The 141,305-nt window shown below is 43.4% G+C and overlaps 10 protein-coding genes across 14 annotated transcripts in view; 7 read left to right on the top strand and 3 right to left on the bottom strand.

Moving 5' to 3' along the window:
* ccdc51 (coiled-coil domain containing 51) overlaps positions 1-2,162 on the bottom strand; it is a 5,930-nt gene extending 3,768 nt beyond the window's left edge. The window contains exons 1-5 of one of the 3 annotated variants that reach the window (XM_030729577.1): positions 2,042-2,162; positions 1,007-1,099; positions 725-932; positions 471-608; positions 160-324 (exon numbers count right to left, since the gene is read on the bottom strand). In XM_030729577.1, the coding sequence (XP_030585437.1) occupies positions 160-324; positions 471-608; positions 725-932; positions 1,007-1,011 (516 nt within the window). In that variant the 5' untranslated portion in view covers positions 1,012-1,099; positions 2,042-2,162. Of the gene's footprint in view, positions 1-159; positions 325-470; positions 609-724; positions 933-1,006; positions 1,100-1,855 lie in introns of all 3 variants that reach the window. The other 2 variants (XM_030729579.1, XM_030729578.1) reach the window with 2 other exon arrangements.
* tma7 (translation machinery associated 7 homolog) lies at positions 2,156-7,244 on the top strand. The gene is made up of 4 exons (XM_030729581.1): positions 2,156-2,297; positions 3,847-3,902; positions 5,853-5,940; positions 6,569-7,244. The coding sequence occupies exons 1-4, from the start codon at positions 2,282-2,284 to the stop codon at positions 6,601-6,603; spliced, it is 195 nt and encodes a 64-aa protein (XP_030585441.1). The 5' UTR covers positions 2,156-2,281; the 3' UTR covers positions 6,604-7,244.
* Positions 7,245-7,470: 226 nt separating this feature from the next.
* dnase1l4.1 (deoxyribonuclease 1 like 4, tandem duplicate 1) lies at positions 7,471-16,802 on the bottom strand. The gene is made up of 10 exons (XM_030729148.1): positions 16,647-16,802; positions 14,826-14,910; positions 14,299-14,387; positions 13,667-13,753; positions 12,015-12,127; positions 11,659-11,771; positions 11,250-11,407; positions 10,976-11,072; positions 9,552-9,621; positions 7,471-8,331 (listed from the first exon to the last, which is right to left on the bottom strand). The coding sequence occupies exons 2-9, from the start codon at positions 14,904-14,906 to the stop codon at positions 9,556-9,558; spliced, it is 804 nt and encodes a 267-aa protein (XP_030585008.1). The 5' UTR covers positions 14,907-14,910; positions 16,647-16,802; the 3' UTR covers positions 7,471-8,331; positions 9,552-9,555.
* LOC115780136 (E3 ubiquitin-protein ligase TRIM39-like) lies at positions 15,699-21,551 on the top strand. Of its 2 annotated transcripts, XM_030729147.1 has the most exons (3): positions 15,699-15,717; positions 15,802-15,923; positions 19,567-21,551. In XM_030729147.1, the coding sequence occupies exon 3, from the start codon at positions 19,584-19,586 to the stop codon at positions 20,988-20,990; it is 1,407 nt and encodes a 468-aa protein (XP_030585007.1). In that variant the 5' UTR covers positions 15,699-15,717; positions 15,802-15,923; positions 19,567-19,583; the 3' UTR covers positions 20,991-21,551. The 2 variants fall into 2 exon arrangements, with proteins under 2 accessions (XP_030585007.1, XP_030585005.1); XM_030729145.1 differs by lacking the exons at positions 15,699-15,717; positions 15,802-15,923 and adding an exon at positions 19,210-19,418.
* A 976-nt stretch (positions 21,552-22,527) lies between these two features.
* LOC115780477 (nuclear factor 7, brain-like) lies at positions 22,528-26,451 on the top strand. The gene has a single exon (XM_030729685.1). It carries the CDS (start codon positions 22,982-22,984, stop codon positions 24,383-24,385), a length of 1,404 nt encoding a protein of 467 aa, XP_030585545.1. The 5' UTR covers positions 22,528-22,981; the 3' UTR covers positions 24,386-26,451.
* Positions 26,452-26,902: 451 nt separating this feature from the next.
* c1qa (complement component 1, q subcomponent, A chain) lies at positions 26,903-30,721 on the top strand. The gene is made up of 7 exons (XM_030729686.1): positions 26,903-26,979; positions 27,672-27,858; positions 28,314-28,490; positions 29,485-29,564; positions 29,760-29,876; positions 29,994-30,101; positions 30,335-30,721. Exons 2-7 carry the CDS (start codon positions 27,696-27,698, stop codon positions 30,485-30,487), a joined length of 798 nt encoding a protein of 265 aa, XP_030585546.1. The 5' UTR covers positions 26,903-26,979; positions 27,672-27,695; the 3' UTR covers positions 30,488-30,721.
* Positions 30,722-34,002: 3,281 nt separating this feature from the next.
* LOC115780277 (complement C1q subcomponent subunit C-like) lies at positions 34,003-37,951 on the top strand. 2 transcript variants are annotated; one of them, XM_030729381.1, is made up of 7 exons: positions 34,003-34,139; positions 34,513-34,628; positions 34,719-34,781; positions 35,043-35,196; positions 36,007-36,147; positions 37,132-37,258; positions 37,377-37,951. In XM_030729381.1, exons 2-7 carry the CDS (start codon positions 34,523-34,525, stop codon positions 37,509-37,511), a joined length of 726 nt encoding a protein of 241 aa, XP_030585241.1. In that variant the 5' UTR covers positions 34,003-34,139; positions 34,513-34,522; the 3' UTR covers positions 37,512-37,951. The 2 variants fall into 2 exon arrangements, with proteins under 2 accessions (XP_030585241.1, XP_030585242.1); XM_030729382.1 differs by having other exon boundaries at positions 34,046-34,144.
* A 3,081-nt stretch (positions 37,952-41,032) lies between these two features.
* On the top strand, positions 41,033-44,526 carry LOC115779688 (complement C1q subcomponent subunit B-like). Its single transcript, XM_030728436.1, has 5 exons — positions 41,033-41,159; positions 41,557-41,722; positions 42,214-42,445; positions 43,608-43,728; positions 43,995-44,526. The coding sequence occupies exons 1-5, from the start codon at positions 41,157-41,159 to the stop codon at positions 44,199-44,201; spliced, it is 729 nt and encodes a 242-aa protein (XP_030584296.1). The 5' UTR covers positions 41,033-41,156; the 3' UTR covers positions 44,202-44,526.
* Positions 44,527-45,639: 1,113 nt separating this feature from the next.
* On the bottom strand, positions 45,640-48,950 carry LOC115779689 (uncharacterized). The gene is made up of 5 exons (XM_030728437.1): positions 48,887-48,950; positions 48,131-48,309; positions 47,635-47,812; positions 47,010-47,112; positions 45,640-46,486 (listed from the first exon to the last, which is right to left on the bottom strand). Exons 2-5 carry the CDS (start codon positions 48,304-48,306, stop codon positions 46,368-46,370), a joined length of 576 nt encoding a protein of 191 aa, XP_030584297.1. The 5' UTR covers positions 48,307-48,309; positions 48,887-48,950; the 3' UTR covers positions 45,640-46,367.
* An 8,378-nt stretch (positions 48,951-57,328) lies between these two features.
* On the top strand, positions 57,329-124,316 carry mtss1 (MTSS I-BAR domain containing 1). Its single transcript, XM_030729931.1, is given in 25 exon segments — positions 57,329-58,088; positions 77,030-77,091; positions 83,243-83,316; positions 100,291-100,375; positions 102,133-102,224; positions 102,307-102,381; positions 113,597-113,754; positions 113,862-113,969; positions 115,928-116,025; positions 116,512-116,587; positions 117,257-117,391; positions 117,393-117,434; positions 118,999-119,127; positions 121,197-121,347; positions 121,717-121,743; positions 123,079-123,120; positions 123,123-123,240; positions 123,242-123,467; positions 123,470-123,628; positions 123,630-123,736; positions 123,738-123,778; positions 123,781-123,872; positions 123,874-123,934; positions 123,937-124,056; positions 124,059-124,316. Coding segments are annotated over 25 exon segments (2,436 nt in total). The 5' UTR covers positions 57,329-58,016; the 3' UTR covers positions 124,145-124,316.
* The last annotated feature ends 16,989 nt before the right edge of the window (positions 124,317-141,305 follow it).

Genomic DNA, 141,305 nt, shown 5'->3' with positions numbered 1-141,305 from the left:
CTGGGATTCAGTGGTCCCACACACACTGAAACTGGTTGGGGAGTGGATAAAGCAGGCTAACGTTTAGCTTCTGGAATGGCTTTCCCAAAGCCCCGACCTCAAACCTGCTGAAAATTTGTGGACTATGGTTAAGAGCCAGTTTCAGCAGCCTCGACTCACCTGCAGCAGTCTGTGCTCCATTGTGGCCAGCTCCAGGTAGTGTGCCTCTTCCCTGGAGACTCTGTCCAGTCGGTCTCTGATCTCCTTCAGCCTGCTCTGCTGAACCTCCAGGCTAGCGTGAGCCTCACGCACCATCCCTCTGGCCACCATGAATGCTGACTCAGCCTGGAAAACACAAACACCTGTCAGAGACTTGTTCATGCTTTTTATATTAGAAGTGTCTGACATCCTTATTCATTCTACACCAACTCAACATATCAGTGCAGGTCGACTAAACTTGGAAGCTGAGCTTGTTCTTGTTGTCTGCTGACCTCAGTGACCTTTGTCTGAGCCTCGCGGACCTCATTCAACCCCACAAACTCCTCGTACTTCTCCCACCAATGGTTGACTGCGGCGGTGCCTGCCTGAGCCGACCTCTGACCCCACTGCCGCCCCAGCTCACCTGTGTGCTTAAAGATAGAGAGAAGAAAGAAAGAGGATGCCAGTGTTCAGGTTTGCTTTGCTGTATTTTGTAGTATTGATGCTTTATTGTTGTTACAGCCATAAAAGGAGCTTTTGTTTGTACCTGTAAGGCAGCCAGGGCACGCTCCTTTAGAAGCTCAGCTCCTCTTTTTCCTTCAGGAGGGGCAGGGCTGTTGGGTGGTGGTGGTGATGGTGAGCCAGGCTGACGGAGAGCACTGTAAGTTCGAACCTGAGTCATTCTGCCAGGCAGTGAGGAGCGGGACAGACAGCATGAGCCATGAGCCCAGAGACAGAGCTGAGCCCCTCTGTACCTGATAGAGTAAAGATGCTGTTAACCATCAGCTGTACTTTTATTTACAATCAAATGTGATGCTCACACCAGCACCTCATTGAGAAGAGCAGCAGCAGCAGCAGCAGCAGCGCAGGTTAAATATAGTCAGAGATTCACCGTCACTGCAGCCAACACTGTAACAGGTACCTGGGAGAACAAAGGGAAAACAACTGAATTAGATAAGATTCCTGTGTAGACGGTCAGCAGGAGGTGTGCTTTGTGTGAGACTAACATCTACTAATCCAGACTCCAGTTTCTTCAGACACTTTTTAAAACTCCCACCAACTGTTTAAACTTAAACATGAGTGGTGGTATTAGGCCCGCTATTAGAGGCCATTCAGTCGCTGTTCAGGGGAGAGCTTAGTGCTCGGATGAGAATTTCGGCCACAAACTTTGGGTCGTGACCAGAACAAGATACATATGAAAAACACACAAATGTCATATCACAAATGTTTGACATGACACCCCAGAGAAGGTCTGAGCAGCTCTGCTTAGCCTGCTTCCCCCACGACCTGGTCCAAGATAAGCTTTAGAAAAATGTAAATGTATAGTATCCTTTAAATTTTATGAGCCTGGTTATTCAGATATTTAGTTTAGAGACACTTCAAAGCAATTATCAAGCTCAAAATACCCCCCCCCCCCCCCTCAAAAAAAAAGAGGTAAAAAATAAGAATTTGAAAGTGTTGTTACCATGACATTTGGACAAAGTGACAAAACTTAAACCTAAAATAAATTTATTTAGCTGCCACGGATGGTGGCTTCCTGACCACATCAAACTGCTGCTAAACGTACGAGCTGCGGAAAAACAAGACAAATATGTGCTGAAAATCATCCTGCTGTTTGCACACAGTGGACTTACATCCTCCCCACAGAGAACAACCCGCAACAGTAGGTGATACTCACAGAAATATCCAAACAAGGTTTAAAGGCCCTGTTTTCTGTAAATTAGATCAAGAGTTTTCCCACTAAGGTTACCTGCTTCATCCCAGTTAGCTCCATGTTGCTAACAGCTACCGGCTAACTGACTTTTCTTAACCTTTAAAGTGTTTGGGACTCCGGTAACACAGCAATACAGCAGAGCAAACATACCGGTTTTCTACAATACTGTCCGACCACACATAACACACAGATTAGGTTTCTTTAGAGCGACAGCACTACAGAATCTTGATGTCAAAAGTTTTCTGTGAGACAGGCAACTAGCAGTCATTCTACTTCCGGTTCAAGCTGAGCTCACTGGGGTCCTAACAGCGCGGATTAGCGACAGACGCCAGCTGTGATCGCAGCGGACGGGATTTTATTTCCTTTAAATTTCTATAATAAGCTGCAAACATGTCTGGAAGAGAAGGTAGGACATCGCTTCCTTTGAGGCTCATCTGCCAAGTCTGCAGATCTTAAAAGATGCCGACGAAATTCAGTGTAGCGCGTTTTTTTTTAGCCGGCTAATGCTAGCTGCCGTTAGCGATAACCCCCCTCTATCTGCAGCGAAAATCCGACAAATTTCTTTTAATCTAATCTCGGATGTACACACGGCGGATAGAGCGTATATTCAGACCATTTCTGAATCACTGGAACTTAAAAAAAATATAAAATAAATATTCTCACAGGTGGTAGATAATGTAAATTAAATCTGGATTATTAAAATTATTTTATTCTGACTGTTTTATCCGGAGCTGAAGGCTTCGTGGTCATCTAATGTAGAACAGTGCAGGTGTGGGATCTGATTGGCATCATTATTTTTATTTGCTTTCACCGTTTTCCTTCGTTTATCATTTTATTTCGATCCACTGATTACAGCTTACTGGATGTTCTATTTTTTTAAGGTCTAATTTAAATAGATTTTTATCTAGCCTTTTTTGAAGGTGACTTCCTTCGTCTTCTTGTATGTGTTTTTGTGACATCTTTTGTGTAGAGTTTTGAGTATAAATATCTGAAGTCAGCCATCGAGCGTGCAGGCAGGGTGGAGTGGGTGGAGAGGAGTGACAGAGGGACAGCTGTAAGCGTGAAAGGGAAGGTTTACAAGAAGGCAACGAGACCTGCTGTGATGGATGGTTTGGAGACGGTGGCACTGGCAAAGAGAGAGATGTTAAGATCTTCATGGGAGTGACCAGGATGGATAAGATGAGTACGTCAGAGGGACAGGTCAGGTTGAACAGTTGAAGACAAAGTTAGAGAGGCAATGCTAAGATGGTGTGGACTGAAGAGGGAGAGTGGATTTACTGGACAAAGGCTGTTGAATATGGAGCTTCCAGGCAGGAGGAAAAGAGGAAGACCTCAGAGGAGGTTCATGGATGCAGTGAAGGACACACAGAGGGTTGGTTTAACCCAGTGGTTCTCAAATCCAGGCCTCGTGGCCCGGTGTCCTGCAGGTTTTAGATGTGTCTCTGCTTCAACACACCTGAGTCAAATATAGAAGTCATTAGCAGGACTCTGGAGAACTTGACTGCATACTGAGGAGGTAATTCAGCCATTTGATTCAGGTGTGTTGGATCAGGGACACATCTAAAACCTGCAGGACACTGGGCCACGAGGCCTGGATTTGAGAACCACTGGTTTAACCGAAGGGGATGGTGGGATAGGGTGCGATGGAGGCAGATGATCCACTATGGGGACTCCTAAAGGGAGCAGCTGATAGAGATTATTTAGACTTAATCAGGTTATTTTAGAGAGAAACTTTATTTCAGACTTTATAGTCCATTATTATATTTTTCCACTTATTTTTACTTCATGGATCTGAATTTTTTTGTCATGTCTAGATTTACCTTTTTTATTTTGTATCTCATTTTATTATTAAAATACTTTGTTGTTTATTTTCTTTTCAAATTTCTCAGTTTCGTTTCACTCTTACTGTATTTATGGTCTAATTTATTTGTTTGATGTTAATTTATTTTCCTCAGGAGGCAAAAAGAAACCACTGAAGGCGCCCAAGAAACAGAACAAGGATGTGGATGAAGTAAGTTTCCGCTCCCAGAAAGTCGAATCTGTTGGTCTGGATGCAACATTTTCAGTGGCAGCAACTTATACTGATCAGTGGTTGTGACGATTTGCACTAAATTGAACTCACGGCCTGTTGTTGGTCAGTGGTGCTGCTGTCGGTCTGTTTATAATACACTGTTAGGGAAACCTGTGATCAGCTGAGACTGAAGAAGTCACCTGGATGAGTGAGGAAACGTCTCCCCACTGAAAACGCTGCGTCCAGATGAACAGAATCAACTTTCCGGGTTTTCCTGACCTAACCAACCCTAACCCTAACCCAACACACGAGTATCTCCTCCTGCTCACCTTAGACTGGACAATAAGTTCACATCAGGCTACTGTTATTAAACCACTAATGACTTTATAGACCCTTTTACAGCCTACGTCATCAAAGGATGCGTGCACATTTTGGTAACGGAAGTGAACTGTTACTCCATTCAAATCAATAAGAACGAGGAGACTGTGCAGCGTTTAAACGTGATTTAAAAGTGGTATCAGCATCAAAATGTCTGCTGTTGCGTGTTTGGCTGTCAGAATTTCTCCTCTACCAAAAGTGGACTGAAGTTGTACCGAATCCCACGGGATCATGGCTGTCTGAGAGAAAACGGAGGCGTCTGTGGTTGAAAGCCATCAAATGTATTGATAAAAATTGGACTGAGGACACGATCAGAAATGCTCACGTTTGAAGCGCCCATTTTATATCAGGTAAAGTTATTTATCTTCCGGTGTTTATTCCGGGATGTCAGGTATCTAATGTAAACAGCATCAGCTGGTAGGCCATTTGGCTTTTAAACTGTAGTGTGGCTGTTTACAGGTGAGGCATCGCTGGACTCAGAGTCCTGATTTTTAAATTAATATTTATTCGCAGTATAGATTACAAAATGCAGTGCCAGTCAAAAGTCTGAGCAGACTCACATACAGTCCGCTGTGAGGACGTAGCTCTCTGACTTGTTTCCAATGACCCGAGCCTCATACACAGCGCTCCTGTTTCCTTGTCTTTGACTTGGAAGAACTTCTGCCTTCAAGACACAAAACTCCGAGTCTGTGTCAGGACATTTGGCCTTTGGTACACGGCCGCAAACAACATAATTGTAAGCATCCAGTGACTTGTATGCGCTGCAACTTCTCTCCAGTGTATACGCTGGGTTTCTCCACTAAATACACGCATATATCCGCCCACGGGTACTGGGCCACTTGCTAACGTACCACAGGGATCGGAGTCGGTTGCCGGTGGTCAAAATGAATTTTTGCAGGTAGTTTTCACGATCTTTCGTTGATAATCCCTTCTTGTAGATTGAAACGCTATTGAACTCGCCGTACTTCTGTTTCCAAAATGCGCGCGCATCGCTACGTACATCATCATTGTTTACAAACAGTAAAAGGGTCTGTAATTAAGCTATCAAAGTTATGGATAAGATGTTAATATTTCATCATTGTAATATTCTATATATTGCATCTTATGCTCTGTGTGTGAGTGTATATATATATATGTATGTATGTATGTGTATATATATATATTTTTTTAAAGTACAAGAGTTTTTAGATTCATAATTTTTGGTTTATTAATCGTTTAGCTGACCGTTTGTATTTCTGGGATCTGCTGTCCTTTTGTTTTCTTTTAGTTATTTGCTTTTACATATTATTATTCAGCAGTGATTTTAAACAGTAACCTGTATTAATGACCACTATTGGAAATTAGTATTGGATATATACATGCATTCCTTGACTGTTAATAACATCCATGTCATTGTTTGACAACCTAGTCTGATGACCATGTGAAGAATCTGATAAACAGAAATCAGAAGAAATATTTATTTGTGTAAAAATCTGTAAGAATATTTTGAGCTCAGCTGCAGTCTGAACTGAGCCGAACGTAACACGGAAACATTAAAGGATGAAGGATTTTAAACTGGACGTGTGTCTGCAGGACGATGTGGCCTTCAAGCAGAAGCAGAAGGACGAGCAGAAGGCATTGGAAGCGCTGAAGGCCAAAGCATCAGGAAAAGGACCTTTGAGTAAGAGCAGTCACACAGCTGTGTTTAGCTGTAATGTTTGTCAACAGCCGCACACAAACATCACCACATCTTTGTTTCTTAGTCATTTTTCTGAATGATGAGAAAATCGACACATTTCAAACATACATCGTGGGCTGTGTTGTTTCTGTAACTATGTTACCAGCACGCTGTGAGTTCAGGAAAGCTGCTCGTTTGGCACTTGAGCTTTTGGGCTTAATTTAGCAAAAGTTTTAAGTTATTCCAGACCACAAGTATTTGATATCTTTCTAGCTTAACCTGGAGACTCAGGTTTGGACATTTCCACAACACCAATGAAAGCTTCAGGTCAGAATAAATGTGAGCAAACCCAAAAGTTTTACTCTAAAGTTGACCTCAGTTTTCTGATGTTTTTGTGCCCACTAATAATTACATAGTTTAGACTTTTTTGTTACTTTGATTTCAGTCTTACTCGGTCGCTGATGTTTGAATATAAGGATGCGGTGACAGAGAGCAATATAAAATGATGTAATTGTGTGAGAAACCGAATTTCATTTAAAGTCATTTCTGCATTGTTTCAGACTTACAGTCTCAGTGGTCACATCTGTGACTGCAGTCTTAATCAGATGCTTCCTTTTTCTCCCTCCTCCAGGTGGAGGTGGCATCAAGAAATCTGGGAAGAAGTAAAACCTGAACTGAAGATATTTGTTTGCTCCCTGTCTCGCTTCCTTCATCTGTTTGTCCAACAACTACAATTTATTTTGCTGTGTAAAAAAAAAAAAAAAAAAAAAAATTAACTCCAAACCTGCCTGGGTGCTGAGCTCGACCTGCGGTGGGGAATAAATTTAACAATGTTAGGATATCAAGGACAGGAGAATGGGCCCGCAGTCAAACTAATTTTGAGGTTTCACACACGTACACAGATCAGCCACAGCTCATTATCGTGTGGAAGTGTTGTTAGTCGCTCCTTTGGGCTGTTCCTCCACAGCGTGCCTGATCGTGTTGGGGTTCTGGGACGGTTCTGGAGGCCAGACTAACCCTTTGGATGCTCCATGTTTCCTGAGCAGGTTTTGTTGTGTGTGGCAGAGCGCCGTGTCCTGCTGGAGGAGGCTGCTGCTGTGGGCGTGGGTTTAGGTGGGTGATGACCTGTTTTTAATGTGGCTGATCAGTGTACGTCAACCAAACTCCAGTACAGAAATGAAGGCGTGTAAAGCTGATCTGTGCTGTATTTGTGAAACGACTGTCAAACACCACACAGCCCAAGTCTTGTTTCCATGATTTGTTATCTTGTAAAGAGGGAGATGCCAATAAAGTTTTTTTGTAATTAATACTCGTTAGTGTTATTTCACAGTTAGTTGGTAAGAAATCACTTGGGAAGCTCAGTGACAGAGCTGTGTTTAAACTAACAGCAGTGATGAAGCTTCCTTTGAAACCCTTCTCGTCTGTTAAACCTCACAGCTTCAGGTGCAGCAGCACTCTGAGCTGTGAAGAACCAGGATGTGATCAACTTCTACAGAGTCAGAAACGTTTTTGTGATGAAACAGTTTATCGACAACCAGAAACAGCTGTTGTAGTTCTGCTATGAAACCTTCCCTTTATTAAAAGCATTATCACAAACCCTGATTACATGAGCAGGCAGAATTGGACATGCGCGTGTTCATGCTAATAAGGCTCATTGAAACTTAAAAATACTTGAAAAGATAACATACTCAAAAATATCAGTTTTGCATATTTTCCCACTCCATACGGCTCATTTTGCTATTGACAGTCTAATTGGTACCAAAGTCTGTATATAAAAGATGGTGCTGCCTTAAGCATTCTTTGTAATGGCCAGCAGGGGGCGATCTCTGATTGGAGAAAAAAAATGTTTGCGCTTACAAATGTAAAGGAAAATAATCCTGCTTCTTTTCCTCCGTAAAGATTTTCCTTGCGTGTTTATGGCCTCAGTGGCTAATTTAAATTTTTTATTGAAGTTTATTTTGTGAATTATGGTCCCGTTAGTGTCAAAAAGGAGGAAAGAGCAGTTTCACAAAGTTTAGATGGTAGAAGTGGAGGCTGATACACTCCCCTGATGACTGTAAAAACAGCACTTTGCAAACCAGTGGGTGATGTCACAGTGGCTATTTCCATCTTTCATATACAGTCTATGAAAACTACAAACCAGTAGTTAGACACTAGCTTATATATTACTCATGCTGAGAGCCCAGAACAGATGTGTCATGGCTGCTGCAGGAAATCACTTTTAAAATATTTACAAAACCTTTAAGATAATTCTTGTAATCTTGTAGAATCTGTTATTATTATTAAAGAAAACCCCAGAACAGCTGCTTAGTAACATTTAGACAGTAACATTAAAGTTTTAGGTCCAGCCTCATCCTCGCCGCCAGGACTGGAACCTACACCGTGTCCTCCCACCTGCAGAAAGAAGAGAGAAAACGCCGCCACATAAACAGGTTAGGTTGATTTTTAAAGGGGAGCTGAACCCTCCAGTTCCTGCTTCAGTCTTAGGGCATATTTAATGAACCCCAGGAAGAAAAGCTGCAGCACTGCTGTACTGAATGGTGATTTTAATAAACCAAACTCATCTGCTCTTTGTGTCTGAAGCCCCTGATATCATACACTGTATGGACAACAGTACTGGGCCACATTACGCCTACAGGAGCTTTTCTGACATCCCATTCTCAATCCATAATAACAGCTTCTTTCCTTCCAAGTCTTTCTACAAGAGTTTAGAGTTTGTAGGTGCATTTGTGAGGTCAGATGCTGATGCTGGATGAGAAGGCCTGGCTCATAGTCTCCACTCTAATCCATCTCAAAGGTGTGGTAAGAGCTCTGTGCAGGTCGGTCAAGTTATTCCACTCCAATATGGCAATAACAGCATTTACAGTTAACATCTAGGAGGGAAGAAAGTCCATGAACTGACTTGTTGCAGCATCAGCATCTTATTACAGTACCACGCTCTTTAGAATGACCCATTCATTCACAAACATTTGTAAAGGCAGCCTGCGTGGCTGTGTGCTTGACTTTATACACCTGTGGCAATGGGACTGGATGAAACACCTGAACACAGTGATTAAGATGTGCGGCCCAGTACTTCTGTCCACATAGTGGATTTGAATGTAGCACCCTTTGGTGTCAACATGCAGGTATGATGCTGTGAGCAGGATCTTTCTTAAAAGCATCCAGTTATCTTTGCAGGTAGGAAAAACTTAGTGGAAGAACAAAGCTCCTGGTTGGAGCAGAGAACAGGAGTATACTACTCATACTCTGAGATAACATGTGACTCATTCTGGTCAAAATGGACCAATCACCTGCTGCCTACATCAGTCAGAGACATTATGAGAGGTTACAGGAATCTATACAGAAAAGACAACAGGCGCTGTAAACAAAGGAACGATCATTCCTGGAGGTAAATAACAAACATGCAGATTTTGTTATGATGTTCTTTGTAGCTCAGCAGGTCATGTGTTCAGCGTAAGTTAATCATAATCAGGTTAAAGGAGAGAAATGAGACTCCAGCATGTCTTTCTAACACAGTATTCTTAGTAGTACTCCTAGCAGTAGTAGTAGTAGTAGTAGTAGTAGTAGTAGTGTACATGAGCCGTGGACTAAGTGTATATTAATACGCTGCTTACCGTCTCATTTAGTCCCGACTTTGGACTTCAGCTCTACCTCCACAGGATAATGGTCACTCACTTTCAGAGCCTGCAAAATAGACAGTTATGGACTGATAATAACTTTGTGAGCTTTTATCTAATTCTAGCTGAATGCCCCCCCTCTGTGAATCTCCACCTTACCAGGGTGGAGGGGATTGTGTGTCTCAGTGATGTTATGGTGTCTGGGGCCTGCACTGCTGGTAAGGTCTCCCAAAAAAAATTAGCGATTCACAAAATGTCTCTGAGGAAATGATCAAGGGACCAGTTTACCCTGCTGGGTCAGGGTTACCGGGCCCCACCCTAGAGCCAGGCCTGGGGAAGGAGCTCGAGGGAGAGCTCCTGGTGTCCTGATTGGACAAAGCCCAAAGAGACAATATTGGCCTGCTGTCTTGTGGGTGGAGGTCTAAGACAGCGGTCCTCAGAGTGTGGCATGTCAGCTCTCTGGTGAGGAGAGGTGACCAGAGGGGCTGGACTCAGCAAGAGGCAGGGAGCAGGGGTGGGTATATTTGTATTCACCCAGGTTACTGCCTGTGTGTCGGGGGGGTTTCCCTGGTGGATGAGAGGGTTGCTTCCCTGCACCTTTAGGATGGGGAAATGGGTCCTGACTGTGATTTGCACTGGCTGGCTGTGGTGCTGGAGGCTCCCCCACCTGGAGACTCCATTGTCCTACTGAGAAGCTTTGATGCTGAAGGGCAGAAGCAGCGAGACGTGGAACCGCCTGCCTGATCTGAACCAGAGCGTTCTGTGACTGGATTTCTGCACCGACCACAGTTTGTCCATAACCAACACCACGTTCAAGTATAACGGTGTTCATAAGTGCACGTGTCACCAGGACGGTGGAGGTCACAGGTGAAGGAGTTCTGGGCTTCTCTGCTTAAACCACTGCCCCCGTGACCTGACCCCAGACAAGCAGCAGAAAATAAATGGAAACGGGACTTCAGACCTGATGTGAGGCGAACTCTGGAATGCTTTAAGCTTTTACATCTTCAGAGTCAATGAGCTGAGAGATCAGGGTTCGAATCTTTGTCAAACCAAGGTTGTGCATTCACACAGTTATCACAATCTCACAGAAATATGAGCTCCTGTTTGGGTGGTCGACCAGTTGTGCAACATGTTGCTGAGCCTCTTTTTTTCCTCTCTGTAAAAACAACATTTTTGTGGCTATTGATTGATGAACTCTGAGGAATTTTAATCAAAGCCAGATTAACCGTGCCTCAGCCTTCAAGCAAACACGCCAGCTTTACCGTACCGAGTCCTGTTTTCATGTTCAGCCATTCAGCCTTTTGCTGGACTGAGTGATGTCACAAAAACCCATCTGCTCATTGGTTAACATGTTTGGATAATTTAACATTCCTCTGCGATATTGGGACTCAGGCTCCTGAGAGTATGAAAACAAACCAGACCTGCTCCTCAGTGAGGTTGAAAGCCTCCTGGAAGTTGAAGGCTTTGGCCGAGTTTGGTACCACAGCGCTCAGCATGTCGTCTCCATAGATCACGATCCTGAACACAGATAAAAATGTGCATTTATTTTACTCATAATACCACATGTAAACACATAATTAGAGAAAAGCCCTCCTCTTTATTTCAGGGAACTTAAAGGATCAGTTTGATGTGTTTGTTTCCAGATGCATCAGAACCTCTCAGGTCTGTCAGCAGCCAGCAGCTCCTGTGTGTTACCTGTCGTAGGTGTGGGTGTTTTTGGGGCTTGCTGTCGTGTCCACATCATCTCCAATCAGCCAGTGGAAGTTTTTGTCTTTACGAATGCGAATGTTCTTCATGTCACGGTTGGACACGTACGAGCCATCTGCGTTGAAGTCGCCCAGCATCATTATGTTCTGCAGAGGAGCCAAAGCAACAACGTTCACAGACTTTTAGTAATTTAATAATGATTTAATGTTTTAACTCATCATATAGTTAGTGCTGACGTCCCAGTTTGAAAGCTTGTTTTTCTATGCTGTCAAAATGTACAAAATCTCACAGAAATATGAATTCCTGTTTAGGTTGTTTAACCAATAGAAGGAGAGGATCCTGCTGGTGTTTCGCCCGGTAGTTACAGGTAGTTAGTTAGACTCTAACGTTTCCTTACGTCAGTGCTCCACTTCTTCTTGACGTGCTCGAATACATCGTACAGTTCATCCAGCTCCTTCTCCGAGTCCTCCGGTTTGGTGTGAACTGGGATCATCACCAGGTCCTTCAGCACTGCAGCAGACACACACACACACACACACACACACACACACACAGACAGACAGAGACAGACACAGAGGTGCCAACAACTTAAAAAAATACTTCAACTGGCATCTTTCCATCAGGTTACATACACATGCAGCCAACAGGAAGACTTTAACTGAGCTGTTACATTGATCACACACAAGCTTGAATTGATTTTACAGGTACTTTCTCTATAACAACAGGTTATTTTGTTTCCATAACAGGTCCCACCTGTACTGTGGCATCTAAAACGCAGGATGTAGGGATCTCGATCAAAAACATCTGCTCCTTCTGTCACCACATCATCAAACTGGTAGGTATCCACCAAGTCAACCAGATCATCCCTACACAGACACACACACACACACACACACACGGTCTTTTATATTGATCGCACACATTGCTAAAAGAAAATTTAAGTAACACTTTGAAAACACATCAGATCTCAGTGGGGGGCAGATCATGCTAGATATCTATACTGCATACTCTAGCCACATGAGGCACCAGGAGGAACCTAGGCCCCACTAGAGGATGTCAGGCCCCCAGCCCCCCCTCATGAAGTCTGTTTCTGATTGTTTGGTCAGACACATTCACACCAGTGGCTGCTGGAGGTCATGTTGTAGCTCTGCAGAGCTCATCCTGCTCCTCCTTCATAAAGGAGCAGATCCCGGTCCTGCTGATGGGTTAAGGACCTTCTACGGCCCTGTCCAGCTCTCCTAGAGTAACTGCCTGTCTCCTGGAGTCTCTTCCATGCTCTGTGCTGGGAGACACAGCAAACCTTCTGCCAATGGCACGTATTGATGTGCCATGCTGGAGGAGTTGAACTACCTGTGTGACCTTTGTAGGGTCCAGGTATGACCTCATGCTGCCAGCAGTGACACTGACCCTAGCCAAATGCAGAACTAGTGAAAAACAGGGTAACGTGGCAGTGGCGCAGTGGGTAGGCACTTGCCTTGCAGCCGTAAGGTTGTAGGTTCGAGCCCCTCTCCCTAACCACATTGCCTAACAGTAGCACCGGTCTCTGGCTGCATGACCACAGATGCTCGTCTTTGGATGAGTGATCTGGAGCGATCATTTTGTTGTGTGCCTTGTGCGCACAATGAGTTATATCTTCTTTGTCTTGTTGTATCTTTGCTTATTATTTGTCAATTTTTTTTTTTGCTTGTATATTCTTGTAAAATTCTGACTGACAATATTTCCAACTATTTCTCTGCTTGTGTGACTATAATGTAAATACTGGAACCCTCCCAAAGGGATTAATAAAGTTTAATTAATCTAATCTAATCTAAAACATACAGAAAAGATCAATATCCCAGATGTTTAATTGACTCAGATTAGAAACTGTTCCTTTAAGTAAGCTGTGGCTCAGGAAGCCTTACTGTGTTTAAAGTTTCAGAGCTCTGATGTTGAACCCTCAGCTTAGAAATAAACAGCAGCACTGAGAGCGACTCAGCAATAACAATGTTTATTTTCCCGCTCTGTATCCTTTATCACCAGATTAACCATTTATTCCAGCATGAATCCGTTTTTACAGCAGTGTTGCATTTGCCTGATATTTATAGATTTTTATTTGAGAATCATTGATAGCATCTCTGGAGCAGGTGGCGCTCATAGGGATCCTTTTCTGTGGAAGAAAAGTCACATGACCCTTGTAACGCCCCCTTTAGATTGGTTAGATGCTGCCAGCACCGCCCAACCTTTCACATGCAGGTCAAACCCTGGGTTAACCAGCTTTATGTGATAGCCAGTGTTAGGGTAGGTGAGTCCAGATAACAGGGAGGTACCCTGGCTATGCTGAGCTCGTGTTGTAGCACAGGGCTCAGGCATCTGCAAACTCCCTGACCATACATCATATGTATAATTTGCTGCCAGTGAACTCTGACCTGTAGAGGAACATGAACTGCTCCTTGTAGGATGTTCTGCCCAGACGAGTGCTGATCTTCAGTGTGTAGTGATGCTTCCTGTTGGATCTGAGAAGACATAAGATCTTTGACCTGAGCTGACTCTGGCACCATCCATGCAAACACACTTTTGGCTGGGTCGTCATGAGACTTGGCTCAGGATGAATCTGCTTTCATGATCCATTAACTTTTGATTTAGCACAAAAACTAAGTCAAAATCTGAATTTTTACAGCCCAGCGGTCATTCAAAGACTTTCCAAATCAAGTTTTGATCTAATAACGAGACAAACATGATGAACAACACAAACTCTTAATATCAGCACTTGTTAGTGTCACAGTATCAGGATTTATGACATGATTATTGTAGCCAGAACAATTCCTGTTGATTACCACAACGAATACTGACAGTAACTGAAATTAAAAATCATATGAATAACACACATAGAACAATACCAGAAATAACTGTGTAGTTACTCTGTTTGTAAACCTGTGTGCAGTTCTGGTTCCAGATCTCTGATGATGGTAGGTTCAATACAGACAGGAAGAAACAGTTTTCTGCTCAGTGTTTGTCTGCAGTAATGATCAAAATGATGATGATGGAAACTTTTTCTTACCTGTTGAGCGCGTCCATGAAGGTTTTTATGGACTTCCCGCTGCCGTCCACCACCTCCAGGATCAGAATGATGTCATATCGAGACACAATCTTTGAGACAGAGAGAAAATGAATTCATCAGCCACATAAATAACTGAGAATAATATTCAGGTAAGAAAATGGTTAATAAAGAATTAGTTCTTCCAACTTTTTTAAAGGTGTACTAACTTTTTTAATATAATATGTTCAATAAGAGTTCATCCATTTGCATTCTAGGAATTTAACCAATGGATTCATCAAGAAGATGATTGGCAGATTAAAAGGTAATGATACTCTGTGCATATACATATATGTGAATTTCAGCTGCAGTCTGGCTTTCTGTGATTAAAATAATAATTGAGATCAAAGCAGAGAATTTCAACCTGAAGCTGCAGCTGCAGGTCATTTACAGCTGTGTGTGTGTGTGTGTGTGTGTGTGTGTGTGTGTGTGTGTGTGTGTGTGTGTGTGTGTGTGTGTGTGTGTGTGTGTACCTTTATACCAGCTATTACCTTAGTCAGGATGCTGAGGACGTTGGGGTCTGACACTTTGCTTCTTCCAAACTTCTGGATGTTGAAGGCTGCTATTTTCATGATGCTGCAGAGGAAAAAAAGACGTCTTAAGTGTGTGAACACGCACACACGTGGCATAAAACCAACTGTCACCATGTGTGTAGAGTTGATGCATGTAAGAGAGAGGCAGTTTTTTAGTTTGTACTTTGGTTACATTTTTATTGCAGTTTTCTCTTTACAATAGCTTTTTATTCTCCTTTTTAAACCTTGTTGCTGCTCAGCCACATCAGCCGGAGGGAAACCGACTTTACAGCCGTGCTTTCCAAATCCCCACCTCCACTCACCTGAGTCTACCTGCAGCTTCACATCCACACTGCATTTTGAACACTGTCAGTGACTCATGTTTGCTTTTAACAGGTGTAGCACTGACTCTGTGCAGCAGTTGTGAGTTTGCAGTGATGTTTTTTCTGGCAGGTGTGTTTCTTATAGAAGCAGCTGCTCTCAATCATCAGGTACATTGTGTAGGGCCTTTAGATAATGAGAAATAGCCAAGATGGAGTGTTTATTATTCTTATAAATAAAAAAAAAAGAAATTAAATGTTAATTTGCAGATCATATTTGATACATTTTTTTTCAGTTTATTGCTTAAAAATGTATTGTGCCATTTATTTTGAGTGAAAAAAATAGACTGATGATGTAGAAGTCTCAAAAACTCATGTATCAAATATGATACACGTGGCACCTTTTAGCTCGCAGGGATCACCTGCACTCATTACTTAAACTTTGGAGTCTGTCCCAGTAGGACAAGAGTCCGGATACACCCCGGAAGGAGGAATCCGGAGTACCTGGAGAGAACCCACACAGACACGGGGAGAACATGCAAACTCCACAGGTACCAGCCAGATGGCAGATTCAAACCAAGGACCTTCTTGCTGTGAGGCAACAGTGCTAACCACTGTTCCCCTGTACCGCCCAGAACCCTGGACCGTTGGAAGGCACAAGCAGCAGTCTCTGGTGTAAATCCACCCACCCCGGCCTCCTCCATCTGTTACTGTTTGGACCAGGACCCGGGACCCGGGACCGGTCCTTCAACTACAGGTACAAAGTCTCACATCCCGCTCAGATTCAGGCTTTCAGAAAACAGAAACTTTACACTTTAATTTTGGAGTCACGCCTGATAAGTTGAGGCTATGTCACAGTCACCAGATCCAGATAACATCAGGTTCCAACTTTTTAATAAAAGCATTGAAGTTATTTGGGATCTTTTTCTTTTTTGGCATGTTGAGGAGCTGCTTTTCTGTCTACCTTCAGGTGTGGAAACAAATATTTCCACAGAAATACAGAAAAAGTACTGCGTGTACAGCCGGCAGCCTGCTGGATGCTTCAGGTTTCTCTGACTTTTCCCCCTCTCTTGGTCTCATAATTATATTCAAAGGCCCTCTCACAGAGATAAATGGCTCAGCTCTTACATCAGGCGTGTCCTACATTTTGGGCCCATGTTGTGTTCAGAAAATGTTGGGATGCAGCTTCGAGACTCAGGCAGTCATGATTATGTACACATAACAGAACAAAAACCCTGTTTCACCTTTTTGATGGATCAACAAAGTGCTACAAAGTTTGTTCACATTCATGTGTCTCATCTTTTATCCTAACATAACATAATGAAGGACTGGAGCTCTTCTTCAGCATAACAAGAGAAGCAAACTGATCCCTGAGCTCAGTGTCTGAGCGGCTCCACTGCATTGTTTTACAGCTTTACGCAGAGACGGAGGAAGGCTGGAGGACTGTAAAAAAAAACCCCACAGAGAAGCTGTTTCTCACCTGCAGGAGAAGCTGCTGCTGCTGAGACGAGGACCTGAACCCACAGGGCTTTATCCAAACTAAGATCTGCACTAAATACAGGAGGACAGGGAAAAACCTTCCTGACTTTTATGACTTTGACTTCCGCCTTCAGGCTTGGTGTAAATTACTCTGCAGATTCACCACACACTAGATGATTGGTTGAAAGCCAACCAATCACAAGGCTAGACTTAAAAACAGGGACAAAAAAGAGCAAAACAAGTTTCTCTCCCCTCTAATTATTTCCTGCTGCATATAGACCCCCCCCGCCCCCATGTCAGAAACATGATCGCTAACCAAAATCAGAAAACTTTGATTTGTATTGTGTACTTTATATTAAAACAATAACAATGACAAAGTGTGTTTCAGTGAGAGGATGCATGTCTGCTCAGCAGGATGCAGTGACCCCCCTCAGAGGAAATGCCCCCACCAGGGCACCAAACAGGCTGCTTTTTCCTGTATGTGACTGAAAGCTGAATGAACCAGTGTTTGCATGTGCAGAGGGATTTTTAGCAGTCATATATAATATACAACATCTCAGTTTAAAAGGGAATTAGACTGATTGCTGAGCTAACAGTGACCAACATTAATGTCAGTGGTGATTTCAAAGTGTTAAACAAAACACACTCGGTGGGTCAATAAAATTAAAAATTCAAATTAGACTAATAAATGAGGAATAGGTAAAAATACACTTAAATGCTTTAATATGGGTGAATTTCAAAGCAACTTTAAAAAAAAATGCTACATTATTTATTACAGTTTTATTTCTTAGTGGTTCCTCTTTTTTTTCTATCTCTTATATGCAAATGAACCGGCTGTGGTTCCTGACAACCAAATGTACCAGAGCACATTTCTGTGGTTTATCAAGATAAACTCTGCTTGAAGTCATTGCTTTACTGAGAACGGCCTTATTTTGGGTTCTTAAAATGTGTCCGAATATTTTCTCATAACTTCCCTGAGTTTGTTTTACTGTGAAAGATTCAACTGTTTCAGCAAATTCAGCTTCCTTATTCATAAACATTGATATTTTTACAGTGCAGCTCAGGCTGGATGGGTCTTCAGGTAGATACTGGACATGAAAGGCTAATGGTGAAAGTCTCAAACTCAGGTCTGCAGGCAGACAGAAATGACAACAAGCAGGAGTTGTCATGGCGTGTGTGTGGCAGGCAGGATCGGACCCCAAGATGCAGACTCATAAATCAGGACTTAGAGGATTTATTGGGAAAACAGGAACCAGAACACAGCTAGGCAGGGGCTGGACAGATGCCAAAACTAAACTAACTACATAGAAGGAACATACACAACGAGGGAACACTGAAGACGACGCGACAAGAAACAGATGAACACTGAGGGCTTAAATACACAGCAGGTAATTAGGGCAAGAAGAAACAGCAGGGCAAAACAGGTGAAGCAAATGAAACTAACAACATGGGAAGCAAAACTAAACACAAAGCACAGGGAACATACGACTGTCAAAATAATGCAGGAAGTGACTAACCAAGGCGCACGCAGACTACATACGGGGGACTGGCACACAGACACGGGGCAGAGACACAGACTAGTCACAACACTAGGAATAAACTCAACATGAAAACACAGGAGGTCAGGGACAAGACATCATGACAAGACCATGGAGCAGGGGAGACAGGGACGAGGGGAACAAACGTATCAAAACAACTGAAAAACAACAAAACTCAGGGAAGACAGAACTAAACACAAAATGCTGGGCAGACGGCCCAGGACCATGACAGGAGTTTGATTGGTTGGTAGCAAAATACAGAAAAAAGAGAAAACAAATCAGGAGACATTCACTGATTCTGCAAATTTAAGACAATAATTTATGTACAGAAGAGTGATCAGGGACACGGAGACAGGAGGGGAACAGGAAACAGCTGAAACTAATCAAGACAAGAGACAGGAAGTAAAACTCAAAACAAGATGCAAAAGGAAGCTAGTTATGATTCATGGAATCAAAACTGTAAAATCAAAAACTCAAAGAACAGCAGTGTCCACCTGTCCATCCATCCATCCATCCATCCATCCATCTCTCTCTGTCTGGATGGATTTTCTCTGGGTACTCTGGCTTCCTTCCTTCCCTCCTCCCATAGAATGCATTTATTTATATTATATATATTCTTAATTTGCCCCATGACTGTCAGTGTGAATGATTTTCTGTCTCTTTGTGTTGGCCCTGTGATGTATTTACTATTCTGTGTAAATTAAAAGTGGACTGGTTCCTGCTGGACTGCAGAATGATATTGTGATAATGTGATTTATTTGTTGTGACCTTGATTTGCTTTTTTTTTCTTTACCTGACTTTGATGAGACCTTTGTTTACTCTGATCACTTTTACACAGAGGGTTTTTCTGACACCTGAACTCTCATTTCCACCCTCCTTCATGAGTTTTCCACCTCTGATATATTTCTCTGAAAGTTCAGTTCAGTACTCATAAAAGCAGAGGGGGTTGTTGTGCTTGAGTGGGAGTGACGATATAAAGGAATCCGGTTTGAGTCTGCAAGACCGAGCTTGTCGTGCTGTCTCAGGTTGTTTGCATTCTGTGGCAGTCTCCAAGCAGCTGCGATTACCCACTACTCCACCATGAAAGGCTCCTTTAAGTCAAACACAATGGTGGGTGGGTGAGGCTCCACCTCTAAACCTGACACCCTCAGAACAACAACAGAAACACGGGAAACTGATGCCTTTCTGTTACTGTTCACCAAAAGAGATGCACAAACTGAGAGAAAAGCAAAAAGGTGAAAAAATAATTCTTCACAGCTGACGGAGGTGAAAAAGTCAACACCTGAAAGCTGAATTTCAACCTGCTTTGGACTGAAGAAAAAAAAGCAAAGTGAAAGTGAAGGTGAACTTCCTGATTTGGTGTTCTGCTTTGTGCCTTTTTAGTTTCACCTGTGGGGAAAATGTCTTTGAGTTCAGAGAAGGATCTGTCCTGTCCCATCTGCCACGACATCTTCAAAAATCCCGTCGTGTTAGCATGCAGCCACAGCTTCTGTAAAGCCTGCGTGGAGACGTGGTGGAGAGAGAAGCTGATACATGAGTGCCCAGTTTGTAAGGAAAGGCCTTTGCTGGGTGAGCCACCGGTTAGTTCAGTTATAAGGAACCTGTGTGAGGCCTTCTTACAAAGGAGGGATCAAAATCCTCCTGCAGGGTGTGAGCCTGTTTGCAGTCTGCACCGTGAGAATCTGAGAGTCTTCTGTTTGGATCACCAGCAGCCAGCGTGTGTCGTCTGTCGAGATTCAAAAACACACATCGGCCACAGCTTCAGGCCCATCGACGAAGCTGCAGAGGATTACAGAAAGGAGGTCCAGAAATTCCTGAAGCCTTTGCAGGAGAAGTTGGGAGCGTTTGAACAAGTTAAAGAAAACTGTGATAAGACAGCTGAACACATTAAGGTCCAGGCCCGCCACACAGAGAGGCAGATTAAGGAGCAGTTTCAGAGGCTGCACCAGTTTCTCCAAGAGGAAGAGGAGGCCAGGATCACTGCTTTGAAAGAGGAAGAGGTGCAGAAGAGTCAGATGATGAAGGAGAATATTGAGGCTCTGAGCGGAGAGATTGCAGCTCTTTCAGAAATCATCAGAGCCACAGAGGAGGAACTCAGAGCTGAAGACATCTCATTTCTGCAGAACTACAGGGCTGCAGTGGAATTAGTCCAGCAGTGCCCCCTGCTGGATGATCCAGAGCTAGTCTCAGGAGCTCTGATAGATGTGCCCAAACACCTGGGCAACCTGACCTTCAACATCTGGAATAAGATGAAGGAGGTGGTCTCCTACACTCCTGTGATTCTGGATCCAAACACTGCTCATCCAGAGCTCATGCTGTCTGAAGATCTGACCAGTGTGAGATTTGTAGAGAGGCAGCAGCTTCCCGACAACCTGGAGAGGTTCGACTTTTACTGCATTGTCCTGGGCTCTGAGGGCTTCGACTCAGGGACCCACAGCTGGGATGTTGAGGTTGGAGACTCTGCAGGTTGGGTCTTGGGTGTAGCAGCAGAGTCTGTCCAAAGAAAGGGTGAAATAACGTCTGGACTGTGGAGGATAATGGGGCTGCCTGAAGATAAATATGCAGCAGTCTCCCCATCGAATCACCACATTGCTCACCCACTGAGGAAGCTCCAGAGGATCAGAGTTCATCTGGACTGGGACAAAGGAAAGCTGGCATTCTCTGATCTCGATACTGACACACACATATACACCTTCATGCACACCTTCACCGAGAAGCTGTTTCCATACTTCATCAATAAGAAGGAACAGCAGCTCAAAATACTTCCAGTCAAAGTTTCTGCAATGGTGAAACTGCTCGATCAGTGAAAACGATGTGGCAGTCCTCACATGGACCATCACATAATGATTACAGGTCATCTGAGTTAATCAGAGGTCCTGGTGCTGTTCTTCTCTGGGCGTCTGATGGGTGTGGATCAGCTTTAAAAGGTTCTTTGGATGAGATTGGATGAGATAAAGGCTGGAATGACATATACTGGATATGTCACATTCAAATTCACATCATATATATATATATAGAGGTTAATATGAGTCTTTGGATGACTGACTGATGGTGACCAGCTGTAAAGTTTTATTCTGATATCGGTGCTAATGTTTAAACAACAATCTGGTTGATATCAAATCCTTTTTGTTTGTTTTTGTTGTTATTCATACTGAATATATGGGACTGAATATATGGGTCATATGTCAGTGAACTGATACTGTGTGGTTCACGTAGCTGTATAATTCTGAATTAGTACTTAGTATTAGATGATAATACGGTGCTACATTACACTGAGTTTTGTGTTTTATATTTATTGTATATTTTGTGTTTCTTGCTGACTCTGGTGTGTATGTATGTTGTGTATATATTGATGAGACGGGCACTGTTTAGCATCACTGTTTGCTAAAGTGATGTTACCCACTTTAATTAGTAATAACTGTAAATAAACATGTGTGTGAAGTATGAAGGAGTTTCCTGGTATTTTCATTAATCAGTGTTTTTTCAATCATAGGTTTAACTTTTGTTCAACTTCACAGCAGCCTCTGCAGTCCTGGATAAAACAGTCAGCGGATCAGTAAACCGTGTCCGAGTCCACCTGCACAGCAGGACGGTTCAGACCGATCAGGATCCCGGATTCAGACCGGATCAGGTCCAGATCCAGTTTAGGCTCCGGTCATTTTCCAGCTCATCCCGCCTGGATCTGTTCATGATGGCTTTTTTAAATTTAAAATCGTTCATCCTGTAAAAACTGCTCTGAAATACTTGAAATCTATAAAGCTGAGACATTTATCATAACGTGTTTTCCTTTATTGATAAAACTTTACATCACAGCCTTGGAAAGCTGCATGCATGTTTTCAGCTAAATATGAACCTATGACTGACCTCTGACCTTTAACTCAGGGAAACATTGGTGAAGCTGATCTGAGATCAGATTAGAAACAGTTAAACTGGGAAAATCAAAGCAGTTTTTCTCAAAACCTCATTATGGATTTTTTTAAAAAATTGTCTTTATTATTTAATAAAAAACTGACCCGAGGACAGCTCCGCCCCCGGGTCTGCTGCTGTCTCAGGTCCCTCAGTAAACTCTGTCTGCTGCACTTCATCCTGTCAGGCTGCAGCTGAATAATTAGATTTAAAAATCAAATGTAAAATCAGGATTAATCATGTAAATGATGACAGCAGACATGATACGTCTTATATATTCTTTTCTTCCCTCCCGGTTTTAAAGGTGATCCTCACGGCCGGTCTGTCAGGTTAAAATGGAGGCGCCGCTCTTTATTTACTTGTTGCCGTGGTGAATCCTGGTATCGGCGCTCTGTTGATGATGGCTTTCTTTCCTTTCTCACTGCAGCTCGACTCGGGGTGAACATACTTCCTGGAACAGGGCCCGGTTACCTGAGTGAGGCAGAAATAAGTGACTAACCTGCTGCTATTTTCAGTCCTTACTGAACACAGGAGCAGCTTTTTGTTCTGTTCTTCACAGATAAAAAAACTCCATTTAAATTTATGTCCTGACATAATGGCTCAGTTTACCTGGGAAACCTCCACCTATGAGTAAGACACTTACAAGGAAGCTGTTGTTGTTCCTTGAGTAGGAAGAATGAGACACGCCCTGAGGAGCACACAGCCATAATCTCTTTCAGATCAGACACACAACTTCCTGAAGGAGAGAAGCTGCAGCAGAGGATTCTGTGAGGACGGCAACTTTAACTCGCTGTCCAATCTGTGAATTTAAGAAGGAAAAACGAGAGACTGTGAAGAGGAGGGAGATCAGCCACGAATGACTGCTGTGTGCTGAGCCTCACTCACAGAGATAATGGCTTTCCAGTCAGAGGAGGATCTCACCTGTACTGTCTGCCTGGACATTTTTAAAGATCCTGTTGTCCTGCCCTGCAACCACAGCTTCTGTAACATCTGCCTGCAGACATGGTGGAGCGATAAATCTGTGTGCGAGTGCCCTGTTTGTAAGAGGAAATCATCGAGGAGTGACCCACACCGAAACCTGGCATTAGAAAAAATGTGCAAGGCGTTCTTAATGGAGAGCGATCAGGGAGCTTCTGCAGTGTCTGAGGCGCTCTGCGGTCTGCACTCAGAAAGACTCAAACTCTTCTGCCTGGACCATCAGCTGCCGGTGTGTCTCATCTGCAGAGACTCAAAAATGCATACCAGCCACAGGTTTAGACCCATCCAAGAACTTGCACACGAGCAGAGAAAGGAGCTCCAGAAATGCCTGGGCCCCCTACTGGAAAAAGTGCAGGTCTTTGTACATGTTAAAGGAAATTTTGATAAAACAGCAGAACACATTAAGGTCCAGGCCCGCCACACGGAGAGGCAGATTAAGGAGCAGTTTCAGAGGCTGCACCAGTTTCTCCAAGAGGAAGAGGAGGCCAGGATCACTGCTCTGAGGGAGGAAGAGGAGCAGAAGTCTGAAGCAATAAAGGAGAAGATTGAGGCTCTGAGCAGAGTGATCGGAGCTCTTTCAGAAACAATCCAAGCTGCAGAGGAGGAGCTGAGCAGTGAAGACATCTCATTCCTGCAGAACTACAAGGCTGTGGTGAAAAGAGTCCAGCAGCACGCCCTGCTGGAAGACCCGGAGCTGCCCTCAGGAGCTCTGATAGACGTGGCCAAACACCTGGGCAACCTGACCTTCAACATCTGGAACAAAATGAAGAAGATGGTCTCCTACTCTCCTGTGATCCTGGATCCAAACACTGCCAACCCAGAATTAATCCTGTCTGAAGATCTGACGAGTGTGAGTCACGGCGAGAGACAGAAGCTTCCCGAAAACCCAGAGAGGACCAGCTATCACCGCTCTGTGCGGGGCTGGGAGGGCTTTAACTCGGGGACCCACAGCTGGGATGTTGAAGTGGGAGACAACACTGCCTGGTTTGTTGGCGTGGCGGCTGAATCCATCCAGAAAACGGAGCGGATCAAATCCGGATTCTGGCAGATCGAGTTCTACAACGGTAAATACAGCACGCGGGTACTGGGAACGCCACCGTCCGGCCTCCGAGTCAAGAAGAAGCCACAGAGGGTCAGAGTTCACCTGGACTGGAACAGAGGAAGACTGTCATTCTCCGATCCCGACACCGGCTCACAGCTGCAGAGTTTCACACACTGTTTCACCGATAAGCTGTTTCCATGCATGGGTACTTTAAACGAAACCCCACTGAAGGTATTACCGGACAAAATTTATGTAACAAGAGAATATCTCAGTTAGAAATGATGACCCGTCGGGGAGGCTGCTGTCAAGGTAACTGAGAAAATGTCACCTGGATTGTTTTTGGAAGTACTGATACTCATAAAATACTTCAGTTTTTAAATTCTTTGTCCCATCACAACAAGTATTTGTACTCAGAATTTATCTAACATGTTAAAACACCCAGATCTCACTTTCTGTCACAGTCCTGTGCCAAGAGACCACGACCTCATTCGCTACAGTTACAGCGACACTGGTGTCATTAAGATCTGAACATTAAGTCTCTGCAGGAGTCTCAGGGGCTTCATTTGTTTAATATGGTTCAAATCAGCTCATCAGTTTGTAAACGAGTAACTTTTTCTCTTGGTTTGGTTTCTTTTCACGGAGAAAACGCCAAGTAAACCAAAATGTGTCACAACGAACCACAACTGGGTCCTGTTCCAGGAAGCATGGAAACAACTAACTCTGAGGTGGCAGCTAAACCTGCTTCCTGGAATAAGCCCCTGGACTAATGGCTTCCAATGACTCTCGGTTCATTTTACAGCCAGTTGGTTCATTCTGTGAGTTCTGCACATGTGTGGTACTAACATACGTGCTAGCTGGGTCGGATCAAGGCTGGATGATGTTCTCGCCATAAACAAACCACTCTGGAGTTTGTCTGGAACCGCCTCCTCCAAACGGTCCCAGTGTGGTGGTTTTGGTCCGCATCAGAGAAACAAATCGCACCAAGAGGGGAAGCAAACCAGAGTTTTGTTTAAACCAGGGCCGGGCAATTAATTTCCCAGGTGGCCGCTGGTGCAGCCCTCCACAACAGTCCCAGTTTCTCATGTGGCCTCCTGGGAAATGAATCGTGCAGCTGTGATTTAAAGGGCGTTCGAACCCTCAGTGATGATGGGCTGTGAGTCGCTGAAGCTTCACAGCTCTCAGACATGTAAACACGGGAAACTACAGCTCATAACTGAGATAATAATCAGAACACTGCTTCGTTAAAGGAGTTTAACATCAGCAGTCGTGAGTCTTTATTTTCCACTGCACAAAAATAACTCATTATAAACAATCAGCTGTAAAAACAGATTAAATTTCTTTCAATGCATTTTTTTTTTATCTGGTGTCATTTTATCAAATGACCACACGGGGAGGCTGCAGACTCTTTCATTTAAAGCCTCGGCCTGACACTTTAACAGAGTCAGGAGACATTTCATTAGGTACACCTACCAGTACTGGGTTGGACCCCCTTTGCTGCCTTAATTCTTCCTGGCACAGATTCAAGAAGATGCTGAAAACATTCCTCACAGGTTTTGGTCCATATTAACATGATGGCATCAGATCGCTGCAGATTCTCCTCTGACCTCTGACCTCTGACATGCATCCATCAATGAGGCCTTGGACCATTCTCTGTAAACCACAGAGATGGTTGTGTGGGAGAATCCCAGCAGCTCATCAGACTCTTACGTTCCCCCCTGTTCTCATGCTCCGTTTGGGGGGGACGAAAGAAGACAAAATTCAGCAGATAGGTGTGCAAGTGAAACCTTAAAAGCGTATTCTTTGAACTCACTGACAAAAACAGACCAACGTGCATCAGGTCTGAGTCATCGGGGCTTTTTCAACATGTCTGAGGAGGAAACATTAAATATCACTCCGCCCGGGCGCCGAGGGTCTCGGCTGTTTGTGCATCAGTTTGTTTTTTACACTTCTACCTGCAGAACACCTGTGTGAGCACCTGAGTGAGCAGCCATCAGAGCCATGCAGCATGCATGCTGTGAGCTTCTGTGGTGTTTTCACCTTTTCCTTCTTTATTCATTCATATTTCCCTCTTTTCCTCTTTCATCCATTTTAAAACTAAACATTTGGATATTTGAGCTCATTTAACTGCTTACTGTTAACTTGCACTGATTTCAAATAGTTTGTCATTTATAGTTGATTAATTTTTAACTTTGTTGGTGTTTTTATTCCAAGTAAATTAAATTCATCACAGTCAGGCGTCCGTGTGGTCAGTGTGTCTGTATTTAAGTTCATGTTTTACTCTGTGAGGGGTGCATCAGCGATATTAACGGCTTCTGGAAATTTCTAAATTCCTGTCCTGTAATCCCAGATATCGGGGGGGGGGGGGGGGGGGGGGGGGGGGGGGGTGAAACTGATCTGGAAACGAAGCAGTAAAAGAAAAACCTGATAAATAAAATCACAAAATGAAAGAATTCAACATTTTTATGACATTTTACATGTAAAACAATAATCAGAGCTTCAGTTAGACTCTGGTTATCAAAGCATCAGTGCTGTCAATCATCACAACTCTGATCAATAAATCACAAATTATGAGACATGTTTTCCTCTTTTATTCACAGCAGGTGTGCCTGATTGTTCAGGTTCAAAATAGTCCAGTTTATGCTCCAGTGAGACAGACGAACTCTCATCAGACTGATCCCAGAGCAGCAGCGAGAACTATGAACTTCATTTAACCAGTGTTCTTGTCAGATCATGAGTTTCACTTCCCTACTTATTTGGCAGTGTGTGTGTGTGTGTGTGTGTGTGTGTGTGTGTGTGTGTGTCAGTCTAATAAGACGTGGAAAGAAGGAAATCTCGTCCTTTGGTTGCAGAACTCTCCGAAAACCCGACTGGTGAGTAAAATAACAGCTCACAGCACCGAAAACATGAAATATTATTATTGATGTTATTGTTAAATATTAGCCAACAGCAGATTGGTGTGCATTTAATAACTTAAGGTCAGAGTGATGATCATCTGCAGCAAAGCTCAGGTTTCTGAGGTTTATCAAAGAAATCAACATTACCGTGAGGAGGGAGGAAATCAATAATCAATTTAAGTGATTCTGCATGTGTTCATGAACTCTGCTTCACACTAACACGTTTCATGTGTCATTAGTTTTCATTCTTTGAAAGCAGTTTTTTTGTGTGTAATTTTGCATGTTTGTAAATCAGCTGTCAGAAAAATTCCACTCGCCTCTAATTTTACTTATTTTTAGTAAATAAAAATTTTTCACTGGTTTGAAACTTGATACAACATGAATGTTTAGTAACATAATGTGTTTGGTTTGAACGTGCTTTTATTTTAATTTCTGAAAATATATTTGGAAAAATCTTTTTCTGTTTTATTTGATTCAAACGGTTTCTATCTTAAGTCCAAAACATGAACATAATTTCTCTGAATGTAACCATCCTTTATGGAGGGATAAATGTTTAAAGTAGCTTTGAGCTGGTGAGACAGAAAAATACCAAATTTTTATGTCTTTACTGTTTCTTCTTTTTATCTCTCTCGCCTCTCTACCTCCTTGCTCATCATCATCATCATCAGCTGTTAAATCCAGTGTTTTGGACCATGGGTGGTAATTATGTGCTAGCAGTTATGGTGGGCGTGGCCATCCTTCTGGAGGCTGTCCAATGTGACGTGAGCTGCAAAGGGGCGGATGGCCATCCAGGAGACAGCGGAACCTCGGGCAGAGATGGATTACGTGGAGCCAAAGGAGAGAAAGGAGAGCCAGGTAACGCCCTGCTGAATACAGACTGCACCTGTTTGATCCTAACTGGAATTACCTGTGTGCCGCCTCGAAACGAGGGAAAGGTCAGAGGCTGGTTCCAGTGTGGCATTTCTGAAATGCACTGCAGCTCTGAAAACCCTGACATGTGATCATATGCCGGACTCTCCCACCTTTGGAGGGAGAGTCCGTCTCACCTGAAACAGGTGGAGCGTCGACCAGGTGCAGGTGGAGAAAACTGGATATTGTAGAGGCTTTTATTTTGGTGTTCCTTAGACACACAAAAAATCAAAACCACTGAGCTGAAGAGCCAGATGTGCTCCACAGGAGGAGAGATTCACGACATCACTGATAATATTATTCTGTAACCGCTGGATGTATAAATATGTAACTGCTGTAACCCTGTGAGTCCTCACGGGGTGCTTTCACTGCTCTTTAATCATTTCTTCTTTTGTCTGCAGCTACGATGGCTGCTGGTCCAGTGGACCTGGACGTCCTACTGAGGCTGAAGGGGGAGACGGGGAGTCGAGGCGTGCAAGGACCCATAGGCCCAAAAGGTTTCCGTGGTGATTTGGGGGCAGCGGGTAGCCCGGGCCTCCCAGGTCCCCCCGGCCCAGACGGGAAGGGTATCGGCCAAGGTAACGACACCTCCTCACCTCACAGCATGCTGACATACAGAGCATGTATCTGATAATAAAGTAGGGGGCAAATCAGAGTTTGTTTAATTCACTGGAACTGTAAGCTAGCAGCATTTAGATGTTGGAAATACAAACTATGAAACACATTCATGCCTCACAGAGTTTGTGGTGAAGCTGATGTGAGAGTGAATGGTTTTCTCTTGTTAGCCTTCTGAGGCTTCAGTGAGCTCTCACCACTCGGGTGGATGGAAGGTGGAAAACTTTGACCTGAAGGGGCAAAGAAAAGATGGTTTCTCAGCATTCGTTTATTAGAGTGAGAACCCTCCTCGCACTCACAGCATCCTCCTGTGATTATCCTCAGCTCGATCCACCCAGCTGGAACGTAATCTCTCCGCTGTGTCCTGAGTCGGATATTCCCGAAACACCTTCCCTAAGAGGTGTCCAGGAATCCACCTCTACTAGCTCCTGTTGATGTAAAGGAGGGTGTCTCTAACTATAGTTTACAGTGTAGATCAGTCCTTAAATAAACCCCTTCATGTTCATTTGTATCTGCATCACTGCACCAATCCCTCAACTCAACCCAAAGACCTCAGGATAACTGCGATCCTCCACCTGAGGCAGCAACTCATTCCCAGCACTCCACCCCTGTTCAGCTGGGAACCATGGCCTCAGGCTTGGAGGTGTTGCTTCATATTTGGCTGTACACCACCCCAGTGAAAACCCTGAGAAGGTTTTCTGCACATTTGGCTATGATCCTGTTCCTGTCATACAGTGTAGATGACCTGAAAGCTGAGACGCTTGTGCTGCTGCATACGTGGTGCAGTTACCCAGCTATTCGGCATTATGAGGATAATTTGTGCCATCCTCATGTTACACAGTCTCCAATCACTCGAGGACGGAGGAAGTTTGACGCTGAGAGAAACAGTTAGTGAGCACCAGCGTCGAGCGTCCAGTCTCATAAAAGGTTGTTTTGTGTGTGTCTGTATCCTCCTAGGACAACACGCCTCTCACCAGGACGCCCATTCGGCCTTCTCAGTGATCAGGACCGAGCGCCGCTACCCTCCCTACAGCCAGGTTCAGTCTGACGCCATCACACCTGTCACTCCCTCACATGTTTCATTTCTGGACAGATTCAGCATGTGGTTTTAATTTGATCAGGTTTGGTTTTCCACAGATCTGACTGTGGAAAACCTGAGCAGCTGATTTATACTCTTCACATGTAACAACATGCAGCAACATCCTCTCTTTGTGTGTTTGTGTGAATATTAGATAGTAACCTACCAGGAAACTGTGGTCAACATAAATAATGATGTTAGCACCGCCACAGGCATTTTCACCTGCAGAATATCTGGCACCTATTACTTCAACTTCCAGTCTATGGCCAAGGTATGTCGCTGCTGTCTGTTAGTCAGTGTTGGAGCATCTTCTTGATGGCTGCATTGTGCAGTAAGAGCTTCAGAGGCTTCTCTGAGTTTCTTGTGGTTGTGTGTTGTGTGTTTGTAGGTCAGCATGTGCTTGTACATAGCCTACGATGACTCGACTGATCCTCCTCAACAGAAAAAGCTGGGATTCTGCGATTACAACAGCAAATCAAGCCAGAACATCGGTCAGGTTGGTTTCAGCACTCCAACGAGTAACAAGGAAAATATCTGAACAAACACACACACACACACACACACACACACACACACACACACACACACACACACACACACACACACACACATACATGCCTGTCATAAGTCCTCCCCAGCCTGATAAGGTCCATGTATTCTGCCTTGGATCATTCTTTGCTGCAGCATTTAGTCATGAAGCCTTGGCTTGAGGGCTGTGTTGTGTTCCAGGTGCTGACGGGTGGTGTGGTTTTAAACCTCGCACCGGGACAGAGGGTCTGGCTGGAGTCCTTCAGGGACCAGCAGGGAGACAACGATCTACGGGACGGCAACGAGAAAAAGATCATCTTCAACGGCTTCCTGCTCTTCCCAAATCCAGTGTGAAGTCGCATATTCGCTGAAGGCTGGAGTCGGCGCTCAAACGTCAGACTGCACCACTTCATCAGTTTAATGTCTAAAATCCTCTGATTGATATTTTAAAAGCAGCAGCGCAGCACTGACACGTTTTCCTCCTGTATGTCGCTCATTTCCCTGATCTCTTTGTTCCATTCTGACTGTATCCTCACACTGATTGTTGGTGCTGATAAAACAAAAATAAAGTTTATTATTTAGTGCGAATGTGTTTGTTCAGATTAAATCTGTGATATTTATAAACTTTCATTCAGTTTCACAGAGAAAATCTTGTGGAGCTGTAGCATCTGGATCCACCAGAGGCCTCAAAACCCTGAATCTGCTGGGATTCTGGTTTTGTTTGTGTACTTTGATTAATTACACAATACTTACAGCCAAGGTGGGCTCAGGTGAGCGGTTAGTCTAGGGCCCTGTGCTTACATGAACCATCTTGGAAGTCAGTTGCTGGCTGGTGTGCAGCCGCTCTAATATCAGAAGATGAGCTTCTTTCTGCTGCCACACGTTTGCTTAGGAACAGATTTCATACCAGACGCCTTCCTGATCGGTTTGCCTCCTCCTGTTCCTGAACCAGGGATATTCCACGTTAGGTTAAAACTCTCTGTTAACCAATGCACGCTGTACATCGTGCAGTAACATGCATAAAAAATATACAGGAAATAGCTCATGAATGTAAAACAGCTGTTCACTGTAGTTTGAGATCACATTGATTTAATGGTTTAGTGTTTTAAAGGGTAAACAGCTGGAATCCAGCAGTCAGACCTAACGAGGAATCATCACTACACATCCAAGATGGACTGAAGTGCTTATCATGTCAGCTACATGCTGCTGTGTGCTTCTGTCACAAATATGCTGTTACTGTGGATGCTGTTACACTGTGGTAATCACGGGCAGGGTTTCCAATAATGAGGTTGATGTATGTGCAAAAGACTGTGCTACTGTGTGGATGTCTTTCTGCTGAACGTCACACATACGGGAAGATGGAAAATGAGTCCTAACCAGACGCAAGTTAGGAGAGAGAGAGAGATCACGGCTAACAGTTTACCCCCCTGAGTCTGAACATGTGTGTGTGTGTGCAGACATGAAACTCATATCTACCTTCCTATCCCTTTATTTTTTAATTCTAATTCATAAACTTTAACTGTCCGTCACTCCTTCGCGTGTCCCCTCCTAAGCTGGGATGAGGGAAGTGAAACCTGTTGTGGTTTTTTTGGCACTTCTTCTTTTGGTAAACTTTTGCCTCTGCGGCACCTCCTCAGCTAAGCTCTAACTGCCATTATCATGTGCACACTGTGTTTCTCTTCAGCTTTAGAAAACCCTTTTACAGAGTTTCAGTGAGTTCTTTGGGCAGCTTGTGGCGCATGTTGGACGGAAGAACCCAGACTCAAGCTTACAGAGTTACAGTTAAAGACTCATTAAAGATGAAGCATTACCTTTATGAGCAGTTTAAACCAAACCAATTCTCTCCATCAACAAGTAAAATAATATCCCAAAACTCAGAGAGAAAATAAAACAACAAACAAAACGTGACACGACCTCAGGCAGCAGCTTCCTCTCTGCCTGCCTGTATGATCTCTGTCAGTTTCACAGTGTTTGCTGTGTGCAGCATCACCTTGCATGCATCTCTTTGAATAGTGTTACTTTAATAAGTAATGCTTTTACTGCCATTAAAAACACAATGAAGGATGATGTTTGTGTTATTTTCAGCAGAAAATGCCCATAATTCCACTTAAACTTAGATTTTGTATATTTTAGTATCATTTTTAGCTAAATTTCACATTTGTTTTACAATTTCAGGCAATTTTTGAAGAGAAAACAGCTAAAAAAAAAAGGTTGAATCCTAAATGAAAATCACAAGTAACCAGTGTGATATGGGAACATGATCACTGTCCATATGAAGCAAAGTTTTGGGATCAAAAATATATTTTTAGTTTGTTCACATGAAACCAGAACTAGAAAAAGAGTGAGACATGTGGAAATGTGTGATCTACCACACAGCAACATTAGACTACTTTAGCTTTACCTAAATAAAATACACCTTTCCATTTAGCTTGATGAGATGTTGTGCGCTGACCTCTGAGTGTGCTCACTTTCTTGCGTAACATTGGCGACAGACGTCACCCCCCCCCCACCCCCACAAAATAATGCAAATAATCCAGCTGTAAAATAACTAAATCACTGAACACATTACTTCTAGTTTACACTGAAAAAGTATAACTTTGTGTGTAATGCATTTCAGCATTTTGTGTTTGCAGCAGGTATTATCACCATGGCAACCAAACAAAAAACAACAACAAAAAAACAAACAAACAGATTTTTAATAAGTGGCCTAAATGACGAAGTTTTCCTAAACCTAATAATTAAATCTAGCAAAGTCGTGTTTATATTATAACCCTAACCAGACGTCTGGGAAATTACAGAAGATGCACAAGAGTGAAGACCTCAGTAAAGCAGAATCTAACATGATACAATATGGAGATTAGGTATAAGGCAAATGCAACTATTACAGTATGATGTGGCATCAGTGAAGTGTTCTGCTGCATGCCCTGTAAGTGTTACAGATCCACATCCATCAACACAGCCGCTCTGCATCAGCTGATGGAGGAATCCAATTAGTGTGCTGATTCAAACAGCAACAACAATGACCCTTCACAAGTAACATGGAAGCCAATAATAATGCAATGAAATACAAATAAACTGTCTTTGGTGTGCACCAGCATCCAAATGTTTTGCCCTGTTACTGTATAACAGCAAAGGTGTAGGCAATGACACAGCATACTTCAAAAGTGCTGATGTTCACGGGCTTCCCGCAACAAAATACTGTAATACCCCTACATGGCCATGAAGAACAATTTCTGAGCTTTCAGGAACCTTTTGAATTTTTTTGATAGAACAAACGGTTGCGGAAGTTCCTTTGATCAGCAGCGATATGCTACATGGCTAGCCTTACTAGCCTTACTAGCCTCTGGTAAACGGTGCTTCAGAAGCGATCACCCGACATGGAAAATATCAAGTTTGTGTACACGAATCAGTGTATGAGACTGGACATATGAAGACTCAATAGATTAGAGGGTGTGAATATTTTATGAACTGCACTGAAAAGTGATGAACTGTAACATACTGTAAAATTCTGACACACACTCCTTTGATTGGAAAGGAGATCAGGTTGAACTGAGTTCCCAAACTCATGCTTCATTCATAGGTTTTAATCATTTTGGACAACAAAGTAGCTACAGAGGAGTGTTACATATGAGGCTCTGGATGGAGAGACAGCGCTGTGGTTACTGTTGTTTGTTTCACTAGACGTAGTGACTATAACCAAAAATGAAATATTACCAGACTTATTCATTATGTTTCCCCAAGTTTCCCTCCTACAACTGCAGACAACATCTGGAATAAAACACAGATGCAGAAATCTGGTGAAAGACTGAAACTGAGTTTTTGGTAACTTTCTTTCTTGCTCTCAGTGAGCTCCCACAAATGCAGAACTCCCTCAGAAAAGACTCGGTGACGTGAAGCTGCTGAATCTTTGCTTTTGCTTCCTCCTCGTGCAGCTGCAGCACGACTCCGAGCTCGTCGTCAGTTTAACTCTCCGGGCTCGCTTTGATTCTCCCGTCTGTCCTCTCAGGTGAGGTTTGTACAGCCATCATTTATTATCTGTTAGGTTACGTTTACCACTCAGCTGACGTGTTCTCCTGTTTGTTTATCTCGTCCTGTGACAAAAAACTTTCAGTTAATTTCTGTTAATGATGAATAATTTTGAACTGTTAGTTCTTCGGGCACTTGTTTCTCTCCTCCACCTTGTCCTTGTCTCCTCCTTTCCTTTCCTTTCCTTTCCTTTCCTTTCCTTTCCTTTCCTTTCCTTTCTCCTTTCCATCCCTTTCTTTCCTAACCTACTCTCCTTTTCCATTTCCTGATGTCCAGCTGTCCCGTTTTCCAGTTTTTCCTCTTTTGTTCCTCATCTCCTCTCATCTTTTCCCGTCTCCTCTCCTCCCTATCAGGATTTCCATCATGCTCCGCCGTTGTTTCCTCGTATTTGGAGGCCTGCTCTGTCTGGCGGTATCCGGGCTGATCGCCATGGAGACCTGTCCAGCTGCAGGGATGCCTGGAATTCCAGGTGAGTGTGTTTTTGTGTGTTGTTCTTGAGACTGATGTGTTTACATTTTTTGTGGTTTGAGTGTCATTGTAACCATCGGAACACCTTCAGGTATTCCCGGGATTCCTGGAAGAGACGGCCGTGATGGAGAGAAAGGACAGAAAGGAGAGCCAGGTACCAAACACACACACACACACACACACACACACACACACACACACACACACACACACACACACACACACACACACACACACACCTGGGTTTATGATAATAAATGGAAAATGCAGCAGTGATTTACATGATGCATTGTGTGACCTTTGACCTCTGCATTACTGGAATTCAAGTAAACTTCAAATTGCAATCCCTTACATTACTCATCACTGAGGAAAGTAATTATATTACTGTAGTAATACTTCACATGTACGTCTCTAGGAGCACAGTGGCAAGGCGGTCTTGGGCCTCAGAAAGGAGAGAAGGGGGAGCCGGGTCTGATTGGACTCCATGGTAAACGTGGTCAGAGCGGGGAACCCGGGAATCCAGGTATTCCAGGAACAGCTGGACCTCCGGGAGAACCAGGAGAACCAGGGTGGGTAAACACACAAACCTCCTGAAATGAAGGTGACCGGATTATGATGTACTCCAAACAACAAACACAAACACACGAGGACAAAAACAGTCAGAGGATATTTTTAATGACAAAGATATTTTTGGCAAATGAATCCCACTGCAGAATTTGGTTCTGCAGAACCAAATTTTACCAAATATCTAAAGACAAAATTCTTGCCAAAGCCAAAAAAACTAAATGAGGGATCTGGAAGTCCAAAATCTGAGCTCGCTTCCAGATTTTAGGTATTATTGCTGTGCTTTAAGCAGATAATCCAACAGAAGTTCACGAAATTACAAAGGGAAAATCGTTTATTTTGGGATCAAAACTGACTCCAAACTTAGACTGTAACTAAAAGATGGCCTCGCCATCACCATCTTAGCTGCTTTGAAACCAGATGACACACGCACCGTGGATCTCATGGGGAAACTGAGTGACTCTGCACATCACATGGTAACAACTAGTCAGTCACAACCGATGCTTAGTCCACTTTAACCTTCTAGGCAGCAAGGGGTAGGGTCAACTACTGTAAGAGCAAGAAAAGGCGGGGCTAATACAGGTGTTACAGACAGGTGGGTGTGATTTCTCAATACTGTCAATGTAAGATTATTCACCATAATCCATTCAGATTACTAACTGGCCAAATGAGACAGCTGCTCACACCCCAAAGCTGCTGCTGCTCCACGTGGGTCAAATCGATTACATGAAAAGAAAAATGATCCTCCATTAAATCTGACAAACTGGTTTTTAAAATGACACTTTGTTAGACACGTTTTCTCTCTGTCACTGCAGGACTGTTGCAGTCAAACAGCGGGCGGCCTTCAGCGTGGCAAGAGCAACAAACGAATTCCCGGACAAAGCCAGCATCATCCGGTTCACCAGCGTCATCACCAACATCAACAATGCCTACAACACAGACACAGGACGCTTCAGGTGAGACATTTTTGCTTCAGGTCAGATCAGTTACTGCAGGTGGGTTTCAGTTTAATGCTGTAATGTTATTGTCCCAGGGAGTGGGAGCAGGGAATGAGTGGTAAATCCTGACGCTGGATTCTTATTGAAAATCATGAAATTCCAGGACTCAACCTTTAATAATCAGACTAACATCCCCATCAACATCATCTTCTTGTGTGCATCTCAAAAGCTTCCAGCACTGCTGCAGTTTTCAAACCTCGTCCAGGATCAGTACGAGTGATGAAAGCTACAACTCAGACACCACAGCAGCTTTCTTTCCAAACTGCACAGTTTCTAAGCCCAAAGTTAAGTTCTTGTCTTCTGCGTCCTACATTCTACTCTGCCCTCCACACAGCTGGTTCATGACAGTAGGACGTGAACAGTCACAGACCCCACAGTGTTGGAGGACGAGTTCGCCTCCTCTGTCATCACCAGTCTTCTGCTAAGTCATATAAAGGTCCTCGTCAGCCAAGCCCCCTGAGGTGTCCTGTCACCTTCGCCAACGTCGGCCTCTGTCTGTGTCACCTGAGGGTCTTTGTCACCATCATCTGCCTCCTGAAGAGCTCCATCTCCTCCACTGCCCTCCAGCTATGCCACCCGAGGGTCGCTGTCACCAGCCACCAGCCAAACCACCAGAGGTGTCCTGTTGCCTCCGCTGACACTGGCAACCAGAGGGCCTTCACTGATGTTGCTGGCCTCCTGTTGGGTCCCATCTCCTTCGCCACTGACCTCCTGGTCAGCCTCCAGAGAAGCTCCATCTTCACAGCCATCTGAGTTGCTTTGCCTCCATTAATGGACTCACTCTGCAGGTCTCACACTGTGGCCTGGGCGCCCCCCATGAACTCTTATGTCTGCCCCGTGGCAGGGCAGACAGGGAGTACTGTGTTCTTCTTTTCTTTTGTTCTGTTCACGACAAAACCAAAACCTGAATCATCATCATGATGTTTTGATGTCTTGCTGTAGGTGTCAGCTCCCAGGAACGTACTACTTCGTGTATCACGCCTCGTTAGAGGACCGACTGTGTGTGCTGCTGAAGCTCGACAACACACTGCTGACATCGTTCTGCGATCATCGCCGCGTCAAGAGACAGGTACAGACATTACATAAGAATACGTTTCACCTCAAGCTTCGTGGTCGGGTCCTATTATTAGATCAGAGTGCATTATTAGACCCTCCTCTAATGAATTTCCAACCCCTCCTGATTCCAGGTGACTTCGGGGAGCCTGGCGGTGTACCTGTCAAGAAATCAGGAGGTTTGGCTGGAGACTAAAGACTACAGAGGGATGAGAGGGAAACCAAGTGGATACAGCATCTTCTCTGGCTTCTTGATTCACTCGCACTGAACCCCCAGGACAGGAAACTGTGTGACAGCACAGCAACTGAAACAACGTGAAAACAGTGTGTCCCCCTCCCTCACGATGACCCTTTCACCTTTGTAAAAAGTTCATGATGTTTATTTCTCCTTTTCAAATTTCCCTTTTCCCTGTAATCCTTCATGTGCAACATTTTATTCTCTTTTCATTTTGCAGAATCAGCTCTGAGTTCATTTCAATGTCAGAAAATGTGTGTGTGACTCTGCAGCTGATGGTTCAGCCTGAAAAGTTTCTCTTGTTTCATATCACAGACTCAGAGGCAACAGTGATTTCTGTCCCTCCTTATGGGGGTTTATATGAAGTACTTTTTGTTTTCTAATTTTTATGAAGATCTCCAGTTCACATTCAGCTCCATCTGCCTCACTGTCACGTCATTTAAAGAAACTCAATAAAGACCAGAGCAGCAACCAGGATGTTTCATGTTGTTGTGATTCCTCCGATTAATGTCTCATTTCTGCTTTTAATTCTAATTCTGATCACAGTTCCTCCTGAGTATTTCTATGTTATTAATTGTCAGAACAGACATTTTCTGCTCACATTAAACAGCCAGAGTTTCAAATCATGAGGTCAGCAGATATTAAAGTTATCCCACACCTGGTTTCAGGTGCTTTTTTCTGCTCTTGGCTCTGTGTGATGTGAGAGAGAGTGGATAGCCCACTGACGAAGCACTGATGCCGCTTTACCACCGACGTGGTGCTGGTTCCCACTCTGCAATCAGCACCTCGTGGGCCCAAAACTGGCATCAGTGGTTTGTGAGGGGACACTCAGAAACTCACCGGTGGACTTCGCTCGGACAATCCTCTCCAGAATCGATCGTCCTGTCTTCCCCCTCGTAGCAGGGTGGGAATGGGATGCGTTAAGGTCACGCTCTCCATCCTCCACAGCTGCTGCTGTGAGACATGAGCAGAAAAATCAAAATGTCTGACACGGATACGCCGGGGAGTTCATTCGCCAGCATGGAGAGAACGAATGTGGAGCACACAGGCAGCAGATCCTCATTTACATGCAGCTATGAACGACTTCTTCGTTTTTCTTCAGGTTCTAATTATTTGGCCTGTTTTCATGTGTAAAGTGTCTCACCTGTGTCTCCTGCACTCCTCACCTCGCCCTCCCCTCACACTCGTTCACTGATACACACAGTAAAATAAAAAGCAGAGGAGATAAACTTGTGTCTTCATTTCCAGCAGGGCGGAGGTGTGAGTGTGAACTGGCTGCATGTAGATGTGACTGAAGAGCAGATTTTTACATGAACTGTTCAGGACTTGCAGCCATTTCTGCACAAAGTCCTCGATTTCAGAAGGGAAGTGTGGGATGGTGATGGGTGGATGCTTGCAGGTAATGAAATAAGCAGGTAGTGCCCATCAGGCATCAGAGACACACCATCCATCCATCCTCTTCCCCTTATCCTTTTCAGGGTCACGGGGGTGTGTCGGGGGTGGATCACACCCTGTACAGGAAGAAAAATTAAGACACAGACAAGAAGAGAAAAACAAGTGGTAAAAATGTAAGACATAAAATGAGGATGTGAGAAGAGAAAAATGCCAACCTAGCAAATTTCACAGGACGTTATTATGAAAAATAAACATCTGCTACATAATAACGTGGTGGCAATCAAATAATTTGTGGAACAGATACTGAGATACAGACTGAGGTTACGGGCCCACACCCACACTGCCTGGAAACTGTTGGTGTGCTTCTCACAGCAACAAAGACGTTCACAGAAAAACAGAACAAAATGATAATTTGGAGGAAATTTTACTGATGCTTCATCATCAGTTTGTCATCAGGTGGAGACTTCCTGACGTTATTTGAAACCGTTTCAGTTCCTCTGAAGGACGACTTCAGAAAAAGGACAATAAATAAAGAAAGAAATCAAACCTGTGGACCGAATGCAACAAACATGAAGAAGTAAATTAAAACAGGAGAAGAAGAAGATGGGTTTAAAATACGCTGGAAGTTATTGGCAGAAGGTTTTTTTTGCTCCATTTTAACTTTGAATTTCTTGTCTGGTTAAATTTGTCCACATTAGCACGATGCTGCAGGGCTCCACGGGAGAGTTGGGTGAGATCAGCGACAGTATGGAGCCACCGTAATGTCACCCACTGGTTCTGGACGGCATTTTAAAGTTTCAGTGTTGCGTTTTGGCCGTTTGAGAATATGAATTTATCAGGCAGCACTAGTTAGCTTGGCTAGCAAGAACTATACGGATGTATTGTTAGAAAACCCAGACAAACAGTCAGAACGACCCCCTATGAGCAGCACTTGGTGACAGTGGGAAGGAAAAACTCCCTTTTAACAGGAAGAAACCTCCAGCAGAACCAGGCTCAGGGAGGGGGGGTCATCTGCTGAGGGGGGAGAGAGACAGGCCTACCTGCCTGTACTACATCATCATCATGGTCTTCATGTGTATGCCCTATCATTCTGCATTTCTATTGGTTGATGTACATCACTGCACCAAGCCACAGAAAAGAATGGGTTTCAGAGTGCACTGCATGCTGCTGCCTTTGTGACAGGGCTTTGAGGCCTTGCAGACACTGATTGGCTGCAGCTGCATGTGTCATTACACCTGCCAATAAACCTTTTTTCTCTCTTTTTTTTTTTTTTTACCAGAGACCAGTGTACAATTTCCAAACACACAGTTAAGAGTAAATTACTGATTGTAAAAAGGAAATCACCTCTGGATGTTCACGATGCTCAGAACAATGAAACTTCATTCAGTTTAACACTTCAGTGTTTCTTTCTTTAAGACTTTCATATCTGCTTATTAGATGCAACATTTATTTCATGATGACCACAACAACGGTAAACGGACTGGTTCCTACGTGATGCGTTTCTACTCTACTCTGATCAGTTAAAGCACTTCATACAACATGCCTCATTCACCCATTCACACACAATCACACACCAGCGGTTGCATCGGTTGCAACTTGGGGTTCAGTATCTTATGTAGGGATGGCGGCAGGGTGATGCAGCAAGAAGGTCCTGGGTTTGGATCTACCGGCAGGCTGAGGCCTTTCTGTGTGAAGTCTGCATGTTCTCCCCGTGTCTGCGTGGGTTCTCTCTGGGTACCCCGGCGACCTCCCGCAGTCCAACGCCATGCATGTTCGCTTAACTGGTGATTCTGCTTCGGTGTGAGTGTGAATGTCTGTCTCTGTGTGGTAGCTCCGTGACTGACTGCTGACCTCTCCAGGGTGGACCCCACCTCTGGGATAGGCTCCGGCCCCACTGCCACACTGAATTGGAGGAAGAAGATGGATGGATGGATTTACATCACATATCTTTGTTGTTTCAGTTTTAAGTGCTTTTTATTGGAAATATTTTCATGGTGATCCAAATTCTACGCGACCTCTAATGCACCACCGGCAGTACCTGCAGAACTCCGGGTGTGTGCGTGTGTGTGTGTGTGTGGGGGGGGGGGGGGGGGGGGGGGGGGGGGGTGTTTGCAGTGTTGTATCCCAGGAAGCATTATTACTGACACCGACAGCATTTCTTCTTGCTCTCTTGAGAAGTTTCACTTCCTGTTTGTGTCCTGACTGAGCTGTGCAGTCACTGTGAGGCAGGACAGCACTTCATCTGCGCTCCCTATCAGCTCATCGCACACTTTATTACCTGCAAATGGTGAGATTATTTTGACAGATACTAAAAAACTGAAGAACAGCCAGAGAACAAATCATCTAGAGACAGAAAAGAAGTCACAGACGTGTGCAGAGGGGTCGGGTTTCCTCACATTTCAGTCAGATGCAAATCTCTGTCAATCATGTCTAACTGTTAAGTGCAGTTAAGTGTTTCTAGAGCTGTTGTTGAGGGCAGGACTTATTGTTAATGCACAAATGGACTTATCCTAAACTTTTTTCCTTATTTAGTCTCATGCTGTACAGATTCAGTGCAGTCCTTAAAAAATTACATGTTCAGTTTGCAGCTTGCAGCTCCACTTAGATGGAAATCGGCTTCAGTTTAGAAGTTCTTGTTTAAATGAAGGCTTTTTTGGTAACTCTGTGTGTGTCTGTGTGTTCAGGCCCTCCGGTGGCTGAGCTGCAGTACTGCAGTGTTGCTGCTTTTGGTTCACATCGTCCCAGCTGACACACAGAACTGCAACAGGGCACTCAACGGGATTCCCGGGATACCAGGCACTCATGGGCCCAACGGCAGGGATGGTGCTAAAGGAGAGAAGGGAGACCCTGGTGAGTTCAGACTGGACACAGAGACAATAAATACTGTTTTTTTTTTTTGTTTTGTTTTTTTTTTTGTTTTGTTTTTTCTGTAAGCACGAAGTACCGCAGCAATTTCCTAATGCTGTGAACCTGTTCACCCATATGGCAATAAAAACCTTCTGATTCTGATTCTGATTCTGATTCTGATATTACCGATATAATGCAGAATATATTGGAGTATATATTCTAATGTATTCTGGAATTAGTAAAAGCTGCTAGAGTGCCGATTTAATAATAATAATAATAATAATACCTTTAATTTATAACTCACAAGGTGGTAGGATTTAGACTTCCATTAATAAAAGAAGTATTTATTCAGAGGACGTCTCGGCCTTCTTTGTCAACAGATTTCAAAAATACTGACCAACATGGCCAAGATGTGACTGATTATCTTGTATATTCCTTTTAAATTCACGCTCATTATCTTGTGATGTGTAATAACTGTTTATTTGTATGAGCAGGTGAGGCAGGTCAACCCATCAGGGGTCAGAAAGGGGCTCCTGGTCCATTTGGTCCCCCGGGGCGCTCTGGGATGAAAGGGGAGCCCGGTCTTCCGGGACCTGATGGATTTTCAGGCCAACCAGGGGAGAAAGGAAGGCCCTTCAACCCTTCCAGCCAGCAGAAATCCTTCTTCTCCTACAAACGTTTGATATCAACAGCACCAGAGATGGACACTCCCATCATCTTCAACGGGTCAGTGCTCTGAAGGTTTGAAATCTCAGAGGGAGAAAAGGCAGGAGTCATATTTTATTTCATGTTTCTTGAGACAAAAAATGAGCTGGATGCACAGAGGAACTAACCCGAACGTGACACGGAGAACAGGAAAGGCTGTTTGATTGGATAAGAGATCACATGATCACCGAGGGCCTGATTATTGCCTCTAATTAACTTTAACTAGAACAGCAGCAAATAGTAATCTCTCCAATCTTATTGTACATCCTGTATAATGACAGTAAAGGCATTCTATTCTATTCTATTCTAAAGTTGAAAAAAGCAGAAGTTTTGGATTTTTGTTTAAATATATGAAGTCAGTGATTCATCAACGTGGTGAGTTGGATTAATCTTAGACTGTATGTAACAGATGGATGTATCTTCCTCAAACATGAAGCCAGTGTTTAAAGCTGCATTCTTTCTACTGACCAACAGGGGGCGACTCCCCTGAAAAATCAGATTCATGGAAAAACAACCCACAACCCTCCTCCTTTGATTTAATTATTGTCTCAAACGCTGGTTTTAAATCTTTTCCAGTATGACTTTTTGATGACCCTTTTTGAAAATTTCTTTTAAATTATGCTCTCCTTTAGTGCCAGAAAGAACAATAAAGCAAATTTTGCTTCAGGGATGGGCATTTACCTTTGACTGACAGGTCACCACCCTATGAGCGAGCAGCATCCTTCACATTCTCTTCTCTGGTTTCAAAACCTTAAGAGGGCAACAGTCAAAATAATCGAGGCTTCAGAAATGGCATTTTCTGTGCATCCATCTTTCATATACAGTCTTTGTGTTTGAGCAGATTTGTCTGACTACACAACTGTCACAGGATAACAACCTCTAACTGCAGTAACTCAGGCTCACTCTTCTAGGACCAGAACTCAGACAGAAATGCAAACACAGAAATCTGTTTCGCTGCAGCTGTGGTGTTACTGTATGAGAGCTACTGTAACAAACTATAGGCTTTGTGACACTGAGGGCGCTGCAGCTTCAGCTGATCATTTTCTGTAGGTTCATCAACACCAGCAATCTGCTTTCACTGGATGTCATAAACTTATTTAAATGATTTCAATGTCATTAATTTCAATAAGGTGTAAAAAGGAAGACAAACAAAGCTGCTGATGGATCTGTAACTCTCCTGCAGAGCTATTTTACCCGACCTGGACAAACAGCTTCAAGGAGAATTGCTGACAAATGAAACGACGTACGTATGCAGCGTCAAAGGCGTCTATTTCTTCAGTTACCACATCTCAGCGAGGTCAAAGGTCAGTCTGAAGAATCTTTTCTTGTAAAACTCCTCTGTGCTTTCTGTTTCTGCCGTCTTCATCCTCCTCTCACCCTTCCCACTGCTCTGAGACGCCACAGATTAAACTGCAGCGCTCACTGAAAGCATGAATATTTAAAAATCTGATAATAAATCAACTCGAAAATATGTATTGTATGTAAATATGTAACATTATTTTTGTGGTCTGTAGGCTAATCTAAAGCATCACATGATCTGACTGTAATTATCTGCCTCACGATCATCCAGGTGTGCCTGAAGCTGGAGAAAAATGGCGAGACTCACAGCGAAACGTGCGACCAGGCCGACGGGTTTCTGGTCACCTCCGGCTCTGCGGTCCTGGAGCTGGAGGTCGGCGACACGGTCGCACTGAAGGTGACCAGGCACAACTACATCGTGGAACCGAGAAGCACCAGCCACACGTTCACTGGCTTCCTGATCTTCCCGACCGCCTGAATCTGCAGCTCCTCGACCACACGGCTAATAAAGCTTCTTAAAGGAAATGTGTCTTTAACTCAGCCACATCATAATAACAGTACGGGTCATCATAATAACTACAAATCATGTGTTACTCATGCACACATAACAGTTTATACTGATAAAACAAAAGTTTGTTTCTGTGATGTTTTATTAGAAGTGTGAATCCTGCTTTTATGCTTCTTCATAAAATTACTAAAGATTACTCCATTGATGTCTGATTATCAGATATTTCCCTTTGAATATGTTGGCCTCAGTATCAGACCTACAGAATGAATTTTCTTAAATGTACAAAATAAAACTGAACACATTATGTCTGTGTAGATTCTCAGTCATCCAGGTCATAGTAGTCTCTGGAGCTTGAAAAAGGCGACTGGACTTCTTTTTTTTTGTTTCTTGAAGACGTTTCACCTCTCATCCGAAAGGCTTCTTCAGTTCTCAACCAAAAGGTGGAGAGACCCAGGTATTTAAACCCCTGTGTGTTCACGCACATGATCAATAGAGGGTCATAACCACCTCCAGGGGACTACGCCCACAGGGGTTTAAATACCTGGGTCTCTCCACCTTTTGGTTGAGAACTGAAGAAGCCTTTCGGATGAGAGGTGAAACGTCTTCAAGAAACAAAAAAAAAGAAGTCCAGTCGCCTTTTTCAAGCTCCAGAGAAAACTGAACACAGTTCATTGATGGGACGTCCAGGCTGGTTTAGCTGATCCTCTTAGCACCACAAATGGCTAAAATCCAGAGGGTACTAAATACTACTCACTATCACTGTCATTGATCTCTCTGTGTGACCTGCTGACGGCGACACAGAGACTCATTTTATAATAACAGATATGATCCATCAACAGAGTTCAAGGTTATTTAGTCACTGACTGAATCTGGGAATGTTTGCTGAACAGTTATCACTGTCTCACTGATAACTTCTTGAAATTAATTTCAGTGACTCATGATATCAGGTGTTTGCTACTTTATATATTCAGTGGAGCCTTTGTGATGTTACCACGGGTTAGTGAAGCTTCAGGCTGACCTGATGAGTGTGGATCTGACTCTGAACTTTTATAATGAACAAGTTTAGCTCTGATGGGTACCACAGCCAGCAGCATCGTTTCCTCAATATGGAAGTTTTTTTTTGCCACTGAAAAAGAAAAAAAAAATCCATAACTCAAACTTTTGAGTTATGGATTTTTTTTTTCTTTTTAAACAATTTTTAGTTTCTTTCTTCTTTCTGCACCCAGAGAAGGCGCCCCCTGCTGGCCGTGAGAAAGATTGCTCTCTTTTATCCAGTGTGTCTGCCCTCCTCCTGATTTCTGAGCTTTTTGCATAATTGTCACACTTATATATTTCCAATCATCAAATAAATGTTAATATTAGACAAAGATAACCAAAGTAAATACAAAACGCTGTTTTTAAAGGATGATTTTATTTTTTAAGGATAATAAAGGTATCTACCCGGCCCTGCTCACACTGCTGCCTCCACAAGAGCTTTTATGATTGTGTGAAATAACTTTAATGTAACTACAGCAGCGTGAGCACAGAGGTTGCAGAAAATATTAATTTTAAGCTCAAACAATGTACATGATTAATAATAAACCACACTGAGCTCATGAAACACACTGAGAGACTCACGAGAGACCAAAACAGGAAGAAACCAAGACACTGTATAAGCAGTAGCCAATCAGAAGAAAGTTACCTTAAATAGGGAGGAGCTAAACAGATTGTTTCAGACAGAGGATGAACTGAGGGGCTGCACCAAGGCCCAGTATAAGATAAAGAAGGGTTATACTGATCTGGAAATGAGCAGAACAGATTAAATAATTATATCTAATTAGGAATCAGTACTAAGCTTGTGGTGTGTAACATTTCCTCTGGTGGCTCTCTGTAACACACCTGATACTCGGGTTTCAGGTGGACAAAGGTCAGCTGATTCTTCCGGACTCTTTCCGGGGAAGCGGCTCATTAAATATCCATGACGGGGTATCAGGTTATTAGACACTTAACCCTACAGGCATGTGTGTCGTAAACACACAGTGTTACAGGAAGTGCAGGATTTCTGGATGGATTCGTTTTGGGTTATATTTGTTGGCACTATTGGCTGTTAAAATGAAGAAAGCTTCACTCTCATTGAAGCGCGCCCCCTGTATCGGATCAGCCCAGGGTGTCGGTAGCTGTTGGGCGGCTGAACACGCCGTTCCTGGCGTAGAAGGTGTTCTTCACCAGAGATGACCTGGCGCTGGACGGAGTTCTGTAATCCAGCGTGTAGTCACCTGTGGATGAATTAGAAATCTGATTATAGACTGATGGATGAATCTGTAGGGCAGAAGGGTGGCATGGTGTTAGCACTATTGCCTCACAGCGACAATAACATCTAGAAGGTCCGGGTTTGATTCCACCTTGGCCTCGCTGTGTGGAGTTTGCATGTTCTCCCTGTGTCTGTGTGTTTCCTACCACAGTCCAAAGACATGCAGTTACTGGGGTTAGGTTAATGGGTCACTCTAAATTGCTCTAAATCACATTGTGAATGTGAGTGTGAATGGTTGTCTGTCTTTCTGTGTCGGCCCTGCGACAGGCTGGCGACCTGTTCAGGGTGTACCCCATGTCAGCTGGGGTAGGCTCCAGGCCCCCTGCCACCCTGAAAAGGGTAAGCGGAAGCGAATGGATGGATGAATCTGCAGAGCAGAGCAGAGCTGAGCACGTTTACAGTCAAACGAGAGTTTGATCCCAAACAGTTAAAGCTGATCACAGATCAGTCACCAGACCAAAGCGGAGCGGACTGCGACTCCGTCTTACCGAGCCTCCAGCCGTACTCCCAGGAGGAGAGCAGGGGAAAGTTAAACTTCTCCTCAGGTTTCATGTGGCCGCGTCTCTGCAGGTACAGACTCCTCCCCTTTCCCTGCAGAGGACACATAAAAGATCCTAAAATCACTTTTGCACCTGAAAATGACCCGAAAATGATATCGTGTACTTTGGGTCTTTGGGGCACATTGCTGTAGGTTAAATAGGCACTAACTAATGTTTGGGTTTTTTTCCCACTTCACTTTTTTATCAATAAGTTGCCATCTTCAAAGCGACTTTAAACCAAAATAAATGGGATCATAGTGGAAATTACATGCAATTAGTTTGTGATTAAATGTGATCATCAATAAAAAATTCACCCTAACCGCTCCCCGTCATGGTTCTGGGTTTGAGCCTCAGTTTTTTGTGTTTTGGACTTTTTAGTTCTGTTAATTTTGTAGATTTCTTCAGTTTGTTTCTGAGGCTGAAATATTCCTCTGTGACAGAAACATTCACAATGTTGGATTTCTCTGGAAACAGGGATCTGCAGTATGTTCCACACTTCTTCTGTCCAATGAAAATAATATATTTATATGAAATGCTCATGTTTACTTTATGAAATACGGTCAGAGATTCTTACATGGTGAGAGGAGTCCTGATACAGAGTCCTTCTGGTGTGGGGAGAAGCCGGCCTCATCAGAGGAGGCACGCTGAGCCGCTGTTCACCTCCCACAGAGCGCACAGGAGGAGGAGGAGGAGGAGGAGGAAGAAGGTCGCTCTGCTTCTCGGTTGTCCTGGTAACAAGAGGCACAACAGCCCTGATGGATGGAACATAAACACAAGGTTAATGTTTATTTTCATGCATGCGTGATGTCACGGTCAGTGGGATTTATGCTTTCGAGGTTAAATATTAAATTTAAGGTTGTTTCTGTGGCAGATTTAAGCCCAGCAGACGCTGAGCAGAGTGCTGCACCACAACCACCAACAGTGATGGTTCATACTCACATTCAGTCCTAAGTACTTCCACTAGGGCTGGTCTGAATATGTGTGCATCAGAATAAGCTGCTTTTAACCACTAACACAAACACATTACAGCTGAGCCCACTCTGGGACGTGGTTTTAGTGAAGATGCTCACTGAGGCTCAGCAGGCAGCTGAGGCAGCTGTGTGGGCTCCCCGCTGCTGTTTCCGGGATGGTAGCTGGATGGGTAGAGTTTGGCGTAGCGGCTCTTCCAGGCTAAACGAGTCAGCATCTCCTTCTGGATCTGCTCGCTGTAGCAGTTCTGGCTCTGAGTCGTCAGCAGGCCGCGCATCTCCTGCCCAGAAAGCCACTTTTAGCTGCTCAGATTAACACGTCTGCTAGACGGAGCTTTACATTGATTCAGGTAAGTGCAGGAACAGCTGACACAGACACACAAGCTGCTGTTGTTTTTCTGAAAGGTCACTAATGTACATGCACCTGAAACCACAGCCAGGATAACACGTTACCTCTTAGATAACACCCAGTCTAATGGCCTGATGTGGACTTTTAAAGGAAAAGATATTGTGCTGCCATTAAACACGACAAATAAATTACATGTTATGGTTTGGACAGCTTTTCATCCCTACACATAATTGTGCATTTTGAGTTGCTTTAACTGTCACGTGTTATTTGATTTGATCACTTTGTGTCCATGTTGTTACTTTTCAAATGAAACTTTGATCCTTCTGAAGGAGGAGAAAGCTCACATGATGAACTCCACAGCAACTGGCACAAACCGGCCCAAAGAGCCAAAAATATAAAAGTCACAACTACATATCTTACCTGAAGGTATGAGACACCGCAGATCACGTTTGATTTTATAAATTAATCACATCAGATGAATGTTAAATCAACAAAATATGTTCATTTACCTTTGGTCAGTGCAGAGCTGTGCAGGATCAGTTTCTCACTGTGGAAATGAGCCGTGGATCAGATGACACACGGGAACACGAGGAAACACGACACTCCCCCCTCACTCCCTCACACCCCCCTCACTCCCCGCTCACAGCCCCCCCCACTCCCCGCTCACAGCCCCCCTCACTCCCCGCTCACCCCCCCCCCCCCCCCCTCCCTCACTCTGCTTTTTATTAAATTTGGTCCAGTTGGAGGGGAGAGTTTTTAGAGCAAAGATGAAGTAAGTGAAGGGGTCTGAACTGAAACACGAAGTCCGTGAATCACCATAAACTCCATGAATCTGGTGGCCGAATGTTTTTGTCAGCAGACGCCTGAGACCCTGTTTCATAAAACATTAACTTCCTGTGAGAAAAAATAACTTTCTGGTTCCTTTATAATTTTCTGTAATAACTCTGCACACCCCGAGGTTACAATGAAACCATTCACTGCATGAAACAGCCCACTTTAAGCTGCTGTACCGACTTTTAAAAAGTTTTCCTTCAGATAATATAAATCACATAAATTACCAACGTCCTACTTCACTGATGCAGGAAACATCTTCACTGGAGCTTTACTCAGATTACTTACGTACTTCTGTCTCGGTGAAAGTGTGCGTGAAGGTGTGTATGTGTGTGTGTTGGTATCCGCTCCCCCTGTTCCAGTCCAGCTGAACTCTGACCTTCACTGTCTTTATAAAGAGAGTGGTGGAAGCGAGCGCACTGAGTATTCGCCTTTATAAAACCCGACCCTCCATAATCCGGACTGTGTCTCTCCTTTCTTTGGACAGTCGCAGCTGTCACACCAACCTTCCAGTCTGCACACGCTCCTCCCAACTGACACCATCCAAGGAGGTGGCAGCATATGCAGCACAGCACCTGGTCCATGAAGCGCTGGAAGGCTGCTGTGGCCCTGAAAAATCGAAATGGAAACGTCGAGAATGGTAACATTTTTCCCCCAAAGGGGTGTCCAGACAGGAACGGGTTCACACTGATCAGTGAGCTATGGAAGATTGTTTCTACTTTAAAAAAATTGCTATCATAACTCGAAATTTCAAGAAATTGAGTTGTTAAAAATTAAATAAATTTGGAGTTAGCTCTGCGAATCACGAAGCCCCGTGAAAGAGGTCATTTCCTTGTTGCCAGGAAGCAGATCCAGCCAATGCATGTGTACTCAAAACTGGGTAGAGACAGCATCAGTTAGCTAGCAGTGTTTAGCAAACGTGAACAAACTGTTGTCAAGTTTGTGACCTTTGACCTTCTAAGAGCCGCATAAAAAGAATCAATGTTTTCATGTTGGACAGCTGATGCCTTCAGCCTTCTGCTTCCAGGTAACAAGGAAATGACGTACCTTCACGGAGCTTCCTGATTGGCAGAGCTAACTCAAAATTGTGAGATGCTTGAATAAATTTTGGGTCATTTTGGGCTTTTTTTTGTTGCATAGAGACCACAGAAAATCAGTGACATTCAGGTACTTCAGCAGTGATGAGCGAAGGAGCCACAGGTGATGCAAAGCAGGTCCAAGTTAAATTTTTCTCAACTTCAGGGCAAGAAGAGCAAAGGATACAGCTGATGATGTGTGACAGGCTGGTTACCTAGGCAACTGCAGCCTTTAACGTCCTCTAGTGACCAACGGTCAGCGACAAAGAGAAGCACGGTGAGCGAATCACTTCCTGTTTGTTTTGTCCCGCAGAGTCACACATCCACACAGGCGTGCACAGACCCAACCTCTTAACCACAACAACAACGAGGCTACATCAACCTGTCATTACAGCCCATCTCACACCTTCAGCATAGCTTTCAGTCCAAATGTTATACATCCTAAGGATGTATAACATTTGGACTTTGATCAAGTGTATAAAGTAGAGCTGAAATTTGTCTCTACTTTAACAAGCTAAAAGAAACTGAAAGATTACAATATTGTGTCGTCTGAACACAGTAAATATATCAAATATCCAACTTCAGAAAACAGCACTGAGCTCAGCAGATTTTCTGAATCTTGCTGCTTCTGCACATTAAACCTTTACCAACTTTTTCAGAAGCAGGGCTGTGAAAGAGGAGAGCACGGTGGCCTCGCAGGAGGCCTCAGCTCCTTTCTGAGAGGAGCTCCTCCCAACGTTACCAGGTTTCTCTCCAGGTATTCTGCTTCCTCCCACATTCCAAAAACATGCACCTCAGTTAGAGACTCTAACTCACCCTCATAATTTGGCTTTTAATGGAACATTAAACGGATCCATGCCTGTGGCTTTCTCCAGAGCATTGGTCTGGTTGAAGGTTAAGAAGAGAACTGGTTTGCAGTAAATCCAATCGACCACTAGATGGAGACAAACACAAACTGAACCTAAAGGCGCACGCAGGGACCAACGCAGAGCAGTCGGTGGGTTTGTGATTGTATATTAAGTTTAATACTGAATGTTTTACAGCATATTTGACTCAAAGGAACACTGAAGCCTGTAGATGGAGCAGCTTTGACTCAGTGCAAAAATCTGCTGCTGCTGCTGATGAACACACAGAACGAGTGAGTTATGTACAAATGTGTTTGTTCCAGTGCATTCCTCTATGTGATGATGTATTCATTCATACAGTACAAACAACAAGAAATGGTGTGAGGTGAATAACTTGTTAAACATGAATAAAAACACAATCACTAATTTAGCTAATAACACAACTTAAAATGCATCTTAACTGTTTTTTAATTTCTCTGATACTTTTACTTGACTACAGAATCGGGGGGGGGGGGGGTCCCAGTTTAAGTGATTTTAAAAATACACAGTGATGTCACTGCGGCAGATATTTGATCACATTTGTAACTGAATCTGCTCTCTGGTTTAAAAATAGGACAGTTAATTGTTTTATTGTTGTTACATTATTCTGTGCAGATGTTTCAGTCTCCATGTAAACCACACTGGTGTTTGGTAGATGGCAGTCGGTGATTAAGCAAACACACACTCACACGCACACACACACAGGGACACACACCATTGTGGCATGTTGGTAGCCATGGGAACAGGGTCGGTAGGAAGGCTGGTGTAGTGGTGACTCAGCTTGTTGCCGGGTGAATCAGGAAAATACACTGAGCCGCACACAGATGCACGCACACACATTCACGCTCACTTTGTGTTTATGTGCTGTTGCCAAGTATGGAGTGACTGTGAGCAGCCTGCACGGCTGCTGTCATTCGTGGCTTCGTCACTTCCAGAGGAGCTGAAAACCAGAGCTGACCAACACAAAGGAAATAACTGTGGCTTTAGCATTTACAGTGATTAACATTTAATAAATACTCTGTAACACGCTATAAACCTGCAGAAGGACATTTTTGAATTAATTCAAGTTAGAAAAGCCTTTTATGAAGACCTGTGTTATGCTGTTACACCTGTTATTACACCATGGGGAGATGGAGGCATTTCCCTTCATAACTCAGACGACCTGAACTATAACTGATCCTATGAGAAGTGCAAAATACTGTAAATGTGTAACTAGTATAAAATATGTAGCCAGCACATCATAAACACAAGTACCAAGCATAATTTCACCATAAAAGATGATGATGATACTTTATTGATCCCACAATGATCAGACTGTGATTTTAAATATAATGCAAGAAGTCAAAGTGTTGCAGCTGCTGCCATCAGGGAGAAATGAAACAGGACCACCAATCAGAGCTTTTCTAGTCATTCTGACTTTTCAGAGCTCTTTAATCTGCTTTCTGCAGGGAGACCGGAGAACCTGCAGGAACAGCTGGAACCCTGACCCTCTCCCTGTTATGGGGGCGCTTGTTAAACAGTCATGTTAACCCACTGTGAGGTGGGGGGAGCACAGTGCTTATGCTCATAAAGACGAGAATGCTAAAAAAAAAAAAAAGTTTGTTTGACCAAAACATTGCAAAAAGACATCAGAGCTTAATGTTGCTTATGTGAAGTCAGCTAAGATATGAAGATTTATGAAGCTTTGTTCAACTTCAGTAGTGGAGCATACATTACTCATATCACCTATATTTTAATAGGTGATTAGATTTATGTGGACCACATTAGAACAAACATGAACTGCTGTCACACAAACCTTTGACTCTGCTCCACTGAAGTCAGAGTTTTGTGTTTGCAGTAAAGTTTGGGTTTACACTGAAAGAAAAATACATTCACTATTTACTATATCCAGCAACATTATAATGGACCTGCTCATTGCTTATTCCTATCTCCATACTTAATCCTCTATTAGAATAATCTTTATTTATACTGCACCTCTGCGCAGCTGTTCACCGTCAGCCTGAAATGAGCCGTTTTAGCTCCTCAAACTTTAAGCCCACGCTCTTCGTCTCCTCAGAAAGGCGGGGTCTGTGCCTGAGATGACCATGTTAGGGATATCAGCTCTCTGTGACATCATCCGGAGCCACGCGTAGAAAAAAACTGTCTGATTCAGAGCATTTAGAGCAGTCTCAAGTCTGACTTGGATTGTTTGTACAGACACTGACCTCATTATTCAAAGCTTTAATATGAGCACCCGACAGTGCTGCTGTATAAATATGAACATGAGAAAAAGGTCCCATTTATAAATATTAGAAATGAGTAAATGCTTATTTACTGCCTTTAAATATTAAAGTGTATCTATCCCCACATCCCTGTCTCCTCAAACTGAAGCTATGAAAACAAATATAGCTCATATATTTTGAATAATTTGTGTCCCGGCGTCCCAAAGGAGCTGTGTAGTTCACTCGTGCCTCTGACTGGATCTGAGTAACGCTGTCATGTTTGTACCTGCTGCACGCATAGACAAAAATCCCGCCTGTCACAAACAGCAACAAGAGCCACATTTTCAGAAAGTCTCTCCTCTAAAGCGTTTATGATCGCGCCCTCTGGGTCACAGCTTAAAACGCTCTGTGCAGGAGTTCAGGAGCCTGCTTTCACACCTGGCTAATTGGTGCACGACCTGGATGTGACTGTTGGTTATTTATTTCATGAAGTTACAGAAAAAAGTCTCAGTCAGCTGCAGGACTCCGATAATAAAGAGGAAGCAGCTGGATGCCAGCAAAATTATAAGAAAACAAATGTGATTCCCAATGATTAATTCCTGCTGAAGCGCGTCTATTATAACATTAAAAAAACAGCAAGTGTGGCCTGTAAGATAACATGACCCTCGAGACTCCTGTTTCCTGTGCTTTGAGCGCAGTGAAGCCTTCACAGAAAAAGCTTCTCTGAAACCAAATGTGTCCGTGGCTCCTCGCAAACAAGAGTGCTATAAATGTAGGCCAACACCCACATCTTCATAACATCACGCCAGCTTCACCACCAGACTCTCTGGTCCTGCTGAGCACCTTCCTGCAGACCGATAACCTGCACTGGCTTAACATCAGGACATCAGCACAGAGGCGAAGCTGCAGAGTTACACAAATGTTAAACAGCAAAACGTGGTGGCAAATCATCAGGTGGCCACCACTGAACCACAATCCAGGTGCTGGAAACTGTAACCCCTTCCTCTTTTTGTCAATTTCAGTTCATCTCAGTTTTATATATAGCACCAGTTCACAACAGTCGTCTCAAGGTGCTTTATATAATAAGGTAAAGACCTTTCAGTAATAGAGAAACCACAATAATCAGATAATCCCCTGTGAGCAAACACTCAGCAATAGTGGAAACAAAGAGGTCCCTTTAAAGAGGAACAGACCTGCAGCAAAACCCTTTAAACACATGGGGGGGTGGAAAGAGGCGAGTGGAGAAAAGTGCTCAGTGCATCATGGGAACCCCCCAGCAGACTAGGCCTATAGCAGCATAACTAAGGGAGGGTTCAGGGTCACCTGATCCAGCCCTAACTATAAGCTTGATCATAAAGGAAAGTTTGAAGCCTAATCTTAAAAATAGAGAGGGTGTCTGTCTCCTGAATCCAAGCTGGAAGCTGGTTCCACAGAAGAGGCGCCTGAAAGCTGAAGGCTCTGCCTCCCATTCTACTCTTAAGTATCCTAGGAACCACAAGTAAGCCAGCAGTCTGAGAGCGAAGTGCTCTGTTGGGGTGATATGGTACTATGAGGTCTTTGAGATAAGATGGGGCCTGATTGTGAGAAAAGGAATTTAAATTCAGTTCTGGATTTAACAGGGAGCCAATGAAGAGAAGCCAATATGTTGGAACTGTGATCTGTCCTTTAGTCCCCGTCAGGACTAAAGCCTGATAATAACAACAGTCCACTGCAGAGGTAACAAATGCATCAGCTTATTTTTCAGCATCATTCAGTTTTTTCCTGTTTTGGCAGCATTGTGCAGATGAATGAAGGCAGTCTTGCATATTTGTTTACTGTGCAAATTAATTAAAGGACATATCCGGGTCAAAAATGTCTCCAAGTTTCCCCGCAGTGTTCGTGGGCTCACTAGTTTAGCTCCCAGTAAAGTCACAGTGGTAGCTCCGCCCCAGCAGACTGCCGCGTCTTCAGCACAACAAACCTTCACTACGCACCGACACACAGCAGCGTCAAGCCAACCGAACTGTGCGTCGACCGGAAATTACGTTCTATTACAAATAAAAAGCCCCAACAAAGTAAGCTTGTTATAAACTTTTTTCACTAAGAAATTATTTAATAAATGCATCCCAAATGCAACATTTCAACAAAATCAGTTCAGATTAAATAAAGATTTCCGCAAGATGATATTAACCAAAAAAAAAGGGACAGACTATAAGATCAAAGCTATTTGTTTGCAAACAAGAATAACAGAAAAATAATCACTGCTAATATAATCTGGTAAAAGTATAACGGCTTAAAGCAAGGGAACGTTTTCAGCTCAGCAGCTTTACTGGATTTAAACTGTGCTTGTTTCTATCTGGCAATGATAACTAATCTCATCACCATGATTTTCAGACCTTGAAATAGGAAAAATATTGTAGACTGAGGGCAAAAGGACCTTTATACAAAGCTGGTATTACATGAAATGATGACTACAGAAATTCTTGATACTATTACACAAAAAGTGGCACTGAATTTCTTTGTAAGCTTTTTAAGTCGTGTGTTTATGCCGCCATGTCAGAAAGTATGCATGTAATGTATGTACCAACCAAAATAAAGATAAACATAATAAATATCATCCTTCCTTATATCACTTAGTGCCTAAGCAGTTACACTCAAGCAAGCACCACCGCCCTGAAACCCACTGAAGTAGATGATAAATCAGTGCTGAAGATTCTCGACAAAAACAAGTTTCATCACTGTGACATCAAGATATAAACCTTTAGGTTGTGATGACCTCATAAATGTCATGATTGTCTTTTAGTGTGTAAAATCTTAAATGGAGCTGCTCCATCAGTGTGTGGGGAGCTTGTGACTGCAGCTACAGGTCGACTCCTGTAACAGGTAATTATTACATACCATTACAGAACAACACCTTTGGTCACTCAGCATTCTCATATCAGGCAGTTCCTGCTGCAGTTTAGTCTCTCCAAATATGAGAAATAGAACATGTTTTATTCACATTTGCCTTAAAATGTTTTCTTATGGACAGTCAATTATGTGGACATAATTTAACAAAGACATTTATTTGTTTGGGATACATTTTTATTGTTTTCTTTTTGCTATTTATGGAAACATATTTTTCCTGATTGTTAACCTGCCAAGGACCTGCAGATGAACACTAGTCTTCTTGGCTAAATGTGATACATTTAAGTTGTGGCTACACAATGTTGTTAGATAAACTTAAGAAACCAGAGCAGAGTTTATTAAATATACTGTTCAACATTACAGGTGTAAACCTCAAAGGGAGTGAAGTGGCCATGTCAAAGGATTCACGTGAGATAATAGGCAGTGTATGAAAAATGTCACTGGAAGCTTGATTTTTTTCTTTATTGTGTTTTATTTGTATTTTTTAACCATCTTAGCTCCCTTATTTTATTTTACTTATCTTTTCCATTTCACTTAATTAATCATTCTTTTGTGTATTTTTTTACCTTATTGTGTAATTTTGTTTTTCATTTGTATTTTATTATTACTGAGCTATTCTCCTTTGTTTAAGCCTAAAATAAAATAAAAACTAACTGAAACTACGTTGTGTCTTCATAAAACCAACTAAAACAAACAAAGAAACAAAGACAGAGGGAATGTTCTCAGTTTAAGTCTTTGTATATGTTTGTTGAATCTTAAATTTCTTAAACCCATGATAAATACCCTTCATTTATAATAATTAATGAAACTAAAACTAATACTGAAACTGAAATCTACTCTGAAAGCTAATTAAACCAAACTGAAATGAAAAAAATAACAAAACTCAAAACGACACAAAAATAGAAAAACAATTTTAAAAAGGTTCAAAACTGTAGTAACTCTGCTCCGCAGTACAACTTTCGACGGGTGATTGAAGGCTTTTATTTTGAAGCTCCCGGTCGGATGTGGGCGCTGTCGCTTCGTCTACCTTGACGCGCGGTTCGCGGACGCGCTCATTCAGGTTCGGACTCCCGGCGGAGTCAGAGCAGGAGGACGGGCAGACGCTTTTGGCAAAACACGCAGGAGGAAAACGTGAAATCATCGGATACGCTCCTGGAAACAGCGACTTTCAGGCGGTTAAAGCCGAGCTGCAGACCAGGCGAAAGCCGCGTCGGTTTATTTTGGGCCGGCGGGCTGATCCCGGACTGTGTGTGCGCGTGTTTTCGCTTGGACACACACACACACACGCGCGCGCGCACGCAGTCACACAGGTTGCTAGCGGAGTTAGCCGCGTTTGCTAGCTCGCTGCGGTTAGCTGAGCTTTCCGTCCGCTGGGAGTGAGAGCAGAGCGGGGTTAAAGTTTGAAAACAGTGCGGGACGTTTTCCAGACAGCCAGCTGCGGGTTCAGGCAGGATGTGCGGGTTTTTCGGACGTTTATCAAGTTGGCCGGCTGGTAGCATCGGCTGACCGGAGCGCAGCGTTAGTCCCTCGGACTGGACTCCCGAGTTTTCCCCCCTCTTCCTTAAACTGCTTTTTTTAAAAAAGCGGACTTTGCCCTCGGGGCGTTGTAACGCACCTCCCCGTATTAAATAAAAGCTTCCATTGATTCTTCTCTGGAGTTTCTCAAAACTTGGCTGGAAGTTATTTTTTTTCTTTTTGTCCAAGGAGGAGGAAAAAAAGTTGTTGGGAAGTTGAGGAGGATTTTTCCAAGCCTGTGGAAAAATGGATGCGGGTATAGAGAAGGAATGCAGCGCCTTGGGAGGGCTCTTCCAGCTCATCATGAACGATATGAAGGTAAAAAATGGACATACAAGTCCTCTCACTTCACGTCTCATCGTCTTTATTGTGTAGCTGACTTTTTTTCTTGCTTTTTAAATAATTTTAAGCGCATTTGTCACTGAAGTTTATTTTTTTTGACATACTCAGTACCTCAGTATATGGGTTTATGTCTAATTTCATTATTAAATAATCATAGCTGCTTCACATTAAGTGACATTAAGGCAGCGGGTTGTAATATAATTAGATTTAGGGAGACCTGACCTCTGCAAAGTTGATTTGGCAGCTCTGTTCATTCTCAATGGAGACTTTCACACTTTCTGAATATATTTTTCCTAACAATTATGACATGTTTTTACCAAGATTTGGCCGTAAAAGCTAAAAACTGATGCATAATCAAGGTGGACTTTAAAATACAGCGTCTCAGGAATCATGAGTAAGCTTGAAATGTAGGTTATTAAAGGCTCGACATGGGATTTCTGGATGTGGAGTGCTGCTGATGTTGATTAGGTAATGAATGAGCCGAGGTTAAAACTGGAAGTGGGCCATCTGAGAGGGTAAGAGAGCTGGATGGGGGTGGCTTTTACCAGCTGTGCGCTCTTTGATGTTTGTCAAGCAGGCTGCCCTTTTGCTGCCTGTCTGTCTGAGCTTCTCTGCTCTCAGATGTTCATAGTTAGCAGCTTCTCCTTTCCAAGCTCAGCTCTTTTTTTCTTGGTTCAGGATAGCCAGCAAACGGCTCTGGTTCTGCTGGGCTTTCGCTCATTGGCATGACTGGTTTCACTGGACAGGTTCAGCTTTTGGTATCTGTTAAACAGATTTCAGGGCTTTTCAATTATGACAGGAAACATAATCATTATTGTGATTATTCTAGTCGTTATTGAAATTATGATTATTTAACACTGTTACTCAAGGACTAGAAAGGATGTATAAACCCCCTTAAACTATCAAGAAAACTTTATTTTCCACTGTGGATTTCCTTTAACTGAGCTGATAATAATAAATACATAAATATGACCTGAGGTAAACCTGCTACAGCCTGCTGATCAGGCACTTGGGGCTTTTTAGGGAGTGGCAACGTAAAGGAAAGGAGTACACTGGATTTAAGATGGTATCCAAATAACCAGAACTTTTCTGACCATGTTTTTAAAGGGGGGGTTAATTTACTCAATTAAATACATGCAAAAATAACAGGTCAGTGCACAGATTACTATTAAGGTAACACAAACTCTTTACGTTTAATACATGCTGCCCAAATGTGTTTGTGTGTGTAGTTACTTCACTGTTGGACGTTACCATGCTCAAATGGAGTTATTAAATCAAATGATGCACAGAGAGAGACATCAGATAATCTGTGATCAGTTAAACCAGAAGTTCAGCTCATAATCTGGGTTTCATGGTCCAAACGGTTAAAAGGTCCACAGACGGTCTGTTAGACCACAGCTGAATTCAACTTTGGCTGTTAACCCTTCAGGGTCATCTCCTAGTGCTGCTCTGTAGTTCCTGCTACATTTCTCACTTACAGACACCCCCCCCCCCTTTTTTTTTTTTTTTTTTTAAAGCATGTACCTTCTGTGTACCCACTGTATTCAGCATGCTGCTGCACAATGAGGTGGCCATGAAGGAAATAAAAGATTTAAGTTGGGTGCTGTTCCTGGGTTTATAGTCATAATCTCTGCCTATAAAGTCTGTAAACGATTGTAGGCTAGTTCTCACCCACTTTTAAATTAGAAAAAGGTCTCCTGTCATGAAAGTGGTCCTGGTTTTGACCCGGCTAAATCACCATGGAAGCGTATACTGAACCCATAACCCGGTCCGGAGCAGGTTATGTTCAGCGTCTCAGTGGAAGCACCACCCTAAATGATCTCATTTCCAACATGTTTTAAGTGTAATATATATTGTGCAGCTTGTTAAGCCTTACCCGACTAATAGACGGTGCATTGTGTTGTCACTGGATTGTACATGTATTCATTTGGTGATGCAGAAAATGTCTAAATGTTTTTATATTTGATTCGAATGTGCTGGAATTGCAGCTACTTAAACACAAAGAATACCTGATCAATCATTTCCACTTTGATCTGTGACAAACTGCAGTGATTTCCTTCATCAGGCTGTGGCACAGGAAGCTTTAACGTTTACGTGGGCGCAGTTTAAAGTCTCCCAGCTCTAATGTTAATGCTGAGGACACACTCAGCATTAATGTGATTAACTCTAGTTAAAATGTTTTACCGCTCTGTGCACTAAATCACAACAGCAGCTTTCTGCAGTGTTTATCTTGTGTTATTTGTAACAGTGTTGCATTTTAATGTTACATTTTTAATGTTCCTTATAGATTTTTATCACTATTTTATCATCATCGCCATCGCCTGATAATGTGTGATTGGGGTAGGCTGCACCCAGCGATAATTTTGTGTGGAAGAAGTCATGACGTGTGAAACGCCTTTTTATGTGAGCCTGAAGCAGAACGCCCGGCGTAACAGAGGAAGTTGATAAACCGTCGCCTCTGACCGGGTTTTAGGTTTTGTTAAGCCGGCTAACGCAAAGAAAGCCCGGCTGTGTTGAACTTCCTCGGTAGTACACCCCTCTGCTGTCTTGTTATGAAAGCGACCTGCAGAGATGATTCAGTTTTCAGAAGTACAGGAATGTTGTGTAAGAGTGGATCTTTCGATGACTCACCGAAGCTGTAACAGCCGTCCTTTGTGTAGTTTTTATTTTTATTAACGTTATAATGCACCTTCTTGGACCGAGTAAGACGGCTGTGATTGAAGCATCTTTGATAGAGGGCCGATGTTGCTGTCGTGAGTGAGTGTTTGTCTCTAACTGGATCTCTGCGTGATGAAGAGTCTGAGGAAAATGAGTTAAAACGTTTTGCGTGCAACGTGATGGAACTTGCAGACGTCCTGTGGTGAGAACAGCGAGCAGTACACATGAATCACTTCTGTCAGATAACAAGGAAGAGGGATGGTTATGGGAGTGCGTGTGTGCGTGTGTGCGTGTGTGCGTGTGTGTGTGTGTGTGTGTGTGTGTGTGTAAAGTATGGCATCATACCCTGGTATTTCACCAACATGGCACAGACCCAATAGGGGCATTGCTGCCATCTGCCCCCCACACACACACACACACTCACACAGAGAAAGGAGAAGTCATGTCTAATTAAGCAGAGAGTGTCTCTTCAGATAAATCTCTCCTCGGGGCATCATAACACGCCTGTGACGATCTCACACTTCTGAATTAACCAACAGGCGTGTAGGCACAGATGCTTTGAGCAGATTGTGGGTCATTGTGTGACGCCCCGATCCAAGTTCTTCCAGTCCTGATACCGAGTACCGATCCAGTACCAGTGCTAATAGCTGGGATCCTCCCAGTGTAGATTATGCTCTTTCTTGGACTGTGTATTCCTCACTGCAAGGAAGAGCATGGGGATATTATTTCATGTTTAAAGCAATAAATAAGTGACAGCAGGACCAAGATGACTAAAATGAAAAGATAACCACGTATTTACACTAGTGTGATTTCAGCTCAGTGTGAGAGTTTTTAGTGGCTGCTGCAGTCATTTGGTGTTAGCACATCTCCTTACACATATGCCAGGGCCGAGCCCACCAAAGCGTCTTCATTACCAGCTGAAAAAGTCCCGACAGGAGTGCCTTTGGCCCTTGTACGAGCTCAGGTCGTCCATGAAAGTGTTACAAGTGTCTGACTGTAGCTGACTGCTGCTAACAACATATTCCTTTAAGCATTAGTTTTCATGTTGATGCTGTAGTAGTTCTTCATCTAATACAGGCATGGATATTCAGAGAGCTGCAGTATTAACTTCTCTCTCTCTCTGGTTGGTATCTTAGACCCAGCAGTTAACTGGCGTTGTTTGGTTATAAAATATTGATAATAGCGGGGGCTGCAGCATTGGAAACGCTGACTAGGCACGCACACCCAAAACCAAAAGGATGTTGCCCAATGCAAATCGACTCTGGATTCCAGTGAAGTGTGTGGCTGATGTTTCACTGTCATTATGCAGATGATGAACCAGTCGTCATTAGGTCCAAATGCTCCTTCAGTTCCCAGAAGTCAACAAACACGAGGCGCCGCTGAGAGGTGGAAGTGGTTCAGACTCTTTGAGCTCCAGTAAAGTGATCGTGTGGATGTTCGTCCAGGTGTTACAATGAAGCTGAAGGATTTATGAGATCTATTATTTAAAGATAACTTGCAGCTCTGCTATAAGATTGGCCAGATATGAGAATAGAAAACTAAATTCCAGCAACATTTGTAGGGTCTCAAAGTTGGCTAGTTGACATATAATGATCCTGGTTGCTAGCTACAGAGCTAATATAAAAACATTAGTGCAGGGAAGATGTAGGATGAGGGTTCAGCGGTTGATGGCCCGGCGCTGCGCCTCGCTGAGGCCCTCAGTGTTTGTTCTCCTCAGTGAGCAGACTGAAATCAGGGCTCCGGTCCATAGCTCTGTAAGACAGTGCAATGTTTTTATATATGCATAACTGCAACACACCTACAATCTGTCGGTCCTGTTTTAATCTCAGCTCATTAAGTTATTATATTCTCCTTCAAGTACCCGTTAGTGCAAAAACGTGTCACCGCTCAGAAGAGAATAATCCATCCTGCTGCAGCTTCATGAGACCTTTGAGTCCTCCTGGAGAGAGACAGACGGCTTATTGATTTCTGTCTGGGCTATATCAGGAGTGGCATTATGAGCCATCGACCTCCCACGCTCCTCCGTCTCTGCTCACATCTCTCCCTCCATCCCGACACGCTCAGTACGGCTCTTTTCCTGCTGCGACTGTATTATTTTTATCCTCTTTCTTTCCTTTCCCCTCTCAGTCTTTCTTCATCCATACCTCTCTTCCTCCTCCTCTGTTCCCCCTCTTTTTCCTCTTACCTACCTGTGTGGTTGTTTATACACACGTGTACTTTGCTACTTTTTGTTACATATAGTCTGCCCTGGACTGTGTACTGAAGGTGAACTGAGTAACACAGTAGCTCTGTGTGCGTGTGTGTGTGTGTGTGTGTTTTTGTATTTGGGTGTGTGTGTGTGTGTATTTTGAATAGGAAATAACTTTAAACAAGCTCCAGCCGTGTTCAATTTCAGCACAGACACAGAATCATAAACAAGCCTTAAGACTGGGTCACTGTATTTTACAGTGAGTCTTGTATGTTATTAACTCTGTGTGAGTGCACAGGAAAATGAGCAACACACACACACACACACACACACACACACACACACACACAAATGTTAAACTACAGGCTTTAAAGAAGTGTGATGTCACCAATACTTTGTCACATTGCTGATATGATGATGTTTATAGTTCCTCATAGTTTGGTGTGTGTGTGGGAGCGGCTGATTTCAGAGAAGTCTCCTGCTGCTGACAGGAAAATAGGCAGCCTCAGGTGAATGTGGGCGAGGACACACACACACACACAAACACACACACACATAAACACACTCACTTTAACGAGCGTGCGACGCTTCAGAAGTGGCCAAACAAATTCACATGTAAAGATGTCATTTGTGTGTTTGTGCTGAGAGGGAAGGAGTAAAAACGAGAGTAAATACAGGACAGAAGGAGGGTGAGGGAGAAAAGACAAAGCACAGATAGAAAGAAAGAAAGCGGAGACGTGCCTCAGGGGATGTTTTAAAGTTCAGACACTGAACAAAGCCCTGAGCCTACTCCCAGGATAAAATGATCATACAAACTAAAACTGTGATGCATTCAGGTGCTTTAAAATCGATCATTGTCACCACTAAGCTGCCCTCAGGCGCATTAAAATACAGTAAATTGCTGCTGAGAAAAGCTTAGTGCTCACCGGCTTTACACTGCTGAGATTTTCCTCCTAAGCTTCTGATAGTGTGCAGAGTTCATAATAGTATTAAGCTAGACTTTTCCGGATATTACCCAATGAAGCTGTGAGGAGAAGACGGAGCAAATTTTGCACATTAAGTGTTGCTAGCTTCCTTGGTACAAGGTTCAGGGGAGATCTGATTGTGCCCATGTGAGAACAGGTCACAGTGAAATAGCGGTAGAAAGCGTTACCCTGAGGCGGCAGAGTCACGCCCTTCTGCAGCTTTCGTCACGCGTTCTTGGTTCGAGACCAGCTAGCTTGCTGGGCCCGAGTTGAACCCGTTTCTCGGCCGAGCACAGAGTGCGTTCGCGGTGGAATAACCGCTGAACGGTTCAAATAAAGGCACCGGACCCCGTCGGTGGAAAAAGGGCCTATGTGGCACTGAGTCTGGCACTGAGTCTGACACCCCTGATCAAGTGTACTGTAGTCCATAATTAGTGATGAGTGGGGGGATATTAGCTGGAATATGAAGGTGTGACCTCATTTATTTTTCCTCGCTGTATCAGGGCATAATTCATGAATAATATAATAAATAGATCATGCTATAAAGACTGGTTGTTCCTGGCTTAAATGGGCTGAGTTTCTCAGAGTCGTTCACAGCGGCCTTTCAGACCACACCGATCTGTCCTGACGTGCAGAAACGCGACCTCCTGAACATCCAGCTCATGAATCAGGATGCAGCCACGGACTTGACTGTGCATGGAAAGTTTGGGAGGAAGGCGGAGGGTCTGATGGACATGAGTCAACAGGTAGAGAGATGGAGGTGATGAGGAAGCACAGATGAGTTCACCTTAATAGAGGGTGTGGGATTTAACTGACACACACCTGGATATCATTACATATGCTACCTGTATGTTTGGTAGTTATACTTTTTGGTAGTTTTTGATGCAGAAGCTTTAATTGGGTGAAGGAAATCAGTTGAATTTTCCTTTTTTGAAACGTTGAATTTTCATCATTTTGGCTTTAATTTGATAAACTTTAAGATTTTGTAGTTTTTTGTAGCTCTATAATATCTTTGTGGATGCCTAATTAGAAGGAGACCAAGACTGGAGAGAAAGAGATACTCAAATCATATGCAAAGAAACAGAAGTAGACAAGTCACACGGCGATCAGCTGTCCTCTACTTCCTCTTCTCCACCCTAACGGGAGCCCCTGTCAGCACTTTGGAAAAAGACGAAGGAAAGAGCTCAGATTACTTAAGAGTAACTGCATGTAAGAGCAGCACATGTTTGGGAAATCACCATCTAAAATCTGATGATATTACATGAGAATGGTGGTAGATGATTGGATGCTTCATTTTAGGATTAACCCCTTCAGTGCTGAGTGGGTGATGCCCTCTTTTTGGGCAGGCCTGAGCACTAAAGCACCGTTACTTCTGATTATCTTGAATCTGATTGATGATCCTGTGGTTCTGATAAGTGCAAATGACAGACCAAATGGGTTATCTATGCAACCTTCATGCAGATCTGCTGCAGCAGCGCCACCTGGATTCCTGTAAGGAGGTCAGTGTCACACACTCTTCTTACAGATCCCACAGATTTCTTAATTGCTACTTAATCAATATCGGATGGGCATCATAAAACATCTAAAAGAATTATGGGTACCCTCAGCAGAAGTGTTGACCCAACAGAACACATTGAGCTAAATGTGGAGCCAATGGCCTCACAGAAATGTACCTGCTAGTTTTCCTTAAAAGGTATCGGAAAGGCGTGCTGCAGACAAAGAAGTGTTTGTGAACCTAACATTTTCAGTTTTCACAACCTTGCTCAAAGGATCAGCTGGCTTTTTACCGTAACTCTGTGACTGTTTGTCCTGTCGGAAAAATTCAAACGGTTCCTGAAAGCCCAGAAATTGCACTTCACAGCCACGCAGAGATATTACGGTATTTGTTGCCGGAAGTCCGCGAATGGTGGTACTTTTGAAGTACGTTGTGCCACGGCCGACGCCTTCGGGGTTATGGGGTTAATCTGAACAGGCATTACGTGATCCATGATGTGTGCTTCTGATCCAGGAAGTGGCACTTATAGGAGGTCAGGAGCAGTTTGGGGAAAATAAAGCTTTACTCGAATGAAGGGAATGTCATTCATGGCTTTGAGAATGTGAGGTGATGAAATAATGAATGTTTCAATATGAAACTAGGAGGAACACCATGTTCAGGAAGCATCTACAATACAAAGCACATGTAGGTGTATTTCTGTAATTGGGATTAAAATACACGAACAGGGGTTGGGTCGGCCTGTGGCGGTCTTGGACTGCACCTGGTAGCCTTTGAACCAGGACTCCACCCACTGCAGGTTCTGGTTAGTGACCCTAAAGCTTGCATTGGATCTTCAGAATAGGAACCATCATTGCAGTGAGAGCGAGTTAGAGTATGACTAACTATGAAACTGGATCTTCTCTATGCAGGAAGCTGGAAAGGTGCAGTTCATATCAAAACTAATGAAACAGGAGAGGACATATGAGAGTAAACTGAAAGTTATGTAAGATCTGAGAATGTGTGATAAAACAATATAAACTTCAGTTTCTGCCCCTTAAGAAAAAAAATTATTTCACAGATAAAGGATCGGGTTGTCGAGTGTGGCACACGCAGACTTCACTAAACAAACCATTAACCTGGTGTTGACACACCCTGCCATCAGACCCCAGTCCTCTTTAGTTTTCTGTCTTTGAGTCAGCCAGTGTTGCTCTAACATCACGTCAAACAAACCATCAGCATCCTGTTTGAACTCGCTCTCGCCTTCATTTGCTCCCCGATGCCTTCAGCACAGTTACTTTGAGACTGGCCCCCATATAATTGGCAGGCCAGTGGACAAAATTTCCAAATATATATATATTTTTTGTTCACGCAATCATTATTAACCCTGTAACACCAATTGCATCATATTTAACACAATTTTTTGAGACCGCTACCTCATCACTGTGATTTTTTATTTTTTTTATTTTTATTATTTTTATTTATTTTTATTTTCCTTTTCCAGAAAAACCTGAATAAATTATACAATAAATTAAGCAAGAAATTGCACAAAAATGCTGCATGTAGCAAAAAAAAGCATTCTTATATGCAAATTGATATTTAATTATTTTTTTTAATTGTCAGAAGGGTCAATAAACAAACCAGTTTAAGAAAAAAAATGCTTTTAACTTCTAAGCTTCAGCTGTGCTTTATCCCAGATGAGAAAACCTTGTGGTCATATCCTTTGAAAACATTTATTCTTTTTTTTTTTGCATTTTTAGCCACAGCGGCTTTTTTTTTTAATTGGCAGTGGAGAGAGACGGGAAATCGGGGAAGACACGCGGGCAAATTGGCGACGGGTCGGGACTCGAACCCGTGCCGCCCGCAACGCAACGTGGCCCATGCATGTGGTCGCCGGCTCCACCACCAAGCCACCCATGTGCCCCCTTTGAAAACATTATTGAACAATCCTGAAAACAAGTATTGATATTCCTCTGCATTTTAAATATTCATTGGTTATAAATCAAGCACAGCCTTTTCTTTCCTTTACAGCGTTTTGCTTTTGCTCCTCCCTTAAAGCTCACTTGCTGTTTAGTTCAGCTCCATCCAAAGAAACTAACAACAGGGTTCTGTTACCACAGTTAGCAAGCAGGCTAATCATGGCTATTAGCACTAGCAAGTGGGCCCCCTGGGTGTTTGATTATTGCTGCAGATTTTTGTTTTTTCTTCTTTTTTTTTTGTGATGGGAGATGGTCTGCCACATTGCTAGTTTTTGACTTGGAAGTAAGGGATCCAACACATGTATACTCCTTTAGCCAGCTGCAGTCCAGTGGGTAGGTATCAATGAGAGACACTCTTCATAAAGTACGCAGAGATACACGTTGTTCAAGCAATTGAAATGTGATTTACTCAAACTCTAAACTCTGGTTGACTTCCAGAAGGAAACAAAAGAAGCTTAAACACAGAAATTAAACACAACTAGGCTGCTAACAAAAACTAGTCGTTGTTTGCAGATCATCCGTATTCTTGTCTTTATTTATTATTTTAGAATTTGTGACGCAGCATTCGAAAAGACACAGACCAAGAATCGCAGCTGTGAACAAAGACAGACGAGCAATGATGCAATCAAGAACTGGACTTTACAATATTTCTACTGTTGGCTAACTTAAGTTCACTGTCTGCGAGTATCTCTCAGAACCATGTCTGAAAAATGTTGTTTATTGAACAGTTTGTGATTCATAAACTGCAGATAAACAACGAATCATTTTACCCAAAATCCCCATCCAGCAAACCTCTGTTATGAGGGGAAAAGCCCCGTTCAGCCACTCAGCCAGGGAACTTTGTACCTTTAGTGATGCTGGTGACTTTTTAGCCTGTGGTGATAACGCTGTGTGGATTGTTCCTGGTCAATCTCTTCTTGTGAACTTAGTTTTTAATCAGAAATGTAATCATCTAAGAATGCGCTACGAGTTTTTATCTGTTTACTTTGTTACTAAACCACAATAATTCAAAGAATGAACACTGTTTGACATCGTCAGGTAACAAATTCACAGAAAATAAAAAACAGATAAATTAAATCAGTGGTCTGAAGTTTTGAAACTTAAGAAAATAAAGTTAAAAAAAAAAGAGACCTGCTGAGACCTTATTCCAAGTGTCAAACACATTTTACTTGGGATTTATTAACAATAAAAACAGCAAAAATAATTCAACCCTGAGTAAACGCACATTAGAACCTCATGTTTATTATCCAGGAGGGCGGTGAGAATGAAATGCAACCACGAAGCCTGCAACAGTGTTTTCTGTTAGTGAAGCAAACGGTAAACTAAATGCCTTTCTTAGTGCTGCATAATCGCCAGGTTTCACTTTCAAACTGGTTTCAGTGGAATTTGTGCCGTCGCATTCTTTGAACAAATAAATGACAGTGATCCATGAGAAGGTGTGTATCAGTAGACCCACGCATGTCAAGAGTGGATTTTTCCACCAATAAAACTGGAATTAGAAGTAAAAGATGGGAAGGGTTACAGTTTTCTTTCTTCAGGTTTTTTAAGCAGATTGGTGGTTTACCCAAACAGTGAAGGAGATTAGATTCTGATGAGTAAGTTAACATTTAAATGGACCACTATCTGCCGTCTGCAGATCTGATAATCTGCTGCTCAGTGAAAGTGGGAGGTGAGTGAAGGCAGAGGTCATAGGTAACTCCGGGTTGCTGGGGCAGTTTGCAGCAATGCATTACTGTGCATTTTTCTGTAATTGCAGACTGTTTAATCACCAAAAATTTATTTTATGCTTGAGGAAATGAAACTCACGTAAAAAACTTCCTTAAAAATATTTTTATTACAGTCTTGCTGGTTTTTATTTGGAGGACAGTCAAAGCCTCTTTCTAATGTATATTAATGACAGCTTTGCATGCTGACTGATGGATACCGATAGAGCCGTGAGGTTCAACCTTTAGTGTCAACATTTCTTTGGGTTAAAGTAGTGTGAAATGTGCCTCCACTGGAAAATAACAGCACCTGTCTGTCAATAATACCCACATGTACACAAACCGTTGTTCCTTTATCTAAAGATAACGCGCACAAACTTTGCAGTGAGCTGCACGCATGGCTGCACAAGCAAAAGTAAGGCCTAAAGTACTTAACAGTATTTGTACAGCAACAAAATACAGGTACACAAAAAAGGAATTCAATGGAAAATGCAACGCAGAGCCGGAGATAGGCTTATTTAAAGTCCTCCTCCTCTAATTATTAAGCAGACAATACATAGTGAACAAACTAAGCAGTCATCTTAATCCTTAGATGTTCTAGCACTTTTGCTGGACACTAAAGAAGTATTAGCGAGAATTAGCTGCTTTTCCAGACCGTTTTAGGGTCGTCTCGGACTACTTGCTGCCTGGATTACACTTTGTTGTTTCTGGAAACATGGCGGCCAAGTAGCCGTTCCTGTTATACTTCTTTGAAGTCGCCACCTGGAGCAGGTGTGTAGTTGGTGCACTGTAACGTAAACTGTCTGTGGACGAGTCCTTGAGGTCACAAAAAATCGGTGGGCACGCGAACATCAGACTAGTGGATTTGCAGGTGCAAACTTTATAATTGAGCCATTAACTGTTAGCATAGCTTAGGGTAGCCTTGTGCTTTTGTCTTGAATCTGTGTCGAGCTACACAGCCGACAGGGTGCCAGCATTTACACTCGCACATGCTGTGTGTACAATTTCAGTTTCACCGCCTCAACACTAGTTACTGCTGGGTTTGAGTGGATCCATCATCTTCCAGTCAGTTCAAATAATAGCGGCATATCTGGAAATGCACAGGAGGTTGGAAAGGCAATCACAGTGTTTGTGAGTTGCGTCGAATCAACATGTAGTTTCATTTTTGGGGAGGGGAGGGTGCAGGATTTAAGAAGGGTTTGGCTACAAAGCATCTCTGGCGTAGAAGCGTACTGTGATCCTTTGTCCCTGCAGATCCTCGTGTTCAGTTTTAGCAGTATGCGGTCTGTCACTCGAGGCAGATGGTTAGTTTGTTTTGCTTAAGACCATTTTTATATACTTTTTTTTTTTTTAAAAACCTGAACCAAACAACTCCTTTTATACATACCTTGGCTAATGGGAATTGTGATGGACATCTTTCAGTATTTCTGACAGCACTTTATTGTTTGAAAATCCCAGTGATGTTGGTTGTAATTTCCACTGGTATTTGAGCCTCATGTTACAGTTCTGTCTGCCTGATTGGCTCATTGAATGAATGAATGAACTCACGGCTCACTGATTGGCTGACTAGTTGAATGAGTGGCCGAATAAAGGCAGACTCTACGAAGGTCACCAGGGCAGTAGTCTCACTTTCCTGAGGTGTTACGCCCGTCCCTCCTTTCTCTCTGCATCCTTTCTTTCTGTCGGTCAGTAGAGCAAGTCCGGATTAGATGGTAGGATTAGATGCTGATGGCAGGTGACTACACACACACTGAGGTAACTCTATACCTGTTAATGCTGCCTGGTTGACTAAGCATATAGAATAACAGCTCTGTGTTTATATATATGTTCTCTACATGGAGAGGCCAGGCTGAGTGAATAGAGTTTACTGTGTCAGTGCCAGTGGGGCTTACAGTTTCCACTCTGCATGACAGTGCTTCAGGCAGGGATTAAGGCTCTTTGAATAAAATAAGTGAGGACGTATGGCCACTAGCAGACCCCAAACCTAACACTAATTTGCAAACAACCCAGTGCTGGAAATTCAGGTTTCAAAATGGGGGGAATTCCCCTTTAAATGTTTCCTGTAAGGTTATTTTTAGACTTGGGGGGGTGTGGGTAAGTAATCCTGTTCTTACCTCAGATTGTTATCCTCCTCTCTTCATCGGTGCCTTTCTTTTTTCCCCTCTCCCATCCACCACGTCACCGCCTCAGTACCAGGCAGCTTATTTCACTGTTATCACACAAACATGCTATAAGCCGCTTATCCGTGAAACTCCTCTTTATACTGTTGCTTCACCTGAGCGACATTAGCATTACCTGTCTGAGGATCCTGAGGATTCCCACTGACTGCTGTTTGCACCGGGCCTTTCGCTGTCAGGCATTTTTTTGCTGAGGTAGTTCCTCATTAGTTCATTTACATTTTACCTAATATATCTGCATGCCTTCATCTCTGAAACCTGTCTGTGTATGTTAGCCAGAGCTTTGGCCGGTCCAGGACCAGGGGAGACACTGTTCCTCCTCTGCAGCATTTCTTGCCAGGTGTTCTGCACTAGTACAGATGTTATGAGCTCTAGATTAGCAGGTATTGTTGATATTATGCACAATACCTGAAATTCAGAACTGAAAGTCAAGCCCTGCAAACAATCCAGGATTTGTTTGAGGGTATTCTTATATTCTGACCCAATTTAGACCTTAAAAAAAATCCTGGTCCATAATCCTTATATAAAAATAGATCCTTATTTGAACACATTTTTTTAAAAACTAAGGATACCTTCAGTTTTAATTAGTATAGTTACCCATTACTTGTTGACCAATCTGGAAACCTGTTGGTTAGTCTGCTGACTTTGCGTCTGAGGGCAATGGGTGATATTTTGGGACTGCTGGTGTAAAAATGTAAAAACAGATGATCAGTGTACGGTTTCTTGTTCCAGACATTGTTCATTGTTTATAAAAGCAGATCATTTTTAAAAAGCTAATTAAATTGCTTCAAGATGGTGTTTTGTCAAATGCAGTTCCTCCTTTTTTTTTCTGCATCAGGTTACAAACATAAGCCTGCTCGAACGTGATTGGTCAGTAAAATTTGGACTACAAGCTGACTGTGAATGGAAACCAGAAAGTTTCTGGTACCAAAAATCCAGAGCTTTTATACAGATGGTCTGTATTTCTGTCCAGATATCTAACATGAACTGTACTTCAGCTCCAGGAATGCAGTGGAGCTAAAACTGTAAAAATATCTGTCCAGCCAGATGAGAGGAGACAGCTGTTTCATCGGCAGCTGTCTCGAGGGACCCTCTGGACATCGTCGGTGACCCTTGTGGGTCCCGGGACCCTAATATAGCAAGCGCTGCTCTAAAGCTCTCAGTATCAAGCTGCAGTGGACCCTGATTTTCTGTCTGTCTGCGGTCTCTTCAGCCCTGCCTGCCGCAGAACCAGTGCTGGAATATTTTGTCTGCAGCCGCGGACTGCGACATTCCTGGCAGTCACAACAAAGCCGGCAGAGTTTTAGGTTCAGCCTAAAGAGGTGGCAAGGGAACAAGAGGAGAGCAGCACAGACTGAAATACAAGCAGCAGGAGGCGCTTTTTACGTTTGACGCTCAGTCTCTGCTCAAGCTTAATAAGCTTCATTTCCTAAATAACCAATAAGGAAGTTTGGGATTAAGATTGGTAGGTTTACCAGTAAAATGTGGGAAATTTGTGTTTCCCACAGATTTAGATTGTATTTGTGGTTGGTGTGGATGGCACACGCTTTGTTAAAGTAACTGTCAAATACCATTTATAAGTTTCTCTTTGAATATTTTGCCATGTTTAGATACCAGCTCCACCAATTTGGACTTCATCTGGTACTTCTTGTTCTGCTCTGTAGAGCTGACATGAACCAGCTCTCCACCTGCTGCAGGTTCTGGCTCCGATGGTCCTAAATCTCACAGAGGATCTCTAGAGCAGGAAGTGGACTGCTCCTGCAGTTCAAGTCTGCGTAATTGTGCTCTGTCGAACTGTTGGAGAGACTCTTCGCTGGGGAAAAAGCTGAAGTATGTAGATGACTTCTGCACCAGAGTGTGGCCAGTGAGCCACACAGGACGGAAAACACAAGATTAACTTGCTGATAACGCTGCTCGACTCTGCAGCCAACAGGGAGTCAGAGCTGCTTTGCTGAACAGACTATCATAAATATATCAGACTATGATACATATTAGGGGTGTTCCTGGTGACCAGTTTATTAGCTGTTTAAACATGGGGGGGAAAAATCAGACTAGAATAAAAGTAGAACTCAAATAGACGAGGTTAAACATTCGCCATACAAATAACGCGTGTGTTTAAACGCTGTATGAAACCGGTTTTGATAATCAAATTTAATCTAATTGTGTTTTAAATGTCTCTGAAGTGTGTCACACTGCCAGGTTAGCCTCCTGACTCTGGAAGCAGTGCCAGCCTCAGTAGCCTGTGCAGACTGTGGTTATCAGCACTTCGGTCGAGTTGTGTCAGTTCACACCGACTCAGGCAGCATATTAATGCCTGTTTTTGACACTAAGGTACTGCAGAACTGCACTGCTTTGCTATGCTGCCATCTGCTTGCTTTCCACATGGCTCATTTCCAACGTCCCATGACAGAAAGAGAGAAAGGGGCGTGGCCACCAGCCAGGTTAGGTGCGAGTGGTGTCAATACATCATTAAAGCAACAGGTAACTGGTGCTATGCATTAATAAAATGAGAATACTGGTGCCGACCAGCAAGAGCAGCAACTTTTAACTTCAATAGTTACACAGATGACCCCCCCCCCCCCCCTCCCTGAGCCTGGTTCTGCTGGAGGTTTCTTCCTGTTTAAAGGGAGTTTTTCCTTCCCACTGTCACCAAGTGCTGCTCACAGGGGTCATTTTGACTGCTGGATTTTCTCTGTAATATTGTAGGGTCTTTACCTACAATATAAAGCGCCTTGAGGTGACTGTTTGTTGTGATTTGGTGTTATATAAATAAAACCGAATTGAATTGAATGGCTAGTTATTAAATGTACTTGTATTGCTGCTGTTGTGTCCCCACAGATCAAACCTGTACACTGTTACTGCCAACACTGATACAGACAGGATAATTATAATTGCCTTTATTTAAAAAAAAATGCTTACATTTAATTTCTGCTAATGACTTAATGACGAACTTGCCATCAGTCATTCAGTCTTTCATACAATAACCGCTGATTTTAAAATCACTTATTATTTATACAGACCCAGTAGAAATTTACCCCAGGTTCCACCCAGACACCAAAAATGGATTTGGAGTGTAGTCTCTTTATTTTTCTCCATTTTCTATTCATCACAGTCTCACTGTTCACCAGAGGCATTCAGCCGACCACCTGCAATATTTCATCACGCAGAGCTAAATCCCTGCAGCCAGTAAACCTGTCAGCCCCATGCTGCGCGCATGCTTGGCTAGCTGCAAAGCGGGGGCCGGCTAACGGCTTTAGCAGCGTCGAGCTAAGAGGCTAATGGTGTTGTGTTAGGGGTTAAATCGGTATTATCCTCTCCTTGGTGGACCAGCAGAGACAGAGGACAGAAGGGGTGACTGGGTTCATGAAAATAAAGAGGGAGAAAGTGGGATTCGGGCCTCTGTTCCAGCAGGGCTTTCCTGCGTTTCAATTCAATAACCACAACACTGAACCAGCAGCTGTTCGTTCAGATGTGACCCAAGGTCAGAGCCTGCATGAACCAGCCTTACATTATATAATCAGTCAGCTGCTCTTACAAAAGGCAGATAACGAAGTAGCTTTGACCTCGCAAAGGTAAACACCAGGACGATACCTTAATGTCACACCAAGGTAACGATCAGGGATGCACCGATTCAGCTTTTTTTTTTTTGTTTTTTTCCAGCTCCAAAACAATTTTATCTTTGTTTTTACCTGCTGCTGTTTTTACCAGTGTTACATTTAAAAGCTGTTTTCCTCACTGGGAAGAAGTGACTGAGGAAAGCAACATCAGGCTTGACTTAAACTTCAATTTCCTGAATTTGGAAGTTAAATATAGTCACAGGAAGTGAAATGATGTTAATACAGTTGACTCCAGCATATTATTAAGTGCAAACAAAGCTTCCTAACAAGTGTTAAACTGAACGTAATGAGAGTGAGACAGAGATCATTTTCCTCTGAACCTTTCTGTCCTGCAGCCACGCTTGACCACAGTTTACAGTTTAAGAAACAAATTAACAACCCCGGCAAAAATGATGAAATCACCACACACAAAAGATCGTTTGCTTTGTAAACAAATCACAGATGTGACACAAAACTATTTTTGTGTCACAGATGTGACACATTCTGGCTTTGTGAAACGTACTGAAAGAAAATTCTGCTAACTTTAGTGTTACATTGTTTCCAGATGAAATAGAGGAAAAAAAATGCATTCCTAAAACACGCCTGCACAAATCTGAATATGTCAATCAGTTACCAGAGCATGTTTGCAGACCTTGACAAGCTGTTGCAGCTGGCTGACTGAAAGGAAACATGCCCCCCCAAACCAGAGCTGGATTAAACTCCCCCTCTGAAAGGAAATCCATGAAGGCCGTCCCTCAGACAGTGTATGATTCTGATATTTCCCCCCTACTTAACCTGCAGAAATTTACATAAATTAAACCAATTTAATTAAATTTGTTTCAAGTATGTTTCACGAAGCTGCCGGGATGTTCGGTAGTTTTTCCTGACGTGGGATTTGTTTACTTGCTGCAAAGTCAAAAATCTGAATGAACATCCTCCATGTTTGGTGCTTCCACGATTTTTGCCTGTACAAAACAGAAACGCCGCTGGGAAACGTCTCCAAACTGCTGACACTCTGCTGATATGATATGTTGGCTCTCCAGCTTAGCAACCAGCGCACTGATGCCAACACGTGACGCAGGCTTTTGAGATCCCTGGAAGTCAGACCAGGTTTTGTTGTTAGAGAGCCCTCAGGGTGTGTTTGGGCCTGTGAGGAGGTTTGGAGCTTTAAGGATTAGCTGACTAATTGATTAGTCACTCGAATTTCTCGTGTTTTTGTTGTTCTTTCAGTGGAAGTTAAAAATGATGAAAAGACAAAATGAAAACTGAGCATTTAGATGGGCTCAGAGGGACGACGGCAGCTTCACGGAGGATCGGTGGCCTCGTGTTTCGCTCTGCTCCTGATTTTCCGCGTCAGCCTCAGAATCCCAGAAAAGCAAAAAATGACCCGTCAGCCGGCTGATTATTGATTTTTATGCTGTTCACAGAAGATCAGGCTGAGAACTGTGAACATATGTGAATGTCAGATTCTGTCAGGTTCACTGAAGAGCTGCAATAATCGCCTAAATCAGGGATTAGTCAACTGAAACTGATTGACAGTTATCGAGCAGTCACGAATATCTTTTTATCAAAACCTTTCACTCATTTTCAATATTTGTCTTTATATTTTCATCTCATTTGACTCTCATGTTTCTGTCTTTAATACCTTCATGCTTCTTTTCCATTTGTACATTTCAGACCTCTGTCATCCTGATTTGATTCAATCCCAAATTCATTTCAGTGGAGTCCATTAATCCTCACTGGATTTAATGCTGCAGCAATAATGCTCTGCCAAAGCACTGGCAACATATTCTCTGTAACCCCCCCCCCCCTCTCTCTCAGCATAGTTTGTTGGACTGAACTCCCCTGAAGTTTATTCATGCCACAGGAATAAAGAGACTAAATATATGCAGCCACTGGATTAAAATAAGTCAGATGCTTCAGCTTTATGCATCTCTGTTGAGTTTTGCGTGATTTGTTTTCTGCACATTCCAGTCCTGTGCAGACGAATGTCTGACAGGTTTAATGCTAATACCTAAATAATGCCTCTTTCTCCCTTCGTTAAGGCTACAAGTCGGTCAGGATTACTGCTGTGAAAGAAACACTGTGAACATCTCCGTTAGACTTAGGGAATCCTGTTGCATCCTGACTTGTGTGATGGAGGTTTAATGCCATCATTTGTTCTCATGTTCTTGCTGCAGGCCAGTTATCCTACATGGGAGGACTTTGTAACCAAAGGAGCTAAACTGCAGTCGCAGCTCAGGTAAGATAACACATTTTTAATAAACCGCTCGCTGTTAAAGTGAAACATTTTCACCTGCAGAGCAGATTAACCTGTAGCTGTAACACTAACCTTTGGCCATCTTCAGCTTTGCATGTTTCTCCTCCCTCCGTTCTTTCTCTGCTTTCTGCTTCAGCACGAGGTCGTTAACACATTCCTGTTTTATTTTTGTTGTTTAATGACTAACAAACTATTTGGTGCTGTAAGGGTAAATATACATTTTAAGAGAAGTAATTGCTAAATAAGCCAAGAATATTATAATAACATCACTGTATAAATATTCAATGATCATTTTTAACTTTATTAGTTAAAAATCATGTTCATTAAACAACTGAGCAGAAGAAAACTGTCAGTTTATCTGAACTGCAGTGAGATGGTACATCGCCAAATACTCAGTCAGATGCTTTCAGTTCATTTTTCCCAGGAAACTATCAGGTCACGGTGACGAATCGACCGTATCCTGAAGTGTCATCAGTTTTAGGTTACAGATGAAAGACTAACAGGCACGTGAACCTCCTCTTAGGAAATCAAATGTAATTCCTGATGATCCAATAAACATGTTTAATGTTGGACTGTGAAAAGTATTTTCAGAATAAAGGTCCAAGGTGACATTGAGTGTGTTGGGTCAAAGTGGACATGTGAAAATGCCACAAATGGATCACAGTGTTTCTTTCACCTCCACACAGATGCTCAGTCACAGTGTGAATTAGGTGCAAATGTTAAACTGTTGGTTATGGAAACTTATAGATGTTAAACAACACAAACATTCCTGCTCAGTTTAGGAATTTTTTTGGGAAAGGGCTTTCTGAGGGTCTCCAAGCATCCGTGATGTAGTTCGATCAGACCAGTAATCACAGCCGTGCTGAGCAGGGGCTAAGCAGTGAAGCCACCTAAGCACTCAGTCTTTCTACCTTATGTTTTACAGCTTGTTTTTTTTATGCCTTTGGCACATTCATTACAGACAGGAGAGTGGAGAGTGGCTGCAGCAGGTTGCTGGCTGACGTTAGTGAATCGGTCACAAACAGGGTGCTTCACCAGAAACAGTTGCTTTTGGTTGCCAGCAGTTTGTTTGCATTTGCCCGTAGTTTACGTGGAAGATGCTAACTGGTCTGCAGACACTCGCCAACTAAACGTGCAGCGCTGCTCAAATGTGAAAAAGTGTGAACCAGAAACGCCTTCAAAGTAAAATTTGTGCCTTAAATGCTGCAGCCAGTGCATTTCAAAAGATGCAGCATTTATTTTGAAGGAGAGGGGTCTGTGTTTCACCATGACTCTGAGATGAGTTGGCGAGTAACTGCAGACGTGTCAGAGACCGCAGCAATCTGCTAGCAAGCAAAGCAGTCACAGAGAGCTTCTCGTCAGCTGTTTGGGGAACTGGTGGTTGATCGCTCTCTAGACCTTTGTGATTGGGGTCTTATTCACTTGACCCTACGTTGTCACATGTCCAAAATGGCAGACAAGTTACTGCAGTTGCTGATTTCTCTTTCATTGCTAATAACTCTGTTTGGATTTTGTTGAGACTTAAAGTTATGGGAATGTCAGCACTGTCAGCTCTGCCTCATTTTCTCTAATTCAGGTCTGAACTGGACCTCCACCAAGTTTGTGGTGATGGTGCCTGTTGGAGCATTTTTTTAAAGGAATGATGTAACAAATATTTGTTTCAAGTTCTACTCGATGAAATTTAAGTGTAAGTCTGTTGCTTAGCCCTAATTACCAGATATGTTCCTGTGCTGATTTGCACTGCTGAGAAAACTTAACATTAATATGCATTTAATGAACACTTTGAAAACACATCATATCTCAATAGGGGAAAATAATCACACTGGATATCTATACTGATATGGACTGTGTTATGTGTTAGGAACGACTTAATGGAAACGATCAACCTGAATTCAAAGACACCCTGAAAGTCAAAGTGAAAGTGATGCAGCAGCTGCAGCATTTTGCTGAAAATAACTGCAGCAACTCTAAATGGTCCTCAGTAGTTTGTGTGGCCCCCACATGCTTGTGTGCAGTCTGACAGTGTCGGGGCTCCTAATGAGATGATGGGGATCCCCCCCCCAGGCCAGAACATCACTGAGCTCCTGGACAGTCTGAGATGCAACCTGCTGGTGTCAGATGGACTGAAACATAATGTCCCAGAGAGGCGTTCTGCTGGAGTCAGTGGTATCAGCTCCTTTATCCTCAGTGAACTGCCTGCATACTCTCACCACAGGAGGCACCAGGAGGAACCAGAACCCACTGCAGCAGCGTGGGGTCTGACAGGTCCAAGGATTTCATCCTGATACCTGATGGCAGTCAGGGTGCTGTTGCCTAGCCTGCAGAGGTCTGTGTGTCCCCCTCCATGGATATGCCTCCTCAGACCATCACTGACCCACCACCAAACTGGTTATACTGAGCGATGTTACAGGCAGCATAAGGTTCTCCACGGCTGCTCCAGACCCTTCCACATCTGTCACATGAGCTCAGGGTGAACCTCATGAAAAGTGTCCTCCACCTGTAAACCATTCCAGTTTGGGGGGGTTGACTCATTGTCGCCCCTGTTGTTAATTTCATGAACTCCAAAGCAGCTGAACCTGATTAGCACCCCCTCTGATACTCAGACCACATCAGTATCCTAGAAGGTTACTGACTCGATGCTACACTCTGACTAAAAAAGTGTTCCTTTATTTGTTGAGCAGTGTACAAGCACCTCATGCTGGTTCAGTTATCCGGTCCACTTTTGTAACGCAGGGCTGATGAAACAGTGAGTGACGGCTCTGTGGCTATGTCCATTTTTAATACAGTCTCCAGTGTTGACCAAGTGGACCCTGTTCCTGATCGTTTCAGGATTTTTGTAAAAGAATGACCCTATCGGTTTATCTGAGACTTTACTTTGAGACCCCTTACTGATCTTATGTCAACATTATAAAGATATTTTTAATAATCACCAAAATGGGTCTTTGATTATGAGAAATAGCCAGGTTTCACTCTACAGCACTAAAGTGAAACTTTTTGTTAGTGAGATTTTATTTGCAGGTTTGAGCAGGTGATGTTCTGGCCTCCAGACTTGGTGTCAGCTGCACAGCACTAACAGGCCTTTTGTCGTTTCCTTTTAAATATTCTGGTTATTGTTATATTCTGGTGTTTACATGACTCAGACTCATTCTGTCCGGGAGCTGGCTTGGTTTAATGACTGTATAATTGCTGTATTTCCCAGTAGGCCAGTTTACTTTGATAAGCATCGCTCTGCCTGCAGTAGCCAGTCACAGTCCATTAGCCCTGCCAGTCAGCCAGCTACACACAGACACAAATAGGGCATCCACTTTGCTCTAATGTTTAATGCTACTTACAGATCTGCTGTGGATGATTTGCACACACAAAGCTTTAATCCACACATTAACACCCACAGTTATATTAATTCATTCACCACCAATAAAGACCATTTTCTAAACTTTTGGCCATACCTCCTGGCCTCAATGACCCCAACCCTTCAGCTGGGACTATTGTGCAGTTTGAAGTGTTAATACATAAATGCAGGCATGTCGTGAGTCCAGCAGCATCAAATAGGAGCATGTCTGATGGAGTGGAGCTGGTTAAATGCTGTAATTATGGTCAAAAGGAGGAATTTTTGACAACAAATAGCCTAAAGTATGCAGAGGCGGTTGGACTCATTTAGCACACATTTAGCATGTATACTGTATGAAAACACAAGTGTTTACTGGATGTTTAACCATCCATGCACCTTCTATTAGATAACTGAGCAAATATAACTTCACTTTCAGTTTGATTGTTGAGGCTGATGCAACAGTTAACTCCATTATTGTCTTTGCATGCTCTGAGCCTGCTAAACTTGACTAGCAGAGAAAGTGACATGATGACATAACACGAGTTTAATAAAACAAAGTTTCAAATGAATTAAAGGCCTCAGAAGTAAGTCATTTAAAAGGACCTTTTCATTTGAAATCCTGTAACAGTGACTGCTCATCTGCTGTATTCATTAGACTGACTTCTACTAGCAAAAGACGTGTTTCTGCAGTCGGACTAATGAGACATGCTGGCTGTGCGTCCTGATGTGGGATTTAAAGAACAAAAACCAGCCCGGCTCTGTCTGCAGATCAGTAGATTAACTTTAAAGCTGCGTTTATGAGCTGAGAAGACAAACTGGAGCTTCTCTCGGCCCCGGTGGGGGTTTCAGAGTCTCGTTGAAGTATTTGGGACTCTGAGCTTTTCTGCAGTACCACCAGCCTTCATCCAGTTGGGGATTCTGATACGAGAGGATCAAACATGTCTGCATACACAAGGCTTCGAAAGTTGTTTAATTATATTTTTCTTGCATTGGGGCTGTTTCTGTGTGCTGTGCCTCGTTCTTGTCACTGCTGGGATTGTTAAGAAACTTTGCTTTTTAAGTTATTGTTGGTTATTTCTGTTCAGTTATTGCATTTCATTAGGGACAGTGTGCACTGATTAACACTGGTTAATGTATCAGATTTATTCATAAGTCTACCGCTATTGGTATGCTGATGGGATTAAAATAAATAAATGCGGAGGCCCAAAAGTGCCATAATCAACATATACAAAGGCAAAAAGACATTACTCAGTATACAAAAATTAAATGTGCCATTACCTAATTTATAAAATATAACAATGTATTTTTATTGGCCTTTGTAAATCATGGCCTCATTCAAAGAACAAAGCATAAATAAATGATGAACAAGTTTGGGGAAATAAATCAGGGGGGTTTGAGGTGGGGAGATAATACATTAGATAAATAAGTAAATGCGCTGGAAAATTCATAAATAAAGCTGCAAATTAATTTAGGAAGTAAATGAATAGGGAAATTAATTAAAAAAATATTATGACAATTTCTTGCATGTATTTTAATTTATTCATTTATTGAGTGAATTGAGTATTTATTCATCTTTAATTTTGGTCCTCTATATCCTCTAGTATGTAAATAATAAGTAAACTGTATTGTTATATCCATCGATCCTATTTGTGAACTGCATTTTTATTGTGTGTGTGTGTGTGTGTGTGTGTGTGTGTGTGTGTGTGTGTGTGTGTGTGTGTGTGTGTGTGTCTGGTCTTAATATGAAAGAGTTTCCACTGAGGCCAGACACACAAACTATAGGCAGAAGTGTCATCTGATCTTAGTTTGGTTTTCAGACATAATGTGCGTGTGCACGTGTGCACGTGCGCTCGCAGAGCTATAGAAGCATAGACCTGACTGGTAATCGACACACACACACGCAGACAAAAGATCCATTGATGTAGCTGATGTGTGCTTCTGAAGGTCTCCAGTTGCACTCCTAACATTGGCCTTTGAGGGCGACTGGACTCTCATGTGTCTCCATCGGACCGGCTTTCATAATAAAAGTCCTTGATTGGGGCAAAGCTCAGGTTTGCTTAGTATGCATCTTCTGCTCGGTCGGCCTGTTTTTGTGTGTTTCTGTTACATGTAGAACAGTTCTTATGGTGGAGCTTATGCATTCCTACTGCTCTGGATTGTAATAGTTTGTCAAACCCAAAGGGTGCATGCTACATGCTGGAGCCAGTTTCTTTATGGTCCAGTATCCAATAATCGGTGTCCTGAGAGCAGTTTGCATCCTCTGAGCTGGGAACCTCTGATAAACACAGCTCAAGCGTGAGCTCGTTTAAGATTCGTTCTCCTCGTTGCATCTAATTTGTTTGTGTTGGCAGCTTCTCGTTCTCTCGGCGGCCACAGCTCCACCCCTCATGCAAAGAAGGTTTATCAGACACTGAGGGACCTTTTGTTTAAAATGTTACCAGCGGAGGTATAATCAGACTCACCCTGACCAATTGAATTACACCCCCTCAGCACGAGCTTGTGTCTATTTGACTTTGAGACCCCAAGCATGGTTTAACTAAACGGAGTATCTCTGCTCTCCAGCCTTCATTCAGTGAAAGATTTGATATGCTACCTGGAACAGTGTCATTTTGTAACTGCTAATTATTAGTGTTGCTTATTGTCCTGTGAAGTTTGCCCTGTTGAAGAAAGTTAGTTGTGGATTATTAATTTTTGCATCAAATGATCAGAGCCCTGAGTAATATGCTCAACAGCGCTCCTGGTCAATAATATCCTACAGTTATATTTTTGTCATGTGTGTAACGCACGTGTTTGTGTTTGATTCAGGACGACCATCGCGGTGACCGGAGCGTTCCTGGATGCTTTTCAGAAGGTGGCAGACATGGCGACCGGAACCAGAGGTAACCATGCGCAGACGCGCGCTGTGCTGCGCAGACGCGCGCTGTGCTGCGCAGACGCGCGCTGTGCTGCGCAGACATACACTGTTGACATGTTAGTGTCTGTGGGCCAATAATCATCATCAGCTCTGTGAGCGGACCAGATAAAGTTTTCCCTCTTGATGTCTGTCCCCTCCTTTCTCCTCACACTGTGATCTCTCACTGGTTCTCTTTTCATTATAAATAGTGTGATCATGAGAGAGCTAATTAGCACCATTAACTGTCTGTGGACAGTGTGTGTGTGATATAATATCAAGTAGAAACCATTAAGTGTTGCTGCTGAGGGATGGCATGTGGCAGCCGGTTGTCAGTACACGGCTTTTTTTCTTTCCTGTGTTTGTGTTGTGCTCATTGTTCGTTCATGCCTCTGGCTGTTTTAGGTCATTTTCTTCGTAATGCTTTTTAAACATTTCTCTCAGCCTCCTCTGTCTCTCTCTGTGCTGACACAAGGAGAACTCATGTGCAGCTGGATTTTTTACCCTGAAGATGAGCTCACACAGGTCCACGTTCACGGAAAGGTGCGTGAGGCTGATGGATCGGTGCAGATGTTGTGGTGAACAGAGCTGAACGTGAAAGTGAAGCTTCCATTTACTGTGGACCTAACCCACACCTATGGTCACGAGATCTGGGTAGTGACTGAAGTGAGGTAGCAAGTACAAGCGTCTGACATGAATATCTGGACTCGGCCTTAGAGACAGGGTGAGGAGCTCGGTCATCTCGAGGGAGTCTGGAGGAGAACTGCTGCTCCTTCATGTAAAAAGCTGAGCTGGTCTGGGTGTCCCCCAGGTAGACCCAGAACTCACTGGATAGATTAGAGGTCTCATCTGGTCTGGGAATGCCCCGGGAATCAGAGGAGCTGGAAAGTGTTGCTGAGGATGTCTGGAATACCTTCTTATCCTTCTGCCACTTCAGATAAACAGAAGATGATGGGTTGGGGCTCCTTTTTAAACCATTGTCACTCCCACAGTGGCGGTTAAATAAAATAGGATTAAAACTCCTGCAGCAGGAACAAAGAGATTCTTTATTTATGCATCTTATTCCCTGTTAAAACTTCATTTCTGCCAGTGTAACTTCACGAACCAAAATTTCAGTTGGAAATTTGTGTGTTATCATAGCGACGGCGTCCCCTTTAAGGTTTTACCTGCTGTAATCGCCTCCGCTCCTCGGGGAGGACGTGTCTCCTGACTGCAGTGAGTCGCTCCAGTGGAGCCACACGAGCATTTGTGAGCTCAGACGCTGATGCTGAGCGACGAGCCAGGGTGTGTATGTGGTTAGTGTTGCAGATTATCCTTAAACCTGGCACTGCCAATACCACACTACCATGCAGCTGGTTTTGTGTCCATAAAATGTAGTTTTTCTTTATGAAATTAATGAATAGACGTGTGTTTTTATTGGTGCCTACTTTAAACATAAAGCCATCTCTCTTAATAAATAAAGCACCAGTACTGAGTAGAAACAAACTGACTGCAATAACTTTGTTTCGACTCAGTTTGCAGAGTTATTTAATTGTTTTTAAAGCTGTGATCTCCCAGTTATGTTGGCTGATCATGATTTTCTTTCAAGGCACAACAACCAGCACGAGGCCCTTAGTTTGACCCTCCTGTCTGGCTCCTCTGTGGAGTTTATTCCTCTGCCTGTGTGGATTTTCCTCTGGGTCCTCTGGCTTCCTCCCACAGTCTAATTAGGTCTGTTAGGTTAATTGGTGATTCTGAGTTGACTGTAGGTGTAGATGAAAGACTGGTTGTTGGCTCAGTGATGGAGTGGCAGCCTGTCCAGGGTGTACCTCCTCAGCTTACGTTGAATAAGCAGTTTTTGTTTCAGTTTTCTTTCTAAGACCTGACAGCGTACCTGCTTTTACTGTATCGCTCTCACTCCCAGTGAAATGCTCACTAGAAAGAAGCTTTTTGCATATCTGGCTCAATCTAATGTTTGTCCTGTTTTTTTGTCTGCTTCAGACAATGAATGTTGTGCCCCTGGTGTTAATAAACATTGAGCAGTTATTTAAACATTTTTGGTGAGTTGTGGTTAGTCTGCTGTACATGCTCAGGCTGACCGACTGTGTCATGACTACTCAGCCCGTATAAGTGCTGATGCATTCATGTCGCTGTTATCAGTCAGCGCTGGCCTGATGATGTAAGGCAGGAGTCACCTGGTGGTTAGAAGGAAATCCAGTAATGTGCAGGTTTGTGTGTGGAAGGTGACTCACGGCCGCCCCAGCAGACCCACTCTGTCATAGCCTCGTGTTTGTGTGGGCGGGCCTTCCTGAACAAAGATGAAAAGGAGCCACTGCCGTGGCCCGTGCATGCTTTCCTGTTAGCGTGTCCTCAGGTAACCACCACCTGAGTACGTGTCTAATAAATGGGTTGGAAATGTGTGGAAGGAACCCAGAATTGTCTGCAGCCAAAGTCGTGATGTCGGCTCTGCTGGACTAAAGAGCAAGAAACATTTTAATGTGGAGTTCACTGGGAATAATATATTGTGGTGTGTGTGTGTGTGTGTGTGTGTGTGTGTGTGTGTCTGTCTGTGTGTGTGTGTGTGTGTGTGTGTGTGTGTGTCTGTGTGTGAGTGAGTGTGAGAGGGGAACCACTGTATTGTAAAACTAGATTACAGACTTCTTGAGACCCCTTTTCTCTAAAATGATCTGCTCACAGTGAACTAATCAAAAGCCTTAAGGATTCAGTCTGTAAACAAACCACCCGTCACATGTTTCCTTCACTAAAAGGTTCAAAGGTCATAGATACAACAGCAGTTGCTGCTACTTGAATTCAATTAGTGTTAAAACAGTTTTACTCAATTAGCTGAAAAAAGAATTAACAGCAGTGTTGGCATTTATTCCACATTTACATCCTGGATCCAGCAGAACGTCAGTGTGTGTGTAGTTTAGGGGTGAATGCTCGTGATGCAGTAAGATCCAACCCTGAGCTGGTTAAGAAGTAAAGAAAATGGATGGATTAATGTTTGGAGTTTTACATTTATTTATGGAATTGGAAACTGGATACATTTGTTTCAGTTTTTAGGTGCTGGCTGAACAAAAGTGGAGATGAGTTCTGATACCTGAACGTCCTGGGGGGGGGGGGGTCATGTCTGGCCTGAAGATGATGTTGGAGAACAGTTTAGCTGCAGTGACCACATCATGAATTACAGAAGATGCTGGAGCTCACACACAGATTAGCAGAGCAATGAAAATGTGGAAGATGTCCAATCACAGCCTGTTACATGTTACACTTTGTTTTATTGATGAGGTATCTTTTACTAATTACATTGAATAGTGATTAATAGAGTTTACGCTGTGTAACAGAACAGTCAGTCATTATGAATTGGATCACAGTGGTGTGTATGTTAGGCTAATTAAATCAGCACAGTGTGAGATATTGGACTTCACTAATACACTTTGTATTCTGTCAGATCATCTGGCTTTGTTCACCCTTCTGTAAGGAAATGTTATCACTGCAAAATCTATTAAAAATAACTGTTAGCTGCATCCTTGGATCATAGACGTCTCACTGGTTTAACAGAGTATTGAAAGAAATCACATAAAGGCTGAAATTTGATTGCAAAACCCATTGAACCAAAGGCAAAAACTTTATTTATGAATGACCTGGTTTTCCTTTGGAACTCATTTTCCTCCTGTTGATTTGTGCGCTCAGTTTTCCCAGTAGTGCCGCACTAGAGTGAATCAGAGGTGGCCGTAACACGCCAAGACGAGCAAAGGCAGGGCTCGATCGCGAGCTAGTAAACATACATGTAAACAGATCTCAAGCATTTTTAATTTTTTTAGAAAGGCCTTTGCAGGCACTTTATGGGTGAAAAATAGTGCCGTTTGTTGAGCCGTCAGTGAGTAACGCTGACTGAAACATAATTTTAGCTGATAAGAAGACTCCTCACATCCAGCTGAGCTTAAAAGGCCTCAGACGTTTCAGTCCAGGTCCAGAGAACCGTTAAACTAGAACGTCTGTGTAGTCCATGTCCTGGTGGGGCTTCCAATGATTATAAAAACTACATAATCAGGATTAAAAAATAATTTATTACATTCATTGTCATTACAAAGCTTTATAAATCAAGCGCACCCTTTCCTTTACAGCGGCGTGCTGTGGCCCCTCCCTGAAAGCTTGAAGTCACTCAGTGTTTAATGCAGCTCCAGCCAAGGTGACAGAGGCCATCAGTCAGCAGAAGAACTAGTTTTTAAAGGTGAATCTGCGGAAGGATCGCTAACAGTCGCGGCCGCTTCTCTCTCTGGGTTTCTAAGGGTCTCTCGCCCAGTCTGCATGTTGTGGGGAGGCTGTGAGAGGGGAGGCAGAGGCCAGCTGCTGCCTTGTAAGACGGGCTTTACATCCACGACTTTGGTCCTCACGCCCTGCCAGACGCCTGTGTGTCCCTCACCACCTTTATTCTGCCCTATAAAAAGACTCAGTACCTTTGTTTTTCCCCCATTAACCACGTTATTAATCACATGTTCAGAAACACACACTTGTGTTAGCAGATAATGCAGACTTTGCTTTAACTGTATTGACCCGTCAGGCTTTTGTGCGTGATCAGCCCTCCCAAAGCAAAGCCAGGAGAAGCCGTGTAAATGCGTGATGTTCATTTAATGACTAATCCTGCTAAATAAATGAGATTATAATTATTAGCCAAAAATAATCTCTTCCTGCCATAATCGTGCAGCTCTGTATACGGGTTAACCTCAGCTCTTAGGAAGGTTGGCAACTGTTGGCACTTAGTTCAATGTAAAGCTGATATAGCCTTTACACACTGTGTGTTGATGAGGCACATTCCTCTGCTGTGCGTGTGTATGTGTGTGCGTGCACCTGTGTAGTGTGTTTTGACAGCTGTCTCACCCCCCCCCCCCCCCCCCCCCCCCCCCCCCAGTGTGCAGAGTAAAGGCAGACAAAAGAAAAAAGGAACAGCTGACTTCACTGAGGCCCATAAGTGACCTCTCTCCTGCATTTAACACACACACACACACACACACACACACACACACACACACACACTCCTACACTTACGCACACTTTTAGCGCGGGCAAGTCTCGGCATCTTGTAAATTCCTTAATTGTTTCTCCCTTTCAGCCCCTTGAAATGCCTGCAGGGGACCGCGTGTACACCAGAACCGGTCTGGCGGCTCGGTGCGCAGCTTCCACTGTAATGCTCATGATGTCAAAGTTCTGTGATCTGGGGAACGGAGAACACTGAAAATTATTTACCAGGATAGACAGATGTGCCTGAGGGAGGAGGTGTCAGCCGGTGCCTTGCTCAGAGGTATTTCAGCGGTGCCGAACACCTGATGCTGCCGTTTCTCTGTGTGGGAACGTGTCACGACAAATTTCAGTGACAGCCAGCTTTAATTTATGGGTGCTCGTGCTTCATGGATGCTAACAGCATCCTTGTGTTGTCAACACAGGTAACATCAGCGCCCGAATCCACACAGGTGCTGCTGTAATCAAAGGTTCAGTCCTCTTCAGAGAGTATAGCTATTCAGAGTCTGCTTCCACATAAGCAGACATGAATTGAAGTGTACTGCAAAACTGTCTCCTAACACCATAAAGACCTGCTTGTTTATGTCGGAGGACGGCGTGTTATTGATGGCAGCTGATTCTGTTCAGGCTCTTTTGTAGATCAGCCAGTTTTAGTTGTATTCTAATAACTCACTGACTTCACAAAACAGCAACCACCAAATCTTTGTTGTACTGTCGCCCTCATCCTCCTCCATCTGCTTTTTTTATGTCGCTTAACAAACGGAGCAGTTTGGGGATGATCAGATTAGAGATCTTTAAGAAGCTGATTTGGAAAATGAGTCTTTTAAGGCCTCTTATGGAGTCATTTCCATTGATTGCTTTAAAGTGATTGACTCCTGATCAGTTATAATATCCACAGATAGAACAGAGGCATCATGCTGTCTCCACTTCTGCTGATGTCGCCTCTTCTTTGTGTATGTGTGTGTGTGTGTGTGGTTTGGGTTATCAAATGAAATCACATGTGATTTCATTCTGTTGTATTTCACTAAGCAGTGATGAAGGCTCTGCTCTTTCTCGTTGCTCTAACTGCTGCTCCGTCCACCAGTCCTCATTTTTGTTTCTATGCTACAGACAGACGATGTCAGTCAACGTTATCAGTGTAAATTTGAAAGATGTATAGAATAAGAAAATATTTGATATCAATATTTTCATATTGTCTCCTTTCACTGGACTCTCCAACGCTGCACTTACACATTCACACATTTCTCCTTCAGCAAAGAGAGACGCAGCCCTCATCTAACAGTGAATAATAACTCCTGAATGTTTGAAGGTGTGTTTATATTAAATGCTAAAATTTGTGGACCAATAGTTAAAAGTTTCTTGCACAAAGTAGCCAATGGAGGCAGCAGTAAATGGAACAGCTCATGTTTTAAAGGGTAAAGGTGCTGTTTTAGTGTATAACTGTGTCAGAAATAGTTGTCTGAAATTGGGTAGAGAGGTGAAAATGTTTTAAATGTAGCATACATGTATTGATTATTAAAAGGAGCTAAAATCCATGTTGCTGTACAACAACCCCATTTCACCCATTTCACAGACACTGAACTCTCACTGAGTGAAAACAGCTTCTGACTGAGAAACAAACTGCGTTTAAATATGAAATTAACGGTACGGGACCTGAATCTCAGCGCAGAGTTTTGTAGGTATGGCTCATAATTTGGTTGGTTTCTACAAATGCACCACTTATAATTTAGGGAATTCCCTCACATAATTGCAGTGATTTATTACAGTTCAGACCAGCGTTCCCGCCAAGGCAGAACGACTGGCCGGAGGTGCTGCAGAGGCTCTCGCTGCTGTTTCAGGAAGTTGTAACATGCAGACATGGACCACTAGCTAAAAATGTAGCTCTTTCTCAAAGTGATGAGGAACTTGCTTTTAAAAAAAACAAAACAAAAAAAAACTGGTTTCTAGATTGATTTATTTTCATAACTTGACCGATAATCAGCAGCTGAGTGCTGACTTTAAAAATAAATATGAGACAAATCAATATCTCAGCTTTTATTTCCTGTCAGGTATGTGACTGACCGGTGTGTCCTGTTGCATTGATTATTCAAACAGTAAATAGCGCTGAATGTCTGCGCTCAGTTTCAGATTTGGGTTTTTCCTGTGCAGACACTGCATTTATAGTTAGAGGAACCAACGTGAAACCAGAGAGCTGTCTGTGGGTGAGAAACCAGCAGCTGTGAAGCTGAGAGAAGATGGAAAAACAGTCAGTCATTGCACAAACATTAGCCATAACCAGTACGACTGTTTGGAAGGTCCTGAAGAAGAAAGTCATCACTGGTGAACTGAGTAACAGATGTGGAACAGGTAGACCGAGGAAAACAACAGCAGCTGATGACAGAAAGACCCTCAAACAGCTGTTAGTGACATCAGCAACAACCTCCAGAGGACAGGACTGAAGGTATCACGATCTACTGTTCACAGAAGACTTCATGAACAGAAGCACGGAAGCTTCAACAGAAGATGCAAACCATTGATTAGCAAGAAGAACAGGAAGGCCAGGCTGGGATTTGTCAATAAGTTCAGAGACAAACCTCAAACTGTGGGATTGTTTGATGGACTGACGAGACAAAGATGAACAGTTACCAAGGTGATGGAAAGGATCTGCTCATGATCCCAAACATACGAGCTGTGAAACAGAGGAGGGGATGTCATGGCTTGGGCTTGCATGGCTATTTCAGTTCATTGATCTTCATTGATGATGTCACCATGATGTCAGCAGTACGATGAACTCAGAAGTCTACAGAAACATTTTGTCTGTCAGTCTAAAGAAAGATGCAGCCAAACTGACTTCATCATGCAGCAAGATAACGAGCCCAAACACACTGCCAGGACTACACAGGGGTTCATCAGGGACAGGAAGTGGAAGGTTTTAGACCGACCGGGTCAATCTAGTCATGTTCTGAATTGTATATCAGATCCAGATGGAAATACCTGGAAATAAAAGCTGGGGTTTTGATCATTTCTCATATTGAAACGTGCCGGCCGGCTGTGGAGGGTTAAACTAGCGTAACGAACATCAACAATTGTGCGCAGGGTGAATGTAGTCATAATGTAGTCGGTGCTCAGTTTAACTGTCAAATGTACAAATATATGTTATTGTGGGATTTGTATCAAATATTTATATATGCAGTATAGGTGCTGGCACTCACTGCACCAAAGGCAATGTTTATGCAAAGTTTCATCAAGATTGATCCACTCGTATAGGAGGAGATGGGGAGGGTGCATACATACATAAATACATACGCTACGATCATTACAGTATGATGCACATCACTGAGGTCCTGATGTCATAGACAGCTCAGAGCAGCAGTGGAGAAAGGAGAGCCTCCAAAACAAAGTATTACATTGCTTCCTTAATAAATACCCAGCTGCAGTTACAGTTTGCTGACTTTGTTTATTCCTCTGGAGATTACGCTCCACCGCCATCTGTGCTGTTTGAGTGTCACGTCTCCCTCTTATAATTTCTCTGAGGGGGGAAAAATGGTGTGTGTTAGTGTTCATATTAAAGCGTGACAGTAAGAACAGCATCAGTTAAATCTTGTCACAATCAGCTGATCTTCAGAGCAGGTTCCCCTCGTCTCTTGATTGCACATGACTGGTTTCCTCGGTAACCCTGTTGACGTCTTTGGCATCATGAGGCCTTCGAGTTACACACAGGGATCACAAGATGACCTGCCGAGTCCTGACTCCACCAGAGGCTTCCTAAGGTTAGCTTTCTGTCTGTGTGTTTGCTCGGGGATTGCAGAAGTGCAGATGCAATATTCTCAAGATTGGCCGGTCAGCCGGTCAGTTAATCAATACCTGGATCAATAGGGGGGAAAGGTTAATTGAGTCACAGTGCATGCAGAAATTAAAAAGCCTTTGAGTCCAAACGGACCAAGTTTGTAAAGTCACGATGCACGGAGGTTTTCCTCGTGACGGCCACGATCAGAGTAGATTCAGAGGAAAAGAAAACACTGGCAGTCAGTGGTGGTGGAACAGCCCGGGAGCAGAAAAATGACAGGAATTAATTCACACATACACACTCACAGGCGTTCCTGAAAGGCCCACATTATGAGGAGGAGAGTGAAGCTGGAAAATCTGGGTCTGGGAGAAGGGAACACTTCTCGCTGTGTCTCTCTGGCGTTGCTTCTTTGGAAAACGGAGGGAAATTATCAACGACCGGAGCGTTATTTTCCTTTTCTTTTTTCCCGCCCGGGACGGTTATGACTGACTTTGGTCACATTTCATTATATGTTTTGTTGTGGTGAATTATATTTAAATGTCTTCTGTGCTCGTGTCAATGGCCAGAAATCCTCTGAGCACACAAAGAAAATAAAGAGGCTTTGATGCCAGTGCTTTGAGTAATTTGTCTGATGTGGTTTCCCATCAAAATTCTTAGCAAATCATCCAAGTGTGGCCGCGCAGTTGGTCATATTTTCCTTTTAGTTATTGTTGACAGAATCCGACTGTTGAAAACAACATGTTTGAGGTCACAAAGGTCACATTCAGTTTTCCAGTCGGAGTTGTCTTATTATAAATCCAAAGCACCCCGTTCCTTTTATTTTGGCCCTGCCTGAAAGCCAACACTTTTCTCCCTGCTGGCCAAATGAAGTGCAAAAAGCTGCAGTGCCTATAGTGGTCATTTGATGCTGCCTCCAAAAGTGAGTCAATCCCTGTAGACTCCCATGCTAGAATACCCAATTTTACAGCACCATAAAGCATGTTTATAACAACTTTGTCTTCTTTGGGTAGTCTCTCCCGTCATGATACCTATATGAGGGTGATTATATTCAGTGCTGAATCAAACCCAGCAGAACATTGTTTGTATGCTGTTTGGCCAACAGGATGTGGAAATCGATGCTGGACCTCATGAAGGCTTCTCATTAAAAGGGGAAGTTATTACAGAGCCATATTTAGGGTGGGGTTTTTGAACAATAGTGGCACTATTAAGTAATGCTCGGATAAGTGTTTTATTTGTGTCAGATTCCTGTTAATGGTTTTACACCAATCCTCTGCCTCACAGATTGCAGGAGCATGCCATCTGTGAGGCAGAGGATTCAAGCTAGCACCAGAGCAGGTTTCAAGTTAAAGAAATATTTATAGGAAATGGTCAGCAGTCAGCATGAGTCAGGCCTCAAAGATACGCCGCAGTGTTTAATACCCGTGAGCAAGCGTAATAATCTGGTATCCAAATACTTCTGACCTTGTGGTGTATTTACAGGAAACTTCACACACACACACAGAAATACAGTTTTCAAACGTGTTCAGCGCTTTAAATCAGCAGCACATTGAATCCAGAACAAAACAAAATGTGCGAATGGAAAACAAACTCACTCCCACACGAGTCTGTCTGATCTTGTCAGGTTACATTTTTCTCTGAAGGCATCTCCACTGCACAGAGCTCCGTTCGACATGTCTGGACACAATAGAAACACCTACACTGTTCAATACCAGGCTGCACATTTGTGTTACTATCTTTCGTTGATATAATGCGTTTGACCTTTGCACTAACGTTATTTATCAGAGCTGATTGCCCAACTTCAGCCCTTCCACGGCCTGATAATCGTAACCCACAGAAAGCCGTCTGTACCCCGAGGAACAAAAAGGAACCTGACAGGGATATACAAACAAGACACACACACACACACACACACACACACACACACACACACACACACACACACACACACACACACACACACACACACACACACATACACACGGTGTAATTCGTGTTATTAAATGAATGTTAAGGCCATAAAAGGGTTAAAGGTCTTTATGGAAGTTACAGCAACTTTAGTGCAGTTTACTGTTGTGTTTATTTATCTGGGGTGGGGGTGGGGGGTAATTGTATTTCTATAAAGTGATAATGATAGTAAAAGCATCAGCGTTAGCATACTGGAAGCCCTGGTGTGGAGTTACCTGGAAAACAAAACGAAAGCCAGTTATTGCTCTAAAGTTTGGAGGGACCAAACTGCCAAACACACAAAGAGAAATAAAAAGAAAACAAAAGGGAAATGTAAGTAAATAAAGGTGGAAATTATTAGTATTAGTATTATTAAAAAGGGGAATGTGGGCATTTCTGAATGATGTTGTGAGGAACATTAACTAAATGATCCATGATCTAATGATCTAACCACTTTAACAGATTGATCTACCCACCAAGTATCTCAGAGCTGTCAAGGTTTATAGAAATATTCAATTTATTAATATTTTTAAAAGAAATAGACATTTAAATGGAATATATATATATAAAGAATAGTAACAATAGGCTCATTACATATGCAGCGCGGCGGTGTCGTCTCACAGTTTCCTGGTTTGAACCTGGGGCCTTTGTGTTCTCCGTGTGGGTACTTGGGTTCCTTCGAAGTTCTCCGACATACATGTGAGGTTAACTGATGAGCCTGGCTGTGGATGTGATGGAGTGATGAGTGCACGGTTAAAGAGAGAACGACTAAACTCTGAATCTTCTTTGGATCCCAGCCAGAGGAAAATGACCCGATTGAACAGATATTGGAAAAGTTTTATGGCTCATGATAAAAGCTTCATTGACTGCAGGTGATTTGATGGCTTAGGTATTTCCATTTCATCTTGATGAAAAGATGATTATTGATCTATGTGGTTACGTCCTGATGTTTCACTCTGTGTCAGCATGTACATCTTGTTTATATTGAATTAATGCACCTGTACAGAAAATTATATGGGTTTTATTTTTGCTCTCCTGTGGGACAGAATGTGACAGCTGATTGGTTCAAACCTGTCATTTTTTTCTTTTTTTGATTGAATAATTGAACACATTTGAGTTTTGACAGCAACGGGCCTGAAAAGACTTCAGTTTGATCAGCTGGGGATTTTTTACAGGTTGTTTTGTTTCACTTGAACTGTGACACGAAACTAAATCTATCTAAAAGAGCCCAGTAAAGAGACGTGATCATTTTCTATCATTTTATCTAGTGCGCAGGGTGAATGATTTAATATTTTGCATGTCAGACCTTTTGAAGCGTCTGCTGCATTAAGATAATGATGACATTACCTCAACCTTTAATACTGAAATTATACCTGAGCGCAGAACTGGAAGTGCAGCAGGGAGGGAGAGGCAAATAAATCCAACACACCTCATGCACACCTCATACCTGAGAGTGTTTCTGTGAGTATGTGCACATGATGTCCATCATGTTTGTGTGTGTGTGTGTGTGTGTGTGTGTGTGTGTGTGTGTGTGGCTGATAATTACAGTTACAGCAGAGAGGAGGTGGAAAGAAAAGAGAGGGGAGGACAGGCAGAGCACACAAGGACAGAGTGGATAGGAGACTGAGGATGGATAGGAAACAGAGGACAGAAAGAGGCAGATGAAGTGATGGAGGAAGGATAACAGAGGAGGAGGGATAGGAGGTGTTAAGCCAGTCCAGGTTTCACTCTTACAGATAAGGACAAAAATAATCAGCCCTCCTCCAAGAGATTTTCAACACAGCGTTTATGAACATACTCTTTTCTCTAGAAAGCATAAATTATTAAGAGAAATATTTTAGAAAAAACAAAATGTACCAATATCATTAGTTCCCTGTAAAACTGACCTTTTTATTGATCCATAGCACAAACAACTGCTGTACAATGCTTTAGCTTTGCGATGCTCAAAGTTTGTAAAATCTAATAAAAGCTGAGGGTTATCTTCCAATTTACATACAGTATAAAAACTTCAAGGGTTTGAGCTCGAGAGAGCGTCGTGCCAAAACCAAAGAAATCCGTTTAGATTTGAGAAGAAAATTCGTTGATGCTCACGAGTTCCCACAGTGTTTCCAAGTGTCAAGAACTGGAGTGAGAATATCAAGAAATTCAAAGAGAGCCACATATTACAGGACAAGCCTGTCAGAGACCCCAGAACAACTGAAAGACTTACCCAAGTCAAAGCAGACCACCACTAGGACCCTGCACAGGAATGGGCCTGCAGAGGAGACACCTTCAAGCAGGCTGAAGTCCACTGAGGACAGCCTGGGGAAAGATTATACTGGAAGTGCGTCCTTTGGTCAGATGAGACAAAACTAGAGCTCTTTGGCTACTGAGATGTGCTTTTGTTTGGGTTGTGCACCTCTCCCTTCTTTCTCCAAAGAGCACCCACAGTGAGACATGGTGGTGGGAATGGTGTGTTGTGCTTTGAGCTGTAAGGATGCTTCAGTGCATGTCATCAAGGTGGAAGGAATCATGAAGAAAGATCAGGGTCATCACTTTGTCTTCCAACACGGACAACGACCCAAAACGTGCAGCGCTCACGGTGAAATACGACCTCCACAAGATCTGGTAACGTGTAGGTTACCTGTTAGTGGATGAGCATACACACCTGATCCGTGATAGCCTTTGTGTTTTAAATGTGTGAGCCATGAGTCAGCGCTGCAGCCTTCCTGCTTCCTCCCTGTGCAGCTCTCTGATTTAGATATTCAAATGAAATGAGTCAGTGTCAGCTCACACAGCTCACTCTTCTATGAAAATCTGCTGTAGCACTTTCATCACAGTAGCACTGAGTAAAGTGGATGGCTCCAATTGTTGGCTTGAGTGTCACAGTAGGAGAGCTAAAATCATAGAGCATACCTGCACAGCAAAAACTCATCAAAAGGTGTTTGGCAGAGGTCTGAACAAAGGTCGTCTTAGACAAACGTATAGAAAAGACGTCCAAATGAGTGCCGCCGCCGCCGCCGCTCGTTCTGTGCACACAGCAGCCCCAAAGTTAATGGTGATCTGTAACACTGAGCCATGCCTTCTCTCATGGGTAGCTGACCTGAAAGTGTGTCGAGCAGTCTGCCAGGATTGATTTGTGAGGAGAGCAAGATGTCAGAGAGAAAACGTGTGGTTGGTGCTACAAACATAATTATACAGGTGGTACAATAACAACCCCAAAGAGCACGACGCTGTGGAAGAATCGCTCCTGTTTTTGTCTCGGACACTAAAACGTTAACGGTTTAACAGGAAGTGCTGCGTCCGCAGACAGACTGAGTCCCACAAAGAAACCTTTATGATGAGCAGAGGATCACAAAGGACCCACTGTTCAGATGATAAAGCCTTTTTTTCCCCTTTGCTTCTTTTCTGTCAACATTTAGGTGACCTCCAACATGTCTGAATAAATGTCCTACACATGTATGACATACAGTCACTTTATGGCCAACTGCTCTTTATAGCAAATACCTGATCAAGCCAATCACGTGGCAGGAGCTCGGTGCTCGAGGGCACGCAGACATGATGAAGAGGCTCTGCTGAGAGCTCGTTCAAACAGCTGTTTGTGTTTTCCAGAAACTGAATTTAAGCTTTACAAAGAGCTGCGTAAAGGCAGCAGTGACCTAAATCACCACTGGACACACCCAACACGTGCACATGCGTATCTCTGTATGTGATTGAGCTGTATCAGTCAGATGGCAGGGTCACCACAGTGTAAACAGCACTACAGCCTGCTCTGTATCTGCAGCTGAGCAGGGTTCGGTCACCACAGCCTGCCCGAGTGCTGCTGCTGACCATATCCACCCCTTTATGACCACAGCGAACTCCTCTGCTAATGGCTGCTGTGAACGAGATATATCATCCCAGACGAGTTTCATGAGCACGATAATCAGTTCAGCAGCGTTTCTCCCACTGATGATTTTTTCTGTCAGCCAGGCTGTTACGCTGTGAACTATGAAAATCCTCTGAAATGTCCTAACGTTCGGATGCTTCTCCACAGTCCAGCTCATCATTACTGATCTGTACAAACAGCTGCCAGGACAATATGCACTCATTAAGGTAGTGCTATCCACCTTCCATAACACGTACTGGGTGGCCTAAACACAACATTTATGACTGCAGACACACACCGGGAGCTTTATTTCCATTTCCATCATTAAAGAAAAGAAGGGAAGCTGTACCAGCAGGAGAGCTTTGTTCACAGCCTCGGCTGAGCCGATGGTAAATGGTGACCGTAGCTGAGTGGGTATCAGCTGATCAGCTAAAATCTTACTAAGTCATGAACTTTGTCTGGATGTTTTCCCCTCGTTAGGCTTGTAGTTGGTTTTTATGTATAAATGGATCAATGTGCTTCCTCATTTCCAGGATTACGGAGGTCCAAGCATGAACTTGGCACATGGATATTTTCAAATATGTGTATATTCAAATATGATGCCTCACAAATCACTGATGTAATGCATCAATTAGGAAACAGAATATGACCCCCTCTGATCGTTGTCCATCAGCACAAGCACGAAGCTTCAGACTGAGAGCTAACATCTGTGTGCACACGTGAGCTCGTCATCACCCAGAGGGTGTTAATCAGTGTGTTTAAATATGTCAGCCTGTGTTTGTGTTTGCCGTGTGTTTGTGGGCGTCGGTGTGATGCCAACATCATATCATTCCAAGCCGATGATTAAAGGAGGCGGGGTCTTTCTTACACAATTCATTAACAAAACGAGACACACACACCTGTGATTTCAACACAGATTAAAGCCCTCGTTATGAGATTTTAATCCGACTGATTTCCACATTAAACCTAATGAAACGACCAGCTCACACAAACTGCTTCAAGCTCAGCTCCAGTTTTATGGTTGTGTTTTACATACAGGCTACAAACCAATGAACTATGAACGAGGAAACACGTGTATGTTTATTTAAAGCCTCAGTATTTGCTACTCACGGCCTGATTTCTACTACATTTATTAAGCCATTTCTATTGTTTTTTTTTTAATGTATTCAGCATTTTATTATTTTATTGAGCTTTTTATTTATTAAACTCTGTTTTATTAAGTTCTTTACTAGAGGACTTTTGCTTTATTCAGCCAATTTTGTTGATAACAGGCTTTTATTTTATTTTATTTTTGGTCTACTGTCAGAGTCAGCGCTGCATAAATACACGTAATAATAAAACTCTTAAACATGGTGTAAGCTGCAGCTTCGGTGGTCGGCAGACGTGTAACCACGAGCCGGTGATTCGGTTCCTCGCAGAGACGTTAGATCAGCCGTCTCAGTAACATTTATGATGCTGCTGTACAAAAACCTGACCGACGTCCAGTCAGCTGCTCGGCCGGCTTCATGAAATCCAAACAAAAAAGATTTTCATTCATTTTTTTCGTGCAGCAGCGGCGTAAAGCTGAGAAAACCGAGTCTCCACACTGATGATCAAATCAGAGAGCTCCTTTTAAACTGACAGAGGTGTCTCTGACCCTCCAGCTGCTCCTTTGGTGTCTGTCCCAAATATTCAGTCAGCAAATACCAACAAAATCTCTGTAATATCCTGTAATAACGTGTAATATCCTGTAATAACCTGGGTTACTGCTCCGTTTGTCTCGTTCATGCTGAGGCTCGGGCAGGTCTCTGAACACAGGTGTGCCACTTGATGAACATGCAAATTTTTGCCTTACTGGAAAATACTGGTTCTCATTAATGATTAGCCTCATGACAGAAACATTTGAAAACCACTGGGCTGAAACAGGTTTTTCCTGATCCCGGATGGGCTTTTGGGGTTGACTCCAGTCTTACCTTTGAAAACAGAAATGTCTGGGTAAATGAAACTCCAGTTTAAATGGTTTATTTCTTTAAATCTGTTTTCCTTCAGGTCTGGTTGAAACCTCTTTGCAGGGAACATGTCCTGAAAGGAGGATCGCTCTTTCCTCTTCTCCACGTGCTTCTCCTTTGCATTCATCCTTTATTTTGAAAGGATTCCTGTGTTATCTATAACCAGAATCTGATAGTCACGAGTGCTCTTATGTGTTTTGATTGTGGGGCTTTATGGCCTGGTAGGAATTATAGATCAGCAGCTTCAGGGCTAATGACACCTGGTTCTGTGTGTCAGTTAGTCTCATAGAAGAAGAATACAGGAGCCATAACCTAATGCTGTGCATCATAATGTCATGTACTTACATTTTATTTTGTAGTCTGAGTGCTCCAAATGGAGCTTTATTCTGAAAGGTTATTCTTTCTTTTTAAAAACTCCAGGTGCCACCAAAGAGATCGGCTCAGCGCTAACCAGGATGTGTATGAGGCACCGCAGCATCGAATCCAAGCTGAAGCTGTTTACCACGTAAGACACACACACACACACACACACACACACACTGATCTTTATGAAGGAGGGGGCAGGGCATGTGAAGGTGTGAATGGCAGTTGATCTGACTGTGGGAACTAGACAGGTAATTATTCCCAACACGTATATATTAACACAACAGGTAGCCTGTGTGTGTGTTTGTGTGTGTGTGTGTGTTTGTGTGTGAGAGCTGGAGTCACATGATTTCACCCATCATCACTGTCACTGCTGCGACATCACAGTTGTCCCTCTGTCATTGTGTCTGCTGTCATTAGCAGAGGTGTCAGTCAGGGACTCACACACCGACTCTCACAGATAACAGCACATACACTCAGAAACCAATTCATTAGGTACACCTGTTCAGTCTACATCCCAAACAGCTGCATTATTAGATTGTAAAGGTTGTGCCTTTACAGTCCATTAAGTGCAACTCTCAGGTTAAACGATTGTGTCCATTACAGCGTAATAAAGTTGTGGTTTTACAGCCTCGATTAACATTTAGCTCTGCAGCTTCGTAGCGAAGACACGGCAGCACCACACAACTTTACATTAAGTGTGTGAGGGGACACGTTCCCAGTTTAACTCGTTATCTGAACCACTCATTTGGAAGGCAAACCGGAGATTAAAGTTACTACTCAGACTGTGTGTAAACGGCTCTGCGGCGCGTCCCCTCTTCTTTCAAATTATGCAGAGCAATAAAACTGCAGCTAACTCGTATACCAAAACACACTCGGCCCAGCTGTCGTTCCTGATAATCACTTCAACTTTAACAAGCGCGTCCGCTGAGCTGTCCAGTCATGTTTGAGGCAGCTCAGAGGCTCAAAAGGAAGTCTGGAGACGGTCGAGCATCCTTCAGTTATTCTGTTGTGATTTTACACGTTTGAGCCGACAGTCTACGTGAAGTACAGCTTTTCCAGAAAAGAGCACTTTGTGCTTCTCTTCATGGTTACCAGCTAATTTTAGAACAGATTTTAAGATTTTATTGATGACTTAAAGCTCTCTGGACTTCCACCAAAGAATACTTCAGACCTTATGACCGCGTCCGAGCGTGATCGCAGCCTGAGCTCCACGGCTCTGCTGCCCCGCTGTCTTCTGTTGGGACGCCGAGAACATCAGTTTGATGACCTACTTTTAAATCTGTCTCAAAGACATATGTTCATAAGCGGGCTTTCTCATTGGCTCCTGATTGAATTGCTTTGTTTTCTCTTATAATCTGTTAGTGATTATTTTTACTATTTTATATTTGCTTTTAATTAGTTTAAAATTTTTGATTATCTTTATTTACGTGTCAACTACACACAAACTAAGTGGGACTACGCTGCCATGAATGGTGTGTGTGTGTGTGTGTGTGTGTGTGTGTGTGTGTGTGTGTGTGTGTGTGTGTGTGTAACATCCGAGTGTAAGAGCATCACGTGCTCACAGTGATGATGGTCACAGCTGGGTTTGCTGGTTCTCAGTGCAGTTTATTCTGTAATGTTCGGATATATTTCTGTCAAGAATGGAAAAGTTGTTTCTTGTTGTCTTCATGAAAGAAATGTTTGTGTTTTTGACTGTTGGCCAGACAAAACAAACAAACAGTTGATAAATAATAAATAAATAATCATCAGATAATCATTAATCCTTTAAAAGAATAATTACTCAGATGTTTTATTCTGAGCTCAGCATTGGTTCGAGTCCCAGACTCTGTAACTTTGAAGTGCTCCTGATTTAATTCTTTTATTAAAAATTGGTGAAATTAAATCATTTTCTCTCAGAGCCCTCTCAGAAAGTCTCATCACACCACTGGAGCTGAAAATGGAGGAGTGGAAGAAAGTGGCCAGACAGCTGGATAAAGACCACGCCAAAGGTATGTCAGAGCGTACACACACACACACACACACACACACACACACACGCCTCCTCACTCTCCATTTTTGCCTGTTGTTCAGAGTACAAGAAGGCCAGAGCTGACATCAAGAAGAAATCTTCAGACACCATCAAGCTGCAGAAGAAGGTGAAGAAAGGTAAGAAGACGCGGCTCCATTTGAGCTCCAGCAGGAAAAGGACAGAGCAGTTTTTATATTTATAGAAATGCAGACATGAGAGCAAGGCAGTTCATATTTGGGCCTTTTGGACCAATAATGACACATTTATCTGTTGAACAAAGCAAACTTTTGCTCTTGAATGACACAAATCCCAGTTTTTGACTCGTTGCTGTGGACTTTGTGGACAAATGAAGAAACATTTACAAAAAATGTTATCCTGGATGTGATAGACTGGATTTATGGATTAAACTGAATTTGTGGATTTGTACTTGGATTATGTGGTCTTGACTTAAAGCTCGGGGACTTTTCTTTACTACTTGATGTGTTTTTATTTACTTTTTGAAAACAACATTTTTATGACTTGGGGAACAAACTGTAGTATTAGACCGGACTGGGATTTGTTAGTGTTGAACTGGAACCAGGTTGGTCTGGGGTGTATGGATCCTCCTTAATTTGTATTCTTGGTTAAATTTTAGGACTTTGGGTAAAATAAAAGTTGTTGCAGTTCTCCTGGGACTGTTTGGTGCGTCTGCTCTCGGGGCTTGTTAATCTTATTTGGCCTGGTTGGTCTTGACCTTCGGCTCACCTGGATTTGGGATTTGATTCCCTTACTTTGGAGTTTTTGGGTTAGACTTGGAGTTTGCTCCTCCTAAAGATTTTTATCTCGTCACCAGTTACATTTTAAGGTAACTGCCACTTTTGTAGGTCGTTCCAGGATGGAGAGTAACCGCTGTTTTAAATCTGCTGTTAGAGCACCTCAGGTGTACTGGTATGTACCTGGGCCACTCCCTCCCCTGCTATCACAGTAACACACCCTGCAGTTGCAGTGGTTGCACCTGGCCTCGCCGTCCCATTACCGAAGAAACTGAAAGCTTGCCAGGAAAGACTGCAGACGGCCTTATATGGTAGAGGAGGGAAACCCAGAAACACACACACACACACACACACACACACACACACACACACACACACACACACACACCAAGATCGAAACACAACTTCAAGAACTTTATACTAACAGGGGAGTGGTGGCCTAGGGGAGAAGAAGAGGGTTCAAATCCTCGGGCTGGCATCACTGTGGGTCCCTGAGCAAGCCCACCCCCCCAGGTTGCTCCCCGGGCGCCCCTTGGCTGCCCCCTGCTCCATGCTGTGCTGTGTGTACTACATACTCCATGTGTGTGATGCAGAGAATGAATCTCACTGCATGTATATGTATGTGACAAATAAAGCTCTTTCTTCTTCTTCTAACATCCTCTCTGTCTGGTGGCTCGACAAAATCCAGTAGGCACAGATGTAAAAATAGTTGGGCACACATCAGAAGTCTGAGTGCAGACCCGCCCAGGACAAACAGTGACGTCGGTGGATTTAACGTCCCTCAACACGTTTCTGCCGCTTGCCTTTTTGTTCCTCCGTTCTCTCTCTTTCTGCACCATTCTGCCCTCTGAGCTCAAAATACAGGACCAGAGGAGTTTCATGCAGTCTGAAAGATCAGTTGAAGAAAAGTCTTGGTTAATTACAGCTTGGGTCTCTGGTTTCAGCTGTGCTTCTGACTTGTAATGATAACGCTCTGCTAAACATGTAAAGTTAGAGATCTCGTGGATCTGCCCTCAGCGGGAACTGCTACGTGGGAGGAATTTAATTTAAAGCTACATAAATAGCTTTCAGTGTAACATCTCTATATGTAGGTCACTTTTAAAGTGATCTAGAGGAGGAAGGCAGTGTTTCTGATCATCTCGTGCTTTACAGGAAAACTATCGTAAAGATATCGAGCTGGTCCCGGCAGATCTTTGCCACGAATCGAGGAGCTCGGTGCAGTTTTTGCTCCTCCAGTTTGAATGAACTGTACGCTCTCTGAGAGAGAGACCAGCGAGTAAACAAGTAAGCAAAAGCTACTTGGAGACAGGGACGGAACCACAGCTTCACATGTTGTCACCACGTAATGACAGAGCGCACACACACGCACATGAGAGCATCTTTTTTTTTTTCCCCTCCCTGCACAATGCACCAAAACGGTCTCCAATCAGGGCTTCCCATTATAATTATCCTGCTGTACAGTGCTCTCAGTGTGTGTACGCAGCATGTAATGAGTGAGGACAGACAGAGGGACTAACTGCTGAAACATTTGTTGGCATAAAGAGTCTTAAACAGAAACTCAGCCCAGAACTTTTCGTCATCTTGTGGATTTGCTGAGATCTAGTTTTGTGATCACTCCTGTGCTGGTGAAGCTGTGCAGTCAAGAGATCGGCTCCACACACTGAGATCGTTGTATCATAGTCACACCTACGTGAAGCTATGTTGAGCTGCTGTATTTTTAGCAGTTTTCTGCAATCGTCTTTTTCCTCCTCACAGGCTCTATTTTTTTGTCTGTTTTCACTGATGTGTGTTTGAATTAAAAGAAGACCTCATAACAGTAAACATCTGTTCCTTCACTGATCATCTCTGCCCATATGATTCTGTGTGAATATCTACAGTCTATCATTATGTGGTGTTTAACCGCATCAGGATGGGGAATCTACAACTGCTGTGTGTGTGTGTGTGTGTGTGTGTGTGTGTGTGTGTGTGTGTGTGTGTGTGTGTGTGTGTGTGATGATGGGAACAGAGCTGGGGAAACACAGACGGGGAACATAAAAGTTCTCGTCTAAGGTTTCCTGGATGTTTGGTTGATATTTTGTCTCCATTAAAATTAAACTAGCATAAAAACTACAGACTCTTCATTTCTTTGTGAGCAAACATACAAATTCAGCAGGAAATCAAATAATAATAATGTCCTCCACTGTAAACAGCAGGTCAGTGAGTCGCTGCAGCGCCGGGTAACCACTCTTCATGAGAGTTTGTTGGCAGCACAGAAGACGTTCAGGAAGTGTCAGATTCTGCTGTGAAATTTGAATTTCTGACATTTTTATAAGCCTGAGAAGCTCACTGCCTCAGCCCAGTCTATTAGAGTTTATTGGTTAACTTCAGGAAAGTTTAGTTATTTTATTGTTACAAAGAAGTGAAATTATACTTGATGCTTATTAAGCATTGGTGTCATTGATCATTTACTGTATGTAGTTTCTGTAAATGTCATTTTTATTTTATTAGATTAGTGTCTAAGGATGCTTCACCTTCATTCACCTTAAGTGAATGTAGCCTTGGCCCTATCACTGAAGAGGAGTCTTATTCTGATAACGTTGGCATTAATATTATATATTAAATACTCAGTTATTACAGCACACAGTATTTATTAACCCTTTCTATGTAAAGTTTGCACGTGATTCATATTTCATTGTTTGTTTACAGCAAATAACTAAAACTTAATAATCAATAACAGGGTTTCAGTTTGTGTGTTTTTCCCTGTTAGTGCTACTTTGAGTTCGTCCAAGCGTGTCAGTTAGTCTCTGAGGGAGGAAGGTGTAACAGTGAATAAAAGTACATCTGCTACGTCAGGTTCAGGTGGTTAGTGGTACCAGTAAGGTTTAGCTGGGCTGGACCTTAAAGCTGGCAGCATTCAGGTGTCGCCATCAGTCCTGTACAAATCTGCAGCTTAGAAAATGAAGAGGATAGGAGACAAGGAAATGTGGTTATTTGATGTGAGGCTGTTAAGAGGAGATGAGGAGGAGGATGAGAGTGATGGTTGGAGTCATTGCCTCCATGACTCAACTGTGGTTACTATGTTTAAAAAAAGGAGAAAGGTGGAGAAGTGAGAGCTTTGCAAAGAGAAGAAAGTAAAAATAATGCAACGTTCATGAAAGCTGAGCCAGAAAATGGAAACTGCCAACGTGGGAAGTGGAAAAGGAAATAAATAAAAATAAACAGAAGGTAAAAGGTGGAAGGAGGAGAGGATGGATGATGCTTCTGCGTTAAAGTTCTCAGTGAGGAGGAGGAAACCGTGTTATTGATTGGCTCTCAAAGCAAGCGAGTGATGAAGGATCATGTGGAGCTTCATGGTCGAGGATGTAGAAGAAGTCAGAGGGTGTAAAGGAGGACAGGGAGAAGCTGAGTATTTGAATTTGATGGTGGGAAAGGAGTGAGGGCAAAGGAGGAGAGCAGGGAGGTTAAAGGAGGTGAACTGTCCTGATTTGAATACTCAGACCGTTTTTGCATACAGCTGCTGCAGGTTTCAGCATGCCTCAGTGAACCTGGCTGCCAGTCTCACACTGATGACATCATCGGTTTGTGATGCAGATGGTCTAGACGGTTTGATGAGTAAGCCTTTAAAGGCAGATGAACATCAGCATTAAAATGAGTCATTGTGCTTAAAAAATATATTTTGCAGGCATGATTTGGCATTAATATCTGTTTAAAGGTAATTCCCTCAGTGATGCAGACGTCCCGACCTCAGTATGCACCAGGGTCTCCTCACACCCTGATACAGAGTATAGTTTCACTCAGATAGTAGTAGTTTTAGTTCTAGTTAACTGTGCACCGAGTACTGGGAGATGGTCCCAGTTATGACTGCTCTTCTTACTATAAAGCTGCAGTGTGGAGTTTACGGCTCAGTAAAGAAATGTTAGTTTTGTTTGTTTTTAAGGGTTAAAAGAGTTTTAGGAAAGTGTGAGTAAACAGAATAACCGTAGTTTAGCCTGTAATCTCTTTATATTTTTAAAATGAATAATATCTGCATTCACCTTTATCACGCACATTTGTATTTCTGTATCAGTTTATTTTATCTCTGCAGCACCAGTTCACAGCAGCAGCCATCTCGAGGCACTTTATATTATAAGGTAAAGACCCCACACCATTAGTGAGGAACCCTTTGAGCAGCACGTGGTGACGGGGAGGAGGAACCCCCTCTTTATTGTAAATAAAATGAACCTCGGCAGGATGAGACTGAGGGAGGGGCGGTGATCTGCCACAGCTGGGTTGGGGGGGGTAAAGAAAGGGGAGCGTAGGGATACAAGGCCATAACACAAATTACAGGAGAGAGAAGATGAACGTTAATGACATGTAGTAGCAGCATATAAACACAGGAGGAAGAGTCCATGGGAAGTCCCCGAGCAGTCTGAGCCTGACTAAGGGAGGGCCTCCTGATCCAGCCTCATTTATAAGCTTTATCAAAAGGGAAAGTTTGCAGCCTGTTCTTTGGAAGCAGAGAGGAGCTGCTGTCGTCTGCTGAATCCTCAACGCTTCCACAGGAGGAGGCCTGAAAGGCTCTGCCTCCAGTTCAGAGTGTGAAGAGCTCCATTGGGATAATACGGTACTATAAAATATGACAGGCCTGATCTATCTACTGCAGCTGCTGCACCACCATGCCAGCCTTATGACATGCATTGTGTGTGAGTGTATTCAAGCCCTGATTTAGTCTATTCTTCTGTGCCATAAAATCTCATTGTAGTACAAGAATAAAAATGCAGCCATGCTGTCGCAGCTCACGGAGACAAAATAGACTGCAGCTCGTGCAGAAGCAGCTCCACAGGCTGACAAGTGACTGACAGATGATTACAGGGAAGTGCAGTCCAGAGGAAAAGATTCCTCTCATTAACTTCTCAGGTTACATGTGTCTGACTTAAGTAGAATTAAATCAGGTTTAGCTTGGTTGGACTTTGGTTGGCCCGTTGTTTGTTAGCTCTTCGGCGCACGTTACTTACCATTAAGCCAGAAACGTCTGAAGGTTGAGAAAGTTCATGTTAAAGTGTCCACAGGAACAAATCTCTCAGTCAGTGAGTGATGATGGAGGTAACTGTGGAAGTAACCATGAGGTCTTTTTACATTATATCTCCCAGCTGGTGAGAATTAGCTTCGCGTGAACCGCGCGTCACCTTTAACAGCGTGAATGAGCCGACTCTGTGCAGGACGGAGCTTCTGAGATCAGGTCTGTGTTTTTGTGGGTGGTGAGCCGGAGCCTTGTGGAAACAGCAGCCTGTGTGCGTTTCCACAGAGGCCAGACGGCAGACTCACACTGAGCTTCTGTTAGCAGCAGTTATCCTCTCACACACACCTGAGGGAACAGGCTGTGTTTAGGGCGAGCTTAAAGTCGGCACAAAGTCTGCTCTCTGTGTGTGTGTGTGTGTGTGTGTGGGTGGGGGTGGGGGTGGGTGGGGGGGGGGTTGTGTTTGGCTGTGGAAATTGCTTCTCACTGTTTTTTGCAGGACTCACTGTCCCCGTCTCTGTTTTTTCTGCTTCTCGCTGTTGAAGTTTTTGTTTGTGTGTGCTGGAAAAAGATCTCAGACTTATTAAAGAAAAGTTCAACAGAACAGATGAGCTCAGGGATCAGCCCGGGGGATCTGCAGGTGTGATTTCAGGTGTTGGGTATAATTGTTCAGATAAAACCCTCAGACTGTCAGCTGTGTGTCAGAGGGAGACAAAGTCAGATCTTTACAACAGTTAAAGTGTCACAATGTTGATGCAAAAGTAGTTCTTTAAGGCTCCTGGATCCAAATTTAATTAAAGTTAAAATATATTCACACTGGATAAAATGTATCCAGTGTGAATATACTCATACAGCACAGTGACACCTGTCCTATCCTATGCTGTAGATTTACCTGCTTCTGGGTTTATTCTTATTTTTTATTTGTGAAATGCAATAACAGCAGGCAAATATATAAAATAGATATGTTTGTATATCAAGTTGGTTAGAATCAGATGAAGGCAGGTGTGCACGAACCATTACAGAGGCTGCTGCTTCACACATGATCGTTTTAACTTTCTGAACTTCTTTCATGACTGCTGGACTTCTTCTTTACATCCAGTGGTTGTTTCCACAGCTGGGTGGTCTGCAGGTCAGAGCTCTGTCTGTCCTCTCTGCCTGTGGGTCTGAGCCACCAGACTCAGACCAGACCAACACTGGGCTGCACAGTTACACTTAGAGACTCAGTTATTCCTGAAGGGAAGTCTGTGGCAGGCTTTCTCTAGCATGAAGGCATAAAGGTGGTGGTTGTCCTGCTCCCGCTGTCAAAGAGGCGGTTGTGTTGTTGTGCTGAAGCACGCGCACAGCAGAGGTTAATAACAGTTTCAACTCTGCGCTGGCAAACGTATCTACTCTTTATTGTAGTAGAGACCTCACTAAGTTATAGACGGCAGGAAAGGTGGGCGTGGCCACGGTGATGTCATCGTGATGTCGCTGCATTTTGAAGTTTCAGTGTTTTTGTAGCCGACATGTTTTTTTAAGCCACAGTTACTTTATATGGATGAAAGGTTGGAGTGCTAATGTATCAGCTAATGCTAGTTAGCTTTGTTACTGGTGAAGCACAGATACACATATAGGCTAATTAGCACCAAGTAACTGACTAATGCAACACTGGAGTTTTACGCACACACGTTGTGTGACTTTGCATCTCTGGTAGAAGCTGTGGTGGAAAAAGCTTTTTAAACTTTTTAGCCTGTTTATGAACTTTCTGAACATCTTTAAATCAGATTTAACTGTCCAGATGTGCCAAGATGGCCGTGGAATCACGAGATGTGCTTCTCAAAGTTGTTTGGTTATGACACCCCCCCCCCCCCCCCCCCGACATCCTTCAAAATAACGATTCCTAACTTGAATATATTTTTGTACTTGGACTGTCCAAATACAAAAATGGATCACAGTTCAAAAATAATCATTTCCCTTATTCGTCTTATATCGGGCCTCGGTGCAGCTCCTCGGCTCTCCTGAAACAAACTGCTCCCCTTTAAGATGGTTTTCTTTTGATTGGCTGCCCCTCATCATCAGGTTTAGCAGCTGGGTGGGACTTAGAGCCAGGGCTCTCTGCCTGACAACCGTATTAGGGCTATCCCCACTGTTACATCATACAGATCCGAGTGCAGAAAAACTCACTGAGTATTTAGAGCAGTTTAAAGCAGACAGCGATTACTCGTACATACGCTGACCTTATTTTTTGAAACTTTGATGATGATTGTAACAGTGTATCTATGAGAAAATGATGAAAATCATGATAGCTCCACTTTAAAAGTGGTTGTGTTTTAATAGTTTGAAGTGTTAGCTTTGGTGACACCTTCCATTGTTCTCTGCAGTTTGCAGTGAATGACTTTCCTTTGTGTTCACAGTCGAGGCAAAATAACAGGTGGTCAGACTAAAATGTTATATATCAAAAGATTTCCTCGTGCAGCACAGCATTTAACTATATTTTCATGTTAATTCACATATCTGTGAGAAATGGTAAAGATAGTCTGTAGTCATTTTATTGCAGGAGCATTTCTGCTGCAGCAAGTCAGACAGACTCTTAAGGAAATCCTGAAAATGATCCTGAAGAATTTGTTCTCAAAAACGTGCTTTGGTTTTTGTTCCTCCACTTGGATGTTTGAGTCTCACAGCAGAATGACGTATGTGCCGGTTTTGACACTGGAAGGCTGTTTTCACACTCGTCTGCTGACGGGGGAAAAGCTTCTCTGCGCTCACCTTAAATGAGTTTAGCACATGTACGTGCACGCAGGTCCAGCTAACAGAAGAGCGATGTGGAAACTTTGGCCTCCAGTGCTAAGACACTGAGAATCTTGTGTGGAAATATGTGTTAGCTATGCGGCTTTGACCTCATACTACAGCCTGTCAGTGTGGCCTGAAGAGCATCAGTTTGGAGTGGATTTGATCCCGGTTCACTGAAGAGGCAGAGCCTTCTGCAGGCTGGAGAAAATCTCTTCTCCAACTCGATATTCAGGTGTGTAAAGAGTTTATTTCTTAACAGGAGCAGCTGAACGTTAATGAGCTTTAATGACAGCGATGGTCTGGGGTTTGAGCCTTGCAGTTAGAAGCACTTACATGCAAAGCATGAACGCCTGTGGGTCAGTTCAACATCCTAAAAGGGAAAATGAATAACAAAATAAATAAAGGCAGCATTATGTTAATGAATCTGAAGGGAAATAATAATATTAATGATGATAATAAGACTGTATTCCTAGTAACCCTATCTTTTCATCTTTTCTGTCATGAGCAACAACACCTTACTGGGATTTATGCTTCAGCAGGAAGTTGACGCTGTAACCTTTGTTGTAGCTGCAAACCCCTCCGAACCCTACGGTAACCTGATGAGCACCTCCCTAAAAATGTAACCACACGTCGGGTCGAGGATTGTGATTGGCCTGTTCAGTCTAGTCGATTCCTCCTGTGCATTTCTGGCTACTTTTTTGCCGTTTTTTTTTTTTTTTCTTTTTTTAATTTATCAGTTCATCATTTATAAAACAACGCAATGTTTTAATGAGTTATGAACCTGTGCAGTGGTGCGTGATACAATTGGCAGTATGTAGGCCGACTGAAGGTTGATACATTTGAATTGATTGTTTTTTTTGTGTGTTTTTTTTGTGTGTGTGTGTGTTTTTTTGTGTGTGGAATCTTTATGGTGAAACCTGGAGTACCCTGGATTGAGATACAAACTGGGGAAAAAGGTTGTGTTTTTTGAGTCAGTCCCAGGCCTGTTGTAAAATAATCAGTTTTGTCTAACAGATTTGTTGCAGTGAACATAATTCAGCACTGTGTGTGTCATTTTAATTTATTGTTCAATATGCGACCCTTCGCTCACTTTATCTGTTAATGTGCCCACGGCTGGTCTAAATGATGGCAGTGTGGGAGAATAAACTGTATAAAAGATGGAGCTACTGTGACGCCACCTACTGGTTACTGAAGACTCGTTATGAAGCTTCCAGCCAAGTGTTTTCACTGTTGCCATCCTGGTGTTTTGGGATCGGATGCGGGGTGGATCTAACTGAGGCTAGCAGCTTTGCCACAGATTCCTATAGAACCCGAGAAGAAGTCGCCCCCTGACGGTCAGTAGAAAGACTGCGGTTTGAGGCCCTACGCATTAGCTGAACATAATAACCAGTCTGCTTAACAGGGGGGATGAGAGTTGTGTTAAAATGAAGGAAGTTTTTCCTTCCCACTGTCACCAAGTGCTGCTCATAGGGCGTCGTTTTGACTGTTGGGTTTTCTCTGTATTATTGTAGGGTCTTTACCCACAATATAAAGCACCTTGAGGCGACTGTTTGTTGTGATTTGGCGCTATATAAATAAAATTGAATTGAACTGAAATGAAAATATCTTCAACACAGATCACATGTGAACTGTGTTGGCTTTGTGAAAGCAGTTTCTGTCTCAGACTGGAGGTTTTTGCAGTGGTGAACTGGGTTTCAGGGCTTCTCATGACTCGTGATGAGGCTGGTGTGGCTCACATGCTGGCGTGGAGTCCAGTCAGCAACACAGTAAATCACATCAAAGCTGGAGACAGAGACACTAATCTGTTTCTCTTTCTCAAACTCAGATTTCTTCCCTCTCTGAAGCGTCTCAGTCACTCGGAGCCTTTACTGACACATTACTGAAGGAGCTCTGAGCATTAACCAATGAGCAGACAAAACGCTGTCGTGTTCAAGTTCAGAAATCCTTCGTTCCCACACTGATTTTCACATTTTAAGTGCTCGTGTTAGACACACAGAGAGGGATAAGGTCAGGCAATGTGTGTGTGACAAACAGCTGACTCTCAAGCACTGTGTGTGTGTGTGTGTGTGTGTGTGTGTGAGACAGAGAGAGATGTGCGTCTTCATGGCTGTTACATCATTTATGTGGTGCTGTTCTGCCCCCTGGTGGTAGCATGTTGGTAACACAGTCTGAGCCTGTGTGGTTTCCTCTGCTGATTATTCGTCATAATAAGGAAGGTGTGTTACACGAGGGTTCATAGAAACTGATGCTTCTAGTTTGTCTGCTGCCTCCACACCATGAAACATTTACTGGGTGTTATTACAGCAGAATTATTCAGAAAGTTAAGGATGGATTTGTGTGGAATGTTTACCACGGGGGGGGGGGGGGCTTGGTTGGGGGGGGTGGTGTTTCACTATTGTGAATTCAGGCAAAATTGGACATTTACATAAAAGCCTCACAGATACAAAAAAATGTAATTAAAATAAGAAACATTGGGAGAAATGGACGAAGTGCAGAGTCCCAGCTTTGTTTGGAGGGGCTTTACAAAAAAAAATGTGTAGTTTTGAAATTAATGATGGGTTTAATTCTTTGGCAGAAATTTCTGTCTCAAGTTTTAAACCTTTGCTGTTTCCTTCCTTGAGCTTCTCTTCGGGACCTTTCATCATCTGCCTTCAGCTTTTATTTTTTCAGGGTCATTTTATCTTCATGGAGTGAAAATGTGTTCAGCTGGACTGAAGTCAATAGAAACGTTGATTTCTTTGCCTTAAGAGCCTCTTGGGCTGCTTTTGCAGTTTGTTAGAGTCATCTTGAGTTGGACTGCTAACATTTCTCCATCTAGACTTTAACAGCAGCTCCTCGTTTGTGTTTGTGCTGCAGGGAAGGATGAAGCTCGGGGACAGCTGGACAGCGCGCTGCAGGACGTCAATGTGCGTTACGCTGTCCTGGAGGAGACCGAGAAGCGAGCTGTGTGCAGAGCGCTGATAGAGGAAAGAGCTCGATACTGCAGTTTCGTCAGCATGCTGAAGCCTGTGCTGGTCAGTGTGTGTGTGTGTGTGTGTGTGGGATACAGGACAGGACTTCTTCAGACTTTTTTAAGCTTGCAGAACAGAATAAAGAGCTGATGATTTGTGCTTGTCTGTAGGACCATGAGATCAACATGCTGGGTGAGGTGACACACCTGCAGACCATTCTGGAGGATCTGACAAATTTGACAGCTGAACCCAACAAACTCCCACCGGCCAGCGAGCAGGTACCTTAACCACCATCTCCATATTTACTCTGACCTTTGACCTCTCCTCTAGCACCGCCTGCAGGCCTAATGTTAAATTTGATTTGGATTCTGTGTGGTGGGAGGTGCTTGTCCACAAATATTTTAATTGCCAAGTGCTTCGTGATAAAGTTAGTTCTTGTTCTGCACGGTAACCTTGGTGAGCGCAGCGTTGCAGCACACAAACCAGTTCTACACTTGCAGCAGTTTCTCATTTGTGGCCCTCTAACCTGCGGCAGAGCAGAAGTGGGGACTATGTGTGCTGGTTCAAATCCAAGATGTGGGAGATGGATCAGAATTTCAAAATAAGAGAAAGAGATTGTCATTTACAGAAGGCATTTATTGCTAAATACACTGGCTGCTAATATACCTGGAAGGCCCCGCCCAAGTGTAGTACATTAGCAAATTCAAAGCAGGTGATGTTTATTTTGTTAATTTGTGTCTTATTATTTTCAGCAAATGTCAGAAAAAGACTACAACCAACACTGATTGGCCTACTGAAAGTGCTGTGTATGTATGTGAAGCATGATTTATCTGTGGAGGTCCATCTTTGTCCAAAAACTACACACTGTGGTTTATTTTGACCCACTCCTACACAGACTAACTTGGTGCTGGCACTACCCGCCAGAGCTGCAAATGTGTATTAATCCACCACTGAATAGGCACTATACTGCCAAAAGTATTGATTCACTATCCAAATCATTGAATCCAGGTGTTCCAGTCACTTCCACAGTGTATAAACCAGCACCTAGGCATGCAGACTGCTTCTACAGACATCAGTGAAAGAATGGGGTCGCTCTCAGGAGCTCAGTGAGTTCCAGCGTGGTGCCGTGATAGGATGATACCTGTGCAACAAGTCCAGTCACTGCTAAATATTCCACAGTCAGCTGTTAGTGGGATTATAACAAAGTGGAAGCAAGTGGGAACGACAGCGACTCAGCCATGTAAAATCACAGAGTGGGGTCAGTGGATGCTGAGGGTCATAGTGCACAGAGGTCACCAACTTTCTGCAGAGTCAGTCACTACAGACCTCCAACCTTCATGTGACCTTCAGATCAGCTCAAGAACAGAGAGCTTCATGGATGGGTTTCCATGGCAGCTGCATCCAAGCCTTACATCATCAAGCTCAATGCAGAGTGTTGATGCAGTGGTGTAAAGCACGCCGCCCACTGGACTCTAGAGCAGTGGAGACGTGTTCTCTGGAGGGATGAATCACACTTCTCCATCTGCCAATCTGAGGGAGGAGTCTGGGTTTGGTGGTTGCCAGGGAACGGCACCTGTCTGACTGCACTGTGTAAAGTTTGGTGGGGGTTATGGTGTGGGGTGTTTTTCAGGAGTTGGGCTCGGGCCCTTAGTTCCAGTCAAAGGAACTCTTAATGCTTCAGCATACCAAGACATTTGGGACAATCTGATGCTCCAACTCTGTGGGAACAGTTTGGGGATGGCCCCTTCCTGTTCCAACATGACTGCACACCAGTGCACAAAGCAGCTCCATAAAGACATGGATGAACCAGTTTGGTGTGGAAGAACTTGACTGGCCTGCACAGAGTCCTGACCTCAGCCTGATAGAACACCTTTGGGATGGATTAGAGCGGAGACTGTGAGCCAGGCCTTCTCTCCAACATCAGTGTCTGACCTCACAGATGTGCTTCTGGAAGAATGGTCAGAAATTCCCATAAACACTCCTAAACCTGTGGAAAGACTTCCCAGAAGAGCTGAAGCTGTTATAGCTGCAGAGGGTGGGCCCAGTTCATATTAAAGCCTCTGGATTAAGACTGGATGTTACTCAGGTTCATGTGTGAAGGCAGACTTTTGGCAGTATGGTGTAACCTCAGCTAAAGCACTTTCTGTGTCTGAGCTTCGTGTCTTCAGTAGGAACTTTACTGAAATGGAAGAAACTCAGAGGAAGTGATCAGTCTCGTCTTGTGTGTGTATTACAGGTGATTCTGGACCTTAAAGGCTCTGATTTCAACTACACCTATCAGACACCTCCAGCTTCTCCCAGTAACACTCTGTCCAGGAAGAGCAGCATCAGCAGGTAGGTCACACACTACAGCTTACATCAGTAATAATGTCAGTCCCGATACCTTTGCTGTGTGCGCTACGCTGTATTTAAAAATCACACCTTAAACTTTGTTTTCAAGCAAGTTCAATGCAGTTTAAAGTTTAGACTGCCCAACATTTTTAGCTGTGATGGTGAAAGTGTTTGTGCAGTTAGAGTCATAAAATCTGCCTTTCTGTGACAGAGCACATGTTGCTCCTCGATCGAGTCTGTCAGGAGAAAGGGTGAGCCTGTAAACAGATGATGGCAGCGAAGTGTGTGATGATACTGGCTTTTTGCTCCATTTCACACTTTCACGGAGCTACACCGGCGACATCATTCCTCTTTCACTTTGCAGCAGATCGATTAAAAACAGTAGAAATCAGTTTTGTCTGTTGTGGCAGACTATAAGAGATGAAATGATCAGTGTTTGCAGTGTTTTGTCTGTGAGCCTTCATTTCTTAAGGTTTGTCTGTTTCATAGCTACCAGTCAGGATCAGTGAGACATGTTCCCTCCTTGGACTCCATCAGCTGTGCTGTGGATGGACTACACATGCAGGTAACACACCTTTAACCTTTGTTACAACAATTCTATTCCTGTTCTCCCAAAAACAACAACTGCTAAGTAGGAACACATTTTACACTGTGGCCAACAGCTCGCGGCCATCCCTTTGCACACTCCAGTGTCCTTTAGTTCAGACATTTTTCTTCCCAATTGCCACAACAGTAATGATAAATCTTTATTATACATTTGTAGAAGGCAACTTCACGTGTGTGTGTGTGTGTGTGTGTCTGCATTGCACCCATTCAGCTTGCTAACATTAACTGATAAACACTTCGTCCTCTCATCCAAATATTTTAACATTTGGCTCTAAAAAACATCACGGCAGCAGGAAAAACTGGTTACGTCCCACTGAAAGCAGCAGATGAATGTCCAACAGTCACATCAGGCTGAGGGCTGTTTTAGCCACAGACTGTACATCAGTGATTATTTCATCCAGACTCATTAATTTATGGTTTTAAATTAAAATTCCACAACAAGGCAAATTCTGTACAACTGCTTTCAGTATCTAAAGGTTCATTTCACTCAAATATACCATTCCTGCAGCTGCACACGCTCACCATCCTTCAGCCTCCACCCACATTTCACAGTGACACTGTCAGCTTTAAGGATCTTTGCCCGTGCTGTGAAATCAAACACACCACTCTAACCCTCTCCTGTGTGTAGCGCTGCTCGTCCCCCTATCTGCTCGCCGGCTGCGATGAAAGCGGCCGATCTCTCAGCGAAGGGAACTCCCCCTCTCGCCTCGGCCGTCACGGCAGCCGTGGTCGCTATGGTTACGCAGCAGGCCATGGCCACCACCCCCGCTCAGAGTCGCCGCTTTAGCCGCAGGGATTTGAAAACCGTGAGGAAACAAATGCAACTCTACCACTATTACATTCCTCCCGACCACCCGAGTGGCGTCCTGTGATTTTTACCCTTTTGTCTTCCATCGGTGTGAGTCTGGTTTGCGTGTCACATTAGCTCCAGCTGTTTTATCCATCAGCTCACACTGAGTTACCTTTCATGTCTCCTCCACTCTCAGTGTTTCAGGATGGACCTCATATCTCAAATCCAGCTGTGCTTTCATCTGTTTAACACCCCCCCCCCCCCTTTTTTTTTTTTGTTGTAATTTTAAATATAATTCTTGATCCCATTCCATATAACATGTTTGTGTCTTCACGAGTGCCGGTGCTCTGTTGCTACTTTCCCACCGCAGAGGAGCCGGTTCGCGTGCTGTTCTCAATGAACCGGCGAAACGCTTAAGAACGGGCCCGCGTTCCCACCGCGTTTCTGTGAACCGCTCCTTTACATGAGTGTGGGCGGGGCCTCGGCTGGACACGAAGCTGAAGCGCACAAACGTGGGAGAACACGCTCCCCTTTCTGTGCTGCAAATACGTTTTAGGGTCCAAACCAAACTACTGCAGCATCTGTGTGCAGCACAGAGGGAAACACAGAGAGATTAGAGCAAGACGACAAGTACGCACTTTGTGTCCTTTTATCTGTGATATGAACTGATACAAAGCAGCAAGTTCAGCCTTAGAGCCCAACCTAATTCACAGCCATGAAAATCGCTTTTCTCCTGTAATACACATGTAATATGGTAGAAAACTGGATGTTGAGACGGCAGAGTCACGCCCCTCTGCCGCCTTCGTCATGCGTTCCTGTTCCAGACCAGCTAGTTTGCGGGCGGCAGTTGAACCCGTTTTTCGGCCGAGCACCGAGTGCTTCCGCGGTGGAAAACCCGCCTAACGGTTCAAATAAGGCTCCGGCACCGGAACCCTGTTGGTGGGAAAGAGGCCTGTGATTGTGTGGATTTCAAGCATTCATGTGTTTGTGTCTTTTAATCTTGTGATGCAGATGTTTGCATGTCTGACAGTAAACTCTATTAATGTTCAGTAAAACCTACTTTTCTTTTTAGCCTTTAGACTCAAAATCACACTTACTTGATTTTCAAGATTTGTGTTTATGAATAGTTTTACTTTTCTATTGTGAAGCTTTCAGTCATTTGGCCTGTTATTCAGTAAATAACACGATCACCTGATCACACCTGGAAAACAAGCCGCCTCCCCCTGTCAGTTACCGTGTCATCTCTCTCCTCCTACCAAGAAGCCCTCGCTGTTGTTGAAATTTGGCGTGATGCCCCTTTAAGCTGGCGTCATTATCGCTGTCAGCGGTATCTCAGCAGGCATCCTGATAATGAAAATGTAAGTTTATGTTTTAAATTGAAGGACTTGTTTTCAAAAATCCTCTAAGGAAAGCAGAGGGTGAGAGCTGTTGTTTCTGAGCCCATATTTAATATCTGAGGCTGCGCTGACAAACACGTGAGTCAGAGGCTCTCATTACAAATGAGTTTCTATCAGAGGCGTTTCTGTTGTTGAACAGGATTAAACTCTGTTTGATTTGTACATCCGGTTCATTCATGACAGAATTCTGTTGGCTCCACCAATCAGCTGGCGTCTGGGGGAAGCGGAGGGGCGGAGAACGGCCTGTTGGCCCCCCCACACAATGCCTACACACACGGGGAGCGAGTTCGAGCCATGTCTGCATCTGGAAAGGTAAAAACACAGTGTTGGTGTGATCATGAAGCTGCAGAGAGCATGTCTATTACACCTGTACAAACTCATCAGCCTCTGTAAGCCTGGATCAACTCACAGAGACGAGGTGTCTAAAATAATATAGTACAGGAAATTATTTAGTTTTTCAGCAGAAGGCCATGCTGTTTGTGTATTATATCATCCTGTAACACAAATTTAATAAACAGCACTAAAATTAAACATTTTTAAATGTCAAAACTAAACAGTAACCAGCAAAAAGCCCACGCTGAAAATGAGGACAAAACCAAAACCATGTGGTGTAACACCTGTAAAAATGTATGACATAATAATAAAAATACAAGAAAGTAATAAAAACAAACTAAACTGAGTAAAACCACCAAAATAAACTGAACAGGAAAAAAATTATAAAAAATATCAAACCAATGAAAAATATTAAACTATAATAACAGTGGAATAAACACCCCTGAAGTCATCGGGGTTTTATTGATCCCTTCATTCAAATACAAGTTGGAACAATTTACAACTTTAACCAAAAGAGGAGGAACTGGATCCTAATACCAGCTGATTAAATCTTCATCATCCACTGGAGGGCAGCAGGAGGTCAAAGGAGAAACATCTTCTTCTCTCCTCTTATCAGCACCTCGTGTGTTTCCCTTTCTTCCTCTTCATCCGTCCTTCCATCTTTTCTCTTCCTGCTCTCGGGGAGTGACAGGAAGAGCCTGGAGGGGCTTTAACGGCGACAGTTTGTTTGGGGGGAAAGAAGCTCTTTGTATTCCTGTGTGAAAGTGTCTCAGTCGATGCTCTCAGCCAGGATGCACGTCGTTGTGGTGAACTGATGTTTTTGGTGCTAAACGGGCTCTAAAAGGTGGTTGGTGGTTCCTGTGCAAACATCCTGCAGTTAAACACACAGGTGATCCTCAGAGTCCTCCAAAGCAAAATGCTGACAACACTCAGATTCCCTTCATCATTGATCGGCTTTCTAAACCAGAAGATGTGAAGTTCTCTCATCTGCAGCCCTGCAGGCGTATCGATACCCGGAGGATGAGAGAGGAAAAGGAGGACAAGTTATGAAAAAGTTTCAGATCCAGGTGATTTTTGGCTTTATAAAAACAGTGACGTGTTCAGGTACAGAAGCTCTGTTGTGCAGGGATTTTTGTCCACACAGGAACTTTTGGCGTCTTGAGGAGTTTTGCCCAGAAATACTAAAAAAAAAAAAAAAAAAAAATCACCAGCTTTGACCCATTTTTAAAAATCAGATTGAATGGAATTAGCTGCCCAGGTATTTTTTACAACTCATTTTATATGTTTTAATTTCAATGTTTTTATCCGTGGACAGTCCCCAGATTCTTATTTTGAAAGTCCAGTTGGCCCGGCTCTTCCCGGCAGGCTGCAGCTGGAAATCTGCTGCACCCCCGCTGGACCAGCTTTGGCGTGAGCCGAGGCCAGAACAGCAAACACATCTGTGGAGGGAATCACCTCCAGGATGACCTGAACCAAGGAAACGAGCCAAACACAACAACAGCTTCCCTCAGTAACGTCGACACGGGGAAAAGGCAGGATAGAAAAGATGAACGCATCCTCTAAAGACAGCAGCCATCTTGGCTCTTTATGCAGGCTGCAGCCATCAGGCTACAAGATCCAGTTGTTCTCCAGATTACTGTACGGTGCCTATTAGCCTCGTCACCCCCCCAAAGGCTCATTATGAGCCAGGAAAGCCCCGGTCTCTCCTGGGTCCCCTAAAAGTACGTTTTACTTATATAGCATTTAAAACCAAAGTACTTTACAATAGAAATAAACAAATTAATAAACAGAAAAATAACATTCCTAAAAATTCCTGCTACACACATTTACAGTATTTACGTCAAACACAGTTTCTGGTCTTTAGCTGAGATTTAAAGACGGTCACAGCTGATGCGTTTCTGAGGTCACTTCAGTGACAGCAAAGACACGCCCCCTTTTAGAAGTGAGCTTTGACCGCGGGACATTAATGATCATGAGGGGGTGTAAAGATCTGTTATGTTAGTTGAAAAGCTCAATCTCATCACCCCTCCCCACCCTCACTCTTTCAGCCTTCCTTCGGCCAGGATCAGCTGGCGTTGACCCTGGGCGCGCTGAATTCGGACGCCCAGAGAAGCAGCAGAGACTCTCTGCACTGTTCCAGCGGCTACAGCACCCAGACCACCACGCCGTCCTGCTCCGAGGACACCATACACACCCACAGTGAGTGCCTGAGAGCGCAGCAGCACATTTTAATACTGAATACAGCTCACTGTGATTTTAGCCACAGTCTATCCAGAAGTCATAGAAAATCTACCCGAGCAGCTGTGTGATCCATATGGACAAAACAGGCAACAATTAGACTTGTTTCTGATGAAAATGAAAGTCACTGACTTGTGGAGCTCTAAGCTTGGTTTAAACTGATGCTTGTCTGGCTGAATTTCAGGTTCTCCTGTTGTGTTAGTTTCTGCCTGCTTGTTCATTAGATTCTTCTGTGCTTTTCTGGTGTTTCAGCTCCTCTCCTTTTTTCCCTGTTGAATTTCTTGAGTAGTTTTGTGTTTTCTTGGTTAAACTTCCTTCCTTCTCTTCCAGCTGTAAAGAGAGATCCTCCCCTCTATGGTAGGTCTCTGACTGCCTGCTTATGTCACTTACAGCATTGCATGAAATCTATTAAAGTTCATGTTTTTACAAATAAAGCTGAAGTTCTTAAAGGTGTTTAGCAGCTGCAGAAGCACCACTGCTGAATGGTAGCAGTTAAAGTTTTCCTCCTTTTTAAACATTATAATTAGTTTTTAGTAACCACTGATTTTAGTAACATAATAACTGTCGGCTGCACTTCAGTGGCTGCAGTATCAGTCCTCCTGCACATGAAACAAAAATAAAGGTTCTTTCCTGCAGTGAGAGCCGGCAGTCGTCTTCTTAAAGGAGGAAACGATCATTCAGTGCTCCAGAAATTGCACCGTTTGATTAAATGATTTGTATTAATGAACAGAAACTGTTAGTGTTAAAAATCGTTAGCATTTTTTGGGCTTGATAGTAGATGGTACCACCTACCACCTGTCCACTGATAGTAGACAGCTGTGAATAATCGAAGATTCACCTGGTAGGCGGGGTGCTCAGACAGGTGTTGTCTCCTCCTACTTTTTTAGCGATGACAAAGTCACCATAACCAGGTAACATCACTCACAGAGACAGAAGCAGCTGAAGGTCTTCATCATCACTCTGTGGAAACTCACAGACCCACTCAGCATGAATAAAGCTGCTTTTGTATCAATGTGGTGGCTAAAGCTGGTGAAGTTAGCAACTGAGGTGAACTGAGCGTGATCACTGCTGTGAGGGGTGTCGCCCGGCCCGTACTGTAACCACGGAAACAATCAGTAAAATGTCTCATTGTCTCGAGTGAAGCTCCGCCCATCACAAACAGACGCCGGCATCCAAAGAGAAGAGATTAATTATTCACATTTCAGATGACGTGTTTGTTTTTGGCCCCGCTGGACGTGTTTAAATTACACGTTTTAAGACCTTTAACGAAGTTTTCCTGTTAAGTCCTCGTTTGCATCATTTTTGGAGCCAAAATAAACGGAAACATTCAGCAGCCTCGTCTGTGCTCGCTGTATTTACTTCCTCCTGTGTGTGTGTGTGAGACCTTTAAAGTCACTGCCATGGATTGACGTCTGTTTTTAACCTTATTATTCGGAACATTATTCTGGATTTTTGCATGTGTTTTTAAAGTAATTGGGTTGCATGTTTCCTGTTTTTGTTCGATAAGAGTTTCCACAATGTGCATCCCCTAATTGTTCACAGTGAGTCACTGATGTGATTATGTGCTCCTGCTGCTCCTGCTGTTTGTCTGTCAGACGAGCAGATGAAAACATTAAAAATGTCACTGAGATAATCCAGAGGTCACGCAAAGCAGAGCGGCTAACATTTCCATCTCTCTCTCCATCTCTGCAGTCGACTACGAGTCCATCTCCCTCCACGGAGATGCCGACTCCATCTCTTACATCACCTCTCCCACGGCAGCAGCCAGTCAGATTTCGACAAGTCGTCGACCATCCCGAGAAACTCCGACCTCAGATTCCAGTACCGGGAGTTCAGTCAGTCCAAACGCCCGCCTCTACGTCAGCCTGCTGGCTGAGTACGACTTGAGCGGCGGGTCCATCCGGCCGATGCCGTCCCACACGGCGACCATCAGGCGCAAACCTTCAACCAAGCCGGGTTATCGCAGAGGCACAATCAGTGGCGGGGTTCCCATCCCATCTGCACCCACAGGTTCCTCTCAAAGCGTCGGAGGAACCAGCGGGAGCAATGAGAACGTTTTCAAAGTGCCCTCGTCTGGAGGGTAGGAGGTTTAGGTCACAGTAAACTCTGCACCTCCCCCAGAGCCTCAGCGCTTTACCACCCCCCTCCTCCTCCGTACTGCCAGTTGGTCCCAGGTCAGCTGCCCATCCCTGTGCCCGTACCCACTGTACCCTCCCTGCTGTCAGAGGGAGGGAACAACATCAAAACAGCAGCAACAGAGACAATACCAGCAACCTCAGCAGCACACGCAACTACAGCAGCAGCAGTACAACCAGCAACTCCAGATTCAGCAACAGCAGCAACAATGGCAAACATCAGCAACAATGGCAACAGCAGCAACAGCAATGGCAACAGTTCAACATCAGCAGCAGCAGCATCAGCAACAGTTCCAGCAGCCCCAGCAGCTGCAGCACCACAGGATCAGTATCAGCAGCAGGACTGCATCAGCAGCTGAACCAGCTGCAGAAACAGAAGCTGTTCCAGCAGCAGCACCAGGCCTACGCCGCTCAGCTGAGCCCCCCGCTGTGGCCAACAACATCGCCTACCAGCCCCAGGCTCCTCCACCCTCCAGCCAGACCAGAACCCTGAGGAGTGGCGCCCAGGAAGGAGGAGGAAGCAGCGGAGACATGCTGCCCTTATTAGAGGAGTAAAGCTCAGAAGGACCATCACCAACGATCGCTCCGCCCCTTTGCTGCCCCCTCCAACCAATCACAAATGAGGTTGACCCAGAGATTTTTAGTTCTCTGTTGAACTGTTAGTTTAGTCTGGTTCAGCACCCTAGTGACAGATTTATCGCTGGAACTAAACATGCATAGTTTGATTATTAAACTTCCTTTTATGCCCTTTAAATTTCTGTTTTGAACATTTTTGAGCCTCTCGTGTTGCAGCCCCCCCCCCCCCCCCCCCCCCCCCCCCCCCCCCCCCCCCCCCCCCCCCCCCCCCCCCCCCCCCCCCCCCCCCCCTCTTCATATTTCTTCGTGCATTTCGATTGTGGATAAAGTTTTCATGTGACTCAGTCTTACTCAGAGAACTGTTTTTGATTGATTTTTAGCTGGTACTCACTTCCTGGTCAGGAAATGTAATTCGATTTAATAACCAGGGAGCTGTTAGTGTCTCAGATCCTCTGCTGTCCTGGCTCTGCTTGATTTGCCTCCTGCCTGGTCTCCCAGGATGATGGGGTGCATCGGTAGTTCAGCGCTCCACGGTGGTTGAACCACGAGTGTGGAGTTCCTAGTTTGCTGGCTGGGGTTCAGTGTTTGGTCCCGCTCAGAGTCAGTGCGTGGGGGTGTAGCTTTAACAAACGACGGGGTTGAATAGTTTTCTAAGCGGCTCATTGTCCGAGTCGCTCGCTAACTTTGATACTTTCTCCTTCGAGTGGAGAACTGTTCCACTCCCGGGACTCCAAATGTTCCCTCTGAAGACCAGTTTGTGGAATCCAATTAAAAATGTTACTGTGGGGAAAAATTCTGGTTTACTGTGTAAATAATCAGATTTTTATGAGGAAAAAATTAGAAGACAGCAATTTGTTGGAAACTTTATGAGGCAGCACTGATAAATGTGGATGACATGTTTGTTAAACATTGGTGGTCACAGGCACTGATGGTTGGAAGGCAGTTTCTGGGGTACACGTGTATGCCATGTTTCAAGACTTAAGGCCACAGAATATACAATTTACACGCATATTTACATCAACATGAATGCTTTTAACAATCATTTGAAGGAGACATTGTAACCAAGGTATGTCCCGAGTGGACAGACTACATAACTGGGATGCAGTCCATCAATTAACAAAGAATAATTAAGTATCGAGTGATAATCAGTGTTTTTAATGTCCACTTTAAAAGTGTGCATGTCCTGGTTACAATCATTTTAATAACCAGATTTAAGGACTGATTGTTAATTTTGGCATCTGTTTAATTCCCCAGTATAATCAGCAGTGACACTGATCCAATGATTTTAATTTTTCAAAATATTTATTTTAGTGTATAAAATGTAAGAAAACCATAAAAATGCCCATCGTGTTTCTAAATTACTGTCAGCTTAAAATAAACTCATTTAGTTCTTTAAGCTCTAGTTATTAATTTAAAGTTTTACAGACGATTGATTATCAGCAAAGACCCTGTGATGATGATGAAATTCAGAAGCTGCAAAGCGCTCTGCTTTTAGTTTTAATAAAGTCTTTGTTTTAAATTCATCCCACTGACGAATCACTGAAATCCAGTCTGGACATCAACAGGAAAACCTTCGTCTCAGCTGATTCACGTAATCGACTGAGGATCAAACTGTCCTAAATTTAAATAAAACTTTATCTACAGAGTTTGGTTGGATTAAAATAGCTGGCTCTATTTTTGATCCTTGTTCCAGTTTGGGAAAACTGGAACAATTATGACCTCTGTACTTCCATCCATTTTATTCCACTTATCTGATTCAGGGTCGCAGTTTTTCTTTCCCAAATCTATCAGAAAACGGGGAGCGCTTACTTCCTGTGCTCAATCCAGGAATGTACAGCATCAAATGTAGGTTACTAAAAGTTGACACACAGAAATAAAATATGCTAAATTACAAATTACCACTGCAGCCTCATTATTACTTTTGTTGCTTCCCAAAGACTGCTGCACAAATGTGCTGCTTCTAAAAGTTGCCCATTGGCCTCTGTTAGGATGCTGGAGTGGTGTTTCCTGTAAGGACTCCGGTCGTGTCCTCGGTTAGAGATTTGGGGAATCTGAGCGGTTAAAAAGGTTAAAAGGAATTTTATTGGTGCTGCAGCTAATAATATATTATATGTATTATTATATATAATGTGGCAGTTCTTCTTTTAATGAATCCAATAATAATTTAGTTTATAAAGATCAGAAAATGGTTTGCAGGAAAGTCCAAAATCCAAAATAATCAAATTACAATCTTTGAAGTCAAAGAAAAAAACAAATGCTACAATCATGTAAAAATTTTTTTTTTTTTGTTTTTTTTTTTACTGATCAATGAATTCCTAAATTTGTCCTTATTAAAACTGATTTAAATGTCAGCTCCACATTTTACATTATAATAAAGTTTTATGTCTGATTTTTTTTTTTTTTTTTTTTGATTAAAATGTGTTTGAAGTATGGCTCTAGCATCTGGACATTAAAGTGAAGCCTATGTTGAAGTGCCTAAAACCTGCATTCCCGCTAATGGCCAGCAGGGGGACTAATCCCATAAAATGTTGTGATTGTAGAGAAGTCGCTGCTTTGAATATGATGCGATGTTCATTTTGCTGATTATGGTCTCAAAAAGGACAACAAAGCAGGGTGTAGTTCAGGTTATGCAGCGCCCCCTGGCTGACAGCAGCAGTGGGTGACGTTTCGGAGGCTGTATCCATCTTTTATATACAGTCAGTGCTTATTGGTGAGAAAGCTTCCACCAAAATGATACCTGAACCTGCAGAGAAGACAATAATGCAGGAAAATCAAGTTGGTTTAAGTGTTAAATTAGTAAAATGTCCCATTTTTAAATGTAATTGGTTGGCAGCTCCAGCCTTCCTGTGGGACGTGAGCTCAGGGCCTCAGTTTTTCTTGCTGCATCCCTGCTTTGAAGCTGCCTGTCAGAGACCTGCTGCATGCTGGGAAATGCAGTCTGCTCTGTGGTCACCTGATTGATGTTTGGTGGGACAGAAGAGCTTCATTCTGATTGGACCCTGTGAGCCCCACAGCAGTTGTGTATGTATATATTAGTGCTTCTATTCGTGGGAGAGATCTAAATCTATATATAAAGATGTATGTATACATATCCTGATTGTAATTTTTTTCTTGATTTGTTGATCCGACGATGTGATTGGATCCAGCGCCGCCGTTGGTCATCACTCATATTTTTGTAGAAAAGCTTTAAAGGAGGAATCCCAGTGAACTTCCAGGTGTTTGAGGATCTGAGGCCGGATCGAACTGAAAGGACAACATGAACCAAGAGAATGTAGACGTGTTTTGTTCTTCATCTTTTGACGCTTGCTGTGGGATCAATAATAATAATGATGCTGATGATGATTGGTTCTGGCATTTTTATTTGCATGTGTCCTGTTTACTGTCTCTTTACTCTTGGAACGGTTCATATTCACTGTGGGATCTTTTTAGAACAAGTTAAATATGTAGAGAACAGACAGAACATCAGAGCCAGGAGAGTGAAACGACAAAACCAAGCTGCACATTCAGCTTTGGTCAAACGCTGCAGGTAAACATTCATCTTTTCTTTCTTCATATTCTTATTGCAAAATTTACATTATTATTCAGCAGCTCCTCTGACTCAGGCGCCCTCAGATGATCCTCAGGGTGTAATTTAGGCCTGGGTGGGGCACAAACAGTCTCCACAGTGAACACGAGCCCGTGTGCTTATCTCCTGTTACACAGTTCATATGTACAAGTAATCCCTGAGAGCTAAAAGCTCACGTTTTTTTTCTACTTTAGAACTGGATGATGTCATTAATAGTTGATATCCCTAATATGGTCAACTCGGGCACAAAGCTCAATCTAGAAGCCCCGCCCACCTGCTGTTCAGACCAGTTTTTTTAGGAGAAGTCAGTCAGAAGAAATGTGTCCTGTAGGGGGCGTATTCTGCTTATTTCCACCCTTCTTTAACTCAACTAGAATATCTCTGCATGACTCTCATTTCAAAATAATCTCTATTAGTAGCTTGGGTGGTAAAACTACTACTGTTGGTGCTGCTTTGACTCACACAAGTCAAAGACTGCATGCCCCCGCTCTGCCACAGTCCCTGAAGCTTCAGCACAGTCGTCACAACGCAGCACGTCGTGCTTCTGAGTTTGGGCAGAGAGGAGTACCGGATGGAGGAAGGAATCACCTGTTTGGGGTGTAGTGCATTACAAAGTAACTGCGTTACAGTAATCACATTACATTTTTTTGGTAACACAAAGCCAGGAGAAAATCTGAAGCTGTGTTGAAGCCGATTGTAAGCCGACTCCAGCCCAGCAGTCTGATCTTCAGCAGGTGATGAGCGGTCAGCCGTTTGGTGATGCTGTGAAGTCTCAGTAGGACATTTGGGTGGGCTGTAGCTTATTGTAGTTATTATGTTACAGTGAATTTCAGGGCATGTTATGGGGTGGATATCTGGGTATCACCATCACTGATGGTCGGGAAGAACGAGCAGTTTCAGCTCCTCCGACCTCCTTGCTGTTTGGGCCCTGATGTTTACTACTTTTCCCATTTTGGGGGTTGGTGGGTGTTCTGCAAACCTCCTGAGATCCACTCCTGTGCAGACTGGAGTGGATCTCAGGAGATGGACGGCTAATAACACAGGAGTGCATGTAACATCAACAGCAGTGGCTGGAGACTAAAGCTGCTTCGACACAGCGATGAGTCATCTTTTAATCTTGATGACGTTTCTTTCCTCTGTCTCTGCTCTGTGTTGCTCAGTCATCTGATGCTCAGGGGCAACAGGTGGGAGGCGAGGGGCTTTAATTAAACACACATGCATCTTTTTTTTTTTTTTAAATCTTTGTGAATTCAGTTGTTGGTATAATGAATCCAGTAATCCCTCTAAGCCCAACCTAAACCTGACTCTTATTCTGAATCCTGAAACCGAGTCAACGCAGTCCAGACGTGTCCTTCTCTTAAAGAGGTTTCATGCTGATATTTGTCCACACAAGCGTACAAGGACAAAAAGGCAGGTGAGCTGGTCCACTTGTAAGGCGCTTAGTCATCGTTACATAAAACCCCAAAGCTGTCACAGCGGTGAGTCACGCTGACCCAAATACTGAAAGACACACTCCCTGCTCCGTGAGTCAAAGCCCACATCACTGTGACTCTGCACAAATGTCTGTGTTACACCGGTGTTGCAGCAGATGATGTTCCTCTCTGCACCAGCAGAGGGCGCAAGAGACCGAAACAGTGACTGTTCACACTCAGGTCCATGTGACCAGCTTCACCTCTTCAACATGTCCTGTTTACAGTCCAACTGTCTTCAGGATGAAAATAAAGAAACTGCATTCAAAGTTCTATGAAGTAAAAGTACTTAAGTACTTTTGGCTCATACTTATTTATCCTAATGGCTAAACTACATTTTAAATAGTGGTACATCAGTCTGTAAGCAGTACTTTACTGTAATTACTCCCATACTGGAGCTCCAGGGTTTAGATGTTTCTTAAAATAAATATTATTATGCAAAGTGAAGGAGGAGGAAAACTTTCTGGCGGCTCCTTTTCAGGGTCTCCACAGCAGACCTGCCTCCATCTCCCTGTATCCCAGCATCCTCCTCTCACACCAGCCCTCAGCATGTCCTCCTTCACTTCATCCATGGACCTTCTCTGTGGTCTTCCTCTCCTCCTCCTGCCCAACAGCTCCATCTTCAACATCCTTTCCCAGTTCACTATCCTGCCTCTGCACGTGCTCAGACCGCTCAGCCTGAGCTGTCCCTCTGATACACTCATTTCTAATCCTGCCCCCTCCTCATCACTCCCAAAGGAAATCTTAGCATCTTCAGTTCCACCTCCAGCTCAGCCTCTGAGGTGCTACCCAGGCCCGACTGATCCGATATGGAAATCTCAACATTGATGATCCACCTGTTTGTGTTGGCCAAGGTTTTACGCTGGATATCCTTCCTGGTGCGACACGCCCCATTTATCTGGGCTTGGGACCAACACCGGGAGTACACTGGCTCGCGGCCCCCTGTGGCTGGTTATGATTGATCAAATAATAACGAAAAAATCTTAAAAGCCATGCTGGCACCGCCTGCATGCTGCAGTATTTAATATACTGTGATTCATCTTTTTTCTTCCACTTATTGAGTTCAGGGTTGCTGTGGGGGTGGAGCCTATCCCAGCAATCACGGGGCCACCACACACAGTCACACCAGGCAACCAAACATGCTCCAGTGGCAGATTTGAAAGCGGGAGGGGTAACCACTGCACCACTGAGGTCATATATCGAGTGTGAAGCAGGGTCATTTTCCAGACATCTATACAACCAAACTGCGCCCCCTGCTGGCCACTAAAGTTCTGCATTGGGTTCAGTTTTTAGACCCCTGATCTTTTATCCATGGTTCACACTAAAAACATTAGATTCATCTTCATCCTGTCGGTAGTGCATCACACCGTATGGCTTGTAGGGCTTTTCAGTTTCATCAAGGTGATGCTGATTCTGTGTCCCTGATTAATAATCAATACCATCATCAAGAGGTTTTCATCACCTGAGAGAGACAGACACACAGAGGACTGAGGATGCGTGCCTCTGTGTGTTCTGGTTCATGTTTTTGGAATAAAGTGTGTTAGGCTGAGGTGAGATTTTGTGACTGTCCTGGTGACTCACAGTAAGCGGATGATGGTGAGCATTCGCTCAGAGCGGGTGATTCATCCGCAGTGATATAAGAAAAATCAGACCGCAGCATTCCCCGCTCTGCAGTCCTTTTATCGTCTTCCAGCAGCAGTCGGCTGGATTCCTGCTGTGGAAAGATCTCCACATCTGTTTCCTGCTCCGCTGGTACAGCAGCTTTAGACACACGTATGACTTCACCAATAACTTTAATAACACTGATATGCAGAAACAGTTCAGGATCTTATACAGAAGTAACGTGATCTCATCGACTTTGACCGTGATATGATTGTAAGACAGCTGATCTCAAACAACAGAAACCTGAAGTGTTCAATCTGCAGTTCTTTACTGAATACAGAGGTCAAAGGTCGGAGCTGACAGAATCGCTTTACTAACTCATAAAACCTTTACAAAGACTGAGGAGAGAAGCTGCTCAGATTCACACAATATCACCGTGAGGTGCACACAGACTCACAAAACCTGAGGACCACAGACTGTATATAGAAGATGGATAAGTGGAAGGGAATGGATGGGATCAATTTTCTTTCGCAGTCAGCCTCAATAATTAATTAATTCATTAATTTTCTTTGGAGCTCAGCATGAGGTCCCACTATGTAGACCAGCACATCAGGAATATGCAGTGGGAAAAAAATTAAACGTAAAAACTGTAAATATAAAAAACCCTTGATCTAAATATAAAATCTGAGCTTTGCTAAAGTCTGAATATTCAGTCAGTTACACTGTAACCTCCGGCTTAACTGAGGTTAGGTGTCAATCACCTAAATTTAGTTTTTCATTTGTTGCTTTTCTGATTGGATAATTATTACAAAATCGTCACAAGATCATCAAAATCCTTAAATAAAGGAACGAGTTGGGCTCTGTGACGCTTACAACTTTCTAACAATCTGATGGATTTGATGGATTTGACCCTCAGAGTTATTCAGGAAAGTTTTCCAGCAGCTCCGCCTTAAAAGGCCTGAAATGTAAACGTGTTTTTGTCCCGGAGGATAATCAGGATCGTCAGTTCACAGGCAGATAATCATTCCTGCAAACAGGACACCTGAAGCTTCTCTGCAGTGTCAGCATCACGGTGACCTTAACGTTATACTTGTCATCAACATGAATAATAAGACCTACTGCAGGTACGTCCTCAGGTGTGTGCTGGGGATGATTGTGATTCAGGCGCTGTGACAAGGAAAAGGTTTTTAAAGCTCCAGCAAGAGTTGAACCTCAGCAGACAACCAGCTGAGAATAGCACGCCTGTATTGCCATGATCCTGGGCATTATACATAAGCATGGCACGATACCACTTTGTGTCCAATACCAATACTGATATTTTACATTTGGGTATCTGATCTAAAGCTGAGCAAAAATAGCTGGCCTATAGCAGCTGGAATGGTGTAGTGGTAACATTTCGTGCTTTGGAGCAGGAGGTCGGGGGGTTCGAATCCTGCCCAGGGCATACTTCCAGTATGGATTAAGGAACCAGGCCATTCTGACAATAAGTGTATTCATCACAAATGCTACGGCAAGGGGGAGCCAGGACAACAGGTCGATGGGAGATTTCATCATCCCCACACTTACTCAATAGTCATTAATTGGAGTCATTATCCAGACTGTTTCATTTGTTGTGTTGTGGAGGAGGCTCCTCATATCTGAAATTCTGGTGTGGCAGTCATCATCCCAGTTCTGCGTCAGTGTGATGTCATTGAGAAACGTGATGACTGGATTGGCTACATCTGCGCTATTTTAGCTGCTTACCCTCAGAGTGATAATTCACTTTCATGGTCAGGATGAAGCATACTGTCTGTGTGTGATTCAGGCTCTGTGATTGGACAGGAGGCTTCAGGCTTCAAAGCACGGAGGATATGGGGGTCTGCCGCTGCCCTGGAGGTTTTAATCATCTTTATTTTGACCATGAAAGTTAAAAATTTATAGATTATATATTTAGTGTCTGGGAGAACTTCTTGCACAGCAAGCTGTGTCCAAATAAGTGAATTATAAAGCAAGAAAGCCTCCCAAATCATAACTCAAAACTTTTTCTACTTTTGCAAAGTGAAAGGCTGTTTGCTCTGATCGTGATCGGTGATGATCAGAAATGAATGATGCTGGGATGCGGAGCCACTGCAGGTTTGGTGTGGACGACCAAGGACACAGATGGAATAAGCCTAAACTGAATGACTTAGTTTTATTTTTAGGGGAAATAAATGTTTGCTGATGTTACTGAAGAACGTTTACTGCCTCAGTAAAAAGCCTGTGTTTAAATTATTTAATAGCTTCCAAAACCAACTAAACCTCTAAACAGAAGATGAAGAAACAGCCACTACGGCTTTATTGTACTGTGCTGAAGAGAGATCAGCTGAAGCTGAACATTTGCTGCGCTCTACTTTTGTGTAATACCACTTTGAACCACATGATGGTGCAGCAAGTTGATGAAGCTTTATTTAACCAGGCAAAAAGGAACACAATTTATTTACATCAGCAGCCCAGCAAAAATTCAAACGCCTCCTGAGGAAACGGGTACGAGACTAAACGTTAAAAAGAACAGCAGCAAACTCAATGCACCCACTGATACAACACTGCCCCCGATGGCTAAATTCTGAACTGCAATTCTACAAAAAGTACCTTCACTCAAAATTCATTGTGGATCATTTTTTATTGTCATTGTCATTTACCTTATTGATCATGATAGAAGTTTTTGTGCTTGTTGCTCAATAGCTGCAGGGGTTCAGTGTATAAGACAACATGAACACACTACTAAGCTAACGGCTAATACCAGCATCTCTGTTGTCCTTTGAGATTCACACTATTTACACAAACTGTTCCTGCAGTGTCGGACTCGGCTGCTGTTCCTCTATTAAACATGTGAGCAAACAGACTGAGAACTGTTATAATGCCTTATCACCAGCGGGGGCAGCAAACTCCGGATGCGTCACCATTAAAGACTTACTGATAACATGAAACTCAAACACTGTGTGCTCAACCTGCCGGTTATCTGAAACCAAACAGCGGCAAGACAAAGGACGAACTTGGCTTTAAAAAAGTCCAAAAGAGATAACAGAGGGATGATGAAGATCAAAGAAGAAGAGAGAACTTTAACTCTTTAAATATAAATTGTGCTCAACCTCAGAACATGCAGCAGAGTCTCCCAGGCTTTCCCAAAGTGACTGATGAAGGAAAACACAGGGAGGACTGACAGGTTAATTATACAGGAGTTCTGGCTTATTTGTTGGATACAAATTTCAGTAAATTAATTTACTGAAGTTCTACAATAAAAATGATAATTCAGTTTTGTAATAAGAGCCAGCTGAGCTCCTGCAGATCTGAGCACACAGTGATATTAAACATGTTTGACATGTTACAGCTAACATGTTATTCTGTATGGGAGGCAGAGCCTTTCAGCTTTCAGGCCCCTCTTCTGTGGAACCAGCTCCCAGCTTGGATTCAGAAGACAGACACAATTCAATTCAATTTTATTTATATAGCTCCAAATCACAACAAACAGTCGCCTCAAAAGCGCTTTGTATTGTGGGTAAAGACCCTACAATAATACAGAGAAAACCCACAGTCAAAACGACCCCCTATGAGCAGCACTTGGTGACAGTGGGAAGGAAAAACTCCCTTTAACAGGAGAAACCTCCATCAGAACCAGGCTCAGGGAGGGGGGGTCATCTGCTGAGGGGGGCTGAGGAGAGAGAAAAGACATGCTGTGGAAGAGAGCCAGAGATAATAACAATTAATGATTAAATACAGAGTGAGGTATAAACAAGTAAATAAGGTGATGAAAAGAAACAGTGCATTATGGGAACCCTCCCTTAGTTATGCTGCTATAGGCCTAGGCTGCTGGGGGTTCCATAATGCACTGAGTGTTTTTTTTCTATTCACCACTGCTATATTCAGTCATTAGTTATTATACTCTGGCTCTCTCTCCCATAGTTTGCCTTTTGTCTTGTCTCTCAGATGACCCCCCCTCCCTGAGCCTGGTTCTGATGGATGTTTCTTCCTGTAAAGGGAGTTTTTCCTTCCCACTGTCACCAAGTGCTGCTCATAGGGGGTCGTGTGGTTGTTGGGGTTTCTTTCTAATATTGTAGGGTCTTTACCTACAGTATAAAGCATCCTCAGGCAACAGTTGTAGATTGTCAGAATGGATGGATAAAAAAGATGGATGTCAGCAAAAGGAACTGAAATTCTGACTTTTTCTACAAATATCACACCTTTCATGATTCTTTCACATTTCTACATGATGTACACACTAAATATTTAGCCTGTGTTTCTATGTATTCTCCCTTCATTACTCAGAGTTTATGATGAGTTACCTGCGTGTTTCAGTGGTTACACCTTTGTAAGGACAGATGAGTGTACTGATAACAGACAGGGACTCAGAAGGGCTGGACAACAGTGATAAAACATTAGCAGGTGATTCACTCCACTCTCCAGATCAGTCTGTGTTTACACTGATTAAACAGTTTCCATCAGTATGAACACACACACACACACACACACACACACACACACACACACACACACACCACACACACACACAACACACACACACACACACACACACACACACACACACACAGAGCCATCCAAATCATTGAATCCAGGTGTTCCAGTCACTTCCACAGGTGTATAAACCAGCACCTAGGCATGCAGACTGCTTCTACAGACATCAGTGAAAGAATGGGTCGCTCTCAGGAGCTCAGTGAGTTCCAGCGTGGTGCCGTGATAGGATGATACCTGTGCAACAAGTCCAGTCACTGCTAAATATTCCACAGTCAGCTGTTAGTGGGATTATAACAAAGTGGAAGCGATTGGTAACAACAGTGACTCAGCCACGTAAAATCACAGAGTGGGGTCAGAGGATGCTGAGGGTCATAGTGCACAGAGGTCACCAACTTTCTGCAGAGTCAGTCACTACAGACCTCCAACCTTCATGTGACCTTCAGATCAGCTCAGGAACAGTGTGTAGAGAGCTTCATGAATGGGTTCCATGGCAGCTGCATCCAAGCCTTCCATCACCAAGCTCAATGCAGAGCGTTGATGCAGTGGTGTAAAGCACGCCGCCACTGGACTCTAGAGCAGTGGAGACGTGTTCTCTGGAGGGATGAATCACACTTCTCTGTATTATTGTAGGGTCTTTACCCACAATACAAAGTGCCTTGAGGCGACAGTTTGTTGTGATTTGGCACTATATAAATAAAATTAAATTGAATTGAATTGAATTGAAATTCTTCATCTGCCAATCTGAGGGAGGAGTCTGGGTTTGGTGGTTGCCAGGGGAACGGCACCTGTCTGACTGCACTGTGTAAAGTTTGGTGGGGGTTATGGTGTGGGGGTGTTTTTCAGGAGTTGGGCTCGGCCCCTTAGTTCCAGTCAAAGGAACTCTTAATGCTTCAGCAGACCAAGACATTTGGATCGTTTTGATGCTCCCAACTCTGTGGAACAGTTTGGGGATGGCCCCTTCCTGTTCCAACATGACTGCACACCAGTGCACAAAGCAGCTCCATAAAGACATGGATGAGCCAGTTTGGTGTGGAAGAACCTGACTGGCCTGCAGAGAGTCCTGACCTCAGCCTGATAGAACACCTTTGGGATGGATTAGAGCAGACTGTGAGCCAGGCCTTCTCTCCAACATCAGTGTCTGACCTCACAGATGTGCTTCTGGAAGAATGGTCAGAAATTCCCATAAACACTCCTAAACCTGTGGAAAGACTTCCAAGAAGAGCTGAAGCTGTTACAGCTGCAGAGGGTGGGCCCACATCATATTAAAGCCTCTGGATTAAGACTGGATGTTACTCAGGTTCATGTGTGTGAAGGCCGATGAGTGAATACTTTTGGCAGTATAGAGTAATGACCCCTGATCTTCCTTACTCTGACCTTCATCATCACTAAACAATTACCTGCAGCTCCTAATACACCCCTAAGCTAAACCTGAGTGTTTACGTTCTGTCTATAAAAACTGTATGAAGTAACTCGGAGCTCATCTGATTCATTTTATCACACAGTAACAAAGTAGATCAAGTTCACTTCCTTTACTGTGAAACTGATTCATTTTGGGCTCTGAACCAACTGGGTGAGACGTGTCCCTCAAGCCACTCCACTCGCTTCCTGACTGTTTGCTTTGGGTCATTGTGTTGTTGAAAGGTGACCTGCCGCCACACACACACACACACACACACACACACACACACACACACACACACACACACACACACACACACACACACACACAACACACACACACAGTTTTCCTGCCAAACCTGGGTCAGCCTGGCCAGGAGACAGCATACTGGCCCTTTCAGGGTGCCCTCGCCATGGAAACTATTTGTGTCATGTTGTTGCTGCCGTGCCATGTGACAGACGGCAGTCTGCAAACATCAAACAGGCCGACACGCACCGCTGACCGTGATCCTTTTGATTACACACACAAACTGCATGTTTTGGATTGAATGAATTTTCTATTTTCACTTTACAAACAGTGCATACATTTAATAAATGGCTCCATTTGTTAGTCACAAGAAGAGTTAAGCATTCATGTTAATTTGGCTTCCTGTGGACACCCTTCAGTGCCAGCTGCTCTATGAATAAATAATGTAACATGACCGCTTCCTGATTTCGTGTCACACTTAAATGTTTCAGATCAAAGATAATCCATCTAAAAATAGTTTTAAAATGATGATTTCTTTCATTAAAGGGGGAAAAAAACTGTCCAAACTTTCGTGGCCCTCTGGGAAAAAAATAATTACCCCCCTGAACCTAATAACTGATTGTGCCACCCATGGCAGCAAGAACTGCAATCAAGCGATAACTGGTAACGAGTCTTTGATACTGAAATACTTGAATTCACACTGGAGGGTTTTCGAGCATAAACGGTGTGTTTCCCACCAAAGCATCTCAGATGGACGTCGGGATTTTCTGGTACAGCGCAGACTTCATGGTTCCATCGTTCACAGCAGGTCATCCTGAAGCCGCAAAGCAGCCCCAGACCATCACACTACCTCCACCATGTCTGACTGTTGGTCTGATGTTCTCCTTATGAAATTAGTGCTAGTTTATGCAGATGTAACGGGACTAATGGGACGCTAACCTTACAGAACGTCAGTCCACAGAATATATTCTTGGAGATCTTCCAGATGTTTTCTGGCAGATGTGTGTTGAGCCTTTGTGTTCTTGTTGGTCAGCAGTGGTTTTTCTCCTTGGAGCTCTCCCATGGAGGCCATCTTTGCCCAGTCTCTTTCTGACTGTTGACTCATGAACTCTGACCCTAGCTGAGCCAAGTGAGGCCTGTGGTTCTTTCGATGTTGTTCTGGGTTCTTCTGTGACCTCCTGGATGAGTCCTCGATGCTCTTGGAGGACTTTTGGTAGCCGGCCGCTCCTGGGAAGGTTCCCACTGTTCCAGACTTTCTCCATGTGTGGATAACGGCTCTCACCGTGGATCTCTGGAGTCCCAAAGCTTTAGAAATGGTTTTGTAACCTTTTCCAAAGTGACGTCACCAACGTTGCTTTTTGAGATCTATAAGCCTGCTTTATTTTGTCAGGCAGCTTCTACTTAAGGGATTTCTGAAATTTCCCTCTGGGATCAATAAAGTATTCGTGATTCTGATTTCTTGATCCAGCAGGTCTGGCAGTGATCAATCCTCAGGGTGTGGCAGTGAAACTGAACTCAGCTTCCCCCAAAAAAGAGGTTAATTGTGGAGAGAGGGAATTACCTTTTCACACAGGAAGGTTTGGATAGCCTTATTCCCTGTAAATAAATCATCACCTAAAAGGACAAAAGAAGAGCTTGAGTTTTAGATGAATGATGTGTCTTCACATCATTGGTGGAAGTAAACTTTAGTGTTTTAATTAGGAAAAGTCTCATTTTACCAATAGAGGTCGTCGGCGGGTCAGCTTGGGCTGACCCCAAACCCTCGTCCTCCTCTCTGGTTCTTGCCCGGTTCTCTGATCCGTTGACTAAAAACAAACCCCTGATCTGTCCAGCAAACACACATCATCGTGTTCCTAACGGCCTGCCAAGTTTCACCTCCCTCTGTTTGCTTTCCCTGAGCTCTTCCTTTCTTTCTGAATGCACGGACACGCCCTCCTTACAGCTGCTGATTTGATTTGAAACCAGAACAAACTTGATGACCACCTGCTTTTCTTTATTAAATTTGGTTAGATAAAACCAACTGACAAGCAAGCAGAGATCCCCTACACCTAAACTAATAAGACTTCAGAATAATGTGGCCTCTGTATCGCGAGCTACACAAAGAGCTCCGTGATGAGATGGAGGGAGAGGATGGGGGAAAAAAAAAACAATAAATAATTTCCTTATAGACTTATGGATTAAATTATGAGACACAAAACAACTGAATTCTCTGAGCTCACTTCCAAACACTTCATCCTGCTGAAGCTCCAAACACGCCACAACAAATAATTTTAATACCCAGCCTTTAAAGGTTTAAAGTTGGGCTCTTCCTGCCACCCCTCCATGGATCGCCTCCTTATCGGGGGCGAGGGATTTGTGTATCTTACTGATCCCAGGAGCTCTGCTGTCTAGGACAGTTGGCCCCTGATAGGGTCTCTCAAGGCAAATGGGTCCTCTATGAAGAAAAAAGCATTGTGGATGTTTCAGGTATGTCCAACGGAGAGGAGACCTCAGTGTCCCCCAACAAGAGCTGGAGGAGGTGGCAGGAGAGGGCAATCTGGGCATCTCTGCTCAGACTGCCCCCATGACTGAGACCCAGCAGGAGATGGATGTTGGATGGATGGATCATCAATTCTGAATTTTTTATGTTTGACTTTGTATTCATAAACTAACACTGTGTGTGTGTGTGTGTGTGTGTGTGTACTACATATTCAGTGATCCCACAGCATGCATCAATACGTAACTTTGTAACCTAAGAATGGTTACACTGATGATGAGGATATCCAATATGTGGTTTTTCAACGTCAGGATATTTATAAATGGGAACACCTTGTAACAGTCGTAATTGTGATGTCTCTTTACGACAGTCTGGCCTTTTTGTGTTGATGATGTCACCAGTGTGCGCCCACCGCTCCTCAGTAGAGAGCGCGGGAGATGTGTTTTGCAGACGGACATTTTGGCTTGAGGCGGACCTTTTCCTTTTCCTTATTTTTTGTACCGTCATAGGTTGTATGAACACTGCTCGTTTTCATGTGTGTTTATGTAGCAGCCGTTCAACCGGGCTTCATAAGGTTGTGAAGATTACGTTTATTAAAAGGGCAACACTGAAATTCTCAGTGCCAGTGTGCTTGTGCGTTTTTTTTGGCTGCCCGCCGCCTCCTCTTCACCACCGAACACAACCCAGACGTTACAACCTATTATTAACAAGTAGCGGTAACACAGACGGAACCTTAACTGACCTATTTCTAAAATAAACCACCTGCAGCTTGAAGAGAAGACTTTAAAAATAGACGCACATCAAGTGGTTGTGGTCACACCTGCCTCTCTAAACGACTGGTTAAATATTCAGTCTCTGAAACAAAACGTATCCCATGATATCCGTGATCTGGTCTGCTACCAGCATTAGGGCAAACTTCTGTTTTGGTTATGTATCATCTATAAAAGGGAAATAAAAGAGATGGATCGAGTGTTTGCTTTCTGATGCTGTTATTGAGCAAATGAACTCAAATGAACCCTAACCCAGCTGGAGCTCAGGAGGATAATCAGCAGTCACACAAGTAATTAAAGGATGAAGACAAGTACAATTTGATGTTACTAGTGGTGTTGTTTCTACAGTATCATCATCCATTTTGAGCCCCGGTTTGTAATGTTATAATTTTGGGAGGGAAAAAAGGCTGTGAGAGAGGCGATGACCTTTTTAGAAGGCTAACCAACCTGATTAAAAACAACAAGTCTAAAAATAATGATTCCAAATTTGCTCTGATTTCATTCAGTGTTGAAGGTTAGAGCCTTTCACCCCCACTCCTCTGTCTCTGCTGTGCTGCATGTCGTCTGTGACGACCGCTCAGTTACACTGATGGTCCTGGAGTTTATAGGAGCAACACACACACACACACACACACACACACACACACACACACACACACACACACACACACCATAGGTGAATCGGTGATGTCACCTCACTGTCAGCTGAACGCTGGATGCTGAGCTGAGGGTTTTCACTGAGCTGTGTGGATCTGACCTGGAAACAGAAGGGACTGAAGTATGACCTACTTCATCTTCCTTTTTGACTCTAATGGGGCCCATCATTCACCAAGTGAATAACAAGGAGCATCAACCAAAACCTGAAACTTGCGACTAAGAGCATAAAGTCATCAGGAAAGTGTTTAATGAGGTCATAGATTAAACGAGTTAAAGGCTGTTTCCCCACAGACGTCTTAAAACCAGGGGGAGCAGCCGTCTGCGAGGCCTGAGAAAGAACGCAGATTTAAGCTCCTCCACACCGGCTTCATCTTCCAGACCTACAGGCCACAGCCATCCTTTATATACAGGCTTTGTTCACAATACACCGCAGGGCTGATAAATCAGCACGATATCCACGATCAGCCACTGCACACCGGAAACTGACTTATTATAGTTTTATGTTTTCTAATTAGCTTTTACATTCACAGCAGTTC

The sequence above is a fragment of the Archocentrus centrarchus genome, chromosome 5 (assembly GCF_007364275.1).
Source record: "Archocentrus centrarchus isolate MPI-CPG fArcCen1 chromosome 5, fArcCen1, whole genome shotgun sequence".
Taxonomy (NCBI): Eukaryota; Metazoa; Chordata; class Actinopteri; order Cichliformes; family Cichlidae; genus Archocentrus; species Archocentrus centrarchus.
Note: the sequence above shows the minus strand (reverse complement) of the source record. Positions and strands in the feature narration are given on the sequence as shown.

Coding starts and splice junctions, on each gene's coding strand:
- tma7 (XM_030729581.1), top strand. Junction 3,903..5,852: donor AGAACAAGGATGTGGATGAA/GTAAGTTTCCGC, acceptor GTGTGTCTGCAG/GACGATGTGGCCTTCAAGCA. Junction 5,941..6,568: donor ATCAGGAAAAGGACCTTTGA/GTAAGAGCAGTC, acceptor TCCCTCCTCCAG/GTGGAGGTGGCATCAAGAAA.
- dnase1l4.1 (XM_030729148.1), bottom strand. CDS start 14,906: ATGAAAATAGCAGCCTTCAACATCCAGAAGTTTGGAAGAAGCAAAGTG. Junction 11,772..12,014: donor TTTTAGATGCCACAGTACAG/GTGGGACCTGTT, acceptor TGTCTGCTGCAG/TGCTGAAGGACCTGGTGATG. Junction 9,622..10,975: donor TCAACCTCACTGAGGAGCAG/GTCTGGTTTGTT, acceptor TCTATTTTGCAG/GCTCTGAAAGTGAGTGACCA.
- LOC115780136 (XM_030729145.1), top strand. CDS start 19,361: ATGCCTTTCTGTTACTGTTCACCAAAAGAGATGCACAAACTGAGAGAA. Junction 19,419..19,566: donor ACTGAGAGAAAAGCAAAAAG/GTGAAAAAATAA, acceptor GTGCCTTTTTAG/TTTCACCTGTGGGGAAAATG.
- LOC115780477 (XM_030729685.1), top strand. CDS start 22,982: ATGGCTTTCCAGTCAGAGGAGGATCTCACCTGTACTGTCTGCCTGGAC.
- c1qa (XM_030729686.1), top strand. CDS start 27,696: ATGGGTGGTAATTATGTGCTAGCAGTTATGGTGGGCGTGGCCATCCTT. Junction 28,491..29,484: donor CGGGAAGGGTATCGGCCAAG/GTAACGACACCT, acceptor GTATCCTCCTAG/GACAACACGCCTCTCACCAG. Junction 29,877..29,993: donor ACTTCCAGTCTATGGCCAAG/GTATGTCGCTGC, acceptor GTGTGTTTGTAG/GTCAGCATGTGCTTGTACAT.
- LOC115780277 (XM_030729381.1), top strand. CDS start 34,523: ATGCTCCGCCGTTGTTTCCTCGTATTTGGAGGCCTGCTCTGTCTGGCG. Junction 35,197..36,006: donor GGAGAACCAGGAGAACCAGG/GTGGGTAAACAC, acceptor CTGTCACTGCAG/GACTGTTGCAGTCAAACAGC. Junction 37,259..37,376: donor ATCGCCGCGTCAAGAGACAG/GTACAGACATTA, acceptor TCCTGATTCCAG/GTGACTTCGGGGAGCCTGGC.
- LOC115779688 (XM_030728436.1), top strand. Junction 41,723..42,213: donor AGGAGAGAAGGGAGACCCTG/GTGAGTTCAGAC, acceptor TTGTATGAGCAG/GTGAGGCAGGTCAACCCATC. Junction 42,446..43,607: donor ACTCCCATCATCTTCAACGG/GTCAGTGCTCTG, acceptor ACTCTCCTGCAG/AGCTATTTTACCCGACCTGG.
- LOC115779689 (XM_030728437.1), bottom strand. CDS start 48,306: ATGCGCGGCCTGCTGACGACTCAGAGCCAGAACTGCTACAGCGAGCAG. Junction 47,813..48,130: donor CAGCTGCCTGCTGAGCCTCA/GTGAGCATCTTC, acceptor TCCATCCATCAG/GGCTGTTGTGCCTCTTGTTA. Junction 47,113..47,634: donor ATCAGGACTCCTCTCACCAT/GTAAGAATCTCT, acceptor TGTCCTCTGCAG/GGAAAGGGGAGGAGTCTGTA.